The sequence below is a fragment of the Nesoenas mayeri genome (genome assembly GCF_963082525.1).
Source record: "Nesoenas mayeri genome assembly, chromosome: W".
Lineage (NCBI taxonomy): Eukaryota > Metazoa > Chordata > Aves > Columbiformes > Columbidae > Nesoenas > Nesoenas mayeri.
Genome location: NC_137553.1, coordinates 3,071,763 through 3,215,941, shown reverse-complemented (window position 1 = coordinate 3,215,941; position 144,179 = coordinate 3,071,763). Strand labels below are relative to the sequence as shown.

Genomic DNA, 144,179 nt, shown 5'->3' with positions numbered 1-144,179 from the left:
ATGTCCAGTTTGTTTAAGTATTCTCTGACCTGACTTCTTCCACGAAGTATACACCTTCCTTTCTCCACATTTTTCTCCTGGTCTCTAGGACCTGGGATTCCTGAAGGTTGGTCTTCCTAGTAAAGCCTGAGGCAAAGAAGGCATTCAGTACCACAGCTTTTCCCATGTCCTGTGTCACCAGATCCCGTCTCATTAAGTAAGGGGCCCACGTTTTCCCTAGCCTTCCTTTTGTTACCTGTGTTCTTAGAGAAGCCCTTCTTGTCTTTGACATCCCTGGCCAGATTCAATTAGATTTGAATTTTAGCTGTCTAACTTGGCCTTGGATGCTCGGATACTTCTTCTTCCCAGGCTGCTTATCCTTGCTTTCACCCTCTGTAGGCTTCCTTATTGTGCTTTGAGTTTGGTTAGGAGCTATTTGTTCATCCACACAGGCCTCAAGGCATTTTTGACTGACTTCCAGTTCCTTGGGATGGAGCTCTCTTGAGCTTGGAGGAGGTGATCCTTGAATAATAACCAGCTTTCTTGGACCCCTCTTCCCTCTAGGGCCTTAGCCCATGGGACTCTTCCAAGCAGAACCTTGAAGAGGCCTAAGTCTTCTCTCCTCAATTCCAGGTCTGTGAGCTTGCTTTTCACCCTCCTCGCTGCCCTCAGGATCCTCAACTCCACCGTCTCATGGCCACTGTGGCCAAGGCTGCCTTTGATCTTCACATCCCCAACAAGTCCCTCCTTGGTGGCGAGTATGAGGTTCAGAAGAGCACCTCCCCTCATTGGCTCCTCTGTCACTTTGAGGAGTTATCATCAGTGCACTCCAGGAACCTCCAAGATCCCTTATGCCCTGCTGTATTTATGCCTCCAGCAGATACTGGGGTGGTTGAAGTTCCCCATGAGGACCAGGGCTTGTGAATGTGAGGCTGCTCCTAGCCACCTGTAGAAGGCCATATCCACTTGTTCTTCCTGGTCAGGAGACCTGTAGCAGACCCCCACTATGTGCTAGTGAGGTCCTTCAGTCTGCCATCTCAGTGGAGGTAGGGGATAGAGATCCATACGGCAGCAAAGATACAAGGGTTATTGATGTGCTAGGAAGCATGGAAGCACCTGAGAACAGTCACACAGGAATTAGGGCTTCTCCCCCAAAAAAGGTGGTGGGATCAATAGTCCAACTGAAGTGCATCTGTAGCAACACAGGCAGCATGGGCAAGAAAGAGGAGCAGCCATGAGCCATTGTGCAACTGGAAAACTATGATATAGTTGCAATCACGGAAACACGGTGACATGACTCAAACAAGTGGAGTGCTGCAATGGATGGCTATGAACTTTTCAGAAGGAATAGGCAAGTAAGGAGAGGAAGTTGGGTAGCCCTGTAAGTTAGGGAGTGTTTTGACTGTCTAGATCTTAATGATGGTGACAATAGGGTCGAGTCTCCATGGATAAGAATCAGGAGGAAGGCCAACAAGGCAGATATCCTGGTGCGAGTCTGTTACAGAGCACCCAACCAGGATGAAGAGGCAGATGAAATATTCTATAAGCAGCTGGGAGAATTATCATGATTTTTAGCCCTTGTTCTCATGAGGAACTTAAATTTACCAGATGTCTGCTGGAAATAAAATACAGCAGAGAGGAAACAGACTAGGAGGTTCCTGGAGTGTGTGGAAGATATAACTTCCTGACACAGCTGGTGAGTGAGCCAACTAGGGAAGGTGCCCTGCTGAATCTGTTGTTTGTGAACACAGAAGGACTTGTGGGTGATGTGATGACTGGAGACCATCTTGGGCACAGCAATCACAAAATGATATAGATTTCTATTCTTGGAGAAGTAAGGAGAGCTGTCAGCAGAACTGCTACCTTGGACTTCCAGAGGACAGACTTTGGCCTGTTGAGGGGCCTGGTTGCCAAACTCGCTTAGGAGGCAGTCCTAAAGGGCAAAGGAGTCCAGGAAGGCTGGACATTCTTCAAGAAGGAAAACGTAGAGGCACAGGAGCAGGCTGTCTCCATCTGCCAAAAGATGAGCCAGTGGGGAAGAGGATTGTCTGAACAGAGAGTTTTGGCTGCAATTCAGGAAAAAAAAAAGAGAGTTTATGAGCTTAGGAAGAAGGGGCAGACAACTCAGGAGGACTACAAGGATGGTGTGAGGTTATGCAGGGGGAAATTTAGAAGGGTAAAAGCCCAACTAGAACTTAGTCTGGCTACTGCCATAAAAGACAATAAAAAATGTTTCTTTAACTGCATTAGCAACAAAAGTAGAGCTAAGGAAAATCTCCATCCTTTATTGGATGGGGGGGGAAGTATAGTGACAAAGGATGAGGAAAAGGCTGAGGTACTTAATGCCTTCTTTACCTCAGTTTTCAGTAGTAAGACCATTGGTCCTCTTGGACACCCAGCCCCCTGAGCTAGAAGACAGGGACAAAGAGCAGAATGAAGCCCCCATAATCAGAGGGGAAATTATTAGCAACGTGCTACACCACTTAGAGACACACAAGTCTATTGCACTGGAAGGGAACCACCCAAGGGTACTGAGGGAGCTTACGGAAGTACTCGTTAATCCACTTTCAATTATTAATTAGCAGTCCTAGCTAACCGGGGAGGTCTCAGTTGACTGGAAGTTAGCAAATATGTTGCCCATCTACAAGAAGGGCAGGAAAGAGGATCCAGGGAACTACAGGCCTGTCAGTCTGACCTCAATGCTGGGGAAGGTTATGGAGCAGATCATCTTGAGTACCATTACATGGCATGTACAGGACAACCAGTCGACCAGGCCCAGTGTGCAAGGGTTTATGAAAGGCAGGTCCTGCTTGATTCACCTGATCTCCTTCTATGACAAGGGGACCCACTTAGCGGATGAGGGAAAGGCTGTGGATGTTGTTTACCTGAACATTAGGAAAGCCTTTGACACCGTATCCCACAGCATTCTTATGGATGAAACTGGCTGCTCATGGCTTGGGTGGGCATACTCTTTGCTGGGTAAAAAACTGGCTTGATAGCCAGGCCCAAAGAGTTGTGGTGAATGGAGTCAAATCCAGTTGGTGACCAGTCACAAGTGGTGTTCCCCAGGGCTCAGTATTGGGGCCAGTTCTGTTTAATCTCTTTATCAATGTTCTGAATGAGGGGATTGAGTACACCCTCAGTAAATTTACAGGTAACACCAAGTTGGGAAAGAATATTGATCTGCTCGAGAGTAGGAAGGCTCTACAGAGGGATCTGGACCAGCTGGATCAATGGGTTCAACAGGGCTAAGTGCCGGGTCGTGCACTTGAGTCACAACAACTCCATGCAGTACAACAGGCTGGGGGAAGAGCGTCTGGAAAGTTGCCTGGCAGAAAAGGACATGGGACTGTTGGTCAACAGCCAGCTGAATAGGAGCCAGCAGTGTGCCCAGGTGGCCAAAAAGGCCAAAAGCATCCTGGTTTGTATCAGGAAATGGTGTGGCCAGCAGGACTAGGGAAATGATCATCCCCCTGTACTTGGCGCTGCACCTTGAATACTGTGTTCAGTTTTGGGCCCTTCACTACGAGAAAGACATTGAAGTGCTGGAAACTTTCCAAAGAAGAGCACCGAAGCTGGTGAAGGGTCTAGAGAAAAAGTCTTATGAGAAGCAGCTGAAAGAACTAGGATTGTTTAGCCTGCAGAAAAGGAGGCTGAGGAGAGACCTTATAGCTCTTTATAACTACCTGAGAGGAGGTTGTAGTGAGGTGGGTGTCAGTCTCTTTTCCCAAGTAACAAGTGATAGAATGAGAGGAAATAGCTTCATATTGCACCAGGGGAGGTTTAGATTACATATTGGGAAAAACTTCTTCACTGAAAGGTTTGTCAGGAATTGGAACAGGCTGCCCATGGAGGTGGTTGAGTAGATGTTTAAAAGACATGTAGGTGTAGGGCTTAGGGATATGGTTTAGTGCTGTACTTGGCAGTGTTAGTTTAACGATTGGACTTGATATTCTGAAAGGTCTTTTCCAACCTAAATGATTATATTATTCTGTGATGTCACCCTTACATGTCTTTAATCTTAACCCATAATGTGCTGGATTGGCTGAGGTAGGGTTAGTTTCCACAGGTAGCTTGGGGGATGACACAGCGAGGACAGCTGACCCAAAACTAGCCAAAGAGGTACTCAATATGGTATAATTTCATGCTCACTTATAAAAGGGGGGCAAGTCAGTGAGGGAGGCTCTCTTTCTCACTGTCCTGGAGCTGTGTGGTCCGGGACACTCTCGGTTCTCTCTGGACCGTGCAGTTCGGTGCTAGTGTGTTTCAGGCATGAGCTGCTGTCGGGGATTGGGGGGAAGTTTCAGCATGGGCTGTGGTCGGGAATCCACAAATGATGCTTCAGTAAAGGTGAATGACGATACCAGGATCCCCATGTGGTGAGAGATTGTGCTGTGTATCCATTGCTTTTTATATTCTTTAATTATCATTATTGGGGTTTTTTGTTTGTTTGTTTGTTTGTTTCTCTGCTCCATTAAACTGTTCTTATCTCAACCCAAGAGCTTTGCCTTTTGTTTTTTGATTCTCCTCCCCATCCCACCAGGGGGCAGGAGGGGTGAGCAAGTGGCATGAGGTTTTAGTTGCCTGCTGAGGGGGGCATAAGCTCTCAGTTGGCTCCTCATCTATCCCCAGGCAGAACTCCATGCACTCCAGGTGCTCTCTCACATAAAGGGCAACTCCCCCTCCTCATCTTTCCAGCCTGTCCTTCCTAAAGAGCCTTCAACCCTCCATTGCAACCCTCCAGTCATGGGAACTATCCCACCACGTCTCCATAATCCCAATAATATCATAGCTCTGCAACTGCACACAGATCTCTAACTCAGGGACTGTTTCTACTGGGCACAAGATCAGAGCATCCTGACACGTAGGAAGTCAAGGAAGGGAGCCAGGAGACCTGCGTGGTTAAACAGGGAGCTGCTGGGTAAGCTCAAGTGGAAGAAAAGAGTTTATAGATCATGGAAGGAGGGGCTGGCCACTTGGGGAGAATATAAGGCTGTTGTCAGAAGATGTAGGGAGGCAACTAGGAAAGATAAAGCCTCCTTAGAATTACACCTGGCGAGAGGGGTCAAGGACAACAGAAAGAGCTTTTTCAAATACATGGCAGATAAAACTAACACCAGAGGCAATGTAGGCCCACTGATGAATGAGGTGGGTGCCCTGGTGACAGAAGATACAGAGAAGGCAGAGTTACTGAACGCCTTCTTTGTCTCTGTCTACACTGCTGGAGGCTGTCCTGAGGAGCCCCGTACTGCTGAGGCTCCAGAGGAGGGCAGGACAATGGGGGAGTTTGCCTCGGTTGATGAGGACTGGGTTAGGGAGCAGTTAGGCAATCTGGACATCCATAAATCCATGGGTCCAGATGGGATGCACCCACGGGTGCTGAGGGAGCTGGCTGAGGTCATTGCTGGACCGCTCTCCATCGTCTTTGCCAAGTCTTGGGAAATGGGAGAGGTGCCTGAGGACTGGAGGAAAGCAAATGTCACTCCAGTCTTCAGAAAGGGCAAGAAGGAGGACCCGGGTAACTATAGACTGGTCAGCCTCACCTCCATCCCTGGGAAAGTGATGGAACGACTTCTCCTTGGTGCCATCTGAAGGCATATTAGGGATAAGAGGGTCATTAGGGGCAGTCAACATGGCTTCACCAAGGGGAAGTCATGCTTGATCAACCTCATTGACTTCTATGAGGACATAACAAGATGGATGGATGATGGCAGAGCGGTGGACGTGGTCTACCGTGACTTGAGTAAGGCATTTGACACAGTCTCCCACAGCATCCTCACAGCTAAACTGAGGAAATGTGGTCTGGATGACTGGGTAGTGAGGTGGACTGCGAACTGGCTGAAGGGAAGAAGCCAGAGAGTCGTGGTCAATGGGGCAGAGTCTAGTTGGAGGCCTGTATCTAGTGGAATGCCTCAAGGGTCAGTATTGGGGCCTGTATTATTCAATATGTTCATCAATGATTTGGATGAGGGAATAGAGTGTACTATCAGCAAGTTTTCTGATGACACAAAGCTGGGAGGAGTGGCTGACACGCCAGAAGGCTGTGCTGCCATCCAGCGAGACCTGGACAGGCTGGAGAGTTGGGCAGGGAAAAATTTAATGAAATATAACAAGGGAAAGTGTAGAGTCTTGCATCTGGGTAGGAACAACCCCAGGTTCCAGTATAAGTTGGGGAATGACCTGTTAGAGAGCAGTGTAGGGGAAAGGGACCTGGGGGTCCTGGTGGACAGCAAGATGACCATGAGCCAGCACTGTGCCCTTGTGGCCAGGAAGGCCAATGGCATCCTGGGGTGTATTAGAAGGGGGGTGGTTAGTAGATCGAGAGAGGTTCTCCTTCCCCTCTACTCTGCCCTGGTGATGCCACACCTGGAATATTGTGTCCAGTTCTGGGCTCCTCAGTTCAAGAAGGACAGGGAACTACTGGAGAGAGTCCAGCGCACGGCAACAAAGATGATGAAGGGATTGGAGCATCTCCCTTATGAGGAAAGGCTGAGGGAGCTGGATCTCTTTAGCTTGGAGAAGAGGAGACTGAGGGGTGACCTCATTAATGTTTATAAATATATAAAGGGTGAGTATCAGGAGGATGGAGCCAGGCTCTTCTCGGTGACAGCGAATGATAGGACAAGGGCCAATGGATACAAACTGGAACACAAAAAGTTCCTCTTAAATTTGAGAAGAAACTTCTTCTCAGTGAGGGTAACAGAACACTGGAACAGGCTGCCCAGGGAGGTTGTGGAGTCTCCTTCTCTGGAGGCATTCAAGACCTGCCTGGATGCCTTCCTGTGTAACCTCATGTAGGTGTTCCTGCTCCAGCAGGGGGATTGGACTAGATGATCTTTCAAGGTCCCTTCCACTCCCTAACGTTCTGTGATTCTGTGATTCATCATATTTATCCTCCATACTGCATGCAGTAGTGTACAGGCACTTCAGAGAGTCATATTGACTTCCTAGAAAGGGTTTGGGGATCTCGTTGGTAATGATACCTTGTAGGCACTTCCTCGCTTACAGGCAAGTACCAAAGGTAATCCATCTTTAGCCACATTTTGTTTTTATTTTCCATTCCTTTAACATCACCCCAGGTCCTTTGCTTGTGGATCTTGTCCATAACTCTCTCACAGGAATGCTGGTTACTCTATCCTTCTCCCATTGTTGTGCCAAAAACAGGGTTCTTTACCCAGTGTGCAAGCAGTCAAATATACACACAGAGTCGAGATATCATTTTACTACGAGATTGTGCAATGTCAGGTGCTAGGTGATAAAATCACAAAGCTAGCACACCTTCTTCACAGTACTTACATAATTTATACTTTGAATTTTGATTAGTACCTCCCCAGGTTTCCACCCCCTTTCCAGGATTGGTTAGTAATTTAAATATGGTTACACAATCATTTTCTTGTACTATGCATGCTCATGGGTTAGGGCCTTCACTTGGGCAGGGGTCTCTGCACCTGTGGGCATGATTTTTAGTATTATAATGAGCTTATGATGAGCAAAGTTCATCTAAAGGACACTATCTGACAGTCTTAAGATATATGTTAAACAAACTCAACTAATTGCTGCCATGATTAATTCTTTTAATTGGTAACGACTACACCATAACTCTTAGTTTAAAGCCCTCCTTATGAGGTCAGCCTTTTTCTTGACATAAATAGCTTTCCCTTTCTTAGTGAGGTACATCTCATCTCTCCCAAGCAGACATTGATCTGCAAACAGGGTCCCATGGACATAGAACACAAAACCCTGTTGCCAACACTAGGTCTGCAGCCAGTTATTGGCATGCGCGTTACCAGTGCCCCCCTCCTCAAACCCTTGCCCCTCACCAACAGTATTGTTGGGCCCCTATGCCTTAACTACTGTCCCCAGAGCTCTGTTGTCACTTCTGATACTCTCCAAGTTGCCCCTAGCAATATCATTGGTGCTGACAGGTAAGAACAGGAGGGGTAGTAGTCAGAAGGCTGGATGAGCTTTGACAGTCTCTCCACAATATCCCAGATTCAGGCCCCCTGGCAGGCAGTAAACCTCTCTAGATGATAATTCAGATATTAACATTGTATCTGAAAATATGTCGCCATTCTCAGTTCTATATGCCACATAGGCAAAAAGGAGGAGAGAAAAAAAAGAGAAAGACACACATTTCAGTTTCTTTTGATAGTGTAGCTCGAACTAACAGTTTCTGTGTTTGTTACTCCTTTGAGCATTGTCACGGAGGCACCCCGAGGTTAGTTTAAGGGACAACAGGGTCCAAACCAACTTTTATTAAACCGGTGAGAAACAGGGTTTTAGCACTCCAAAAGTGACTTAAATACAGGTTCGGATATCAGTTGAGGAAAATTATTAAGGGGCAGCAACTAATACAACAGGCGGTCCACAGAGTGCATGCACATGGCTTCACCCAAAACAATGCCAGAGCCGTCTCTGAGTCCGGGAGGAGTACACACTTGCCTGAACACGGTGCAGGATTATTTTAAAGGGATACATGTACTCGTAGTGAGTACGGAAAGTTAGTACACTCGCGATTGTGCGAGGGTAAATTTATAATACACTCACAATCCTGTGAGGGTTAATTTACTTACACGTGCAAATGTGCACGGAATATTACACGTGCTTATGTGGAAGCATGGGAGGGAAATACACTCGCGATTGTGCGAGGAAATAATTTATACACGTGCTCATATTGAGCACGGAAAGTTACGTGTGCAAATGTGCACGGAAAGTACACGTGCTTGTATTAAGCACGGAAAGTACGTGTGCAAATGTGCATGGAAAGTTATACGTGCTTATGTGGAAGCACGGGAGGGAAATACCCGCGATTATGCGAGGATTAATTTTACACGTGCTCATATTGAGCACGGAATTTTACACGTGCATATGTGCATGGAAAGTATAAATATACTCGCGGCAAGGCAAGCGGAGTCTCCATCCTGGGGAGGGGGGCTCTCGGTGGCAGCATCTTGCTCGTGCTCCGAGAGACCCGCAACAATGGGCCGAGTCTCGACGAGAATCCCGTTTTTTATATTGGCTGATCAGATCTGACTGTAGGCATTCTAGAAGCTTCTCTGCACCCCCACACTGTTTGTGGGATGCCCCTGAAGTCTCCAAACATCCCCCACACTGGCAGGTGCCCAGCGGCTCAGTGGCACCTGCCTCGGCACTCCCTTCTCCTAATGGCCCTGGTCAGGGTGCTCTGGGGCCAAACAAAAGAAGCTGTTAGCCTCAAGTACCAGAGAGAGAGGGAGATGTGCCTACTCCTTCCATACTGAAGGAGGTAGGGGGAGAGAGGGGGATTTGCATCCTGCCACAAGCATGTTGTGGTTTAACCTCAGCCTGCAACTAGGACCACAGTAACTGCTTGCTCACTTACCCCTCTCTGAGTGGGATAGGGAAGAGAATGGAAAAGTGCAGTACCATTATGCTCCCTCCCAACTGCTATTTTGCACCTGCAGCTGGACAGATGAAAAAGACCTTGGTCTCCTTGACAACAGCCAAGATACTGAGTTCTTACATTCTTTTCATACCAACTCCAAAACACAGCTAGCTACTGAAACGTAGCGTGTTATCATAGAAGTCTCATGCTAAATCCCAAACAAAAGACTGTGCTAGCTACTAAGAAGAAAATATTCTAACTGCATGAAGAAAATTAACTCGATTTCAGTTAACCCAGCACAGAGCAGTAACTGAATGTTACAGAAAAATGTGTAAATGTTAAAGTAGAATTCCTTAGAAAATGCTTCATCCTGACTTCAATATGGTGCTTGGTAAAAACGTGAAATTGAAGGCTATTCAGCTGTACCTAATATTTGTTGCTTTTAGCTGCTGTAAGATTCTTTTATCATTCTGTGCTGCTTTAGTGGGAGAGATTGTTGTGACATTAAAGCTAGAACTCATTAGAAAGTTTCTTTTTTATGAACGACTATTACTGATTTCTCAACTGTTTATTTTACTTTGTAGCAGAAGGGTTAGAGATTTTTCTGAAGTTGTCCTCGAGGTTGTTATAGACGATCATGATAAATAGCACGCACTCGTCGGAATAAATTGCTTAGAATTTATTGCAGCAAGTGGCAAGTGGGCAAAACAGCGCTGGGCGACCGGGGAGTCTGTGCTCCACCACAGCGCGCCTTTCCAGTAGCAGCAAGCTTGGTTAAATGTGGTAAAGGATTACATATTCATGGTTATTCCAGGAACGCCTATACATATTCATAATTTTTTCCTCAAAAAGGCCGTTCTTATTAAAATATGAGTTCCAAGGAATTATATCTATAGTCTTCACCTTTGGCTCTTTCCTGTTGCGCCTGTGCAGTGTCTCCGGGTGGTCATGGGTGGGGGTCTTTTGGATGAAGGCTGCAGTCTATCTTGTTGTGCACTTCTCATCTTTGGCCTAGCACGCTGGGTTTGCCCAAGGCTCCAACGGCTTGAGCTGGTTTTCCTCCCGCTTTGTGCTGAAGACCCCCGTTATCTCATTCACACAAGGATGCAACTGGGCCCTTATCTCTGTCAGTCTCTTACTGAATGTTCTGCAGGGTACACTAAATTAGGCTTTTACACATATCTGTGGAACAAGTTTTTTACAAAGACTACATACAGGTTGCATTGTTTAATGGCAGCATGTACTAATATCATGTTATATGCTCAGGTTTCACAGCCACTGATAATATATCCATTTAGACCGGTTTGATTAACAAATACATCGTTAAGTCTATTACAAGGTTGCTGGCTGTTGCCTATACAGTGACAGAATATTAAAGAATGTTAATAGTATACTCTAGCGATAGTTGGTTTTTTACTCTTATTGTGCCAAGCAGAAGCGGTTTTGTTTATCCTTCCAAAAATCTCAATTTTTTCTTTTTTCTCCCTACTTCTGGTTCTTACTTTGTAAACTGGCTGAGTTTCCTTAAAGACACACAGAAAGGTTTTTGTGTTGTTTCTAAAGGGGCCAAAGTTTAAAAAGGAGAGATTCCCCCCCTTTCCTATATAATAGAGCTTTCAGGGAACCTCTTTTAAAAGGCATAGTTACAGCCTTTGTGTTGAAAGGTGTGGCTGCTGTCGGGGTTTGCTGATGCAGACAGGCTGGCTGGTGATTAACAAAGGTCATTAGACTTTAGAATCTGGCAGGGGAGGAGGGTGTCTTCTGTTGGAAGAAGGACAGTTCCCAAGGGATGAGGACAGGGCAGTCTGTAGGCAGGCCTCCATTCTGCTTCCATGTCCTCCTGCTGGGAAGTAACTGTGTTTTGATTAAGTCCATAGAACTGTGTAAGACTGTGTTGCTGGAATTAATAAACATATTTAGCATTCACAAGTTAAAAGAACTTTTTGAGATCTTTGCAAATGATTGTTCAGGAAGAAAAGGTGCTGTTTTGACAGCATATGAGAACAGATACTATTAGGGGGTGGGGAGGTAAATCATACAAAAGAGGGAGAGTCCTGTTCTTAGATGATGGTGTTTCCATTTTGTTTTGTTTTGGGTTTTTTTTGTATCATCCAAGGGAAAAAAACAAACTTGTGTACCTGAAATAAACAACTCATGCTACTCCAATCATGGATAGCAGCACTTAATGCAATTTACTGTAATGTGTTTGATAACAGCATAAGCAAAACAGCGCTGGGTGCACGGGGAGTCTGCGCTCCACAAACACGCACACCAAGATCTCCAAACTGGCCCCTTTTTATTGTCCTTGAGTTCCCCATTTCGGTTAGTTTCAGCCTATTTTCGTTTCTTCGGTATTTTGTGTCCTTTCCTTTGCAGTCTTTAGGAGGCCTTCTTGCGGTTGATCATTCTGGAGGAAGTTCCTCTTTTTCCTCCGTCTTCTTCTTTCTTGTTACCTTCTAGTTTCACAATTAGTCTTACAGTTGGTTTAAAGCAAGACAGGTTTATAGTTAGCCACACAGTTTGCTCAAAGCTTAGCCGTTATTTCCTTTGTCCTAACTCCATGCCCTATTTGTTAAGAGGGGGTCTTATCAGCAATAGCAATGTCTTTTGTAACTTTCGTAATGTCCTTTTTGTAACTTTCCATGCAAGCTGTGCTCTTTTAGTACAAATCATAATTACATTTTTCACAATTCCCTCTTTTTATCCTATTGATTCGTGCTTTGGCTTCAAACTTTGCTAACACTTGTCTCGTGACTGTGTTATTTTCAGGACGAGCAATTTATGTGTTTTACCTTGGGTTGCCATCTCAGGGTCTACAGGCATTGCAGTAATTTGCATTCTTTGAACTACTGAGTGTATTAACCGAATAAGGCATGGAATCATACATGGTAAAAATAACAATCTTAAAAGTACACATAATAACATAAATCTTAATTTTTCCACTAGGTTTCCCCAAACAATTGGTTACACTAATCATCTATTAGTAAAGAATTCTTTTTTTTTTTTTTTTACCAATATACGTATGACCCGTTTGATTTCTTCTACGATTTTCATTATTGCATACCCATTACCATCTATCTTTAAACAAGACTCAGAGGTATTCTACTTTACACAAACACCTCCTTCTTCTGCTAAGAGGTAGTCTAATGCTACTCGATTTTGATATACTGCAGCTCAGGTTTGTGATAATCGTTTTGCTATTAGTTTTAGAGCCTCGGCTGTCTGGTTATATATTATTTTTATTACAGCCTGTAATCAGATTATTCTATTTAACATGTACATCAGGGTATGATATCTCCAATGTCTCCAACTCCCATCTTAGACCTACGTTGTCGTGGTTGAGATGGACAAACGACATAGACCAAGTTCTTCCAGGATGAAAGTAGTAGATGCCATTTATTGCCACAAGTGCATTTTTATACAGTTTTACCAATTCATGTGTCTCTTCACTATTGGTTACAAGTTACAGCAGTAACATCTCATTGACTATTTTTGCTATCATCAATGTTACTCTTCTACTCCCTTCTCTCTCACGGGTACATCCTTAACATCACCAGATACTCCTTTACTCCCATCTTTCTCACGGGTAGGCCTTCATATCTTCAAGGCTAATTTCTGTTCCCATGTCCTCCGTCAGGGAATCCACGGACCCACTGTAGTTCCCCACAATTCCCCCTTTTTGTTTTTGTGCTAAAAAAATTGCCTTCATTGTCCGCTGCAGGGCCCTTTGCAGCAGAGAAATCATGCATGGCAACATTAGTAACACAACCACAACAATCATCAAGACAATCAGTCCTGTTTTCACTACTGATAACAACCATCCTAAAAACCCCCAACCACTAAGCAATTTATTTAACAAATCACATCAAAATCTTCACACCCATGTCCTTGAGCTAATAACAAGAAGTCTATCGCGGCTCTACTCTGCCGTGTGGCATGTCTTACAGAATCTACATCTAACAAAAGCCCACTTAAAGCCTTAGAAGTTCTGTTAGTTTGCTTAACTAGCCAGCAGCCTAATTTTTCTAAAATATTTAAAGCTTTTAGCTGTGCCAACACCAGATACAAGAGATCCTAAAACCCTTAACCCTGATCCCCAAAAATCTACATTATCATCACATTTTGACTTATATGCATGGAAAAAAACGTTTTTCCCGTGTTGCTTTTCTGTGATCTAGTATCATGGATACATTGGGCATTAAGAGAGTTAATCGTCCCAAACTACATGGTCCTCCAACAGCATTAGAAGGAATTCCTGGTCAGGCTCTGTCTCCACAGATCAAGAATACACCATACAGGAGGTTTTGGGTTCGCTCTCCCACATTATCAATGACACCCCTTGGATTCTTCTGCGAGGCATTACACCATCGAGTTTCATTTCTATAGTCACCAAGGGTAGCATTAATATTTTGCAATTTTATCCATTCATGTTCTCGTATATTGTTCTGACACTTTTCACAAACCAGGTTGATACAAGCGTCCATGGGCATAGATGCCAGCAATTCCAGTTCCCATGGTTTGATATCTGCTTCCAGGAGGCAATTAATCCAAAGTGCCATGTTGGTATTATTACAGTTTGTTGCAATGCCTCTGCACCGACCACTATTTTGAAACAGTCGTGTGATGCTGCTGTAGTCATCAAGGAAGACATCAACCAAGCATGTGTGGAAAGGGTTTTCCGGAGACATCGTAGTTAGACATATAGAGTCCTGGTCAGTCATGTTGGCTAAAGTAATCCACATGTTAGTCTTTGTCTGTGCGGGCATCCAAAACACAGCAGCTGCAGCAGTCATTGTCAAGAAGATAACACAGGTTTCACGTTTCGTGCCAGCAACCATTGCGGCCCTTGATATGTAAAGACACAAGCATAGCCTCTGCCCCAGGTTATCAATTGATGTGGCCTTTTCCATTGACCATTAACTAGTGATTTGGCCATAACTAATGTAGGTTCTTTCTGATTTAGCATGGTTTTTGGGTCACACTTGCAAAGTGTTTCATTATAGGGCAAACTTGGGCTGCACCACTTAGATATAAGTGATTCATCACATAGAATGCTTTTGACAATTGGTTTTGTGGTGTTTTCCGTACTTCTCCCCCCTTTTTGTTTTAAAAACAAAACAAAACAAAACAAAAACACAGTACAGATTCAGATACGTGCATTGGACCTTGACTACGTACTCAGAATCACAAACCAAATTTAGAGGTTCCTCCTTAAAAGCTCTAAGTAATTTAAAGCTGCGCCAAGTTCTGCTAATTGGGTTGAACCTTCAATAATTTTTACAGAATTATACCAATTGTTATCTTCATGCCAAACCACTACAGCTTTATGAGACTTCCCAGAACCATCAGCAAAAACTGTGCAAGTATGTAGGATCAGACCAGATACAAGTATGGCCTATGGCCTGATGTTAAAGACTTGCAGGTTTTGCAGCAATTTACATTTTACATTTATGCATGCCAAAAGCTGTGATGTTAGGAAAATCAGCTAGTGCAATTTACAGGGATGTAGACTGCAAATAAAAAATCAAAATTAAATTTCACAAATGGTACATGTATGACAAAAGGATCATAGCCTATTAAGACTTAAATTCATTCCCTGCATTTCTTGATCAGAGTAACAATCGGTATATCAGTCTGTTAGCAATCTCATCATACTGTCCCACAATAGCCACAGGTTTTTTCTATGTTGTAGCTATAAACAGACAAATCTGCAAGTCCAATCGAATGCAGTCAGCTTGTAAGGTTTTAATAAGTTTATTCCCCAAAGTTTCTAACTCCATTTTGGCTGTCATATTTATTGGATTTTTTTTTTTTTTTTTTTTTTTTAACCGTATTGAAGTCCTGTTTCAGATCTATCAGTGTAGTATTTGCTTTATAGAAACACTAATACTAGTGGAAATACAGCATTTGAAATTTCCTTGGAGATTTCTCACTTGCAGCAAGCAGATCTGCACCATCCAAGCAGCTTCTTTTAGGCCATGCAACTAAACAGAATTCTCAGAAAACGTTATTTGAGCTTACAATTTACTTAACAAATCTTAACCTAAGAGAGGTATAGGACTTTCTGGCAACTTTGTTCCAAATTTGTCATTCCATAGGTTTCAAAAAACGGTCTTTCTTTCCCGCGATCTCAGAAATTATCATGGTGAATTTACTAAGAAGTCTCTTAAAACTAGTTACCACAGAATAAGTCTATCAACAAATTTTTGATTTAATTTTCGAGTTTCATTAGAACTACGGGTCTGTTTAGGGATGCCTTTAAACTTCACCCTCAGACTGCTCCATTCAGTATTACATCGCTGCAGTGGAGGGGAGAGAAAACCCCCTTTCACCACTTTAAAAGCAGGCAGCCAGGTTTTTCCATTTTTTTTTTTCTCTTCTTGCTGCAGTTTAGATATAACCAAGGCCACGCAGCTGGTGTAATCACTGGTACAAAGTAGGAGGCTCTGGGAAACTCCTCAGTTACAATGAACTGCACACAGGCCTGGGATATCTTGCTCTTTTGTTTTCCCATTTCATTCCAACCATAATACACTTTATATGCAATTTCAAGTAGCTCCGCAATAGTTACATTCCTTAGCTCCATTTACCTTTTACAATTTACAGATGTCAAAAACCAGTCTAATAAACATAAATGCATTATTCTATTTTCCTAGATCCAAATCAGTTAATATTCTAGCAACTTTTAAATACAACCCCTTCCAAACTCACATCTATCATAGCATTTAGGTGTTTGTTTTGTTTCTGTTTTTTGTTGGTTTGATTTTTTTTCGTTTTGTGTTTTTTTTTAATTTGTTTGTTTGTTTTTTGTTTGTTTGTGGTTTTTTGTTTTTGTTTGTTTGTTTTTTTGTTTGTTTTTCCAATGCGAATCAGATTTTAACAATTTAAATTCTTTTCTGGTCTCAAAATTGGCAAATTAACTTACAGTACCACACTTCACCAAATTTTTTCCCAAGTTCTGCAAAACAACGTTAATTTCAATACAGCACTAAAACCCAGAATTCCACATTTAAGCCACATTCGAGTACAGTATCATTTCAAGTTTTCTTTTTTCAGAATATTTCCCCGAAAGTTACTCTAACGTGTAAGGATACATCCTAAGGGGGAGCAAGGTGGAATTTTAGCAGTGGAACCGGTTCCCATTTTGTAATTATCTCCCCAAACAAAATTCTTGTGGTACCAAATATATATATACGCTAACTAAAATACTGAGGTCAGATATGAAAACCAAATACTCAGTTCAAATATGCAGATGGATCACAGTTACACTTATTCAAGACAATATCTCAATTTTTGCATTGCACCTTTGAACCGCTTACTGCTCAGCCAGGTGGAGGTGCTGCTGGGTCTCCCTTACAAAACAGGTCAGTGCGTGCTGGAGCCCAACCGGCACCCACCCCCCCGCCGTCGTAGCGAGCTGGACTGGGCAAGGCCTTTTTTTTTTTTTTTTTCAGTGTCTTATCTGGTGCACTACAGCTGTTATTCCAAAACCAGGATTCTTTCAAATCCAGCACATCGAGATGAGACACAGCCTTTCACAGACTTGCTCAAGTCTGAATGCCGGAATAAAGGTAGCATGCTAGAAAGTAAAATAACAGCTTCTACACACAAAATTTTACCATCACATCCACACAGTAAAGAACTAAATTACTCATGATCTTCTGTATTATCACAAAATGCACATTTTGAGTCAACGGATTCTCATGATTTAACAGACTGTGAACTTATCGTACCATATAACAAAGACCTACCAAAATTGCAACATGCTTAAACCGATATCCACAAAGAAAACAGGTTAATAAGGAAAGCATCTTGCAGACTTTAGCAAGTTTACTGTGACCTGTGTGTTATCAGTTAACTCTCTCTCAGCTTGTTGAAGTTCAAACCGTTCCAGCTGTAAAACTGTCTGTAATGATCTAATGATCTCTTGCAGAGATTTATTTTGTCCTGCTCTTCTCACCTTAAAAACAACATTGTGAGAAATGCAGTTGTGATTCGTGCTAAGATGTTTAATGTTTACAGTTATAACCAAATGAGGCACGGGCTCTGAACCTGGAAAAAGGAAAAGGTGGTTAAGTTCTATGTAAAAAGTTATGAAACTTGTTTATGAAGTTATATTGACAGAGGGAACTAACATTTTAAGGGTTAACTAAACATATAATGGGTGCCTACTAACGAACTAACACTTTAAGGCTTAGTCACACAATAAATGCTTAGCTTTATGTTAAGAAGAACAGAACCCCATCGAATGCCAAGATAAGAAGTTTTACTGCACCTAGCTGTAAACTTGAGGAGACAAGATAACGAAGATTTACAGCAAAAGGGGGCGCCAGTCTGGTTTCAATCGACTTGACATCTTGGGTCCCAGTCAATTCAACATAATGAGCCAAAGGTAAAAAGTTCACTGTGAGGAAGCTGAAGGAGCCTTCATCCAAAGACCCCCAAAGACCCCTCCTCAAATTCACCAAGTGGCACTGCGCAGGCCCAACAGGGGAGGGTCTATATAAATGGTTATCTGAGACTCATTTTAATAAGAAGCGGGGAAAGGTTATGAATATGTATAGGCGTTCCTGGGGTCATTATGAATATGTGATACCTTACTGTATTTAAGTACACTTCTTATTGTTTAAAGGTGTGCGTGTTGGGCGGAGCGAATTCCCCGCGCACCCAGTGCTGTTTTGCTTATGCTCTAATGAACACGTGTTTAAGGAATACAAGGAATTGGATTAAATGTTGTTTATCCATAGAAGAAGCGTAAGTTATTTATTTCAATTGGTGACCCCGACGTGATAACCTTGGATAGCTCTGTGTTACCTCAGGTTCAAGGGAGGCACCCCACTTTATAGCGGCCCTTGGACTCGGGTGTGCGGAGAGCTACCAATGTTATTCAAAATTAAAGCATAAGCAAAAGAATTGAGAAGAATTGAGCTCACTCTCCCTGAATACTGCAGTTTACCTGTAATCCAGAGTGCACGAAGGTCCCGACGGGAAAAATGGACTGTAAGTACCGCGGGGTCGGGTAGGTCCTGATGGGAAAAATGGACTGTAAGTACCATCAGGTCGGGTAATGTGACTGTGTGACTGGTGTTGGTTGAGACGCAACCTGGTTGTGAAGTGAGTGCAGAGTCCTTCTAAGTGCGGTTCCAATACCCCGTGAGGGGCTTGGCCACTGAAGGGACAAAGCGAGTGAAGCACTCTCTCTCTGTGTTGTGGGTTTGAGCCCCACGTTGTAAGCTAGTGGGTTCAATACCCATCTTGTAATCTAGTTGTAGTGGTTTCGATCCCCACGTTGTGAGCCAGGTTTTGTGGGTTTGAGGTTCCCACAAGAGGTCGAAGGGGAGGGACCTGCCAGAGGTACCCCCCCTGACAGTCCCTTGGCGGGGGGGGGTCATGTTAGAGTTTTGGACCCCCCAACAGTCCCTTGTGGGGGGATCATGCTAGAATTCTGGGATGAAGAGAAGTTCACCCAAGGTAAAAACAAAGGATAAATGGACTCAAGGAGTGGACCCCCCAGTTTGTAACAAAATCCTGTGGAGATATAAGAAAGAAACTAGAAAAACTTGAAGAGATAAGGAAAAACAAAGAGTTAACTCATCCCTCATCCCATCTGTTGGGATGGGACAGTTTATTTGGTGTCACAAGTGGGATATTCTGTGAGAAGGAGTTCAGGGGGGGATAGGAGCCAGAGGCTCTAAAGGAGAACTGATCGGTCTGTGCTGTGTTCTCCTGCAGTAGGTCATGGCATCCTGGGTCAAGCCAGGCCTGGACTGCTCCCTGATATTGAGTTTGCTGAAAGATTATAAGGCTTGCCAGAGTCCTGAGGGTCTTAGGTGGGCTTCTGGACATTGGTCGTCTCCAGATATTGTAACTGAGCAAATAAGGGACTTGGCAAAAGAAAGCAGATTTGAGATTTCTGCTGTTTTGGAAGCAGCATTGATAGCTGCCCTGAAAGACAAGCAAACTGAGCAAGAGATCATTAAATCACTGTAGACAGATTTACAAGCAGAATGGTTTGAACTTCAGCAAGCGGAGAGAGAATTAGCTGATAACAAATGAATCACAGAAAAACTTGCAGAACAGTCTGCAAGATGCCTTTTAGTACTAGCTTTTTTTCTTTGTGGGTATCTTTTTGAATGTGTTGCAGTTTCTTAAGCCTTTGCCTGTTGTATGGTATAGTAAGATCACAGATTGACCCAAAATGCACATTTTATGACGATGAGCAATTTGACTCTTGACTGTGTGAATGTGGTGATGGGGTTTTGTGTGTGATAGCCATTGCTTTTCTTTCTGGCATGCTCGCTTTGTTCTGGACTTGCATGGCTCTGTGATAGGCTGTGTCTCATCTCGGTGTGCTGGATTTGGCTCTTTTGTATGCGCACTGGATGGGGGATCCTGGTTTGGGGATGGCAGTTGTGGCGCCCCAGATGAGACACTGATAAAAGCCTTGCCCGGTCCAGCTTGCTGCGGTGGGGGTGGGTGGGTGCTGATGGGGCTCCAGCGCGCACTGACCTGTTTTGTCAGGGAGACCCAGCGGTGCCTCCACCTGACTGAGCAATGAGCGGTTCAAAGGTGCAATGCTAAAATCGAGATATTGTCTTGAAGAATTGTAATTGTGATCTGTTCACATATTTGAACTTGGTATTTGGTTTGCGTGTCTGAGCTCAGTATTTTAGTTAGTATATTTAGATTTGGTACCAAAAGAATTTGTTTGGGGAGATAATTACAAAATGAGAACCGATTCCATTACTAAAGTACCACCTTGCTCCCCCTTAAGATGCATCTGTACACATGAGAGTAAATTAGTGGGGGAAGTGATTTGAATGTGAAATTCTGGGTTAGCTGTATTGCAGTTAGTGTTGTTCTGTGGATAGACTGATTTGGATCTAAAATTAATGTAAGGGATTGATGCTTAATATGCTGTTTATTGACATCTGTAAGAAATTACAAAAGGTAGGAGCTGAGGGATGTAACTATTGCTCAGCTAATTGAAATTGCATATAAAGTTTATAGTCGCAGGAATTAAATGAAGAGAGAAAAGGGCAAGAGGAGCCCAAGCCTGTGCCCAGCAGCTTCCCCTTGATAAGCTGAGGCGAGAAGAAAAAAAAAAAAAGGTGAAAAGCTGACTGCCTGCTAAAGCGGCAGAAAAAGGGGGGGGGGGAGAGCGGAGGCTGCTGGAGCTGGAGCTGCAGCTCTTCTCCTCCGGGCTCGATGCCCGCGGGGGATTAAGCGGGGGGGTGGGCAGTCGCCGCCTGGCCCGTTCCTGCTGGGCTGCTTGGTTGTGTGTAATGTGCACAGAGCACCCGGATTTCCCCTTAGATATACACCTTCTGACCCAGGTTCAGAAGTCAGAATTTGGCCAGTAATAGAGAAATTCCTGCAAATAGGGTTATTAAAGGAGTGTGAGTCCAATTACAACACCTGTATGTTGCCTGTCCACAGGCCAGACAGGTCATATTGGGTGGTTCAGGACTTACGAGCTATAAACAAAATAGCTGAGGACCTCTATCCAGTGGTAGCAGACCCATACACCCTTCTGAGAGTATTAAGACCTAATTTGACTAGATTTATCGTTTTAGATTGAAAAGATGCTTTCTTTTGCCTCCCTCTCCATGAAGCTAGCCAGACAATATTTGCATTTGAATGAGAGAACCCTAAAAATTAAATGTAAATCCCAGCTCACATGGACGGTGTTGCCACAATGATTCAAGAATAGCCCAACAATATTTGGAAATCAGCTTGCTAAAGATTTTGAATCCTGGAAAGCCCCGTCTGATGAGGGACAGATGCTACAATATGTGGATGACATTTTAATCGCTACTAGAACCAAGGAGACGTGCGTGACCTGGACCCTATGGACCAGAAACACCTGCAATGGAATAAGGAAGCCACACGAGCCTTTAAAGAACTTAAAAAGGCTTTGATGTCAGCCCCTGCTCTAGGACTCCAAGATGTGAGTTAACCATTTTTCCTATTCTCTCACGAGAAACAGGGAATAGCCTTGGGTATATTGGCACAGGATTTTGGCCCATATCGACGAGCAGTGGCCTATTTCTCCAAACAGTTAGACGCAACTGCAAAGGAGTGGCCTGGATGCCTGCGGGCAGTTGCTGCAGGGGTACTGAATATACAGGAGGTCCGGAGATTTCCCATGGGTCAGAAAATGACTGTGCTAGTATCCCACACAGTGTCTAACAAGATGGTGTAGAAATTATCGTCACTAACTTTGTCAACCCAGCTTCTTTCCTCACTGGTAACTTTGGAGAACCAGTTCATCATGACTGCCTGGAGACCATCAAAGCAACATAATCCAATCGACCAGATCTAAAAGACATTCCTGTTGAAAACGCTGAAAACTGGTTTATGGACGGGAACAGCTAGCTGTGAGGGTTGTGCATGTGCACAGAGCAATTTGGAAAGAAAAGGGACTTTTGAACTCTCAAGGCAAACATATCAAACACGTGGTGGAGATATTGAAACTACCGGAAGCAGTTCAGCTTCCTAAGAAAATGGCAATCATGCATAATAAGGCACACCAGAAAGTGAGCTCGGAATCAGAAAAGGCTGGCGGACAGAGAGGTAAAACAAACGGCTAAGCAAAAGGTAAAAACAGAAAGTGCTCTAGTCCTTGGCAGGCAGGTCTCTTTAAAAGGTAAGCCAGAGTATACTAAAGAGAATCGAAACTCATCATAGATTTAGAGGAATCATATAATAAGGAAGGGTGGGTTCACACCCCCCAGGGAAAACTTATCGTCCCCTCTCATCTAGTTTGGCCTTTAGTAAGGGAAGAACATAAGAAGGGATTTTGGGGACTAGAACCACTATGCAAAAATTTGATTAGGGACATAGGAGCTAGAAATTTGTATATCACTGTAAAACAGGTGACAGCAGTGTGATCTTTGCCTCCAGACCAATCCCAAAAATATGCCCAAGCTAGAAATGGGTCAAATTGGGAAAGGGAATGGGCCTGGACAACAATGGCAAATTGATTGTTCAGAACTACCAGGAAAAGGGGGGTACCGATATTTGTTGGTATTAACTGATACTTTTTCAGGTTGGCCAGAAGCATTCCCTACCAGGAAAGCAAAAGCTTAGGAGGCGACTAGAACACTGATACATGAAATAATACCAAGGTTTGGAGTTCCAGCTGTTACATCCTCTGATAGAGGGCCACATTTTATTTATGTGTATGTGAAGTCTTTTGCAGAGAACTTTGGAACCATAATAGGAAGGTCTGTTTCAAGACTTCCTGATATCCTTCACTACTACCAATATTAAAGAACAGAATGCCTGGATTCACCATTCCAGAGTGAAGAAAGCCTGCGAAACACCATGGAGGGTAACTCGGGTGCAACCTGGAAAACTATATTTTTCACAATCACCTTTTAGTCCTTCTGGGCGACCAGCCTCGGTGGTGCTTACCGCATTGGTAAGAAGAAACCCAAAAGAACAAAACAAGTAGAATTTTTTGTAGATATGGGGGCAACACTAATTAAAACCTGGAAAGAAGAAACTCCAACCCCATGATGGGAGGGGCCTTTTCTTGTTTTGTTAACTACAGAAACAGCTGTTCGGACTGCAGAGAAAGGATGGACACATGTTTCTCGAGTTAAAGGACCACTGATGGAAGAAAGAACCTGGAAAGCAAATCAAGAACCAGGGGAATTGAAATTGAAATTGACACGGGATCGGCAATGTAACTACTATTAGTATTATTAATGTGAATGCCCAGTATAAATGAAAATGAGAATGGTTTAATAGTTAAATGTGTTGAACCAAGTTGTATATGTAATTCTCTATTTATATTTGATGTTTAGGTTGTAAATGGACTGTGGTATAAGCATATCCACAAAGGGAACTTAGCAACAGGATTGTGTAATAAATGTCTAAGAACAGAAGATAAGGAAACCGGAGCTAGGTTGAGGATTCTAGTCGTCACTGGAAGGACAGAAAAAGAATTAGATTAAACATTGTTTATCCATAGAAGAAGCGTAAGTTATTTATTTCAACATTAATTGCAACAAAGCATTATACTTCAAGGTTCTATCCTCCAGCCACTTTTCCCATTCATCTAACTTAAACAGCAGCCACCATTGACCATAATATTTCACAAGATCTTCTTTCCTCATATTTCCAAGTGCTTTCCTATGTTTTAAAACACCTCTCAATACCAATTTCTTAGGAACACGACTGAAAACAGTCGTTTCTGACCTTATCTGGTAAGTAAAAACCATGAGAAGAGGGAGGGAGGGGTGGAAAACAGAGGGCTGCTTGCAGCACGACTGGTAAAAGTGGGGAGAAAGTTTTACGGCACACTTATAGCACAAAGAAACAATTCTAACAACAACCAGTAAAACAATTAACTCACATTCCTGACAAGCTGCTTGATTTTCAGAGAGGCAACACACAGAAACACATAATATGTACTGTAAAACTCGCAGATAACATGTTGATAGCAAACATCAGCATTCTCTACTGCTAATTTCAACACCAGTGCTTCCTTAGCTCCTAAGTTTTCAACCTGCTTATTGATGGCCTCCTGAAGATGGTCAATAAATTGCATGTAATTCTCATTGGGACCCTGATTAATAGTTGCAAATGATTTGGCTGCTTTGTCGGTTTCAGGCACCTTTATCATAGCTTGATATGCGAGGTCTGTTGACTGCCTCAGGATTTCAGAAACTAATAGCGCCTGTAATTGTGGTGTGCCAGTTAGTGTCTGTTCCAAGAGTTGGGGGATACGTGCCCCTTTCAACGAATCCCCATCATTCCGTCCTAAATGATCTAGAGCTGTTACATTGCATAGGTCTAATTTTGCTTGAGTCTTTCATAGTTTTTATCTGATCTCGGGGCAACATGTACACATACTCTTTTTCCTGTTAACTTTTAGAAAAAAAAAAAAAGTACCATTTTACAGGGAGTTTATATTTATATTTTTTATTTTTTTATAAAGTTTTTCCACTTGTGAAATACATATTTGCTCAATTACTTCATAACTTAAAACTTATCTTTCTGGTCTAGCTTCTCCTGATACGTGTGTTTTATTTCATCTTAATAATTGTTTAGGCCCTACACCTTCTCTGTCTGAATATCTCACATTCTCGATCCTACTCCAAAACCTTCTTTTTCCTATATTCTGTACTACCTATACCTGCAAACTTTGAAACATACATTTTCCCAGGTTTTTTTGACTGTAGCATCTTAAATTTATGTGGATGTGACACTGGAGAACCAATTTCATTTTTCTGCTATATCCAATATTTTAGAAGCACTTTAAGCATGGATTCATGATCCCACTCAGGGGCAGGCTCATGAGTAGGGTTATTAGTCCCCACATGATTAGTATCCCTCTGCCTCCTTCGCCTACTGGGTTGCTTCCAGCAGCGAGGCAAGCTATCTTCTTGGCAGCAAGGATAGTCTTCAGGGAATCCATAGTAGTTGTTGCGTTTCAAATGCCTGGCTTTAAAGGTTTCTCAAGTTTTGGTTCTTACCAGTGCACACCCACAAGACACTCGATTTTGTTTTCTATACTCTACCTGTATTATTTTTTGCCTTACTTCACAACTTTTCGCTAATCCCATGGTCTCACAATTGCTACTATTCCTGAGAATCTAACTCTATTATTCTCTTCTGTACTCCTTCCCCCCAATATGTTCTTTGCTTAATCCGTTCACACAGTGGACACAACCCTCTAGGAGGATAACTCCTACGGCAATGGTAATTACTACTTCTCCTTACAGATGTTACATTCAGTCTTTACAAAAAAACCAACAAACAATTACAATTATCAACTTTAATCTATATTGTGATCTCGTTTTAATAGCTATTGGCCGAGCTAAGATGGAAGCAGCACACCAGCCATAGCAGAGGGAACAGGTTCAGGTTCCTACACCCTCTGCCTCTCTGACCTACCGGGTTGCAACCGGCAGCTGAGTGACTTGTCTTCTCGGCAGCAAGGGTAGTGTCCCTGCCTTTCCCATTTATCCTGCCTTTTTGCATGGCGGTTTTTTATCTTTCCCCAACTCTTGGCTTTAACTTCCTACGAATGACATGAACAGCATGGGACACGATTTTTCTTTCTACACTCGATTCATTCTATAACGGGTTCACTTCCCAAACCAAATTTCATTCCATTTAAAAACAATTCTCACCACTCTTGGCTATCTAATTCTATCTTCCCTGTGGATATCAATACTCTTAGCTGGGCTTCTGTCTCTTTATGTTCTATTCTCAGACAATTAAAACATAATCCTGATGGCAAATATCCTCCATGTATCTGCTTATACCACAATTCTTTATAATATAGACACCGAATACATGCAAAAGGGTTACAAACACATTTAGGTTCTAAACACATAACCGCTTGGTGAATACACCTGCTATCAACACTCATTTAGACAAAAATACAATTATATCATCGGGTTCCTGGGCGTCCGAGTGATCTTCATTCGCAGTTCTCCTGGTCCTTGGATTACTTCCACTGGTCTTTGATCTTTACGAGTCCTTTAATACAAGATACATGCGTCCATCTTTGTTCTTTGGTGCGGAGGGCTGTTTCTGTAGTCTACAAAACAAGAAAAGGTCCTTCCCATTGCAGGGTTACTCAGAGTGGTGATATTGTGCTGGAAAGATAATCTTGTTTCGACCTTCAGTTTAGACAACTGATGTTTTAAGGTTTGCTTCCTTTTTTCCACCCTCCCAGAACTTTAAAGGTGCTACGAGGTATGGTTTTCTCATATTATACCTAAGGCAGACACTATGGATTTTAAAACTTTTAGAAATGAAGTGAGTACTGAGTCTGAGCCAACTAAAATCATCCCAAATTTCAGAATAACTTGTTCTAATAACGTTTTAACTACAAATTGCTCTCGTGGCAGGAAAGGTTTCCACCCAGTGCATTAGTTAGTCTATTATAACCAATAAGTGTTTGTATCTTCCCACTTTAGGCAGTTCAGTGAGATTATTGGCTGTGTTTTTGTATTAAAATGATATTATAATGAGCAAAGTTTACTTTAGGTTAAGCACGTCCACAAAATTTTGCAATAATCACTAGATACTCAATCAGCTGTTCATGGTTGACTTCTCAGTTCTGGGTTAGGTTTTGTTCTACAATTGCAAGTTAATTACTGCTAGACATCTCATCTATTATTAGTCCATTATTAACTTACTACTAGGCCTTATGGTCAGGTCTTTTGGCCTATCTAGCAACACATTCAGCAGAGCTGTGGCTTGTTTGGTTGCGATGAGAAGACTAAACTTGGGGAACAGATAGTGAAAAATGGATGATCATCTTTTCTGTGAAGTGCTCTAAATGCAGGAGTCATTTGCTTCATGAAAAAAAAAATGTTTTGAGGTCTAGTGGACTGTGCTAAAGGAGACACAGAGTGAGGCTTCACTCACTGCTGTAATTTGGTCTCAGAACAGATTTGTTGGTTTTTTGTTGTTGTTGGAGGTGCTGGAGGACACATATTGCAGTGAGCACAGTAATGTAGATTAAAAATGTGGAGTGTCTGTGTGCTCGCTGTCCAGAAATAGACTTGCCAGAAGTTTATTTTAGCAGACTGTAAGACAAAGCATTATTTTATGTAGTGTCCTCTCTTTGTGCCCTAGTGTTTTTGGGTTTTATATTTGGCATAAATGGCTGGATTTTGGTATCAAGAGTGTGGGAAGAGGCCATGAACAGCCAGTTCCAGCCAGTTCTGAAACAAATGGAAAGAATCTATTGTGAAACAAACTTTCAAAGAATCAGAGGAGTATATGATGCCACTGCTCATATTTAATAAAGGACAGTTGCCAATAGGGGTAGGAGGTGCACTCTTGGAAGGAAGTGCTTCACACAGGAGCGGTGACACCCTCAAAAGGGACTGCGGCCCATGGTGAAACCCACACTGGAGCAGAGCAGTAAGAAGCAAGGAGCAGTGGAGGAAGCCAAGTAAGAAAAAAGGAGGGGCAGAAAGAAACCATTATGTGCTGACCCCAGTCTCCTGTGCTGCCTGTCACCTTGCTGAAGGAACTGGAACTCATTGGGTGTAACGTGGCAAAAACAAGGGGAGTTCATACTAAGGGAGTGGTGGTGGATAAGTGTCTGGCTTGTAGTTAACCCTGGGGAAGGGGGAGGAAAGGTGTTTAGGTGTTTCCCTAACTGTTTGTTTCTCTTTTCTTTCTCTCAATATCCAAATCAGTAATTAAATGTTAATGTTAGTTGACAATAAACTAAACAAAGTAAAGTTCTGTTTTGCCTGTGGCAGGTTTTCATCTTGCAATAGAAGTAGTTTTACATTCTACAGTAAATACATGGAATTTTCACAATAAAGTGTTTTTGTCTGCTATTGCATCTTGGACCTCTGGAACTCCTAGGTTACTTTGGCCCTGTGCAATGTGTGAGTAACTTAATAAATGAGTTATTACTTTAAAATAATAGGTTGCTTTTTTGCCCAATTGCTATACAGGGCAGGAGGGTCTCAGCCTTTTGCATTTCTTGTGTTTTGTGTGTCCTCTTGTTTATGGCAGTACATAAGCTAAGAGTCTAGTGATAAATTCCTCCCTAGTGTTCTGTGATGCAGGATTAATTGGTCACATACTGAACTCGGCTGAAACAGGCAGGATGTAGGAACAACCACAAAACCACGGATGAAATGCAAAGAGTAAATTTATTTTCTTTACCTCATGAATTGGGGGATCTCTGAAGCAGCACCCAGGGAGAAACACACAAGTGGGAATGCAGGTACCATGGAGCTTGGTCCTTGCCAGAGAGTTTTTTGAACCTGCTGTTTTTGTCTGTATATCAGGGATTCACGCAGGTATAGTTTACCACTGTGCTTTGATCTTTGCCACAACAGAGCAGGAATCTCAAGCACGTTCAACAGGGTGCCTCTGAGTCTATCACAGGCCTGTGTTATCTAAACACAGAGGTTCTACTTGTCAACCACCCAAGACTAAACAACAATTAGTATGATATATGTGTTTTTCTATACCCCAGCTGCAAGTCACTTGAGTGTGTTTACAGTCCTCCTCACCAATCTTCTGTCTCCTCCAGGCTGAACAAACCAAGTGATTTTAGCCGCTTCTCATATGGCTTCATCTCCAAACCCTTCACCAACTTTGTAGATCTCTTCTAAACACTCTCCAGTAGCTTAATATCTTTTTTATACTGTGGCACCCAGAACTGCACACAGTACTCCAGGTGAGGCCGCATCAATGCAGAGTAGAGCAGGACAATCACCTCCCTCGCCCGGCTGGCAATGCTGTGCTTGATGCACCCCAGGACACGGTTGGCCCTCTTGGCTGCCAGGGCACACTGTTGGCTCATGTTCAACTTGCCGTCGACCAGAACCCCCAGATCTCTCTCTGCGGAGCTGCTTTCCAGCATCTTGTCTCCCAGTCTGTATGTAGAGCCAGGGTTGCTGTGTCCCAGGTGCAAAATCTGGCACTTCCCCTTGTTGAACCTCATGCGGTTGGTGAATGCCCAGTTCTCCAATTTTTCCAGATTCCTCTGCAGGGCCTCTCTGCCCTTGAGAGTGTTAACAGCTCCTCCCAATTTTGTGTCATTGGTGAACTTACTTAGTATTCCCTCAAGGCCTATGTCCAAGTCATTTATGAAGACATTGAAGAGTGCTGGCTCTAAGATGGATCCCTGCAGAACCCCACTAGTAACTGGTTGCCAGCCTGACATAACCCCGTTTACTAGAATCCTTTGAGCCTGGCCCATCAGCCAATTGCTCACCCACTGCATTGTGTGTTTATCCAGCTGTATGCTGGACATTTTGTCCAGGAGGATACTGTGAGAGACAGTATCAAAGGCTTTACTGAAATCCAAAAAGATCACATTGACAGGCTTCCCTTGGTCGACTAGGTGGGTAACATCTGTTTGTTAAACAGAACTTTCCCCTCATGAACCAGTGCTGGCTGGGACCAATGACTGCATTGTCATTCGGATGTTTTTCAATAACTCCCAGAACAATCTTCTCCATGATTTTGCCAGGAACAGAAGTGAGGCTGACGGGCCTGTTGTTGCCAGGGTCATCCCTGTTGTCCTTGTAGACTGGGACGACGTTTGTCAGCTTCCAGTCAACTGGGACCTCTCCAGATTCCCAGGAGCATTGAAAAATCACAGAGAGAGGTCTCACTATGACATCAGCCAGCTCTTTAAGTACCCTTGGATAAATTCCATTAGGCCCCATCAACTTGTAGGGATCTAGCTGGAGTAGCAAATCCCCTACAAGTTCCATATTTATTGGGAGTTTATTGTTCTTGCAGTCATGGTTTTCTAGCCCAGGGCTATGGGGGTCCCCAACTCCATCTTTGTGATAAAGACCAAGGCAATGAAATTACTTGGCTTTGTCTATGTCCCTGTTTATAAGGTGATCATGGTCATTGAATAATGGGCCAATGTTATTTCTGGTTTGCCTTTTGCCATTAACATTTTTAAGAAAACCCTTTTTATTGTCCGTCACAGTTCTGGCCAGCTTCAATTCTAATTGAGCTTTGGCCGCATGAATTTCCTCCCTACAGTGGCGAGCAGCATCTCTATAGTCCTCCCGTGACGCCTGACCTTGCTTCCACTGATCATATACTTTATTTTTTTTGCCTTAGTTCTAGAAGAAGATTCCTGCTTAACCTTGCCTTGCCTGCTAGATTTTCAGCATTTTGGAATTGCCTGGTTTTGTGCTTTTAGTAGGTAGTACTTAAAAAGCGACCAACACTGATGGACCCCAGCACTTTCAAAAGCTTCTTCCCAGGGGACTTTATTAAGTAAGTTCTCTGAGCAACCTTAAGTCTGCTCTCCATATATCCAGAGCTGAGGTCTTGGTGTCAGTTTTCCTCCCATTAGCATAGATTTTAAACCTGACTGCTTCATGGTCACTGTGGCTAATGGGGCCACCAATGGCCACTTCACCCACGGGACCCTCTCTGTTACTGACAATCAAATCTAGGAAGGCACCTTTCCTGGTTGATTCCCTTAGTACCTGTACCATGAAGTTATCGTCTAGATGCTTTAGGAGTCTTCTGGACCTGTTGGTGCCAGCTGTATGATATTCCAAATTGACATCTGGCAGAGAGTAGAGATGTTCTCAGTGTTTGATGGAATTTATTCCAATGCACAGCATTCTATTCTGGATACACATATTTAGATCTCACTTTGCAGTTATGCTTCTGTTTTCCTCTGAAATCAGGAATTATAGGATTTTGAAAAGAAAGACAAGTGTTTCCATTTTAAGGGATTTTTTAATTACCGGTAATAAAACTGGCAGGGTTTTCTCAGCTTCCAAGAATGTTAGAGTGGGTCTTATAGAAGCAGAAACCGTTGTCATCTATTGTAAGTTTCAGTGCATGAATGTTTGGGAGTAATTTGGTTGTTCTAGCATATAGCTCTGAATGAGTCAAACTTCCTAACAATAGCTCTCCTGAGTAACGGAAAAGTCTAGAGGACAAAGTCCATTGAAACAGTAGTAATTTGTCAGAAGGCTGACTGTAGCACTGAAAACAGCAACTTGCAAGTTATCTATATTGAAACAAAGAAATAAACTTAACAGCAGAGTCAATTATACTGTTAAGTGGCATTCTTTATTTTATCAGTGCTGGGGAACACTGGGGATCATCCTCCATAAGTGCTCCAGCAACTGGATGCTCTTGCATTGCTTATGTTCACATAATTATTACATATGCATTACAATTTTTGAAAAATTTGACATACAATACATCTATACTAAGAAATAATTGATGATGTTAGTTACAATTGCTTAGTTTCTTACTTACAATACATCTATTAATTATTAGTTAAATATAAACTAAGCACTCTGCTTCTAAACAATGTATCACTTAATCTTCTGTCTCCCTCTTGTCATGCAGAAGGATCTAAAACTTGAAAAATATCCCCTCATTTTGCAGGTGATCAGAAAGCATTTATCTCATGTCAATTGGTTAATGACGGGTATGTCTTTTGTAACTTAATCACAGCATACATAAATTTGGCAGCTTCTCTTCAATATAGGGCTTTCTTTGAATCACAGTTACCTTGATGCCTCTTTAATATTGAGCTTTAGGCTACAGTGATTATGGAATTTCTGGAAATGATTAAGTCATGTGATAGGAAGCTTGGTGTTAATGTATTTTCAGAATTCACTGAATGGCATTTGTGTAAAAAACAAAATAACTCCCCAAATCAACCAAACATGGAAAACCCAAACCAAAACAAACCCCTGCCTCTTTCCTTCTCCTTTCCTTGTTTTTCTTGCAGAATTTTCTACTGCAAAAGATCATTCCTGAACCATGGAGGTGCTACAGTGTGATAGCTGTGATTTCCGAGCTCCATCCTATGAAGACCTAAAAGCTCACATTCAGGATGTTCATACTGCTTTTCTGCAGCCAACAGATGTCTCTGATGAAAACCCTAGCCAGTCAAAGTCTGGCTCCATGAATGCTAGCAACCAGACTGAGATTGAATTTTCTTCTGTAAAGGATGAATTTACAATTGCAGATGAAATAGCAGGTAAACCTCAACCCTAAGCCACTATCTCACATGTGACTTAGTTCAGTGCATTTTAATTGGTATGTTCCAGTGTAATTTTAAAAAACTGTTATCTCTATCACTATGGTAGTGAAGTGAATGATGTTTAGATACAGCCATATTTTTTCTGTAAATGCAAATATGTGGATTTGTTGTCTTGCTATTTTTCACATGCTTCTTCATATTGCTTCTTTTCCTTTGCTTTACACCACCATGAGCTCTAGAAGAGTTTTGAACTTTACTAGTGTACCTTTTTATTTCAAGAAATTTATTTTGGAAATTGTCTATCCCAAATTATGTACCATCTGTTAGTTTTCTGATCATTCTTGTATGCACAGGTCTAATCATAAATGAAGGAATCCTGGTGTGATTAGCATATCCAAGATGTGTGCGTGTATCATATGCATACAGGGTAGATGGGGGGAAGCTGTTTAATTTTGCTTATTTACATATTTACTTTTTAATTCTTATTTTAGGGCAAAATGCAACTCAGATGGGGACCGGAAGTTATTATAGCAAAAGCCAAAGTTTTTATGGTCAACATATGGCTCCAAATCCTAAACCAAACAAGTTTTTCCAGTGCAAATTCTGTGTGCGTTACTTCCGATCTAAAAATCTCCTCATAGAGCACACTCGCAAGGTTCATGGAGCACAAGTTGGGGGGAGCTCAGTAGGGTCACACACTGCTGGATACTTAAATTACAATATCATGATGCACGAGGGGTTTGGCAAAGTTTTCTCTTGCCAGTTCTGCACCTACAAATCACCAAGGCGTGCAAGGATTATTAAGCACCAGAAAATGTATCACAAAAACAATCTGAAGGAGAGTTTAACCCCTACTGCTACATCTGCTGTATGTGAATTGACATCTGCCTCTGTGCCAGTGCAGGAACCTTGCAAGGAATTGCCTGCAGAGGTGATAGAACGGAGCATTTTGGAGTCCGTGGTCAAGCCTCTAACTAAGTCCAGAGGCAACTTTTGCTGTGAATGGTGCAGTTACCAGACACCTCGAAGGGAGCGCTGGTGTGACCATATGATGAAGAAGCACCGCAGCATGGTAAAAATATTGTCAAGTTTGAGGCAGGAACAAGACAGAACATGTGTGCAGAGTAAGAGTGCCCAGAATGCCTCCCCAAACTCTAATTACATCTCTATGAATATGACAGGATGTGATATGTTGAACGCTGATATCTCAAATTTCAGAAGCTCTATGGGCAATTCCCTTATCAGGCTCAACTCTTCTATATCCTCTAAGTTTTCTTCTGTGTCTTATCCTCAAATTAAGTCTAAATTACCTTACAATTCGGGCATGGTTGATTTATCTGACAGATCCCGCCATGGAGTTGCTGACATGACAAATTCTTCTGTTGACTTGGAAACAAATAGAATGCTAAATGACTCCAGCTCAGATGAAGAGCTAAATGAAGTGGACAGCGAAAATGACTTGAACTCTGTGGACCACCAGACTTCGGGAATATCTGCAGAGCAACTGATGGGATCTGATGGCAACAAACTGTTGGAAACAAAAGGAATTCCCTTCAGAAGATACATTAACAGGTTCCAATGTCCTTTTTGCCCTTTTCTCACAATGCACCGCCGAAGCATCTCCCGTCACATTGAGAATATCCACCTATCTGGAAAGACAACTGTATACAAATGCAATGAATGCCCTTTCACCTGTAAGAGTTCGTTAAAGCTTGGAGCTCATAGGCAATGTCATGCAGGTACAACAGCAGACTGGGACACTGTGAATTCTCAGAGTGAAAACATTGTCTCCTCTTTGAATGACAACATGTTTTCTTATGAAAGTGGAAATATAAATGAAAGGAAGTCAGCTGGGATGACAGAAACAGTGCAGCAGCAACAGCAGCAGTTGTCTCAACCCCATTTACAGCATCCTTATAAGTGCACAATGTGTAACTATTCTACCACTACTTTGAAAGGCCTCAGAGTTCATCAGCAGCACAAGCACTCATTTTGTGACAACTTACCAAAATATGATGGACTGCCATCCAACATGCCACAAGAGAGTGAGGCAGATGCTCTCACCTCTGTCAGCACAGTGAAGAAAAGCCAGACGTCAATTCTTGGTCTCTCATCTAAAAATAACTTTGTTGCTAAGGTTGCTCGGAAGGTATCAAATGACTGCCCTTTGTATCTCTCACCACTGAAGAAAAAAACTAGAATTGATGAAATAGCAAGCAACCTGCAGAGCAAAATAAACCAAAACAAACAGCAAGAAGATGCTGTGATTAATGTAGAGGATGATGAGGAAGAAGAGGAAGATGAGGTGGAGATAGAAGTGGAATTAGACAGAGAAGAAGAACAAACAGAACCAGTGGTGGAGGTTTCTAGTTCTTATGTGCCCCAGCAAATGTGGGGGAGAAAGACTAATGATTCCCAGGAGGATGTAAACTTCAAAAATATGCATCATGATTACAATTCAACCAATGGAGCAGAGATTGAACTTACTTTATCTGAAGATGAGGCAGATTATTTTTCTTCCATTAACATGAAAGATCAGCAGAGCCCTAATGCCTCTGTTCTGGGAAGCCAGCCAAATATGTACGGCCCTGATCAGAACAATGAGAATGTGGAGATTAATGACTCTGGAAAGCTTTACTGTTGTAAACACTGTTATTTTAGCAACAAATCTGCTAGGAGTGTTAGCACCCACTACCAACGGATGCACCCCTACATAAAATTCAGCTTTAGGTATATCTTGGATCCAAATGATCACAGTGCAGTATACAGGTGCCTTGAATGTTATATTGACTATATGAACTTTGAAGACCTGCAGCAACACTATGGAGAGCATCACCCTGAAGCTATGAATGTATTGAACTCTGATCACTCTGATCTGATCTACAGCTGTCGCTTCTGTTCTTACACTAGCCCAAATGTTAGAAGCCTGATGCCGCATTACCAAAGAATGCATCCAACAGTGAAAATTAACAATGCAATGATATTTTCAAGCTATGTTGTTGAGCAGCAAGAAGGACTAAACACAGAGTCTCAGACACTGAAAGAGACCTTGAATTCTGCTCCAAAAACTATGGCAACCTCCACCCCCATTGCTCATAGGATTACTATGCCAGTAAGTTTTAACAAAAGTGCCACAAAGAGTTTTAGTCCTGAATGTGAAAATCAGAAGGCACCTTCAGTCAATTCTGTGGTTGTTTATGACTGTGATTTGTGCTCATTTGCAAGCCCTAACATGCATTCAGTTCTGGTGCATTACCAGAAAAAACACCCTGAAGAAAAAGCATCATATTTCAGAATTCAGAAGACCATGCATATAGCTTCTGTTGACAGGAGCTCTGCTCTGGCTCAGATGTCTTTTGAGATGGGATTGTCTGTCTCCTCAAAACTGTCCAACTTGGCTTCTCAAACTCCACCTCCCCCACCACTGCCCCCAGACCTTGCTCCTGAACTCTATTATTGCAAACACTGTTCATACAGCAACCGTTCAGTTGTGGGAGTGCTTGTTCACTACCAGAAAAGGCATCCGGAAATAAAGGTCACTGCCAAGTACATCAGGCAGGCACCCCCTACTGCGGCAATGATGAAGGCTGGTGAGCTGCCACCTGGGATTCAGAAACTCTCAGTGTCAGTGCAGCAGTTGAGCCAGGGCAGTTCTGAGAGCTCTGTGATTCCCCTTGAGAATGAAATGTTCTTCTGCCAACACTGCGATTATGGAAATCAGACCGTGAAAGGTGTGCTCATTCATTATCAAAAGAAGCATCATGATTTCAAAGCCAATGCAGATGTGATTAGGCAGCATACAGCCACCATTAGAAGCCTTTGTGATTGTAACCAGAATAAATCATCTGGCAGCCTGCCTACTCACACCTCCAGCACTGAACAGGACAAGACAAAGCTGAGAGCCCTCAAATGCAGGCAGTGTAGCTACACATCACCTTACTTCTATGTATTGAGGAAGCATATTAAGAAAGACCACCCGAATCTGAAGGCCACGGTCACGTCCATTCTGAGATGGGCATTTTTGGATGGCTTGATAGAAGTTGGTTATCACTGTGAATGGTGCATTTATTCACATACAGAACCAAGTGGTTTGCTTGTGCATTACCAAAGGAGGCATCCTGAACATTATGTTGACTATACGTATATGGCAACTAAACTTTGGGCAGGTCCGGATCCTTCCCCTCCTACCCTCGTGATGCCAACAGAGGCAAAGACCTATAAATGCAGAGACTGCATTTTTGAAGCATCTTCCATTTTGGATATTACTAATCACTACCAGACTTTGCACCCTTGGGCTATGAATGAGGATGAATCTGTATTGTTAGATATCATTAAGGAGAAAGATGCTGATGAGAAAATTGTCACACAGCTTGATGAAGTTAGGGCCAGGATTAATTCTGAAAACCAGGTAACATCACAGATGGACCAGGATGTGGAGGACCCCAGCCTTTCCCAGGAAAAAACTATTCAGCTGGCTTCTGCAAACCCTGCCATCTCCTCCACTCCATATCAATGTACAGTTTGCCAGTCTGAGTACAATAACTTGCATGGCCTCCTAACACATTATGGCAAAAAGCATCCTGGCATGAAAGTGAAAGCTTCTGACTTTGCACAGGACATAGACATTAAACCAGGGGCTGTGTACAAGTGCAGACATTGTCCATACATTAACACACGCATTCATGGTGTCCTCACACATTACCAGAAACGGCACCCATCAGTAAAGGTCACTGCTGAAGACTTTGTGCATGATATGGAACAGTCAAATGACATCGCCCAGAATGACATAGAAGAGACAAGTAGGATTTTCAAGCAAGGCTATGGTGCATACCGGTGCAAACTATGCCCTTACACCCATGGCACACTGGAGAAGCTCAAAATTCACTATGAGAAATACCATAATCAGCCTGAATTTGATGTTTTTGCTCAGTCACCACCAAAGGTGTCTGCCTCAATGGAGCCAGGCATCATAACTGAAATCAAGGCCTCCCCAGAAATTGCTGCTGATGGTGTTGGAGAAGTCTCTATCTCAGCACCTCATTTATCCAGTTCTCAATTAGTGTCTCACACAGTGTTCCGGTGTCAGCTCTGCAAATACTTCTGTTCTACCCGGAAGGGGATAGCCAGGCACTACCGCATCAAACATAATAATGTTCGGGCACAACCAGAAGGCAAGAGTAACCTCTTCAAGTGTGCTTTGTGTTCCTACACCAACCCTATCCGTAAAGGGCTTGCAGCACACTACCAGAAAAGGCATGACATTGATGCTTACTACACTCATTGTTTAGCAGCCTCCAGGACAGTAAGCAACAAACCCAATAAACTGATCATTCCATCTCCTCCCAAAGATGACACTATTCAGTTAAGTGAGGAGCTGAGGAAGGCTGTGGAAAAGAAGAAATGTTCACTTTGTTCCTTTCAGTCTTTTAGCAAAAAAGGTATTGTATCCCACTACATGAAGCGTCACCCTGGTGTTTTCCCAAAGAAGCAGCATGCTAGCAAGCTGGGGGTTTACTTCACTGTCGTGTATGCCGATGAGCATGAAAAGTTAACTCCAACTGAGGAAAGGAATTACTTTGAAAAGCCTGAGGTGGAGAGCAAGGCTCAGGAAACTGAGTGGCTTCCCCTCAGATGCATAAAATGTTTCAAGCTATCCTTCAGTACAGCAGAGCTGCTGTGCATGCACTACACTGATCACCACAACAAGGATTTGAAGAGAGATTTTACCATAGTGGGAAGTGGCACCCACTCTCATAATGCTGTCTACCAGTGCAAGCACTGTGATACTAAACTGCATAGCATGACAGAGCTGACCTCACACTTGAATAGTCACAATGAGGAATTCCAGAAGCGTGCCAAACGTCAGGAGAGGAGGAAACAGCTTTTGAGCAAGCAGAAATATGCAGATGGTGCTTTTACAGATTTCAAACAAGAAAGGGTAAGGATCTGTGTGTCTGGTCTCCTCTGCTTCCTCTCCCCCAGGGAGAAAAGCAAACCAAAAGCTGTTCTTCTATACCCCAAGAGGCTCCTTATATACTCATGTTCTCTTTGTCAGTCAAATGAATGTAGCTTAATGAGTGATTAAGCATGTCAACGAGCTCTATAAGTCGGTTACATATTCTGCTTTAATTTCCAGCATTCTCCACCTCTTCCTAGATCCATGGGAAGCTCTGCTCCTTCCAACTGTTTACTTCAGGATTTGCCCTGTCTTCCTTCCTCCTTCCCACCCTGGCTGATAGAGTCCCTTGAGAGGCAGTGCTAAAGGCAAAGGAGTCCAGGAAAGCTGGACATTCTTCAAGAAGGAAATCTTAAAGGCATAGGAGCAAGCTATCCCCATGTGACAAAATACAAGTTGGCAGGGAAGGAGACTGGCCTGCCTGAACAGAGAGCTTCAGCTGGAACTCAGGAAAAAAAAGAGAGTTTATGAACTTAGGAAGAAGGGGCAGGCAATTCAGGAGGACTACAAGGATGATGTGAGGTTATGGAGGGAGAAAATTAGAAGGGCCAAAGCCTAACTAGAACTTAATCTGGCTACTGCCATAAAAGACAATGAAAAATGTTTCTATAACTACATTAGCAACAAAAGGAGGGCTAAGGAAAATCTCCATCCTTTATTGGATGCGGGAGGAAACATAGTGACAAAGGATGAGGAAAAGGCTGAGGTACTTAATGCCTTCTTTACCTCAGTTTTCAGTAGTAAGACCAGCCAACCCCCTGAGCTGGAAGATGGGGTGAAGAACAGAATGAAGCCCTCATAATGCAAGTGGAAATGGTTAGTGACGTGCTACACTACTTAGAGACACACAAGTCTACTGCACTGGATGGGATCCACCTAAGGGTACTGAGGGAGCTGGAAGAAGTGCTCACCAAGCCATTTTCCATCATTTAGCAGCAGTTATGGTTAACCAGGGAGGTCCCAGTTGATTGGAGGGTAGCAACCTAGAGGAAGGGCAGGAAAGAAGATCCAGGGAACTGGAGTCAGCCTGTCGGTCTGACCTCAATGCTGGGGAAGGTAATGGAGCACATAATCCTGAGTGCCATCACACGGCACGTACAGGACAACCAGGCGAACAAGCCCAGTACACAAGGGTTTATGAAAGGCAGGTCCTGCTTGACTCACCTGATCTCCTTCTATGACAAGGGGACCTGTTTAGTGGATGAGGGAAAGGCTGTGGATGTTGTTTACCTTAACATTAGTTAAAGCATTTGACACTGTTTCCCACAGTATTCTCCTGGAGAAACTAGCTACTCATGGCTTGGACGGGCATCCTCTTTGCTGGGTAAAAAAATGTCTTGATAGCCAGGCCCAAAGAGTTATGGTGAATGGAGTCAAATCCATTTGGTGGCCAGTCACAAGTGGTGTTCCCCAGGGCTCAGTATTGGGGCCAGTTCTGTTCAATATCTTTATCAACAATCTGGATGAGGGGATTGAGTGCACCCTCAGTAAATTTTCAGGCAACACCAAGTTGGGAGAAAGTGTTGATCTGCTGGAGGGTAGGGAGGCTCTACAGTGGGATCTGGACTGGCTGGATTGATGGGCTGAGGCCAATTGTATGATGTTCAACAAGGCCAAGTGCCGGGTCGTGCACTTGGGTCACAACAACCCCATGTAGTGCTACAGGCTTGGAGAAGAGTGTCTGGAAAGCTGCCTGGCAGAAAAAGACCTGGGGGTGTTGGTCAACAGGTGGCTGAATATGAGCCAGCAGTGTGCCCAGGTGGCCAAAAAGGCCAATAGCATTCTGCCTTGTAATGGAAATAGTGTGGCCAGAAGGATTAGGGAAGTGATCATACCCTGTACTTGGTGCTGGCGAGGCTGCACCTTGAATACTCTGTTCATTTTTGGACCTCTCACTACAAGAAAGACATTGAAGTGCTGGAGATTTTGCAAAGAAGGGCAAAGAAGTATACAGAGGGCAAGTCTTATGAGGAGCGGTTGAGGGAACTGGGGTTATTTACCCTGGAGAAAAGGAGGCTGAGGGGACACTTTATAGCTTTCTATAACTACCTGAAAGGAGGTTGTAGTGAGGTGGGTGTCGGTCTCTTCTCCCAAGTAACAAGTGATAGGATGAGAGGAAATGGCCTCATGTTGTACCAGGGGAGGTTTAGGCTGGATATTAGTAAAAATTTCTTCAGTGAAAGGATTGTCATGCATTGGAACAGGCTGCCCTGGGAAATTATGGAGTCACCATCTCTGGAGATATTTAAAAGACCTGGAGATGAGGTTTTTAGGGACATGGTTTAGAGGTGGACTGGGCAGTGTTAGGTTAATGGTTGGATTTGACAGCCTAAGTGATTCTACGATCTGTTCTATGATTCTATGGTCTCATGGATGGCTGTCTGTACCTGATATTTATTTTTTATTGCAAGGCTGCTGTTTGCTTTCTCATAGATTTTTTAGCAAATGTCCCATTTTACTACTCATCAATGTACCTGAAATAACACATCAATTTACTTCTCAAGCTTATCTATTTCAGTAGATTTTCTGATAAAGAAACTGATGTTTATGTGCATCTGTCCAATATCTTCAAGCTTTGGGCAAGTGTTCCTGTGAACACAAGACCCTTCTCCCCATCTGGAGTAACTCTGCTTGCTGTAGAGAAGCATACAATTGGAGGCAGGGGGGAACCATGAAAGAGCATGTCTTGGCCTTGTAAGTTAAAAATAAATGGTCTTACAGAGGACTACTATTATGCAGAAACTCAAGGTTTTTTCTATGCATGTTCTGTCCACCTATTTTGAGGACTTCCATAGAAGTCAGCACAAAATGAGGTTGAAGTTTTGCACAATAGCATGTTGTAGTGGGCTGACCTTGGCTGGACACCAAGTGCCCACCAAGCCGTTCTATCACTCCCCCTCCTCAGCAGGACAGGAGGTAAGAAAATAAGATGGAAAGGAAAACGGATTTATTCTCTACTTCCTATCAACAGGCAATGTCCAGCCACTTCCTGGGAACTAGGGCTTCAGTACATGTAGTGGTTTCTCCAGAAGACTAACACTGAAATAACGATCCTTTCTCTTAGCATTTATTTCTGAGCAGATGTCATATGGTATGGAATATCCCTTCGGTCAGTTTGGGTCAGATGTCTTGGTTATGTCCCCTCCCAAGATCTTACCCATCCCCAGCCTACTGGCCGTTGGGGGTGAGGGAGGGAAATGTTGGAGAGATAGCCTTGATGCTGTGGGATCACTGCTCGGCAGTAACCAAAACACTGGTGAGTTATCAACACCTTTCTAGCTACCAATACAAAACACAACACTATGAAGGCTGATATGGGAAAAATTAACTCCATCTCAGCCAGACCCAATACATGTGTACACTAAATGCAATTTCGCTTAAGGTGCAAAATCTGGTCTGGGTATATTCCTAAAAGTGAGATATCAGAAGCATGTTTCAGTATTATGTTAGTATGACTGATTAATACTAATGTGCTTCAATAGGCTTTTGGATACTTGGAAGATGCTTCAAAATTTAAGGAGAGGAAAGTAGTTGGCTACAAATGTAAATTTTGTGTGGAAGTTCATCCAACGCTTCGAGCCATCTGTAATCACCTCCGTAAGCACGTCCAGTATGGGAACGTTTCTTCTGTGTCAGCTACAGTAAAGGTGAGAATTCTGTGAACTGACAGCATTTTTTGTTTGATATTAAGGCCTAACTGAAAGCCTGTAGAGGGCTCCGATGGAGTCAAATGTGTTTTGGTTTGGATATTCTAAACAGTTAAGCATGACATCCTAATCTAGTTCTTCAGGTTTCTGCAGCACATTTTGTTTGCTTTAAGATGTTTTGACTTTCTTCTGCTCTTCATCTGAGGCACAAAAACTATTTCATTCTCATTTCTTATTTGTCACAAAGGAATTGTTATCATGGGTTACTCAAAGACTTGATTTATGAGCAGGAGCTTCTCCCTCAGCTGTTCTGAGCTACTTTTCTGCTTTCTTAGAAACTTAATTGTGTTTTTATTTTTTTTTTCTCCAGCCCATATGCAAAAGTGAAATTTTAGTGCTGCAAATACATATTTCTTGAGGAAGAAATTTTTTACAATGAGGATAGTGTAAAACTGGAAGAGGTTGCCCAGAGAGGTGGTAGATGCCCCATCTCTGGAAACATTCAAAGCCAGGCTGGACAGGGCTCTGAGCAACCTGATCTAGTTGATGTCCCTGCTCATTGCAGGGGAGTTGTACTAAAAGACCTGTAAAGGTCCCTTCCAACCCAAACTATTCTATGATATTCAAATAACCAGCTGAGCCAGGGGTCCAATTCAAGTGGTTAATTGTAAACATGCTGCTGTTTCTTCCTTATACAAGTGGAGACCACCTAGAATGAGGAAAAGGCTGTGCTCCACAGCCAGCTTTACAGGATATCAGCAGAGGGAGTTCAGGTGTGGTGAGGTTGCAGGAACTGGTTATGTAATTCTTTTTCTCTTGCTGCAATGAGTACTCAGCAAAATCTCATTCTGCAGTTCTCAGAATGTGACCTAAAGCATGCTTATTTAATGACATCAACTGTGTGCTATGTAAAGTAGCTGAGTCCTTCAGAGTCAAAACGGTTCTGCCTAAGAGTTTTCATTGTCCTTCCACTGACCTTCCTTTAGCTTATCCAATACTACTGTCAGTATGGGATGCTTTCCTTCTATCAAATGATTCCTGCTCTTTCCCCACTTCTCAAGTAAAGTTTATGTGAGGTCAATGCCATCTTTTGAACAAGTAGATACTAAACAGCAGGGAACAAAAACTAAAATCCAAGACCCAAAAACCATTGTATAAATATACTTTTCAGTTTTAATGTTGCTGCAAAATGCATGCTATGCTAATTAACACTTAGGAAAGGGACCAAGAGATGGGTTGCTTGTTTTTTAATGTATATACATTTTATAATTAAAGACTAGGCTCTCTTTACACAAAAAGTAATTAATGTAGTATGGTAGGGATACATTTAGAAAGTGAATGCAATGGGAAACCCAGATATTAAAATAGGAGAGACTGAGGGGCAAAAGAGAGAGAGAACTGATGGCTTTGTGGGGGGTGTGTGTTTTTTAGCAGGAAGCTGAAGATTCTTCAAGCACAACTTTGGAGGGTTTTGAGGGAGCCAAAGACCCTGGCACTGTGGAATTTACAGAAGCTGAATCTGGAGCATCCTTGGAAGACGAAACCAGGCCTGGGGGCTACCACTGCACGCAGTGTGACCGAGTTTTGATGTCTATGCAGGGTCTGCGATCTCATGAGAGGAGTCACTTGGCTCTGGCCATGTTTACCCAAGAAGACAAGTACAGCTGCCAGTATTGCTCCTTTGTCTCTGCTTTCAGGCACAAGTGAGTTATGGTTTGTTTTCAACAGAAGCACAGACTAGCATGGCTGGGTTTTATGTTGCTTGATGTTGAAGGAGAGAACAATCAATTATATTTCTGTCAGTATCACAACATGGTTCCTATGTGGATGAGCAGCAGGGAATAATAGTCCAAGAGCTGGGCAGGCTTTCAGTCTCTCATTAACATCCTGGATCTGAGCTCCTAGCAAGCAGCAAACCTCCCTGTACAGGTCAGGTTGGCATCTACCCTGTAGAAGGGAGTCTCCCACTGCTGTCACTCACCACTTCCCCCAGTGCTGTTGATGGTTCAGGTGCAGCCAGCTCTGATGCTTCATTGGACAGAGCTCCCAGCCCCTCATTTGCATCCAAATGCAGAACTATAGAACCTATTCTGTAGCTGCAGATATGCTGGTGAAGCAGGAGCCATCCTCCCAGTGCCAGATATCCAGCCTTTTCCATCTTGGTAGTCTCCATTTCCCAACCTGATAAACACAGACACTGGCTTTCCCTCCTTCAGTACAACTGGGAATTTGGGTTCTTGTGTCTGCAGGATATCTGAGAAGATCTTGTTAATTTTTTTCTCATTAAGTCTCATGCTGTGCAGTTGTCTGACCTCCTGCAGCTCCTTTAACTTGGTAACACAGCTCCTCAACCAGCACATGCGAGGGCAAAAACTCATGGACTCCACACAATCCAATATGAATTCAAGCGAAGCCATTTATTACAGAAACAAGCCTCCTTATATATGCAGTTATTTCTTGATCATGTGTCCACGCTCCAAGCATGCATTAGCTGATTGGATATTGTCTATGTTCACGAGCTGTCCACACGCCTGAGTCTCACTGCTAATATGTTGATTTACATCTTGTTGAGGCCCTGTTATTGTAGAACTGCCTCACTCCCACAGCAGGTCCTGTTTTCAGCTTTCCAAGGTGGCCTTGAAATTCTTTTGGGCCTGGCTAGTTTAATAACAAATCTCCATCTAATAGAAACCCATCCACACATTAACTTCAAGAAAATCCCTCAAATCTCCCACAAGCACACACTTTCTGTAGGCAAGGAGACAGTTTTCTTCTGCCCCATCCTCAGTGAGAATTCTCAGACATTCCCTGTAGCCCCAGACAGAATAGAATAGAATAGAATAGAATAGAATAGAATAGAATAGAATAGAATAGAATAGATTCAGTTGGAAGGGATCTACAGTAATCGTCTAATCCATCTGCCTGACCACTTCAGGGCTGACCAAAAGTTAAAGCATGTTATTGAGGGCATTGTCCAAATGCCTCTTAAACACTGACAGGTTTGGGGCATCGACCATCTCTCTAAGAAGCCTGTTCCAGTGTTTGACTACCCTCTTGGTAAAGAAATATTTCTTAATGTCAAGTCTGAACCTCCCCTGACACAGCTTTGAGCCGTTTCCACGCATCCTATCACTGGATACCAGGGAGAAGAGATGAGCGCCTCCCTCTCCGCTCCGCTTGCCCTCCTCAGGAAGCTGTAGAGAGCAATGAGGTCGCCCCTCAGCCTCCTTTTCTCCAAACTAGACAAATGCAGAGTCCTTAGCCGTTCCTCATAGGACATGCCTTCCAGCCCTGTCACTAGCTTTGTTGCCCTCCTCTGGATGCATTCAAGTACCTTAACATCCTTCTTAAATTGTGGGGCCCAGAACTGTACACAGTACTCAAGGTGAGGACACACCAATGCTAAATACAGCAGGATCATCACCTCTTTTTGATTGTGGTGTGTTTAATGCACCCCAGAATGTGGTTTGCCTTCTTGGCTGCCAGGGGACACTGCTGACTCCTATTGAGCCTGCTCTCAACTAGCACCCTCAGATCCCTTTCTGCAGGGCTACTCTCCAGCCACTCCTCTCCCAATTTTTACTTATGTCTGGTGTTACTCCATCCCAGGTGCAGAATCTGGCATTTGTTCTTGCTAAATTTCATGCTGCTGATGATTGCCCAATGCTCCAATCTATCCAGATCCCTCTACAAGGCCTCTTGTCCCTTGAGAGAGTCAACAACACCTTCCAATTTGGTATCAACAACAAACTTGCTAATGGTGCATTCAACTCCTGCATCCAGATCGCTGATAAAAATATTGAACAGAATTGGCCCTAGAACTGAGCCCTGAGGAACACCACTGGTGAGTGGTTAGACAAATAGGTCTATAGTTTCCTGGGTCTTCCCTCATGCCCTTCTTGTAAATTGGAATAACACTGGTGAGTTTCTAGTCAGCAGGGGCCTCCCCAGATTCCCAAGACCTTTGACAGATGATAGAGAGAGGTCGTGCTGTAACATCCACTAGCTCCTTTGGTACTCTGGGATGAATCCTATCTGGCACCACAGACTTGTGAGCATTCATCTGATACAGCTGGGCCCTTACAATTTCAGTGTCCACAAATGGAAAGTCACTGTTCTTGCACTCACAGTCCTCCGACTCAGGGGACTAGGCAGCCAAAGATCTATCAGTATTAGTGAAGACTGAGGTTGGTGTGCTCAGCTTGCTCCCTGAAATGCCTGTACACCAACACACGCAGAATGGGGAATAAGCAGGAGGAGTTAGAAACCTGTGTTCGGTCAGGAGATTATGATCTGGTGGCAATTACAGAGACATGGTGGGACAGCTCACATGACTGGAATGTGGTCATGGATGGCTATGTCCTTCTCAGGAAAGACAGGCCAGCCAGGCGAGGTGGTGGAGTTGCTCTTTACGTGAGAGAGCAACTACAATGTATTGAGTACTGTTCAGGGGCGGATGAGGAGCGAGTTGAGAGTCTGTGGGTGAGAATTAAGGGGCAGGCTGGCAGGGGTGATACTGTTGTGGATGTCTATTACAGGCCACCAGATCAGGCTGAGGAAGTTGATGAGGCCTTCTATAGGCAGCCGAGAGCAGCCTCGCAGTTACAGGCCCTGGTTGTCATGGGTGTAGAGTCTTGTATCCGGGCAGGAACAGCCCCAGGTTCCAGTATAAGTTGGGGAATCACCTGTTAGAGAGCAGTGTAGGGGAGAGGGACCTGGGGGTCCTGCTGGACAGCAGGATGACCATGAGTCAGCACTGTGCTCTTGTGGCCAAGAAGGCCAATGGCATCCTGGGGTGTATTAGAAGGGGGGTGGTTAGTAGGTCGAGACAGGTTCTCCTCCCTCCCCCTCTACTCTGCCCTGGTAAGACTGCATCTGGAATATTGTGTCCAGTTCTGGGCCCCTCAGTTCAAGAAGGACAGGGAACTGCTTGAGAGAGTCCAGCACAGAGCCACAAAGATGATTAAGGGAGTGGAGCATCTCCCTTACGAGGAAAGGCTGAGGGAGCTGGGTCTCTTTAGCTTGGAGAAGAGGAGATTGAGGGGTGACCTCATTCATTTTTATAAATATGTAAAGGGTCAGTGTCACGAGGATGGAGCCAGGGTCTTCTCAGTGACAACCAGTGATAGGACAAGGGGCAATGGGTACAAACTGGAGCACAGGAGATTACACTTAAATATGAGAAGAAACTTCTTCTCAGTGAGGGTGACAGAACACTGGAACAGGCTGCCCGGGGAGGTTGTGGAGTCTCCTACTCTGGAGACATTCAAAACCCACCTGGACACCTTCCTGTGCAATCTCATCTAGGTGTTCCTGCCCTGGCAGGGGGATTGGACTAGATGATTTTCTGAGGTCCCTTCCAATCCCTAACATTCTGTGATTCTGTGGAAAAAAAGCATTGGATGTTTCCACCTTTTTTTCATCCCTATTAGTCAGATGACCATCGTCATCAAGTGTCAGCTCAATGTTTTTCTTGGGCTTCCTCTTGTTGTTAATGTACTTTAAAAAGACTTTCTCCTTGTTTGACACAGCACTGCCTCTAGTTGAGCTTTGGCCTTTCATGTCTTCTCCCTGCATATGTGAACCACAGCTTTGTAATCTTCCTGCAAAGCCTGACCTCACTTACAAAGATCATACAATTTCTTTTCCTCTTGAGCTCCACAAGGAGTTCCCTGTTCAGCCAAGGTGGTCTTCTGCCCCGCTTGCTTGACTTTTGACACAGTGGAATTGCCTGTGTGTGTCATTCTTAAAACCTGACCAGCACTCATGGATCCCTAAGCCCTCAAAAGCAGATCCCCAGGGGACACTGCTAAGTAACTCCCTGAATAGCTTCAAGTTTGCTCTCCTGAAGCCCAAGGTAGCAATTCTGCTGTCATTTTTTTGCATTACATTTTAAACTCAATCATTTCATGATCACTGTGGCCAAGACAGCCACCTACCATCACATCCCACAGAAGTCCTTCTCTACTCACAAATAGCAAGGCTAGGAGGGCATCTTTCCTAGCTGGCTCACTGAGTATCTGGGACAAGAAGTTTTCTTCTACAAACTTCAGGAATTTCCAAGACCTGCTTTTCACAGCAGTATGATATTCCCAGCTGATGCCTGGGAAGTTGAAATCTCCCATTAGGACCATGGCTCCTGATCCAGAGATTTCTCCTGATTGCCTACATCAGCGCTTACATGCTGGCTGGGCGATTGGTAGTAGACACCCACTACTACATGTCCTTTGTTTTCCATCCCCCTAATCCTCACCCAGAGGCTCTCAACCACATAATCACTAATTGTAAGGTCTGTCCAGTCAAACCTCTCCTTTACACATAGTGTGACACCTCCACCTCACTTGCCTTGCTTATCCCTCCTGAATAGCCTGTAGCTCTCCATCCCAGCACTCCAGTCATGGAATTCATTCCACCAAGTCTCACTAATATCAGTGACATATGTCTGGGAACAGACTAATGCTTCCAGTTCATCCTGTTTGTTTCTCATACTGCATGTGTTGGTGTACAAGCATTTCAGATGTGCTTCTAAACCCTCCATGCTCCCTGGAGCAGTGTAAATATTCCCATTAGCATTACCACCCTCAGGCAATGCCATGCTAACCCTTGGCTTACCTTCAGTTCTCCTGATGGCATCCCCTTCCCCCATCAATTCTAATTTAAAGCCCTCTCAAATGGTTCTGCCAGCTTACAAGCCAAGAAGCATTTTCCCCATTGGGACAGGTGGATCCTGTCAGGCCCCAGTGTACCTTATGTCTTGTAGACTCTTCCATGGTTATAAAAACCAAAGTTCTGGTGGAGGCACCAGTCCTGGAGCCAGGTATTGATGTCTTGGGCACACCTGTTTATTCCATTGACTCTATCACTGGGAATACTGAGGAAGACACTACCTATGCTCCTGAATCTTTTAGCATTCTTCCCAGTGCCCTGAAATCTCTTTTGATTGACCCTGACCTTTTCATTGTGCTCATTAGTACCCACATGAAAGAACGGGATGTAATAGTCTGAAGGCTGTACTAAGCTCATCAGTTGTCTGGTTACATCCCTGATTTGGGTCCCAGGGAGGCAACAAACTTCCCTGGAAAAAAAGGATCCTGTCTGCAAATGGATGCCTCCATTCCACTCAGGAGAGAGTCGCCGATGACCGTAACTCGCCATTTTTTCTTTTTTGCACTGGTCTTAATGCAGGTCTTGATGTGAGGGGTTGATCTGACCTTGGTGAGAGTACTTACATGGATTCCTCCTCTTCTTTCTCATCATGTCCTTCATCTACCATACCCAGAGCCTCATATATGTACTCTAAAGGTAGCTGAGAGGGTAAGGAGGGGTTCCTCTAACAGCTCCATACAGTAACTTGCTTGTAATATGGAAAGTTGCATCCTTCCTCAGGAACTCTTTGAGTACAAGCTTATGATGTGCTGGGAGTAGTTGTTAAAGTCAGTGCTGAGCTTGAGATATGTATTGTATACATCTTTGGTAATCTGTTTTAGTTTTATACCAGGTCATTTTCTATCATCTATTTAAAATGTGGGGTTTTTAAATGAAATACTGACTACAAATGTTTAGCCTCTCTTATTTAGGAGACATACTGGTAGTCCAGAGAAATAGGGAAAAAATATCTTACCACAAACTCCCTGTTAGATTTATGATGAAAGTAGCCCTGAAATTGGATATATAGTCTGTTTTTTGGGTTTGCTATCATTAGATCTTTGAATACACAGACTTTGGTGTCAGCACTGGTCAACAGGGATTTTCTTGGCTCAGGCTCTGTCAGTCTGAGACTGAAGATCCTGTGAGACCCTGTGTAGCATGAGGGGCTGGAGTAGACTCAATTTGATCTAGATCTTGATATTCACTAGAAAAAAACAGGACAATTTAGATAAATTAATAGGAAATAAAGCTATAGTATGCCTGGAACTATTCTATTAGGATGGTGGTTTGGGAGTGTCGAGGTTTTGATTGCGGGGTGACAATAAAACCGTAGCAGATGTATTGTTAACCTCCTCTCTCCCTCACTCCCCCTTCAGCCCCTCCCTCTCTCCCCTTCTGCCCCTCCCTCTCCCCCCTTCCCACTCAGGACAGGCAATCGGGAGGGAAAGAAGAACAGAGAGAAGAGAGTTGGAAAAATTAAAAGTGTTTCACTAATGCTACTAATAAAAATAGAGAAAATAATACAAAATATACAAAACCAATCTTGAAAGTGTCAGCAACTGCAGAGCTGGCACCCGAAGTCCTGGATTGGACTCTGCAGCCAACCAGAGCTGGATTCAGTCTCTCACTAGGCCTCAGTTCGCAGGGATGACTAGCAAGGTCCTCTCCTAATGTCAGCCATAAGGAAAAGAAGGGACGAGATCCTCGTGATCTCCCACTTTTATATGAAGTATTCACGTGAATGGGATGTTATACTCAGTTGGTCAGCTTCTTGGTCACCTGTTTCTCGTTGCCCCTCTTGCAAGAGGTGCATCAATTCGTTATCAATAACCTCGCATTCCATTGCTATGTTTACCAAAACATGTATCTGGTTCTCCAGGAAAATGCAGCTAATATGAAAGGTTTAGCTGACAAGCAAATTCACTAAAAGAGAAACTTGTTTTTAACAAAACCAGGACAGGGAGGAAGATAAATAAACTAACCCTCTCCAAACTTGTCCATACTTTCTTGTTTCACTGCTGCACATAAACAGGCTCAGACTACTCTTATATCACAAAGCATTCCCAAAGAAGAGACTGTATTAGAAATGTCTCCATCCTGATCCGAAGCCATGGAGATGGGTGATAAATTCTCTTCCCCTTCAATGTCTGGCTTTCTGTTGCTCTGATTTCCCCCACAGAAAAATAGCATCTGGTCTTTTCCACCCCTTCTTCTGTTGTTGAGCTTCATTCAGGGTCTCCCAGTCCATTACATCTGAAACTGCCACCTTTTACTCCTAAAATTCATTGACTATAGACAGCTTGGCTGTGACCTTCCCTCTCTGGGGCTGTCTAATCTGCTTTTGCTGCTGTAACCAAATGAAGGTTTCTTCAATAGACTTAGAAAAATATTTTCCTTTCCTTAAGAGGAAAAAAGGAGGCATATTTTCACAAAAACACTTTGCAGAAAAATCCTGTATTAATATTTTTATTGTTCTGTTTGGGGTTTTTCTTGTTTGTTTTTGTATTTTTCTCAAATATCCTTTATACTATTAATGATTCTCTTGTTAGTCTGGATTTGGTATAATTTAATTGATAGTAATTTTGCCTTATTGAGTTTAAGTGGCTTGCATTCTGTGTGATAAAATTGGTCACAGATCTCTTTCTTCCTCAGATCAGATTCTGCCTTGTTCTGTACACAGACCTGTTTGATATAAAGAATCAGCATGAGAAGGATAGCTGAGCCTGGCCTGCTCTTATTTAAAATTTATTTTTGTTAATAGGCTTTTGGCTTGCATCTGAAGGAATAGCTAAAATGATTTACTGTTTTGTTTCTCTTTTTTTGTCTGTCTTTTGATCAGTCTGGATCGCCATATGCAGACTCATCATGGACACCATAAGCCATTCCGTTGCAAGCTCTGTCCATTTAAGTCCTCTTACAATAGCCGCTTGAAAACCCATATACTCAAAGCTCATGCTGGTAAGTCAATCAGTTCCTTGCTCATGCTTGTCCTCTCTCAGTCTCTTTCTTTTGCACTCAGGCACACATACTTGCTCTTTTGTGCTCCCTCCTGATCAATCTCACACACAGTCATGCTCCTTCTCTTTCTCTTATGGGCAATCGCACATGCTCTCCGCACTCTCTTGCGTGGTCACAAGCTCTTCTTGTGCTGTTGTGCACTCTCCCTCTCCCACGTGTGGTCACGTGCTCCCTCTCACTTTTGTTGTGTTCCCTTTCAATCAACCTTGTGCATGGTTGCACTTGCTCTCCTGCTTTCCCCCTCTACCTCACACTCAGTCACATTCATTCTCCCTCTCTAGGTTGTGATCTCCCTCTCTCTCATGCGGTTGTGTGTGGCCTCTGTCATGTGTTATCTTTCTTGCTTGCTCACTCTCACGATTGTGCTTGCTCTCCCTCTTCATGTGCAGCTGTGCTCTCATGAGCTGATTTTTGCTTGCTTCCTCTCACTCTCATAGTCATGTGCTCCCTGTTGCTCAGCCTTGTGTATGGTTGTGCTCACTCTCCCTCTCTAGGCTGTGCATGCTGTTCTTCTCTTGGGTGTGATGGCACATGCTCTCCCTCACTCGGTCACTCAATTCTTTATGTCTGTGACTCCCTCTCTTACAGATGTGTGCTCTCTCTCGCAGATCGTTGCATGCTCTCTCTCATGCACAGTCATGTTTGCTCTTCCTCTCTGGGTCACATTTTCCCCATATCTCATATGTGGTTGTGTATGATCCCTACTTCTCTCTCTGTCACACTCTCTCGGGGAACATACTTGTTGTCCCTCTCTGTTGCTCCCTCCTTCCTCTCTTGGTCAAGGTTTTGTGCTCTCTTTCTCAGTCATGCACTCCTTGCAGTCACATACTCTCTATCAGTTGCATCTTCCTCTCTCTGGCATGGTCATGCACTCTTTCTCTCTTTGGAACACAGTGTCTCAGTCTGTGCTGGTCTTCCTGTTGCTGTATGGGACTCTGTCATGCACGGGCTCATTCTGACTAGTGTGCGCTGTGTTGTGCTTTCTGGGTCGTACTCTCACACTTGCCCACTCTGGGTCACATGCACTCTTGCTCTTTCTTTGGGTTGTGCACTCTTGTATGCACACACTCTCCCTCAGTGAGTTGCATCCTTGCTCCCTCTCTCTCTCTCTCTCCCTGCCCCCTGCCCTGGGGCACGTGTGTGTGCACGTACTCTCCCTGCATTGCATGCTCCTCTCTTACTGCATTTTGTACTCCCTGAGTTGCACACTCACACTCTCTCTCCGTCTTGCATTCTCCCTCTCTGGGTTGTGCTCTCTTAGTAATTCATGCTCTCTCTGGATTGTACATTTGCTCTGTGGGTTGCATGCTCTCACAAACTCTCTCTGGGTCTTGTGCTCTCTCTGCCTTGTGTGATCCTCTCTTGATCTGTGTCACACATGCTCTCTCCGGGGTATACGCTCTCTCTGTCTCTTGGTGCACTCTTGACTGTGCACTTTACATTGTGCACTCCTTTGGGCTCTGCTCCCTTTAGGCACACACTCTGTCTCCTTGGGTTGTGCGTGTACTCTTGCATAATCTCTCTGAGTTATGTGCTTGTTCTGTGGGCCATGCAAGATCTCTCTGGGATGTACACATGCACTTGCTTTTGGTTGTGCATGTGCATTTTCACTGCGGGTAACATGTGCTCTCTCTCTCTCCCCTGGTCGCATGCACGTGGTCGTGCATGCTCTTGGTCTAGGCTGCAATCTCTCTCTTGCTCTGCACACTCATGCTCACTCTGTCTGGGTGGTGGCTTCCTGCTTGGTCTATCTGGATTGTGTGTGCGCTCACTCATTTTGTCATGCATGCTTTTCTTGGAGTCAGACTCTGAGGCACATGTCCTCTTCTGATCTCTGGGGCATGCATTCTGTCTTTCTCTGGCTCACACAGAAACATAGAATAATTTGTGTTGGAAGGGACCTTTAAAGTTCATCTAGTCCAAGCCCCGCCTGCAATGAGCAGGGACATCTTCACATAAATCAGGTTGCTCAGAGACCTGTCCAGCCTGATGTTTCCAGGGATGGGGCATCTACCACCTCTCTGGGCAACCTGTTCCAGTGTTTTACCACCCTCATTGTAAAAAAAAAAAATCTTCCTTATATCTAGTCTAAATCTACCCTCTTTTAGTTTAAAACCATTACCCCATGTCCTATCTCAACAGGCCCTACTAAAAAGTCTGTCCCCATCTTCTTTATAAACACCCTTGAAGTATTGAAAGGCCGCTATCAGGTCTCCCCAGAGCCTCCTCTTCTCAAGGCTGAACAACCAAATCTCTCTCAGCCTGTCCTCACAGGAGAGGTCTTCCATCCCTCTGATCATGTTTGTGACCCTCCTCTGGACCCTCTCCAACAGGTGCATGTCTTTCCTATGTTGAGGACAGTACTCCAGGTGGGGCCTCACCAGAGTGGAGTAGAGGGGCGGAATCACCTCCCTCAACCTACTGGCCATTCTTCTTTTGATGCAGCCCAGGATATGGTTGACTTTGTGGGCTGCAAGTACACATTTTTTACTCATGTCCAGCTTTTCATCCACCAGTACCACCAAGTTCTTCTCCATAGGGCTGTTCTCAGTCCCTTCATCCCCCAACCTGTATTGATACCAGGGGTTGCCCCTACTCAGGTGCAGGACCTTGCATTTGGCTTTGTTGAACCTCATGCGGTTCACATGGGCCCACTTCTTGAGCTTGTCCAGGTCCCTCTGGATGGCATTCCATCCCTCACCCGTGTCAACCATACCACCCAGCTTGGTGCCATCTGCAAATTTCTGAGGGTGCACTCGATCCCAGTGTCTATATCACTGATGAAGATATTAAACAGTACTGGTTACAATATGGACCCCTGAGGGACATCACTTGTCACTGATCTCCATCTGGAAACTGAGCTGTTTTCCACTACTCTTTGGATGTGACCATCCAACCAGTTCCTCATAGACCATACAGTCCATCCACCAAATTCATCTCTCTCCAATTTAGAGAGAAAGATGTTGTAGGGGACTGTGTCAAAGGCCTTACAGAAGTCCAGATAGATGACATCCATAGCTCTTCCCTTGTTCACTGATGTAGTCACTCTATCACAGAAGGCCACTAGGTTGGTCAGGCAGGACTTGCTGTTGGTGAAGCCATGCTGGCTGTCTTGAATCCTCTCCCTGTCCTCCATGTGCCACGATCTTCCCAGGCACAGAGGTGAGGCTGACAGGTCGGTAGTTCCTGGAGTCCTCCTTTCTACCCTTTTTAAAAATGGGTGTGATGTTTCCCTTTTTCCAGTCACCAGGGACTTCACCTGACTACCAGGACTTCTCAAATATCATGAAGGGTGGCCTGGCAACTATATCAGCCAATTCCCTCAGGACTTTGGAATGCATCTCATCAGGTCCCATAGACTTATGTATGTTCAGATTCCTCAGGTGGTCTCAAAGCGGACCTTCTCTTACAGTGGGAGGGACTTTGCTTACCCAATCCCTGTTCATTTTCCACTTGAGAGATGTGGGAAGAGAGCTTGCCAGTGAAGACTGAGGCAAAAAAGTTGTTGAGTACCTCAGTCTTCTCCTTGTCCATTACCAGTTTGCCATTTGTGTTCATCAGATCAGGTACGCTCCTGGCTTATCTCTGTAATACTTCAAGTGTGCTGCAGTTTACCAAGCACATCTCAGAGCAACAGGTTGAGGGCCCTTGCTAACGCCTCATTCTTCTAACATTGGCCATGTCGTCCCAGAGCTTGTCATGGGTAACCCTCATATTATATTATAATTATATATTATTTTGCCCAAGCTCTCCCTTGAGAGAGAGTTCACTCTTGCTCTCTGGGTCAAATGCTCTCTCTGGGTCATAAGCTTTGGGTTGCATGCATGTATATACCCTCCCCCACCCCGGGTCATTTTCTCTCTCAGGGCAACATGCTCTCTCTCCTTTTCTCTTACTGGGCCGCCCTCCTTCTCTCATTCTAGATCATCCTCTTTGTCATCCCCCATCCCATACCATCCCCCTTTGGGTTAATCTCTCTCTTTCTCTTCCAGTTGACCTTTACCCTGGTCGCTCTGGTTCTCCACCCCCTTTTTGGCTTGCCTTCTCTGTCCCTGCATCCCCCATGCCCCCTCCCTGCTTAGCCAACCTCTCTTGCTCTCACTTTCTCTCTCTTTCTCCCCTCTCTGTGGGTTACCCTCTCTCTATGGGTTGCTGTACATCTCCTTTGAGTCATCCTTCTTTGGATCATCCTCTTGATCTTTCTCTCTGGGTTGACCTCTCTGGTGTGCTCTTTGTCTCTCTCTCGGATACCCTCTTTCTTTCTCTGGGTCTCATTCTCGGTTGACCCATCCCTCTCTTTTTCTCTCTGGGTTGACCTCTGCTTTTCTCTCTTGGTTGCCCCACCCCTGCCTGACAACTTTCTCTCCCCTCCTCCCTCTCTCCACCCCTCTCCTTCTTTTTCCTCCACCCTGTCTCTTTGTGGATCTCTTGGTTCCTCTCTCTCTGGGTTGCCATACCACCACCCTGTGTCCTGCCCTATCTCCCTCTCTTTGGTTCAAATCCTACTCCCTGCCCTTTTTTATTCTCGGCCATCCTCTCTCTCTGTCCATCAAGCTCTCTCTTCCTCGGGATCTCCCACCATCTCTTTGTGAATCGTTCTGTCTCTTTTTCTGCGTTGAGCTGCTCCTCCCTTTCTTTCTGGGTAGCAAATACTCATTCTCTCTTTGAGTTACCCCCTATGTATGGGGGGTCGCTTGCTCCAGGCAGTGGTCATTTTTTCACTCTCACTCTGGATCACTTTCTCTGGACTATCAAAGAATCACAGAATGGTTTGGGTTGGAAGGGATCTCTGGAGATCACCTAGTCCAACCCATCTGCTAAAGCAGGCTCACCTAGAGCAGATCATAGAAACATTTTGGTTGGAAGAGACCCACAGGATCATCAATTCCAAACATAATCTAACTCTGGTACTAAACCATGTCCCTTAGAACCTCATCTATACATCTTTTAAACACCTTGGTGACTCAACCACTTCCCTGGGCAGCCTGTTCCAGTGTCTGACAACCATTTCCATGAATGAATTTTTCCTAATATCCAATATGAACCTTCCCTAGCGACACTTGAGGCCATTTCCTCTCATCCTGTCATGTGCTACTTGGGAGAAGAGACTGACACCTTCCATGCTACAACCTCCTTTCAGATAGTTGTAGACTGCAATAAGGTCTCCAATCAGCCTCCTTTTCTCCAGGCTAAACAGCCCCAGCTCCCTCAGCTGTTCCTCATAAGACTTATTCTCCAGATCGCTCACCAGCTTCTTTGCCCTTCTCTGCACTCTCTCTAGTACCTCAATGTCTTTCTTGTAGTGAATGGCCCAAAACTGAAGACAGTATTTGAATCGTGGCCTCACCAACGCCAGGTACAGTGGGATAATAATTTCCCTAGTCCTGCTGGCCACACTATTTCCGTTACAAGCCAGGATGCTATTGGCCTTTTTGACCACCTGGGAACAGTGCTGGCTCATGTTCAGCCAGCTATCAATGAATACCCACAGATCCTTTTCTGCCAGGCAGCTTTCCAGCCACTCTTCCCCAACCCTGTAGCACTGCATAGAGTTGTTGTGATGCAAGTGCAGGACCCCGGCACTTGGCCTTGTTGAATCTCATACAATTGGCCTCAGCCTATCAATCCAGCTGGTCTAGATGCCTCTGTAGAGCCTTCCTACCATCAAGCATATCCACACTCCCACCCAACTTGGCGTTATCTGCAAACTTACCAAGGTTGCACTCAATCCCTTTGTCCAGATCATCCATAAAGATATTAAACAGAACTCGCCCAAATACTGAGCCCTGGGGAACACCACTTCTGACTGGCCACCAAGTGGATTTGACTCCATTCACCACAAGTCTTTGGGTCCGGCCATCCAGCCAGTTTTTTACCCAGCAGAGTTTGTACCCATCCAAGGCATAGGCAGCCAGTTTCTCCAGGAGAATGCTGTGGGAAATAATGTCAAAAGCTTTTCTGAAGTCTAAGTACAAAACATGCACAGCCTTTCCCTCATCCATTGAGTCACTTTGTCATAGAAGGAGATCAAGTTGGTCAAGCAACCTTTCATAAACCCATGCTGACTGGGCCTGAGCACTTGGTTGTCTTGTATGTGCCACATGATGGCACTCAGGATGTTCTGTTCCATGACCTTCCCCAGCACCGAGGTCAGACTGACAGGCCTGTAATTCATCAGATACTCCATCTGGCCCTTCTTGTAGTTGGGTGTCACAGAGGCACCCCAAAGTCAGTTTTAGGTGGACAACAAGTTCCCAAACAGACTTTATTCTAGCCAGAAAAGTTCAGCCAATAAACTGACTAGAAACAGTTAGCACTCCAACAACATAAAATACAGGTTCAGATAACTGTTGAGGAGATTATTGGGGTACAACATAAGAATAATGAGGATCCACAGCATGCATGCATACACTCACAAGAAAGAAAATCAGAGTCCTCTGACCCCAGGGTACCCACAAGAAATAATCACTCTCCTGGGTTAGGCAAGGACTCACACTTGCCTGGTTAGGCAAGGACTCTCACTTGCCTGGGTTAGGCAAGGATTCATTCAAGGATATATCCAGTAAATAACCACTCACCCAAACGAGGAGGTGAGGTGCTCTCAATCCTGGGAAGTCTCCTTAGATGGTGTCCTAGTCTAAAGGGAGGACTCCAGTTCACAGATCCACTGCTCTGAGAAGACCACTCCAAAGGGGGCCTTCGGCAGGGACCCCATTTTATAGTCTGGTCAGATCTGGCTGTGGGCTTCTGGACAACATAGTCCAGAAGCTTTGCAGCTACTCTGGGCACCTTCTTTGTTAACAACCCTGTCAATTGATTCAGGGTCCCACCCCTCCTGCCCCACCAGCTGGTGGAGGTGAAGTCACCCTGCTCCAGGGTACGGGAGGATGTGACTATCAACACCTTGGTACCACCCTAGGTGTATACATGGGGACAGGCACAGTGGGGCACAAAAGGTGCTAAGAGAGACATCAACTGCCCCATTGAAGGCTCCAGATCTGAGGGAGATGTGCAACTGCCACAATGGATGTCACATTTGCTACTTTCCAATCAACTGGGACAAACCCGGTTAGCCAGGACTGCTGATAAATGATGGAAAGCGGCTTGGTGAGCACCTCCGCCAGCTCCCTCAGTACCCATGGATGGATGGATCCCCTCTGGCCCTATAGACTTGTGTGTGTCTAAGTGGTGTAGCAGGTCGCTAACCATTTCCCCTTGGATTATTTGGGCTTCATTCTGCTCCCCATCCCTGTCTTCTGGCTCAGGGGGCTGTGTACCTGGAGCACAACTGGTCTTACTGTTAAAGACTGAGGCAAAGAAGGCATTCAGTACCTCACCCTTTTCTTCACCCTTTGTCACTATACTGCACCCCGCATTCACTAAAGGATGGAGATTCTCCTTAGCCCTCCCTTTGTTGCTGATGTATTTATAGAAACATTTCTTGTTCCCTTTATGGCAGTATCCAGACTTAGCTCTAACTGAGCGTTAATCCTGCTAATTTTCTCCTTGCGTAACTTCACAGCATCCTTATAGTCCTCTAGAGTAGCCTGCTACTTCTTCCAAAGGTTATAAATTGTCTTTTTATTCCCGAGTTCCAGCCAGGTCAATCTTCTTCCCCACTGGCTCTTCTTTTGGCACACAGGCACAGCCTGCTCCTATGCCTCTAAGATTTCCTTCTTGAAGAGTGACGAGCCTTCCTGGACTCCTTTGCCCTTCAGAACTGTCTCCCAAGGGACTCTGCCAAGCAGCCTTCTAACCAGGTCAAAGTCTGCCCTTTGAAAGTCCAAGGTAGCAGTTATGTTGACCATCCTCCTTATGTCTCCAAGAAATTAAAATTCAATCATTTCATGATCGCTGTGCCCAAGGCAATCTCCAACCGACACATTATCCATGCATCCTTCTCTTTTCACAAAGAACAAGTCCAGTGGAGCACCTTCCCTAGTTGGCTCACTGACCAGCTGTGTCAGGAAGCTGTCTTCCATATGCTCCAGGAGCCTCCTAGACTGTTTCCTCTCTTTTGTGTTTTATTTCCAGCAGACATCTGGTAAGTTCAGGTCCCCCACGAGAACAAGGGCTAGTGATTGTAAAACCTCTCCCAGCTACCTGCAGAATGTTTCATCTGCCTCTTTATCCTGGTTGGGTGGTCTGTAACAGATTCCCAACAAGATATCTGCCTCGTTGGCCTTCCCCTTAATTCTTACCCATAAACACTCAACCATATTGTCACCCTCATCATGCTCTAAATCAGGGGTGTCAAACTCTTTTTCACTGGGGGCCACACCAGCCTCACGGTTGCCTTCAAAGGGTCAAATGTAATTTTAGGACTGTAGAAATATAGGAGTAGTTACATTTAATTTTAGGACTGTATAAATGTAACTACTCCTATATTTCTACAGTCCTAAAATTACAGTGAAAAAGTTTGACACCCCTGCTCTAGACAATCAAAAAACTCCCTAAGATACAGGGCTACCCCACCTCCTCTCTTTCCTTGCCTCTCCCTTCTGAAGAGTTTACAGCCATCCAATGCAGCACTCCAGTTGTGGGAGTCATCCCACCATGTTTCTGTGATGGCAACTACATCATAGTTTTTCTGCTGCACAATGGCTTCCAGCTCCTCCTGTTTGTTGCCTGTGCTACGTGCATTCGTCTAGATGCACTTCAGCTGGGCTATTGATCCTGCCACATTTTTGCAGTGAGAAGCCCTAATTCCTTTGTAACTATTCTCAGGTGCTTCCATGGTTTCTAACACATCTATAACCCTTGTGTCTTTGCTACCACACAGGAATACATCCAGGCAGGTTTTGTATGTCTCCAGAGGAAACTCCCCAATTTCTCTGGGCAGCCTGTTCCAGTGCTCTGGCACCCTCAAAATAAAGAAGTTTCTCTGCATATTCAAATGCAACCTCCTATTTTCAGTCTGTGCCAGTTGCCCCTCATCCTATAATTGGGCACCACTGAAAAGAATCATAGAATCATAGAGGCATTTCAGTTAGAAGAGATCCTCAGGATCATCGAGTCCAACCATAACCTAACGTAACTCTAGCACTAAACCATGTCCCTAAGAACCTCATCTAAACACCTTTTAAACATCTCCAGGGATGGTGACTCAACCACTTCCCAGGGCAGCCTGACAACCCTTTCCGTGAACAGTTTTTTCCTAATATCCAATCTAAACTTCCCCTGGTGCAACTTGAGGCCATTTCCTCTCATCCTATCATGTGCTACCTGGGAGAAGAAACCAACACCCTGTGTGCTACAGCCTCCTTTCAGGTAGTTGTAGACAGCAATAAGGTCTCTCCTCAGCCTCCTTTTCTCAAGGCTAAACAGCCTCAGTTCCTTCAACTGCTCCTCATAAGACTTGTGCTCCAGGCCCCTCACTGGCTTTGTCACCCTCCTCTGCACTCTCTCTAGTACCTCAATGTCCTTCTTATGATGAGGGGCCCAAAACTGAATACAGTATTCAAGGTACAGCCTCACCAGTGCTGAGTACAGTGGCGCAATCACTTCTCTAGTCCTGCTGGCCACGGTATTCCTGATACAAGCCAGGATGCTGCTGGTCCTTTTTGCCACCTGGGCACACTGCTGGCTCATATTCAGCCAGGTGTTAATCAACACCCCCAGACCCCTTTCTGCCATGCAGCTTTCCAGCTACTCTTCCCCAAGCCCGTAGAGCTGCCTGGGGTTGTTGTGACCCAAGTGCAAGACCTGGCACTTGGCCTTGTTAAATGTCATACAATTGGCCTCAGCCCAACAATCCAGCTGGTCCAGATCCCTCTCTATGGCCTTCCTACCCTCCAGCAGATCAACACTCCCACCCAATTTGGTGTCGTCTGCTAAGTTACTGAGGGTGCACTCAGTCCCCTCATCCAGATCATTGATAAAGAGATTAAACAGAACTGGCCCCAATACTGAGCCTTGGGGAACACCACTTGTGACCTGTTGCCAACTGGATTTGGCTCCATTCACCACAACTCTTTGGTCCTGGCCCTCCAGCCAGTTCTTTATCCATTGCAGAGTACACCCATCCAGGCCATGAGCTGCCAGTTTCTCCAGGAGAATGCTGTGGTATATGGTGTCAAAGGCCTTACTGAAGTCTAAGTACATAACATCCACAGACTTTCTCTCATCTGCTAGATGGGTCACCATCAGGAGATCAGGTTGGTCAAACAGGACCTGCCTTTCATAAACCCGTGTTGACTGGGTCTGATCACATGGTTCTTATAAGTGCTGTGTGATGTTACTCAAGATCATCTGCTCCATGTCCTTCCCAGGTACCAAAGTTAGACTGACAGGTCTGTAGTTCCCTGGATCCTCCTTCCGGCCCTTCTTGTAGATGGGTGTCATGTTAGCCAACTTCCAGTCAACTGGGACCTCCCCAGTTAGCCAAGATTGCTGATAGATAATGAAAAGTGGCTTAGCGATCACCTCTGCCAGCTCCCTCAGCACCCTTGGGTGTATCCCATTTGGCTCCATAGACTTTGTGGGTGTCCAAGTGGTGTAGCAGGTTGCTAACCATTTCCCCTTGGATTATTTGGGCTTCATTCTCCTCCCCATCCCTGTCTTCAGGCTCAGGGGGATGGGTACCTGGAGCACAACCATATAAAGACTGAGGCGAAAAAGGCATTTAGTACCTCAGCCTTTCCCTCATCTTTTGTAACTATGTTTCCCTCTGCATCCATCAGATTCTCCTTAGCCCTCCTCTTGTTGCTAATATATTTATAGAAACATTTCTTTTTACTTTTCACAGTGGTGTCCAGGCTCAGCTCTAGTTGGGCTTTGGCCCTTCTTATTTTCTCCCTGCATAACCTCACAGAATTCTTATGTGGTCCCATCCTATTGACACCCATCCTTGAGATATTTATAAGCATAAATAAGATCCCCTCTCAATCTTCTCTTCTCCAGGCTGAACAGACCCAGCTCTCTCAGTCTGCCCTCATAAGAAAGATGCTCCAGACCCCTAATCAAATTTGTAGCTCTCTGCTAGACATTCTCCAGTCATTCCTTGTCTTTCTTAAACTGGGGAGCCCAGAACTGGACACAGTACTCCAGATGCAGTCTCACCAGGGCAGAATAGAGAGGGAGTATAACCTCCCTCAACCTGCTGGCCACACTCTTCCTAATGCACCCCAGGATATCATTTGCCTTCTTGGCCCCAAAGGCACATTGCTGGTTGTAAAAATCCAGGTCTCTTTCACTCACTTTCCTCATGTGCATTATCTTCTGGGGAGTGACTCCATTTATTATTTAATGCATTCTTCAATAATAGCTAGAACTGTTAAGGGATGTTAGGAGCAGCTGCCTCCTCCAGCAGTTCCAGCCCAGGACTTCCTCCTGCCCAGTCACTGGGACCAATAGTTAGTCCAGCTTGAAGTTTGCTAGCGAATACACCCCCCCATGTACACTCAGTTTGGGGAAGCCTGACACCAGACACATGGCTATGGCTTATTTATATATTTCAAAATAATAATTATGTGATGCAAAACTAGCAGTAGAAAATTTCCTAACATTTCTGTGGAGTCACATTAATGAAAACTATAGTTTTGCCTCTAAAACTAAACACATTTTTACATGATGCTGTCCACCTGAACTATTATTGACAAATAGGGAATACAGTTACTAGATGTCTTCTAATTTATTAATTTATTGTAATCTTCAATTGTCTTTAATTTCTTATTGTGATTTTATGTTAAGAGTCAACTGGTACCTGCCAGGAATCACTTGAATTTAGCAAATGGGGGGTATATCTTTTTGTCTTTAGTTCATCCTTTTGCATTTATCAGTCCATCATACATGCTTTATGAAAAACATTATCTTTGTAAACCGACAATACCTCTATGGCAATAATATTCAGATGCAGAATGTAATTTGAAAAGAAACCATGTGTGACATTTTGTTTCACCATTTCATACTCTGGTCTCTGGTCTTTTTCAAATACACCAATGTGGGTTTCTAAGAGTCTGTATTTTGTCCCTGTGATTAAATAGGAATTTTGTGGTGGTGGGGGTATTTTCATGTAGAATGATTGTTAATCTCTTTATGTGCTTGTTATGACTGGCTGTAACACTTTTTTTCTCTTGTTCTCTTTTTGTTCACTTATTTCTTATGTTTGATACCATTCTATTCTAGAACATTGTTTGTTAAATTTTTTTCTGACTCTTTCATAACCAGAACTCTTATCCTTCCTTTAGTGTTCATGAATATTTCACTCTTGTATTAGTTTTGTCATTTCATGTACAACTTGGATTTAGTCAATGTAGTCCTTTTACCTTTTACACTTCCAGAACAATTAGTTGCCACATATATAACATCACATCACTTATGTTGGACATTTCACTTTTTCTTTCAGGTGCCTCCATGCTTAACACAGAACAAATCTTGGGAATTTGTTTCCTATTGTATTCTGTCTTTATGACTTGGAATGTGTTATTTAAAACCAAATTCACTACTGTTCATTATTTATCTTCTTTCACTTGTAATATTTTTCTATAATATGCTTTCCCATAGCCCTATAAATATGCACTGCTCTTGGTGTTGCCATGTCCACTTCTTGTAGTAAATCAACCTTGACTTGGTTACTAGTTCTATGGAGTTCATTCCTGCCTGGAGACAGGTTTCATATAAGGAAAATGGGATCCTCCTCAAATTAAGTGCAGGGGGAGGCAGTGAGTATGTTTTTTTTGTTTTGTTTCAGTTTTTTTAAGAACCTTAATTAACATTTTATAGTCTTCCTCTGGGTTATTTTAGTAGTTATTCTGGATGTGTTGCACAGAAAAACACAGAGAACTTCACCCTTGCTATCCTCCTAAATAAATTTGGAAATGCTCTAGTCAAGTGGTTCTATTTTCATCCAAGATTCTGTTTTCTTCTTAAATCATGCAGCATAGGCATGCTAAGAGTCTGGTCTTTGTTTTTTGGCATCAATCATTTAACAAGGATCTAGAGTTGTCAGAAAACAAAACTTTGGTCCCAAAGCAGATGTCTTTATCTGCAGACTCCAGACTGTTTCAACAGGGAGATGCACATAGTTTCTTCTCTTTGGAATAAGTCTCACACTGAAATAGGCAATATGAATTTTACTGCTGCATTCATCAGGAAAAGAATGAGGATCCCATTTTGTTTCTTTTGTGAGCTGATGATTTGCCTGTATTTCGCTCACTCAGGTGAACATGCCTACAAATGTTCTTCCTGCACATTTTCAACCATGACAATCAGCCAGCTGAAAGAGCATTCCTTGACAGTGCATGGGAAAGAACTGACACTACCAAGTCCCCGTGTTGTCAGCCTCTCTGCCTCACTTGGCTACCACACCTCCAAGAAACACACTTCTGCTGAAGAGGTGGAGGACTCTAATGGTAAGAGGTGCTTCAAAAGCAATAATCTAATTGTCTAAAATGCTACTTAATACATTTATTAAAAAAAAAATAAATAAGGCAGCAGTTAAGAAAAATCCAAAGTTGCATGAAAAGCAAGAATAATAGTGGTGTTCTAGTACTTGACCTGCAGCAGAATCTCATCAGTTTATTCTTTTCCAACTTATACTGCCAATGGTTGGCCTTTGGAATAAGTCAAGCTGACCTTACTTTTCAGCAAAGATTTACAACATAGGAAATTTTCAGTGGCAGAGCTCCCATTAAAAATCAGTGCGAAAGCAAGCATCTAATTCCATTTGCATTTCTGAAAAATACCCCTTTATCTTGTTAGCAGAGCAATTTAGTGAAGCCACTAAAGATTAAGTGTAAAAAGTAGAGGGAATAGCTAGGCAACTTTCTATTTTGTTTTTTATGGAAATGGGTGTGTACACAGATCCTGATATTTGAAATACAGTCAGATTGCTTTTATTTTTTCCTTGTATTTAGGCTACAGAGTTTTATTGCTTGTGCAACAAATGAAGAGAATACAGGATTGAAACCTGACATAAAAAAATGGTCATCCAGTTACATGCATGGCAGCAGACTCAGCATGCAATGTTCTTACTTTAAATGGATGACAGGGAATACAGATACTGTAAATGCCAGGAGAGGGGGAACATACTGCACTCCACATGGATTATCTGTGTTGTGAGAAAAAGCAACAGTGGACAAAGCAGACTGTAGGAAAGAATGCCATACTGGCCTGGAGTTGCTGTTGCAAAGGAAGCAAATGGCAGAACATCCATGGCTTAGAAAGGGAGCATTGTGCTCAGCATATAAGTAACTATATTTGGGGCAAATTAGCTGAAGAACTATAAGAAAATGTATTGGGATTACATGAAAAGGCTTTGGTAGAGGGGTGCTGAAGGGGTGGCTTCTGTGAGAAGAGACCAGGGGCTTTGTGCCAGATAGACCCAGTTCCAGATGACCCCAAAACGGACCCAAAGCTGAGACCATCAGCAACACTGGTGATGCCTCTGTGATGATAATGTATTTAAGAAAGGGTAAAAAAATGTACAGCAGTTGTGAGAGAGAGAAGTGTGAAAAATATGAGAGAAACAACCCTGCAGACACCAAGTCAGTAAAGGAGGGGAAGGAGGTGCTTCAGGTGCCCGAGCAGAGATCCCCATACAGGCCATGGTGAAAACCATGGTGAAGCAGGTTGTCCCCCTGCAGTCCTTGGAGGTCCAAGGTGGAGCAGCAGGTGGATATGCCCTAAAGGAAGCAAAGTAAAGTGCATCTATACCAATGCATGCAGCATGGGCAACAAACAGGAGGAGCTGGAAGCCATTCTGCAGCTGGAAAACTATGATGTAGTTGCACTCAAGGAAATATGGTGGGATGACTCACAATGGGAGTGCTGCAATGGAAGGCTATAAATACTTTAGGAGGGATGGGAAAGGAAGGACAGGAGGTGGGGTAGCCCTGTATGTTAGGGAGTGGTTTGACGGTCTAGAGCTTAAGGATTGTTGAGTATCTATGGATAAGAATCAGGGGGAAGGCCAACAAGGCAGATATCCTGGTGCGAGTCTGTTACAGAGCACCCAACCAGGATGAAGAGGCAGATGAAATATTCTATAAGCAGCTGGGAGAATTATCATGATTTTTAGCCCTTGTTCTCATGAGGAACTTAAATTTACCAGATGTCTGCTGGAAATAAAATACAGCAGAGAGGAAACAGACTAGGAGGTTCCTGGAGTGTGTGGAAGATATAACTTCCTGACACAGCTGTTGAGTGAGCCAACTAGGGAAGGTGCCCTGCTGAATCTGTTGTTTGTGAACACAGAAGGACTTGTGGGTGATGTGATGACTGGAGACCATCTTGGGCACAGCAATCACAAAATGATATAGATTTCTATTCTTGGAGAAGTAAGGAGAGCTGTCAGCAGAACTGCTACCTTGGACTTCCAGAGGACAGACTTTGGCCTGTTGAGGGGCCTGGTTGCCAAACTCGCTTAGGAGGCAGTCCTAAAGGGCAAAGGAGTCCAGGAAGGCTGGACATTCTTCAAGAAGGAAAACGTAGAGGCACAGGAGCAGGCTGTCTCCATCTGCCAAAAGATGAGCCAGTGGGGAAGAGGATTGTCTGAACAGAGAGTTTTGGCTGCAATTCAGGAAAAAAGAGAGACTATGAGCTTAGGAAGAAGGGGCAGGCATCTCAGGAGGACTACAAGGATGGTGTGAGGTTATGTAGGGAGAAATTTAGAAGGGTAAAAGCCCAACTAGAACTTAGCCTGGCTACTGCCATAAAAGACAATAAAAATGTTTCTTTAACTACATTAACAACAAAAGGAGGGCTAAGGAAAATCTCCATCCTTTATTGGATGGGGGGGTGTCGTGGTTGAGACGGACAAACGACATAGACCAAGTTCTTCCAGGATGAAAGTAGTAGATGCCATTTATTTCCACAAGTGCATTTTTATACAATTTTACCAATTCATGTGTCTCTTCACTATTGGTTACAAGTTACAGCAGTAACATCTCATTGGCTAATTTTGCTATCATCAATGTTACTCTTACTCCCTTCTCTCTCACGGGTACATCCTTAACATCACCAGATACTCCTTTACTCCCATCTTTCTCACGGGTAGGCCTTCATATCTTCAAGGCTAATTTCTGTTCCCATGCCCTCTGTCAGGGAATCCACGGACCAACCGTAGTCCCACAATTCCCCCTTTCTGTATTTGTGTTAAACAAATTGCCTTCATTGTCCACTGCAGGGCCCTTTGCAGCAGAGAAATCATGCATGGCCACATTAGTAACACAACCACAGCAATTATCAAGACAATCGGTCCCGTTTTCACTACTGATAACAACAACCCTGAAAGGCCGCAACCACTAAACAATTTATTTAACAAATCCCATCAAAATCTTCATACTCATGTCCCTGAGCTAATAACAAAAAATCTATTGAGGCTCTATTCTGCAGTGTAGCATGTCTTACAGAATCTACATCTAACAAAAGTCCACTTAAAGCCTTAGAAGTTCTGTTAGCTTGCTTAACTAGCCAGCAGCCTAATTTTTCTAAAATATTTAAAGCTTTTAGCTGTGCCAACACCAGATACAAGAGATCCTAAAACCCTTAACCTTGATCCCCAGACATCTACATTATCATCACATTTTGATTCATATACATGCAAAAAATGTTTTTCTCGTCTTGCTCTTCTGTGATCTATTATCATAGATACATTGGGCGTTAAGAGAGTTAATTGTCCCAAAGTACACATTCCTCCAACAGCATTAGAAGGAATTCCTGGCCAGGCTCTGTCTCCACACATCAAGAATACACCATACAGGAGGTTTTGGGGTCACTCTCCCACATTATCAATGACACCCCCTGGATTCTTCTACGAGGCATTACACCATCGAGTTTCATTTCTATAGTCACCAAGGGTAGCATTAACATTTTGCAGTTTTATCCATTCATGTTCTTGTATATTGTTCTGACACTTTTCACAAACCAGCTGGATACAAGCGTCCATGGGCATAGATGCCAGCAATTCCAGTTCCTGTGGTTCAGTATTTGCTTCCAGGAGGCAATTAATCCAAAGTGCCATGTTGGTATTATTACAGTTTGTTGCAATGCCTTTGCACCAACCACTATTTTGAAACAGTTGTGTGATGCTGCTGTAGTCATCAAGGGGGATGCCAACCAAGCATGTGTAGAACGGGTTTTCCGGAGATGCCATAGCTAGGCATATGGAGTCCTGGTCAGTCATGTTGGCTAAAGTAATTCACATGTTAGTCTTTGTCTGTGCAGGCACCCAAAATGCAGCAGCTGCAGCTGTCATTGTCAGGAATACAACACAGGTTTTACATTTCATGCCTGCAACCATTGCGGCCCTTGATCTGTGAAGACACAAGCATAGCCTCTCCCCCAGGTTATCAATTGATGTGGCCTTTTCCATTGATCATTAACTAGTGATTTGACCATAACTAATGTAGGTTCTTTCTGATTTAGCATGGTTTTGGGTCATACTTGCAAAGTGTTTCATCACAGGGCAAATTTGGGCTGTAGCACTTAGATATAAGTGATTCATCAATCACATAGAATGCTTTTGACAATTGTTTTTGTGGTGTTTTCCCTATTTCTCCCCTCTTTTTGTTTAAAAAAAAAAATAAAATAAAAACCAACCAAAAAAACAGTTCAGAGTCAGATATGTGCGTTGGACCTTGACTACGTACTCAGAATCACAAATCAAATTTAGAGGTTCCTCCCATGACCTCAAAAACTAGCATGGTGAATTTACTAAGAAGTCTCTCACAACAAGTTACCACAGAATAATAACAAATTTTTTATTTAATTTTCCAGTTTCATTAGAACTATGGATCCAATAGCAATTCTTTTGGTACCATATATATATATATATATGCAAATTAAAATACTGAGCTCAGATATGAAAACCAAACACCAAGTTCAAATGTGCAGACGGATCACAGTTACACTTATTCAAGACAATATCTTGATTTCTGCATTGCACCTTTGAACTGCTTACTGCTCAGCCAGGTAGAGGTACCGTTGGGTCTCCCTGACAAAACAGGTCAGTGCGCGCTGGAGCCCAACCAGCATCTGCCCCCCTGCCACTGCAGCGAGCTGGACTGGGCAAGGTTTTTATTAGTGTCTCATCTGGTGCGCTATAACAGTTATCCCAAAATCAGGATTCTTTACATGGTGTGCATACAAAAGAGCCAAATCCAGCACATCGAAATGAGACACAGTCTATCATAGAGTTGCGCAAGTCTGGATATTGGAATAAAGCTAGCATGCTAGAAAGAAAAATAACAGCTACTACACACAAAAATTTTACCATCACATTCATGCAGTAAAGAACTAAATTACTCATGGCCTTCTGTATTATCACAAAACGCACATTTTGGGTCAACGGATTCTCATGATTAAACAGTTTGTGAACTCATCGTACCATGTAACAAAGACCTACCAAAACTGTAACATACTTAAACAGATACCTACAAAGAAAACAGGTTAATAAGGAAAGCATCTTGCAGACTTCACCAAGTTTACTGTGACCTGTGTGTTATCAGTTAACTCTCTCTCAGCTTGTTGACGTTCAAACCGTTCCGCCTGTAAAACTGTCTGAAATGCTTTAATGATCTCTTGTAGAGATTTATTTTGTCCTACTCTTCTCGCCTTAAAAACAACATTAATTGCAAAAAGGTGTTATACTTCAAGATTCTACTCTCCAGACACTTTTCCCAATTATTTAACTTACACAGCAGCCAACACTAATTTCAGTGTTTAACAAGATGGGTAATAGTGTAGGAGGACACCCACTCGGCATTTTTCCTCGCCCCGCCCCGGACTGCTGAACTATCGGGCGTGCCAAAAGCACTGCAGGGGATGGAGTAGGGAGGGTATCTAAGACACGAACCAGGTAAATTTCACAGCAACTTTCAGGTTTCTTATCAGGCTGCAATGCTACAAAAACTCCAGCAGCAGCAGACCATTCAGCCTTAAAATCTTTTATAAGCTTCCATGTAGTTACTAATGATTTAGCTTCTTTATAATCTCCATTGCTGACCTTATCCCATAATTTCTGCCCTTTATCGTCCCAAAGTTCACGTTTAAAAGCCTTCTTGGTTTCTCCCCGGTAGCCATTAGTTCTACACCAAACTAACAGTCTACGTATGTTACTTTCTTCCTATTTAAGTCCTCTCACAGAGAGAATATGCAGGAGGAGCTTAACTACGGCTTGTTCTTCAGAAAATACGTTTTGCTCCATAACTGCACTGTTCCCTCCTTCTGCCCCCAGCCGCTCACCTTTTCCAGTGATCCCTTGACGAATTTATCCCTGGGGCATCCGTATACCTCTGTCTGGTCTTCAGTCCAGCTGAACTGTCTCCGGCTGGGCCGCTCCAGGCTTTTCCCCGATCGTAGTGAGACGCCATTCAGAGTATCACATCGGGGTCACCATTTGTTGGAACAATAAAGGACTCAGCATTCCGATTCAATGTGAATCACGCAAAGCCATTTATTACAGAAACAAGCCTCCTTATATATACAACTATTCTCTGATCATGCGTCCACGCTCCAAGCATGCATTCACTGATTGGATATCATCTATGTTCATGAGCTGTCCACGCGCTGGAGTCTCACTGATGAAAGTCTACCGATCCATGTCATGTTGAGGCCCTGTTATCGTAGAAATGCTTCTCTCCCACAGCAGGTCCTGTTCTCAGCATCTGAGTTGTCCTTGAAATTCCTGGCTGGTTCAGTAACAAATCTCCATCTAACAGAAATCCCTCCACAGGTGTCAATCTCTTCTCCCAAGTAACAAGTGATAGGACAAGACGAAATGGCCTCATGTTGCATCAGGGGAGGTTTAGACTGCATATTAGGAAAAATTTCTTCAGTGAAAGGATTGTCAAGCATTGGAACAGTCTGCCCAGGGAAGTGGTGGAGTCACCATCTCTGGAGGTGTTTAAATGACATGGTTTAGTGGTGGACTTGGTAGTGTTAGGTTAACAGTTGTACTCGATAATCTTTAAGGTCTTTTCCCACCTAAATGTTTCTATGATTATATATTCTAAATCAGAAATGCCATAACATAGAATTTGGGACCAATAGTCTGGGGCATAACCACAGTGCCTAATACTTCAGTGGCACTCCGAAACCTCCATATGCAGTCAGGACTTCTTGTTCCAAAGGGCTATAATTATTTTCTACCCCTTTGTAACTCTGGCTTCAGAATTTCAATGGCCACCCTCCTATCCCAAGGGACTTATTGCCAAAAACTCCCCATGATGCTATTTTTTCCTGCACTGGTATATAACAAATGTTTTACATCACTACCTTTCCAGATCTCCTGGTTTCAACTGGGATAGAGTTAATTTTCTTCCTAGTAGCTGGTATAATATTGTATTTTGGATTTAGGATGATAATAAGGTTGATAACACACTGATATTTTAGTTGTTGCTAAGCAGTGTTTATACCAAGTCACGGACTTTTCAGCTTCTCATACTGCCTAACCAGCAAGGAGGCTGACAGTGCACAAGAAGCTGGGAGGGGACACAGCCAGGACAGTTGACCCAAACTGACCAAAGGGATATTCCATACCACATGATATTGTGCTGAATATAATACTGGGGACAAGTTAGCTGGGGGGGGGCACTGCTCAGGAACTGGCTGAACATCGGTCGGTGGGTGGTGAGTAATTGCATTGTGCATCACTTGTTTTGTATATTTTATTATTATTATTAACATTATTATTAATATTAATTTTTCATTTTTGTTCTATTAATATTAAACTCTCTTTAGCTCAGCCCACAACATTTACTTTTTCTTTAATTATTATTCTCTCTGCCATCCCACTGCGAGGGGAGGAGAGTGAGCAAACAGCTGTGTGGTGTTTAGCTGCCTGCCAGGTTAAACCACACCACCAGATAAGTCCCAATGCCTTCTCATAGCCTGTTCCCTGGTTCATCTGCTCAAAAGCTTGCTGCTGTTCCTCTGCCTGTTCAAATTGACTCTTTCCAGGTTACTTGATATAAAGATTTGGTCAACTGGCTATAACCAGGGATGTGCATACATCAGAACTTCAGGTTTTTTGCATGGTGAGGGCAGCATGTGCTAGGGCATAATACTGTTCAGATACCCGGATAGTCCAATAGATTCAGTTAGCTCTAGGCAATCCAAGAGACTCCTGGCATGCATTGAGGATAACTTCTTAAGCCAGGTAATAGATAGCCCTAGCAGACGGGATGTGACACTGAACCTGATAGTCACCAATGCAAGTGAGCTGATCAGTGACGTCAAGATTGGAGGCAGCCTGGGCTGAAGACATAATGCACTCATGGAGTTCACAGTCCTGAGGGATGTGGCACAGGTGAAGAGTAAAGTCAGGACCCTGAATTTTATGAAAGTTAACTTCCAGCACTTCAAGAAGTTAGTCATTAGGACCCCCTGGGAAACTGCCCTCAGGGACAAGGAAGCAGAACAGAGCTGGCAGATCTTTAAGGATGCTTTCCATAGAGTGCAAGAGCTCTTGATCCCCAGGTGTAAGAAATCAGGTAAGGAAGGCAAGAGGCTGGCATGGCTGAGTTGAGACTTGCTAATCAAACTAAAGGGCAAGAAGGAAATGCACAGGAAGTGGAAGTAAGGACAGTTATCCTGGGAAGAGAATAGGAACACTGCCCAGTTGTGTAGAGATGGGATCAGGAAGGCCAAGGCGCAGCTGGAGCTGAACTTGGCGAGGGACGCAAAGAATAACAAGAAGGACTTCTACAGGTATGTCAACCACAAAAGGAAGGACAAAGAAAGCATACCCCCTGTGATGAGAAAAGCTGACAAAATTGTAACAATGGACGAGGAGAAGGCTGAGGTAATCCACAACTTCTTTGCCTCATTCTTCACTGGCAAGCTCTCTTCCCACACCTCTCGAGTGGATGAACTGCAAAACGGGGACTGGGGGAGCAAAGTCTCTCCCACTGTAAGAGAAGATCTGTTTTGAGACAACCTGAGGAATGTGAACATACTTAAATCTATGGGACCTGATGAGATGCATCCCAGAGTCCTGAGGGAATTGGCTGATGTAGTTGCCAAGCCACTCTCCATGGTATTTGAGAAGTCCTGGCAGTCAAGGGAAGTCCCTGGTGATGGGAAAAAAGGAAACATTACACCTATTTTTAAAAAGGTAGAAAGGAAGAGCCTGAGAACTACTGACCTCTCAGCCTCACCTCTGTGCCAGGGAAGATCATGGAAAAGATACTCCTAGAAGCTATGCTAAGGCACATGGAGGATAGAGAGGTGATTCGGGATAGCCAACATGGCTTCACCAATGGCAAGTCCTGCCCGACCAACCTAGTGGCCTTCTATGATGAAGTAACTACATCAGTCGACAAAGGAAGGGCTACAGATGTCATCTACCTGGACTTCTGTAAAGCTTTTGACACAGTCCCCCACAACATCCTTCCCTCTAAATTGGAAAGATATGAATTTAGTGGATGAGGAACTGGTTGGATGGTTGCATCCAGAGGGTAGTGGTCAATGTCTCAATGTCTGGATGAACCCCGGTAAAGAGTGGTGTCCCTCAAGGATCTGTATTGGGACCAGTACTGTTTAACATCTTCATCAATGACATAGTGGTATTGAGTGTACCCTCAGCATGTTTGCAGATGACGCCAAGCTGAGTGGGGCAGTTGACACACCTTACAGACGGAATGCTATCCAGAGGGACCTGGACAAGCTTGGGAAGAGGGCCCATGCGAACCTCATGAGGTTCAACAAGGCCAAGTGCAAGGTCTTGCACCTGAGTAGGGGCAACCCCCAGTATCAATACAGGCTGAGGGATGAAAGGATTGAGAGCAGCCCTGCAAACAAAGACTTGGGGGTACTGGTGGACATGAGCTGGCAATGTGCACTTGCAGCCAGAAGGCCAGTCATATCTAGGGCTGCATCAAAAGGAGTGTAGGCAGCAGGTCAAGGGAGGTGATTCTGCCCTTCTACTCTGCTTTGTTGAAGCCCCACCTAGAATACTGCATCTAGCTCTGGAGCCCTTAGTACAGGAAAGACATGGACCTGTTGGAGCAGGTCCAGAGGAGGGCCACAGAAATGATCAGATGGATGGAACACCTTTCCTGTGAGGACAGGCTGAGAGAGTTGAGGTTGTTCAGCCTGGAGAAGAGAAGGCTCCGGGGAGATCTTATTGCATCCTTTCAGTACTTAAAAGGGCCCTATAAGAATGATTGGGACAGATTTTTTAGTGGTGCCTGTTGTAATAGGACAAGGGGTAATGGTTTTAAAGTAAAGGATGGGAGATTCAGGCTAGACACGAGGAAGAAATTTTTTACAGTGTGGATGGTAAAACACTGGAACGAGTTGCCCAGAGAGGTGTTAGATGTCCCATCCCTGGAAATGTTCAAGGCCAGGCTGGACAGGTGTCTGAGCAACCTGATCTACTTGAAGAAGTAGGGCGATTGGACTAGATGACTTTTAAAGGTCTCTTCCAACCCAAACAATTCTATGATTCTATGATTTGCTGCCAGGCCAGTGGTGAGGCCCCTATAATGCAGTAAATTCAGTTCAGCTACCCAAACAGTTTGTGTCCTGGAGGTCAGAGGAGGAGGAGCCAATGATTTAACTGAACTCTGACTTTTGTCTTGCCCTTGCAATTCCTTGACTCACAGTGCTAGATATCTAATGAGGTTTTTTTGTCCCACTCAGTTGTAGTTCCCCCTTTTCCTTCAGGACCATCCTTAAGTCCTAGTGTATAGGGCATGAGCATGGAGAATTCCCATATCTTCCTGATGTTTTTTCCGAGGTCATCCAGACCACTGGACTTCAGGCATTTCCAACAATGCTCTTCCTAATATAGTACATATAGGTCACTTGTTGATCAACAGGGCATCCCACCAATCTGTCAAGTGATACCAGAAGGACATTAGTAACTCTGTCTAACCATAAGAGCTATTGAACCATGGTGTCAGTGGCCACAGCATTATTAGGCTCCCTCCCCACTTGCTTGTGAACACATCTCATCAACTCAAGTAATTGCAGTCAATTACCTTCTTCTTCCCAGTCCCTTCATGGGGATATCTTATTTTTGGGATCAGCAAAATCAGACCATTTCTCAACATATCTCTCCATCAGCTGATCCCCAAGTCCACCCACATTACATAGGGCCGTGTTTACAAGTGGCATAGGACCCAAACAACCAAGAGTTTTACTCTGCTGAGACATCACCTCTGTTTTCCCAGCACCTCTATAGCCATTGCAAGGCAGTTTCCTGAGGGTGTTTGCTGTAGTTTTCCCACACAGCCTTAATCTTGCTCTGAGTAAAGGACCTGTTGAGTGATCATGTTCTGGGGAACAATGCCCCTGTTTGCATAGGTCTACTCAGTTACAGTAACTGGGGGCTGACTTCTGTTGTTAATTCATCATTAAAATTCCAAGTATCATCATCCCAGGTTTCAGGATCCCAGTCCAGTAAATGGCAGTCACACCAGACATTTTGTGCTCACTGGCCATTCCTGTATTGGCTCAGTCCATAGTCTTTAATCTGGATAATTAATGCCACTAGTTACTAAAGTCTGAATAAGGCTCTCTGTTTTGCACTGAGTATTTATGACTGCTTCCTTTAGCAAACCATTGCTTTGGGAGAGAATGTTAGCTTGATTTGCAACCTCTGCTGCAAATATTTTTTGACCTCTGCTTGAAGCCTATCTACAACGTGCTGGCATACCTTCACGGAAAGCAGCACATTTCTCTCCTAGTGTTTTATATGTATCCTCTTCTCTCTGCAAGGCCCACCTAACTTTCTTGGAGTCTGTACTGGGAGGTGGTCCAGCTTCCAGGCAACTAGAACATGGGCTTGAAGCATGCACCATCCCAGTACCATTTTCTTGGATCCCTTTGGACCCTTTTTTTCCAAACTATTCAGTGTTCACACTCACCCTCAAACACATAATGGGCCCACCACTCACACCGCGGTACACCACCACAAATTCCCAATAGCAGAATCAGGGCTCCTTATGGAGACTCAAAATTATTCCAGTTATTCCAGATCCAGCCCATGACAGTTCCTAGTGTTTCCCACATTCTCTGCTAATTACCGTTATGGATGAAACAGTTTAAAGTTGGGAAATTTTGTTTGTGTTAATTTATTGCCAACCAGTACAAACCTCCCATTGCTGGTTTGGGCATTGAGAAAAAAAGACAAGACAAGTAGATAAATACATAAACACCTATCCTCTCCCCTCCCCTCTCCAGTCTCATCTCCCCTTATTTTCACAAGTTACTCTCAGTCTGTCAAAATTCCTCTAATAAGGAAATGTTTGGTGTAGAAGGTTGAGGTGATATGTGTAACAGTTTCTGCCTTGTGTGCCTGCTCCAGCATGGGTTGCCCACAGGCTGCGTTCCCTTCAGATGTGCATGTACCACCCCCTGACACAAAGTGCCTCTCCAGCCACCACTGGCTGTCTGTATATTTCTTAAATATATTTTAGCAGGAGCATGATGAACTTCTTTTATTGGATAAAAATTTAGTGTGAAGTGTGGTTTATCTTTCCCACAGTTGCTTTCATTTGCGTCATGGCAAGCTAGAAGCAGCTGTGAGTGACACAGGGCCTTAAGATTTGAATAGATAGAACTCATTGTGAGCTGTCTGTGGTGAGCAAACCTGCTGAGAACAGAGAGGATAAATATACTGTAATCCAGTCTCTGCTCATGTGACTCAGAAGAAATAAACAAACAAAAAACCCTTGAATCATTTTACCAGAAGCTTTCATGTCTCAGCTGTACACCTGATGATGAAGCTGGGGAGCCTGAAGACATTTTTCCTCCCTATGTTTTGGGATTTTTTGGTACTTTCTGTTGTTGCTGTTGGTTTGTTTTTCATTTCTAAAGCATATATCACTATTTCTATGGAAGCGAGAAAAGAAAGCAAACATTTTACTCTCTTGAAGACAGATGAAGTTCCTACACTGAGTGCTGTACAAGCCTGTTTGCCTTTTGTTTCTCTTTACCAATTAGTTAGAATGTATCATATTAATTTCCAACAAATATGTGTTTAAGAGAATTCATACATATGCAACCTCAGGGAATTATACTTTGGAAATTAAGCATCCATCAAAAGAGGAGGTGGCTGGTACACTTTGTATTCTGATTTTTTTTTTTTAAAATAATATTTTTTTTTTCCTTTTCAAAAAGCCTTTTATTATCTTTTCAGGAATGTCACAATAAAATTCATTTGTGCTTTGTCTGCTTTCATTTGTACCATTCATGGGCAGTTGTGGATTATATAGGACAATAGTTGAATTCCTAACTTTCACATTCAAATCAACATATTGGGAAACTTCCAAGACTCCCCTCCCTTTTTTTTTTTTTTTTAATAAAGTATTGTAGTTTTCAGTTCATGCGCAAAAACATATCTAGTCTGTGTTTTTCTAAACATCATTAAAATGGTGTGACAGCCTTCTCTTGGGTTGCATAAGGAGGAGGGAAATATTGTATCCATTTAATTTTTCTTTCTGTCTTTAATAGGTTACTCTCATATATTTACCCCTCCCCATATCAGATTTAAAAAGTCTAATCTCAAATGACCACCTTTTACATTGTAGAATATAAATCAAGTTAGATGAAGAAATGGTAATCCTCTTATCTCTTCAGAAGGCTGCCTGCTGGAGCAGGCCTGGAAACTTTAAATTTCATTGACCCACCTGGAATGACAACTCCTCTCTCTCTTTATAGACTCTTCATACTCAGAACCTCCTGATGTTCAGCAACAGCTGAACCACTACCAGTCTGCAGCTCTGGCCAGGAACAACAACATCAACCGAATCCCACTTTCTGGGAGTGCTGCAGGAGTGGAAAAAACAGAAGCAATCCTTAACTGTGAATTTTGTGGATTCTCCTCGGGTTACATACAGAGCATTCGACGTCATTACCGTGACAAGCATGGAGGGAAGAAACTCTTCAAGTGCAAAGACTGTTCCTTTTATACAGGCTTTAAGTAAGTATTGTGCAAAAGAAATAAAATTAACTTGAATGGGATTTTTTTAGCATTTCAAAAGACTTCTGAAATCTTTGTGAGAACTGGCCATAGCTAAGAGGCACATGACCAATGGTGACCAGGGAGAGAAACAGGAAATGCCATACCAGATCACAGCAGTATCCATGTAATTAATTTTCTTCATTCCTACAACAGCCTGTAGCATCTGCTGAAGAGAAAAGCATGAGAAACACTTGCAGTAGTACAAGGAGTGGGGTTTTTTTCCCCCCTCTCACAATTTGTAATTAAATGCTGATCCTTACCAAGGCTGTGCTGTCATCCAGCAAGGACTAGACAGGCTGGAGAGTTGGACAGGGAAAAATTTCATGAAATATAACAAGGGAAAGTGTAGAGTCTTGCATCTGGGTAGGAACAAGCCCAGGTTCCAGTATAAGTTGGGGAATGACCTATTAGAGAGCAGTATAGGGGAAAGGGACCTGGGGGTCCTGCTGGACAGCAGGATGACCATGAGCCAGCACTGTGCCCTTGTGGCCAGGAAGGCCAATGGCATCCTGGGGTGTATTAGAAGGGGTGTAGTTAGTAGGTCGAGAGCGGTTCTCCTCCCTTCCCCTCTACTCTGCCCTGGTGAGACCACATCTGGAATATTGTGTCCAGTTCTGGGCCTCTCAGTTCAAGAAGGACAGAGAACTGCTGGAGAGAGTCCAGCACAGAGCCACAAAGATGATGAAGGGAGTGGAGCTTCTCCCTTATGAGGAAAGGCTGAAGGAGCTGGGTCTCTTTAGCTTGAAGAAGAGGAGACTGAGGGGTGACCTCATTAATGTTTATAAATATGTAAAGGGTAAGTGTCATGAGGATGGAGCCAGGCTCTTCTCTGTGACAACTAATGATAAGACAAGGGGCAATGGGTACAAACTGGAGCACAGGAGGTTACACTTAAATATGAGAAGAATCCTCTTCACGGTGAGGATGACAGAACACTGGAACAGGCTGCCCAGGGAGGTTGTGGAGTCTCCTACTCTGGAGACATTCAAAACTCACCTGGACGCCTTCCTGTGTACCCTCATCTAGGTGTTCCTGCTCCAGCAGGGGGATTGGACTAGATGATCTTTTGAGGTCCCTTCCAGTCCCTAACATTCTGTGATTTCAAAATGTAAAGTTTCAGGGGTGCATGTGTATGTTTAGCCATGTGCCCTAAGGAAAAAAAGGTTTATGCAGTTGTGCTGTTTCTCAATTTCCTTCTGATATTTTGAACCCTCAGTCATAACCCCCTTAGCTGACATTTAAGGTCTCAAAGCTATTATGTCCTTAGGAGATTTGTGAAAATGGATAGTATGGTTGGGTAAAGGAGAGAGGTAGTTGAAGAATTATGCTCAACCTTTCCTATTGGAATCATAGAATCACAGAATATCCTGAGTTGTTGACTCATATTGAGCTCACCATCAACCAAAACCCCCAAATCCCTTTCTGCAGGGCTGCACTCCAGCCTCTTTTCCCCCAGTCTATACATACATGCAGGATTACACCCTCCCAGTTGCAGAATCCAGCATTTGTCCTTGTTAAATTTCATATTGCTGGTGATTGCCCAGTGCTCTAATCTATCAAGATCTCTGTGTAAGTTCTCTCTGCCCTCAAGGAAATCAACAACTCCTATTTCAGTATCATTGGCAGACTTACTTAGTGTGCACTTAACTCCCGTGTCCAGGACATAGATAAAACCACTGAGAACTGGACCTAAAATTGAGCCCTGAGGAACTCCAGTAGTGACTGGCTACCAGCCAGATGTTACCCCATTTACTACAACTCTTTGAGCCTGACCCTTCAGCCGATTGTTCACCCATTGTATTGTATAAATGTCTAACTGTATGCTGGACATTAGACATGAGAGACCTCATACAAGAGTAGCCCATAAGGGATCAGGCTTTGTTGCTTCAGCTCCTTGCCAGTTACATAGCATAATTTGCTGGTTAATTCCAGATTACTATTACTATAGCTGCTCCAGATTATTGTTTTAAGCATTTCCAACTCTCGACAGGTCCAATGTATCTTTTCACATTTTCCTATTGTCCTTTTCTCCTACCAAAATTAAACAAAATTGCCTTAAATCAAGCTGTAATTACAAATGTTCATAGGTACAAAGAGTTATGTTCTTTATTGTGGTGTCTCAAACTTTCTGGGATTAAGTATTTTCTCTTTAAATGTACAACATACACACATGAGCTATCTTTAAAAAAATACTTCCAGTCACCACAGAGAATTAAACAGACAAAAACATCCACTGAAGTTGATAAAAACTCACCTCTTGGCTTCAACGACCATTGGATCAGGCCCAAAGCCAGTTGTGTTAGTAAGCTGCTTTGTGTTCAAGCTAACAGACTTAAAGCCCCTCTCAAAAGGGCTTTTCATTCTGCAGTTTAATGCAGTCAGTAACTTCACTCTTGCAAAAGGAAAAAAAATGACCTAATTCCCTCAAGTTCACAAACACCTCTCATTTTAGTACTTGACCTTGTGTCTTGATAATTGTTAATTTCCTCTGCATTAATGTCTCATGTATCTTTTAAGTATGCAGCTAATGGTACGAGATCTGCTGTGCAAAAATACTGTTCATTTGTGGAGTATTCTCAGTCTTGAATTTTCAGGTCCTCATAATCGCGGCTTTTAAACTTATCAACTTGGTGTCAAAATTACTGTAGGTGCAAGCCTATTTCATATCTCAAATCTGAACATTTCAGCTGCTGTGAGGCTAGTCCTACAAAGAGAGAGGTCATTGAGGATTTTTTTCCATCAGAAATAAGGGTTTTTTCACCCTTCAAAGTCTAGGACAGTTGAAAGGATTTTACTCAACCTGCTAAAATGTCTCTTTTTGCCAAAGGCCAGCAAATAATGAGCACAGAAGTTGTAAATACTTTTGCCATCTTAACTATAGCAATGTGACTATAGAGCAATCACTGCAAAAGAATATCTTATGCAGAATGTGTGTTCAGTAACTTAGGGATATGAGCCTGCAAATACCTATGCTCATGTGATATCCATGTGACTAGTCCTGCTGAAATGTCACGTGGCTTTATGAAGAGAAGGCTGAGTAGTATCTGTACCATTTTTTACAACAGTTCTATGATAGAGCTGTGACACTTCAGCATTCCATACACACCTCTTTTGACTGCTTCCATGTCTCCCTCCCATTTCACAGATCTGCTTTTACTATGCACGTTGAAGCTGGACATTCGTCAGTTCCTGAGGAAGGACCCAAAGACCTTCGTTGTCCTCTTTGCCTATATCACACCAAATATAAATGTAACATGATTGATCATATAGTTCTGCACAGAGGTAAAGATGTCCCTATATACATTTATATCTGACAAAGAGAATGCTGAACAGAACATCACTCTTTCAGATTGATCCATTAAGGTTTTTCTCTGTATGCGAGCTCAGATATGTTGAATAGATCAGGTATAAGTACATATTATTTCTTTTCTGTGAAATAAAGCTTACCAATGTAGAAGTGGGACAGCATTTGTCACGGTTGAGACGGACAAACGACATAGACCGAGTTCTTCCAGGATGAAAGTAGTAGATGCCATTTATTGCCACAAGTGCATTTTTATACAGTTTTACCAATTCATGTGTCTCTTCACTATTGGTTACAAGTTACAGCAGTAACATCTCATTGGCTATTTTTGCTATCATCAATGTTACTCTTCTACTCCCTTCTCTCTCATGGGTACATCCTTGACATCTCCAGATACTCCATTACTCCCATCTTTCTCACAGGTAGGCCTTAAAATCTTCAAGGCTAATTTCTGTTCCCATGCCCTCTGTCAGGGAATCCACGTAGTCCCACAGAGTTAAAATCCTTTTTAAGCTTTTCCTCTAGAGAGGTCAGCAGTTGTCAAGTACCTGTTTAGCAAGAGTTAGATTAATTTACAACTTGGACCTAGGCTAAGGTTGTTTTCCATGTATGTGTTTCTAAAGTGCTTGCTATCATAAACACTGTGATAGGATGTAGCAATTAAGTCTAGAAGCTTAAAAATATCCCTTGGCTGCTTGCTTGAAATTTCTCTCTTCGTAACATCTTCTTCACCCATTCCTAGGAACAAGACAATTTTTCTTTTTTCTCCTCCCCTTTTTCTTTTAATCCAGCTAAAAGCAGGATTAGGGATTCCTATTAACTATCAGCAAGATCAGAAGAGACATCTTTTGTGGTGCTCTGGGCTGAGATTCCTCCACGCAGCCACTTTCCCTCCCCCTCTAGTGGGATGGGGAGGGAAAATCAGAAGGATAAAAGTGAGAAAACTCGTGGGTTGAGATAAAGACAGTTTAATAGCGAAAGTAAAAGCTGCATACACAAGCAAAACAAAATAAGGCATTCATTCACTACTTCCCATCATCAGGCAGATGTTTGAAGCCATCTCCAGGAAAGCAGGGCTTCATCTTGTGTAATGGATACTTGGGAAGACAAACGCCATAACTCCAAATGTCCCCCCACTTCCTTCTTCCCAAAGCTTTTATTGCTAAGTGTGTCATCATATGGTATGGAATATCCCTTTAGTCAGTTGGGGTCAGCTGTCCCAGCTATGTCCCCTCCCAAGTTCTTGTGCACCTCCAGCCTACTTGCTGGTGAGGCAGCGTGAGGAGCAGAAAAGGCCTTGACTGTGTGTGTTAGGGAATAGACTGCTGTGGGAAACCTAGGGAAAAGAAACTTCCCTAATAGATTTTACTGCTCAGCAATAGCTAAAATATCCCTTTATTATCAACACTGTTTTCAGCAGTAATCCAAAACATAGCCCCATACAAGCTACTGTAAAGAAAATTAACTCCATCCCAGCTAGACCCAGTACAGCTGCCCACAGCTATCACACTTAATGCTTGTAGGGTCTGTTGGCTACCAAAATTCAAACCTATGTGTTGGGATAGTTCTCTATCTGCTTGCAGGTTGGGCAGAGTTTTTGAGTATTGTATTGCTGGTGAGTAAACATGTTTCACATGCCATCTTTTTCTTGGAGGAGCTTCTGGCATTGCAACCACTGTCATAATCCCTTGTAGCAAACTGCATTTCAATGGTGATTATTTAGGGTCCTTCCTGTACTAAAGCAGTGAAGTAGATGTATATCATTCTGTGATTCTTTTTGCTTTAAAGGCTATTTTGAAGGAACATTTGAGAAAAAGGCTAAGAACTGTTAAAGGATCCAAAGGGTGTATAACGAAGTTGTCTTAGTAAGTGTAACGGTGCTTTTACTTAGGTGCAAGCTTGTCCTTGAAGGTATCATAGTGCTGTATTTGTCCAGCTTTAGGGCATGCTTCAGGATCATTCCTCTAGAGAAAAGGTGGGTTTGGAAGGTGGGGGCGGGACAGGGGAGGGGGCAGGGAACACAAACCCTGGGGCTCCAAATACTAACTTTGGCACATTTTGTGAGATAGTGTTCTCTGATTTGTGGTTGTGCCCAAAATCAAGTAGAGAAAGTCTGACAGTTCAAATGCAAATAAACAGAGAGAGAGAGAGAGATTTTGCTGGGCCTAGTTAGTCAAACTTCCAGCAAAAGTAGACAATGCTAAAAATGTTGAAATGCAACAATGGAGTAGCACATCATGGATGGGTTCAAGCAGTTGTGCTGGCTTTAGAGAGCTGTTTCTCACCAAATGCTGGGAAGCATGGGTGGTTACCCCCTGAATATATGACACCAGATCTGTGCTTTTGTATAGCTGTAGCTTTAGTTGCACAAAGCACCCTTGAGCCCTTGTGCTGTTGAAACAAAACTGTAGTAGGAAGGGATATGATTATACACTCACTAGAGTATTGAGGGAGGTAAAACAGTATAAAGGATTTAATGCAAATGAAAATTTAGCCTTTAAAGAGTTTTATAGGCCCCTGAGGGAAGGGCAAGGATTTTTTCTCAAACACACAGTACCCAGACTGTAAAGGAGTTAAGGTCCTTTAATTTTTTTTTTTTTTTTTCTTCTGGTGTATATATCCAGATTAAAACCTATTGTTGTGCGTCTGGGGAGGAATAACCCCAGACACCAGTACAGGTTAGGGGCAGACCTGATGGAAAGCAGCATTGAGGGAAGGACTTGGGAATTCTGGTCGACAACAGTTTGACCGTGAGTCAGCAATGTGCCCTTGTGGCCAAGAAGGCAAACAATACCTGGGGTTCATTAAGAAGATTGTGACCAGCAGGTCGAAGGAGGTTATCCTCCCCATCTACTCTGCCCTGGTGAGGCTGTATCTGGAGTACTGTGTCTAGTTCTGGGCTCCCCAGTTTAAGAAGGACAAGGAATTACTGGAGAGAGTCCAGTGGAGGGCTACAAAGATGATTAGGGTCTGGAGCATCTTTCTTATGAGGAGACACTGAGAGAGATGGGTATGTTCAGGCTGGAAAAGAGAAAGCTGAGTGGGGATCTCATCAATGTTTATAAATATCTCAAGGGTGGATGTCAAGAGGATAAGACCAGGCTCTTTTCATGGGTGCCCAATGATAGGATGAGGGGCAAGGGGCACAGGCTGAAACATAGGAGGTTCCATCTGTATATGAAGAGAAACTTTAATTTGAGGGTGACAGAGCACTGGAACAGGCTGTCCAGAGAGATTGTGGAGTCTCCTTCCCTGGAGATATTCAAAACCCACCTGGACACATTCATGTGCAATCTACTCCAGGTGAACCTGCTTCAACAGGTGGGTTGGACTAGATGATCTCCAGAAGCCCCTTCCAACCCTAACCTTTCTGTGATTCTATGTGTCTAATTGTGGCAGCTAAAGCAGAGGATTTTGATGGGGTTTAATGTGCACAAAAAGAAAGTGCTGCTGTGCAGACAGAGCTGAAGGATGTTGCACAGTCTCAGATTGACTTCATTTCTTGCAACCATTGGGATTGATAAAACAGTTTCAAGTTGTGGTCTGAGCATATTTGTTCTCCAGGCAGAGGAAGCAGTATATTGTCAGAAGACTGAAGGTTTTGATTCATTTTCTGTATTATTTTCTCTCTTATGCAAAAAACCCTCCAGCAAAATGAGAAAACAGTTCTAGATTTCTAACTTATTGTCAAGGTTTAAGGCAAGGCGGCAATAAACCATGGCAGATGCTCCCTGTTACCCTCTTAACTCCCGCCACCCCTTCCTTTAGATTGGAAAGATAAGGGAAGATAAGAGGGAAGGAAGAGAGACTTCAAGTCAGAAGGTTTTAAAGGGTTTTACAAATGCTACTAATAGATAGAGAATATATATATACAAAACATACAAAACCAATCTTGAGTGCTCGATATGGAGTTGACGTCACTCCAGCAGCAGCAGAGCTGGGTGTGCGGAGCTGGCGTGGCTCCAGCAGGTGCAGGTCAAGCCCCTGAAAGTCATGGGTGGGACTTCACAGCAAACCGGAAACCAGTTGCAGGGATGCAGGACCTGAGGCCTGTAGAATCTCAGACATATAAAGTCCTCTCTGGATGCTAGCCATAGTCAAAGAGCACACTGACCCTCGTAATCACCCTCTTATATAGGGGGTATGACAATTATGGGATAGAATACTTAATTGGTCAATTTAAATCACCTGTTCCATCCACTCCTCCCACTAAAAAAGAACTGGTCTCGTTTTTAACAAAACCAGGACACTTATAATTTAACTTTCAAAATGGTGGCATCCCAAGTCCCCAATTTGGCAGCATGAAGTTGAAATGAAGACTATTTGCCTCTTAGTGAATAGCTACAGAAGTTGATTCTTACCAAGCTACAACATTATTGTTATGGCCAGCAGGATGCTGCCAGTTTGCCACTGAGAGCCTTCTATCATGCGTTGCCTACTCTGCTGAGTCATTTCCTCAGAGTGATTTGACTTTGATTCATAGAATCATAGAAAAGTCTACATTGGATGAGACTTCTGGAGATCATCTGGTCCAACCATCTGTTTGAAGCAGTACCTTAGATTAGGTTATCCAGGGCCCTGTCAAGCCAAGTCTTGAATATTTCCAGCAAGGGAGATTCCACTTCTCCTCCGGATAACCTATTCCAATGTTTAATTTTTTTCATGGTGAAGAATTTTCTTGTATCCAGATGGAATTGCCCCTGAAGCAACTTGTGCCCATTGCTTCTTTTCATGTCACCACACATCCTTATGAAGGAAGTACCTCCATCTTCTCTTTAACTACCTTTTAGGGATTGGTTTGCCTTCATTGTTACCAGTGCACACTGCTGTCTTGTAGTCATCTTGCTGCCCACCAGGATCCCCAAGTACTTTATAGCAGAGTTCCACCCCAGCCAGTTAGACCCCAGCCTGTACTGCACTTGGGATAATTCTGTTCCAGGTGCAGGACTTGACATTTATCTTTGTTAAACCTCAATCAATTCTTGCTGGCCCAGTCTTCCAGACAGTCAAGTTCTCTGTAAGTTTGCTCTTCCTTCTGGTGTATCTACCTCTCCCGCCAGTTTGGTGTCATCTGCAAACTTGATGAGTGTGTATTCAATACTGTCATACAGATCATTTATAAAGATATTGAATAGTACCAGACCCAGAATCAACCTCTGAGGAACTCCACTCATGACTAGCTGCCAGTCTGACTGTTCTTACCTCAAAAGATGATAGTTAATGGCTCATTTTAGCCAGTTTTCTATACATCTTGTGGTCCATTTTTCTAGTCCAAATCTTGCCAGCTTGTCAACAAGGTTGTTCTTGGAGGCCACATCCAAGATCATGCTAAAATTCAAGGTAGATGATGTCCACAGTTCTCCTCTCATCCACTGAGCAAGTTAATTCATCATAGAAGTCAGTCCAGTTGGTCAAGTACGATTCATCCTTTGTGGGCTGAAGCAGGAAGTGAATATGGAAATTACAAAACCAGTAGCTACTTTACAGGCAAACAATTAGAAGAGATTTGGCTCTTGAGTTCCTCTTGGCCTTCATAACAGGCAAATCTTCTGAGCTCTTGAAAGTTACATAGTGGAGACTGAACTCCTGCACCGTGCTCAGCAGAGATCTTGGCCTTTCATTTAGTCCAGGTGGTGCAATTAGGTTTGATTGTCCTTTCCAGTAAATTTTCCCATTGTGAAATGCCTCGATATTTTTCCAGCACTGAACGCAACCCGCCAAGATCAATAGTAGGGCTCCTTGTTTATAATCCTCAAGGCTTTTTTTTTTCAGGAATAATTTTACTTTTATTTCTTAGTATAAATTATTTTCTCCTTCCATTTCATAGAATTGTCATCTGTTTCTCTGGAATAGTAATGTTTTTTTTTTCCATGTTGTGAGCAAAACATATGCTTGCTTTGACTTTACATACTGTCAATATTTAGTGCATTAATTGCTTTTCTATTTAATCTCAGATCTGTATTACAAATATCCCAAATGTTCAGTCTAAAGCAGTGACTAAATTTCTTCAGAGATGATGCTGGGAGAAGGAGGGGCAGAGGTCCCCTTAGTCCTTTTGCTAAACTGTTCTACAGCATGTCATCTTTTTACAGTGCATACATGGTAGCCTTTGTGGGCACTGCTGAATTTTAATGAAATTTGTGTACAGAAGCCAAAGCTAAGTGTCACAATTTCTGGATAGGACTCACCATTTGTTGCAATTTTGCCAGTTACAAAAAAAAACCCCTTTTATACCATCCCCTGTTTTAGTGATTTTTAAAATGTATCATGTACCGGAAAAAAAACTAATTTTCAAATACTTTAAATAGTGTTTCTCTTTTAAAAACTTTTTGTTGGAACTTTTTTCACTTTTAAAAACAAGTTACCTTATTTTAGTGAATTCAGTTGCACAGAGCTGTAAACATTCTTGTTATGCATTCAAAATCACAACTTTTAACTCTTGTTGCCTTTTAGAGCATGTGCACCCCTGTCCCTTTTCCCACTTGACCCTGAATGAACACAACATTTTTTTGCAACAACTGCTTTAGCTGGAGAGGAACCACAAGTTTTCAAGGACTAAGATATAGCTTTGGGGGAAACTTCCACTTTTTAAAGTGCACAAAGAGAAAGTTCTGAGGTAGGAAAACTTAGTTGTTTAAAAAAGGAGGACAGGGACAAGAACAAACTGAGGAGGGTGGAATATTTAGATGAGCTGTGGAAAATTAGGCTCATGAATATATATGCATATGAATATGCATTAGCCAAAGATAAATGGATGAATTCTGCAGCTCTTGCCTCCCTATAGAAATTATAAGAGATATGTCAATGCACACAAGTCACCTACCCTTCATGTTTACCCTCTAAGAATCAGACCTGGGATTATTTTTGTTTGTTTGATTAATGATAATCTTCATGAGGAAGATCAAACTCTTTGTTTAATCTGCAGTCTATAAGGAATAATACTACTACATTTCAGTGTTCTACTTCAAAACTACAGTTGAATAACAAAAACTGTATTTAAGATCTTCTGGTGACCCTCTACTGAAAGGTCAAATTTGGGATTTCCCCTGCATGGACAGCTCAGAGAAGCACAGTGGATGAATGTTGGAGACATCAGAATTCTGTCTCCAAAGACTGAAATTAATTGTGCCACCCTATTAAAAGTGTGGGTTTTGCATGAGACAAAGGAAATAGAGAGTTTAATAACTCAGTGAGAGTGTTTTCAATACGTTTGTAGCATAATCAGAATTGCAGGAAGCATGAAATAAAATATGTGTGGATTTTGAATCTTAACTATTAAAAAACTGAGGATGTGTTGAAAGTTTCTGCCCCTGGCTGATCTCTGCACAACCACCTTCAGGAGAAGATGCTGCTGCACACAAATTCTCAGTCCCACAGGGAGTAGCATTAAATGTAATGGTGAGAGTACCAGTTCTGATCATCAGAAGCTGGGAGGGCAATGTATTAGAAATCACCTTACATGCTCCTTGTTTATTACAGTTCTAGCACCTTTTACTGGCTTCTGTCATGTATTGAACCAGAATGGAGCTTGGTCTGACTGATTTATGTCTGCTTTTATATTCCTAGGCTCTGCTACTCTGTCTCACAAATCTGCCCTGGCACTCTTATCTGCCCCAAATATTTTCTTCCTATCCTGTTCACCTAATGAGTGGTTACATTTGCAAGGACACCTGCATTTGTAGTCATATAGGATTAACTCTACATAGAAAGGGAATTTTCTTGTATTTCTTTGTTGGTCCAGTTTTAGCTAGATAGGTGGATTACATACACAAATAGCAGATCCTGTTTCTTGCGTGGGTGGTATGTTACAAGCTGTTGCCTCATGGTTTTTAACTCTTAAAACTTAATAAACATTCCCCTCTCCCCACAGAAGAACGGGTTGTTCCTATTGAAGTTTGCCATTCCAAACTGTCAAAATACTTGCAGGGAGTTGTTTTCTGCTGTGATAAATGTACCTTTACCTGCTCCAGTGATGAGAGTTTGCAGCAACACACAGAGAAGCACAATGAACTTAAACCTTACAAATGTCAACTCTGCTACTATGAGACCAAACACACAGAGGAGCTGGACACTCATCTTCGAGATGAGCACAAGGTAACATCCAAAGGGATTTAATTTGTAACAATCCACTTCTTGCAAATGCTTATCTAGTTTATTTGCATGCCCACTCTGAATAGCAAACCCACTTTTTTTTTTTCCAAAATTTGGAGAAGGCTCTTTCTCTCAAGTTCTGTATTTTTTCAGAAATTCAAGATTGTGTGTTTCTGAAGCTGTTGAGATTGATCAGAATTCACTGACTATTAAATGTAGAGTATGATTATCTGGTAAAAGCATTTGTATATATTATGAGATTTATTTTTTAAGTTATGAAACAATATTAAGACTCTGTGATTCAGATACTCATAAGACACAGGAGCTTCCAAAGCATAAGATTCCTCTGGCAACTTGGGCAAAGTGACATGCCATGCATATTTTAATAAGTCAGTACATTCCAGTTTACATTTAACGAGGGAAAGAGAGAAACTTCTTATACTTAAGTTAAGGCTGCTTTGGTGTTTGTGTCAAACCTTCTGAGTGCAGACCTGATCCATACTTGGAGAAGTCACTAGAAAGCTTTCCACAGACTTCTGTCTGCTTTGGATTTCTGTAGTTCTCAGCTGTGTTGCTGTGAGAGTAACAAAATTCTAGAACTAAGGCATGTTTACAGAATATTTTTTTGTCAGTTTGTGGGGAGGGAACTCATTGAATCCAAATATCAGGAGTTGAGCTGCCTGATTCTCACTAAAAACTTGTTCACACTTTGTTGACTGAACAACATTTCACCCCTCCCACCCAAAAAAAAACAATTGACAAAATGAGTGTCAAAAGTACCAGCAAAACTGCCTGCATTTTAAAAATGAACACTGTGAACTTATGTTGGCTTGGTATGCTTGTCTCCCTTTATTGCTCCTTATTGCTACTTGAGAATCTTTCTGCAATTTAACTGGTGTCTGAGATGTTGCACACCTCCCAGTGACCACAGTAAGGGTCCTAGGAGATCCAAGAAGCACTATTCTCCACTCCTCTGACTGAGTGCATCAGGATGGGCAGATTTTCCCTCTACTTGGGTCTCTCTTCTCTCCAATAAAAACCTGAAGTGATTACTCCCAATAGTAAGGGTTATTTTCCTCCTATCTTTCTTTAATCATTTCTAAATGTTATCTGACCAATTTGTGCCCACTCTCTGGGCTCAGGTACACAATTGGCTTACTACATCTTAAAGAGTTTCTGTGCATAAACTGAGTCACAGTAAGTGCCATGCATGTGTCAGCCTTTGCTTAAATCTAATAGGTAACTTGTTAAGTCAGAGCACCTCAACACAGCTGTCAGTTCCAGGAACATGATACTAATACACTGCTGAATTTAGGGTAGCTCGCTATTTGCTGATATATCACTATGTGGTGAGTTGATCTTGGCTGGCAGGGAAAGGCCCACTCAGTCACTGTCTCACTCCCCCTCCTCATATAGGACAGGGGGAGTGTTGTGATTTAACCCCAGTGGGCAGCTAAACCCCACACAGCTGTTCGCTTGCTGAGAGAATCAGAAGGGTAGATGAGAAAAATTGTGGCTTGAGATATAGTTTAATAGGGAAAGCAAAAACCACACATGCAAGCAAAGCAAACTAAGGAATTCATTCACTGCTTCCCATCAGCAGACAGATGTTCAGCCATCTCCAGGAAAGCAGGGCTCCATCACGCATAACAGTAAATAGGGAAGACAAAATTCCATAAGTCCAAACATCCCCCTCTTCCTTGGTCTTCCCAAACCTTTTATTGCTGAGCATGATGTCATATGGTGCGGGACATCCCTTTGATCAGCTGGGGTCATCTGTCCCAGCTGTGTCCCCTCCCAACTTCTTGTGCACCCCCAGCCTGCACACTGGCAGGGCAGCGTGAGAAGCAAAGGAGGCTTTGACTCTGTGTAAGCATTGCTCAGCAATATTTAAAACATCCCTGTGTTATCAACATTGTTTTCAGCACAAATCCAAAACATAGCCCCATACAAGCTACTATGAAGAAAATCAATTCTGTCCCAGACAAAACCAGTACAGGGAGAAAATATGGTGAAAAAGCTCCTCATGGGTCAAGATAAAGACAGGGAGATCACTTATCAATTACTGTCAGAGGCAAAACAGACTTGAATTGGGGAAAATTAATTTTTTGATAATTAAAACAGAGTTGGATGGTGAGAAACAAAGACAAATAACCTTAAACACCTTATCTCCCCCCCAACCTATTTTTCCCAAGCTCAACTTCATTCCTTCCTTTGCAGCTCCTCTGTCTTCTTCCCCCACCCTGAATGGTGCAGGGGATATGGGGAATGGTGGTTGCAGTAATTTCATAACAGTTATTCTCTGCTGCTCCTTCCTCCTCACACTTTTCCTCAGCTCCAGCATAGGGTCCCTCCCATAGGGAACACAGTCCTTCACAAACTGCTCTAGCATGGGTCTTCTCCACAAGCTGCAGTTCCTGTCAGGAGAATCTGCTTCTGCATGGGCTGCAGTTCCTTCAGGTAATATCCACCTGCTCTGGTGTGGTCTTCTCCACAGGCTGCAGGGGAATCTCTGCTCTAGTGCCTGGAGAACCTCCTCTCCCTCCTTCTTCTCTGGCCTTGGTGTCTACAGGGTTGTTTCTCACACTTTTTTTTTTCCTCATTCCTCACACTGTCATGCAGTGTTTTACCCTTTCTTAAATATGCTATCATAGAGGCACCACTGTCTTTACCGATTGGCTCAGCTTTAGCCAGCTGTGGGCCCGTTGCAGAGCTGGCTAGAATTGGCTGTCTGGCACAGGGCAGCTCCTGATCTCTTCTCACAATATGTACTGCCTTAAGTTATATGCTTGTATTGGGTGGATGTGGCAAGATTTTTGTAGCGGGGGAGGGGGGAGGGAAATGCTGCAGGGGTGGCCTCTGTGAAAAAAGTTCAAGGTCTGCCCTGTGCTGGACAGAGATGGTTTCAGCCAGCTCCGTAATGGACCCACCACTGGCCAAAGATGAGCCCATGAGTTAAGCTGGTGGTACCTCTGTGAAAACATACTTAAAAAATGGCAGAAAATGATGGAGAGAGTAGGTGGGAATGCAGAGAGAATGAGGAAACTGAGAGGAGGAGGGAATTGGGTGAAACAACAGAGGAGTAGGAGGTGTTCCATGGTGGAGCAGATACTCTCAAAGGGACTCAAGTCTGTGGAGAACCCACACCAGGGAAGCTAGTCCCCCATTCCATGCCCCCCATCCCCAAATGTCCATAAGAACAGTCGATGACTTGGGCTCTGTCTGTCAAAGTGGTCATTCAGGTCCCATCTTTTCACACATGAAGCTGAATGAAACATTCACAAAAGATTTTTCTGCAGTTATGCTGTGCAATAGTGATGTTTGATCCTATTGGTTTTACACTCCCTTGAAAGGTGGGATACAACAGAGTGCTTAGCATTGCTTGGATTTTTTTACTTCCTATACCTCAAAATGAGGGAAGCTTCTCAAATAATAGGATCGTTTTGAGAAGCAAAATGGAGAAATTTAGTATCAAAGAGGAAAGAAGAATCATTAACAGTGAATGTAATTGTGTTTGAAGGAGAAACAATTATTAATTTGACTGATAAATTTCCCATTTCAGCCTATATCTTTGTTGGTGAGTTGTTTTTTTAATAGTTGATGATCATGTTTATTGCTGACAATACCATTTCTTTTAAGGTGAGTCGTAATTTTGAGCTGGTTGGATGGGTTAACTTGGATCAGCTGGAACAAATGAAGGGAAAAACAGAGAGCTCCAGCAGCGATGAGGAAGAAAAAGAGTTAAGCTGCAAAACTGAAAAGAGAGGTCAGTATAGGGCTTTTCCTTTGTTGGATACTGTAATGGACCCTGACAGTTCCATCAAGCAAGATGTTGACTCAACAGCAGATTCCTTAAGTCATGGAAGCTTGTCAGTATGGGCAAAATGGAGCTTTTGTCAAGACACTTCCTGGAGGAATTCCGTGTTTCTAATGCTTATGACAAGATTTCAGTTTAAGAAAACTAAATCATGCTACAAATAAAAATGTTATGAGAAAATACTGGTAACATCTGTGTCTGTGCAGATAACATCTATGAGGGCTTAGAAAAATACATAAATGGAGTATTTTAGTTGGCTTTCAGATTATTCTGTGTTGGAAACCCATGTTCGGCTTTGCTGCTCCACATTATACCAGTGAGGGTGGTCAAGTTTATTTTGGGGCAATTGTCTGCCCACTGTCTGCCCAGCACTTACAAAGCATTCCTTCCCTCTTCTTCGTGAGAGATGACCTTTTTTGCCATCACTTTGATTGGCAACTCTGAAGCTAGGGTAGTTCCATTCCTTACCTCCAAATCACTGTTCCAACTGTGTACTTTACATTTTTGCCTAAATTCACATCTATGAATAACCCCACTGAGTTTAGTAAGTCTTATTCATTTGTTTATTGTTCAGATGGTTAGCTGAGTAGGGATAAAGAAAAGTAGTTCTTGGTAAATTGGACTGTGAGGGGGGATTGTGTGTGTTTTTGTGCTTGTTTGGGGTTTTTTTTGCCTTTAATATTAAAATAATTTTATTGCAAAAATCCAGTCCTGACTAGAATACTCTATATATTCTCACAGTCTGCTCTATAGTGCATGACTTCATCAATCAAATGCAATATGTTTGCAATTCTTGTTCAACAGTAAAAAGAGCTTGATTTGGACTCATAACTGCAGTGAGCTTTGTCATGCCTAATCATCAGGTTACAGGGGTCATTCAACCTCCTGATGCTGACTGCAGGCTGCCAAATTTCTATGAACTTAAAACTAAAAGCATACTGCCATGTTTACCTATTCCCTTCTTGTCACCATTTATTGCAGGGCAACAAGAAAGCATGGCAGATGCTCTCTATTAATCCCCACCCTCCCCACTAAGGAAAGGGAATAGGAGGAAAAGGGAGAGAGACTTACAAGTTTGAAAGTTAAAAAAAGCTTTACTAATAATACTAATAATGAGAGAAAATAATACTAACCCAATATTGAATTTCCAAGCTTTTTTAAATACAGAGAGCAATAAAACATCTCTACAAATAGATATAACAGACTTAAAATGAAGGATGGGATTTTTCAGCTGTAATGTGTGTTGTTACTTTTCAGGATGGCTCTGTACCTTCTTGAAATCCTGGTCACTTCAGAGAACCTCAGTTTCCTTTTAAGTGTAATACAAAACCTTGGCTCTTTATGTAGGTGTCTAAGTGGGAAGCACTCCATTCTTTTGAAAGTCCCATTCCCCTCTCCCCTTTCCATATTGTAGTTAACTGACCTTTTCTCATAGTGGTGGTTATAGAACTTTCACATTTTTAGGATAGGGAGAACAGTTTCAGAAATACCTACTTTTTAAAGGAAAATCATCTTCTTCAGGACATTTTTTCCTCCCTGAAGGGCAGCAGGGAAGATCATAGTATAATCATAAAGGTCCCTTTTTGCCCTGATGCTCATGAATGTGCAGATAATATTGTTCTCTCCCAGAGACCATCATGTATCCTGACAATAGAGCTCCAGAGAAGTACTTTCCATGTGAGTTCTGTGGTCGATCATTTACAGAGTGCTCTGAGTGGGAACGACATGTGCTGAGGCATGGCATGTAAGTTGGTTTGCAGACTCCTTTGCATAACTGCTAAATGTAACAGTTGATCTTTGTGCATCTCCCCACCCATTCCTCCCTTCCCCACCCAAAAAACCTGTAATGAAAGCAAACATGGGAATATGGCAGATTATTCTAAAAAGGGAAGAATTCTGCATAACACAAACATTGTTGGATGCAATTATGAGATGTATTTACTCAACAACTAGGTTGGTGCAAAAGTAATTGTGGTTTTGACCATGAATTTTAAATCACTGTAACTAGGCTCAAACACATCTTTATTAATCAAAATAAGAACCATTACAGTCAACACAGTTTTGCCAATGAGTTTGTTTATTCCTGTAGTGTAAAAATACATGCTTCAGGATTCAACAAACTCTTGGAAAGCTTTTTCTGCATCCTGCTGGTTGTGGAAGCATTTTCCCTGCAAAAAGTTGTCGAGATGCTTGAAGAAGTGGTAGTCGGTTGGTGAGAGGTCAGGTGAATATGGTGTATGAGTTAAAACTTCGTAGCCCAATTTGTTCAACTTTTGAAGCACTGGTTGTGTGACATATGGTCGGGCATTGTCATGGAGAAGAATTGGGCCCTTTCTGTTGACCAATGCTGGCTGTAGGCATTGCAGTTTTCAGTGCATCTCATGGATTTGCTGAGCATATTTCTCAGATGTAATGGTTTTGCCGGGATTCAGAAAGCTGTAGTGGATCAGACCGGCAGCAGACCACCAAACAGTGATCGTGACCTTTTTTTACTGCAAGTTTGGCTTTGGGAAGTGCTTTGGAGGTTCTTCTCAGTCCAACCGCTGAGCTGGTCATCACTGGTTGCTGTATACAATCCACTTTTTGTCGCACATCACAATCCGATCAAGAAATGGTTCATTGTTGTTGAGTAGAAGATGACACTTCAAAATGATGATTTTTTTTATTTTCAGTCACCTCATGAGGCACTCACTTATGGAGCTTTTTCACCTTTCCAATTTGCTTCAAATGCCGAACAACCATAGAATGGTCAACATTGAGTTCTTCGGCAACTTCTTGTGTAGTTATGAGGATCAGCTTCGATGATTGCTTTCATTTAGTCATTGTCAACTTCCCATGGCCGGCCACTATGCTCTTCATCTTCAAGGCTTTTGTCTCCTTCACAAAACTTCTTGAACCATGACTGCACTGTTCGTTAGCAGTTCCTGGGTCAAATGCATTGTTGATGTTGCAAGTTGTCTCCATTTTGAACTTGAATAAGAAAATTGCTTGAACTGGCTTTTTGTCTGACACCATTTCATAGTCTAAAAGAAATATAAAATAAATAGCAAGTAATAAGTCAGTAGCCAAAAAAAAAAAACCACCAAAGCAAGAAAGGCGCATTGAAGTTATGTATAACATAACCACATTTATTTAAGAATGTGTTCCAATACCAAATGGCAAATTTCAACAATGCAAAAACTGCAATTCCTTTTGCACCAAACTAATAGATGCTTCTGTCCATCCTATTTGACCCAGGAACCCACAAGGTAATGGTTGTTTATAAACCTGTACCTGAATATATCTGTATGTTCAAACACCCTTCCAGCTTGAGGTCTAGAGCAGACCTCAAACTGAAAGAAACCTTTATCTACAGATGGCCATTTCCAGAATACAGATCCTTCCAGAAATTCCCTCTGTTTGGGAGTTAAAATCTAGTGTGATCAAATCCAAATGTAGCACATAAATGTTCTGTGCTATGATCCTAAGGCTTAAACTTCATTTGAGGGTGAGTAGCAGTTTGTTGGTCCAAAATTAACATTACTTGTGTCTGTTGTCGATGTTTGCTTGCCAGGAAAGCAACACAGAAATGGCAGCAAATTATATGGAATATGGGTTTCTTTTGACTTTTTCTCTTCCTTATTATTTCTCTCTAGCATGCTTTAAACTAAAATTGGAGTTGCAGTGCAAAGAATTATGTACAGAGAAGTTATAAGGGCTTCAAGTGAAGGAAAATCTCAATAAGTGTGCTCCCCAAAAAGCACATGGATAAGTTAATAGCAAAGATCTTTTCCTTTCATACTAATAAATATCAGTCCATGCTGTGAAATAATAGGCATGTCTGAAACATTAATTTTCCTTCTCTTGACAAAGATCTTTTCAACAGAATCACAGAATGGTTTGTGTTGAAAGGTATCTCTGGAGGTCCAGCCCCCCTGCTAAAGCAGGTAGACCTAGAGCAGATTGCACAGTAATGCATCCAGGCACTTGTTTGTATCACCAGAAGGAGACTCCACAACCTCTCTGGGCAGCCTGTGCTCTGTCACCCTCAAAGTAAAGAAGTTTCTCCTCATATTCAGATGGCACTTCCTATCTTTCAGTTTGTGCTGATTACCCTGTCATTGGGCACCACTGAAGAATCTGGTCGCATTCTCTTGATACCCACCCTTAAGATATTAATAAGCATAAATAAGATCCCCTCTCAGTCTTTTCTCCAAGCTGAACAGACTGAGCACTTTCAGCTTTTCCTCATAAGAAAGGTGCTCCAGACCCTAATCATCTTTGTAGCTCTCTGCTAGACACTCTCCAGTCATTCCTTGTCTTTCTTAAACTGGGGAGCCCAGAACTGGACACAGTACTCCAGATGCAGTCTCACCAGGGCAGAGTAGGGGGGGAGGATAACCTCCCTTGACCTGCTGGCCACACTCTTCTTAATGCATCCCAGGATCCCATTGGCCTTCTTGGCCACAAGGGCACATTGCTGGCTCATGGTCAGCCTGTTGTCCACCAGGACTCCCAGGTCCTTCTCTGCAATGCTGCTTTCCAGCAGGTCAACCCCTAACTTGTACTGGTGCCTGGGGTTATTCCTCCCCAGGTGCAGGGCCCTACACTTGCCCTTATTGAATTTCATCAGTTTCTTCTCTGCCCAGTCCTTCAGCCTGTCCAGATCTTGTTGAATGGCAGCACAGCCTTCTGGTGTATCAACCTCTCCTTCCAGTTTGGTATCATCAGCAAACTTGCTGAGGGTGCACTCAGTCTCTTCATCCAGGTTGTTGATGAACAGGTTGAACAAGACTAGACCCAGTACTGACCCCTGAGGAACACCACTATCTACAGGCCTCCAACTAGACTCTGCACCGTTCATCACAACCCTCTGAGCTCTGCCATCCAGTCAGTTCTCAATCCATCTCACTGTGAAGTCATCCAATCCACACTTCCTGAGCTTACCTATGAGGATGTTGTGTGAAACAGTGTCAAAAGCCTTGCTGAAGTCAAGGTAGACAACATCCACTGCTCTCTCCTCATCTGCCCAGCCAGTCATGCCATCATAGAAGGCTCTCAGGTTGGTAAAGCATGATTTCCCCTTGGTGAATCCATGCTGACTACTCCTGACAACCTTATTTTCCTCCACATGCTTCGAGATGGCATCCAGAATGAGTTGTTCCATCACCTTTCCAGGGACCGAGGGGAGGCTGACTGGCCTGTAGTTTCCTGGGTCATCCTTCTTCCCCTTTTTGAAGACTGGAGTGACACTGGCTTTCCTCCAGTCCTCAGGCACCTCTCCTGTTCTCCATGACCTTTCAAAGGTGATGGAGAGTGGCTTAGCAAGAACATCTGTCAGCTCTCTCAGCACTCGTGGGTGCATCCCATTGGGGCCCATGGATATGTGGATGTCCAGTTTCCCTAAATGATCTCTCACCTGATCCTCCTCAGACAAGGGAAAGACTTCCTTTCTCCAGACTTTCTCTTACCTCCAGGGTCTGAGATTCCTGAGGGCCAGCCTTAGTTGTAAAGAATTAAACAAAGGCAGCATTCGGTAGCTCAGTCTTCTCTGTATCCTCCACCAACGTGGCACCCACCTCATTCAGCAGCGGGCCCGCATTTTCCCTAATTTTCCTTTTGCTGCTGAGGTACTTGAAGAAGCCCTTCTTGTTGTCCTTGACATCCCTGGCCACATTTACTTCCAAGTGGAGCTTAGCTTTTCTCACCGCTTCCCCACATACTCTAACAATGTTCCTATATTCCTCCTAAGTGGCCTGTCCCTTTTCCATGAATTTCCTTCCTCCATTTGAGTTTTGTCAGAAGCTCCTTGCTCATCCATGCAGATCTTCTGCTCTTTTTGCTTGACTTTTTGCTCATAGGGATGCACCAATCTTGAGCTTGGGGGAAGTGATGCTTGAATACTGATCAGCTCTCCTGGACCCCCCTGCCTTCTAGAGTCCTATCCCATGGGATTCCTCCAAGTAGGACCTTGCAGAGGCCAAAGTTAGCACTCTTGAAGTCCATGGTTGTAATCTTATTTATTGCTCTTCTTCCTCCTCGCAGGATCCTGAGCTTCACCATCTCATGGTCACTGCAGCCAAGGCTGCCCCCAACCTTCACATCTCCAACCAGTCCTTCTTTGTTTGTTAGTACAAGGTTCAGCAGCACATCTCTCCTCATTGCCTCCTCTACCACCTGTGTCAAAAAGTTATTGTCAATGATCTGCAGGAACCTCCTGGACTATGTGTGTCTAGCTGTGTTGTCTTTGCAGCAGATATCAGTGTGGTTGAAGTCCCCCATGAGAACCAGGGCCTGTGATCGTGAATCTACTTTCTGCTGTCTGCAGAAGACCTCATCGACTTCTTCTTCCTGATCAGGTGGCCTGTAGTAAACACTCACAACGGTGTCGCCCATATTAGCCTGCCCCTTAATTCTTACCCATAAGCTCTTGACTCATTCTTCATCCCCCCACAGAGCTCGATACATTCCAGTTGCTCTCTCACGTAAAGAGCAACTCCACCAACTCACCCTGCTGGCCTGACTTTCCCAAAAAAGTACATAACCATCCATGACAGCATTTCAGTCATGCAAGCTATCCCATCATGTCTCTGTAATTTCAATGACATCATGGCCCTGCAACAGCACACATATCTCTAATTCTTCCTGTTTATTCCCCATGCTGCATGCATTGGTGTACAGGCATTTCATAGAAGTAACTGAGCATGCAGGTTTCCCAGGAGGGGTGCAAGAGGATCCACCATAGCCTTACACACCCTTGAGGTGGTTGGCCCTCTGGTTCTCATCTTGGGAGGCAGCTAAGGAACATTTGTCACTGCTCTGATTGGCCTGGCTTATTTGCCAGTTGGTTGCAATGGTGTGAGCATTGCCACTTTGGACCCTGCCCCCCCCAAGTCCTTCAGTTTAAAGTCTGCCTCACCAAGTTGTCCAGCCTGCTGCCAAAGATTCCCTTGCCTCTTCTAGACAGATGGATTCTATCCCTCCCTAACAGATTATAGTCATCAAAGAATGTTCCATTGTCATAAAAGCCAAAACCTTCATGACAGCACCCGCCACGAAGCCAGGAGTTGATGTGCATTATACATCTATTTCTGGCTGCTCCCTTTCCTCCAACTGGTAAAATGAAGGAAAAAAATAACTTGGGCACCAATATTTTTCATTTCCACCTCCAGGGCTTTATAGTCTTCCTTGATTCTGCCCAGGTTCTGGGCTGTCTTTGCTGACCAGAGTTTCTTCAAAGATCTCAGCCAGGACTGTCTTCCAGCATATGGAAGATGTTTCAATGTAATATTGAGCTAGGCTGTGGAGGGATAAAGGGTAAGAGAAAGTATTATTTCTTGTCTGTTTGAATAAAAATACTTGAAATGTTGCAAGCTTTAGTAATATTTATTGGTTTATTTACTGATTGGGAGAAGTACTCTCCCTATTCCCTTGTATCCAAAGCATGTTTGGATTGTAAAGGTTTCCATTTTCTGCTGCTTGGATTTTCAGGGCTCTGAATGAAAGTAAGCAAGGAACCAGAGAGGACAGAAAACTGAAGGAGAACACAGAAAAAACTGTTAATACACTGACAGGAGAAGAAAAGGGAAGCACTGATAAAATGGTGGTGGTCTTCAACAACAGTGAAACTACAGTCAGTGTTGTAGCTGCTGACAAACCTCTCCAAGAGACCTCAAAGGCCAAAAATGAATAAAAAATTGGTGTGATTTTAATCAACTTGCTTGAACAGTGGTGAATGGGAAGGGGTGGGCAGAAGGAAGAAACAAAGCTGCTTTTAGTAATGAATGATCTATATTTCAAAGCACTGGTACCTATGTGAATATGTGTATATTAAAGTTATTTAAATGATGGAATAAGTTATTCCATTATATCACTGCATATTTTCTTCTGGATCTTGACAATGGGAAGTTATATTCATATTGGACTAATGAAACTCCTTGCATCTCTACATTACACAATGTGCTTTGCAGTAGAGACTTGTACTGTTTACAAACAGAAGCATAATGAGCATGGTTGGGGGGTGATGTAACTTTTCAACATGCAAATTTCAATATATTATGATTTTCCAGACCAAATGCAACTGCTTTAGAAAATAAATGAAAACCAAGTCAGAAACTGCTTTGCTTAAAACAGCTACCTGTTTCCTAATACCTCAAAATTACAGAGGAACATCTCTGCATTTGTTAGTACTGCCTGTTGTCATTATGATTAGAGACTGCTAGGCAAGGTGTTGAAAGGAGGAAGAAACAAAGTTTTAAAGAAAGGAAAACAAATTGTGCTTAAAATCCCACTGTGGATTTTATTTCTTAAAATACTGTGATTTTTAAAAATAAATAAATAAATAAATAAATAAATAAATAAATAATGAGAAAGTCTTTAATTTCTATATAATGTTTTGTGAATTGCCATCCTTTATTCCAGGTAAGCTGTTTGTTAGTATTCAACTACAATTCTAGTATTTGATAGAATTTAATGTGACTGACTGTGTGGTTTTGTTTGACATATGTTTATTTCTTATCAGTTGGAACTGTTGCAAAAATGACACAATTAACTTTTTCATGCAAAATGAGTGGTGGTGTTATTTTTTTCCAAAGGGGAAGGGGACAGGGAAAATAATTCCTGTGAATATAAAACTTGTTATTTCTGTGTTTAGCATTAAAAAAAAATATTTTTTTTTAAACTAAAGCACCAAACTAACAGCACAGCTACGTAGCTTATGGGCCAAAAACATCCTCCTAATTATTCTGTCAGTTTTCCAATGAGCATTATTTTATCTCACACCAGTACTTTCTGTCAAGATTGGCGTCATCATCTCTTCCCCCCCACCCCCACCCTCCCCAGTTTGTGGTGTGGGTGGGTGTGCTTTTTTTGTTTCGGTATAGTGGGAGAGAATTATGTCAATTCTTGTATATTTTTTCAAGCAGAAGTGAAATAGTTACATACTACATTGATTCTGGAGAGCGCTAACGGGAGTTGCTAATCTTTCCCCCTGCTCCTTAGCTTTTAACATGAGGGGAGCAGTATAGAATGAATAGGAATCTACATACCTTGTGGCTGATCCTGCACTTTTTCTTTGGTGGAAATCCTACTCAATTCAACAGCAATTTTGCCTGAATAAGGAATACAGGATCCAGTATGTTCTGGTATGTTCTGATTTTGAACAAAGAACTTCTTTCCAAAAAGTAGGAAATACTTGACTAAAACCTAGTTTTAGAAATGCATATGTCTTTGTCTTGGTTTTTTTTGTTTGTTTGTTTGTTTGTTGGGGAGGGATAAAGAAGCTGCTGAGGAAATGTTGCCCTAGACAGCTTCAAATAAAACTGATGGCAAAAATTGCATTTGTTGAATTAGTGCTATTTGAGAAGCATGGTGTTTTGCTTTTAAAGATTCGTCAGCTGTGGGTTTGCAGGATTTTTTGGTTTGGTTTTGTGGAGGGTTGTTTTTTTTTGGAAGAGGGAAAGAGTATCATGTAGAAAACACACTGAAGGGAAAAGTATTTTTTTTGTGCCTGCATTTGATTTATAATTGGCCTCATTTCAAACGTCTTTAAAAAGTTTCATACCTGGATTGAGGGTTTGTAATAGTTACCAAAAATGAATAAAACAAAACAATTGTGACATGCTTTTATCACTACTTTATTTTTCAAATGACATGTAAATATTGTAATCCACTGGATTTTTTTTGCTAACTTGTTAATAAAAATATGGGACCATAATCCTTTTAACAAGCCCAGAAAGACTTTTTTTTCCTTTTCCTAAAAATGTATACCTGATATATTGTGGATACACATTTTAGATGCATTGTTATGTTGACTGTAATGATATAGAATTGAAAATAACTTTTTTTTTCATTGTTTAATTTATACAAAGGAATTTTTCAGAGTTTGGCAGAAGGAAATAAATATCAAAATGCTAACCCATTGGCTTCAGCACTTGGTGTTTCCTGACTTTTAAATTACTGATTTCTGATGGGGAACAGGAGGAGAATGCTGAAGTGTTGTGCTTGAAAGGTTTGTTCTTTTTTTTAAAAAAAGGAAATTAATATAAACTGTAAGGGTATGTGGAAGGAGAGAGCATCTGCTCCATTAGGTCAAAGATCTTTTCAGTGCAAAAAGGAATAATAAGACAAGGAGGAAGCCATAAACAAGAACATACAGAGCCACAAACCTGATTGACATGATAAGGGAGGCAATGATGAGAATGAACCATGGTCAGTCATGCTAAGTGATAAGCCTAATTCCTTTAGCATTGACTCATAAGGCAAGTGCTCCACCTCCCTGATCAGCTTGGGAACATCCACTGAACTTGCTCAAATTTAGCAACACCTTCCTTGTGGGGGGGGGAAGTGGAGGGGTAAAACTGGATGCAGTCTAACAAGTGCTGAGTAGAGGGGGATAATCACTTCCCTCAGTCTACTGGCTACACTCCTCTTGATACAGACCAGGATACTGTTAGCCTTCATCACTGCCAGGGCATACTGCTGACCCATGTTTAGCTTACCATCTTCCAGGTCCTCTTCAGCAGAGCTGCCCCTCAGCCAGTCACTCAGTCCCAAGCCCGTATCATTCCAAGGAGCATTTCCTTCCCAGTTGCAGGACTTGGCAGTTGTCCTTGTTAAATTTCATGAGGTTCCTGTTAGCCAGTCTGTCTAGGTCCCTCTGAATGGCAGCAACTACCCTTGAGCATATTGACTGCAACTCCTGCATTTGGTGTCTTCCACAAATTTGATGAGGTCCATTCTGTCACCTCCACCAGATCACCAATAAAGGCATTACACAGGCCAAGTCCAAGGACTGATCCCTGCAATACTCCACCTATATCTGGCCTCTAGATAGAGCAGGAGTGTCAAACTCATTTCCACTAGGGGCCACATCAGCCTCACGGTTGCCTTCAAAGGGTTGAATGTAATTAGTTACATTTATATAGTCCTAAAATAACATTTGGCCCTTTGAAGGCAACCGTGAGGTTGATGTGGCCCCTGGTGAAAATGAGTTTGACACCCCTGAAGTGGATATGACCCATTAAACAATACCCTTTAAGCATGATCATCCACTCAATTTTTCATCCATTTAGTAGTCCACCCATCTAGACCATAACATCACAACATGGATACAAAGATGCTATGGGAGACAATATCAAAAGCCTTCCTAAAGTCAAGGTATACGACATCCATTGCTTTCTCCTCATTAATAGATCTATACTTTCAACAATAAAATGACACTGAGTTGGTCAAGTATGGATGACTATTCTGATTCACTTCTCTTTCATGTGCCCAGGAATAGTTTCACAGAGGACTTGTTCTATGATTTTCCCAGGTCCCAAAGTGAGGCTATTTGACCTATAGTTCCCCAGATCCCCCTTCCTGCCCTTTATGAAGATGGATGCAACATTTGCCTTTCTTCAGTCACCAGGGACCTCCCCTGACCTCCACAACCTTTTAAAGATGATAGGGAGTGGTCTTCTAATAATACCAGCCAATTTTCTTAGCACCCTGAGATGCAGCTCATCTCATCCCATGGATATGTATGGAGTGCGTTCTCTCAGATTCCTGAATTGATCTTTCACCACTACTGATAGTTCCTCTCCTCCTTGAACCCTGTCTTTAAGCACAGGGGCCTAGGAGAACATGTGGCTGAAGACCAAGGCAAAGAAGGCATTGAGTACTTCAACATTATTTGCATCCCCGATCACTAAATCGCCTGCCCCAATCAGGAGTGGGCCCACATTTTCATTACTTATTCTTTTATTGCTGACCTAGTGGTAGATGCTCTTCTTGTTGCCCTTTATATCCCTTGCCAGCTTCAACCCTAGTTGGGCTGTTGTAGGAAAATAGGGAATTTGGATTTTTGGCCTGTATCAGTGTTATAAGCTGTGCTGCTAAGGCTGCAAGTCTCAGCTTGTCCCCTGTGTAGCCCGTGCCCAGAACCATGAGCCTGGTTACCTTATGCTTGCTTTGCACCCTTAGACATTGATAAATGCTATTCTTAGGTTTGCTGATTTCTGTACTAGACTGATGAACTATGGATAACAAATGAGACAGGTAGAACTTCAAAGCTAGCTCTGCAACCCGAGAACTTTTCGTTCGGTACTTGCTGAAGTGGAACATGAAGGAAGAAGTGAAACCTGCAGACCACTGGGACGGAAGGAACCTGAAGACATTGACAGTGATAGACAGTGATAAATTTTGCTTAGTTGCATAATGCCTGTTAGAACCCTATATAATGACTAGCTGTATTGCTGTATGATTGTCACTCTCTGAGGAGGTGATCCAACCCTGCTGTTCCTGCGAATCTTCTACAATAAATACTGCTCAGAGTAACCCACGAGAGTTCGAGTCTCTCTCCAGCGCCTTCCTAATAACCTTTTTCATGGGCTCTGGATTTTCTAATATCATCCTTTCATGCCTGGGTGCGGCGATTAGGAACAACGCATACCAGAAACATAGAAACCATAGAAACGCATACCAGGACATAGAGGCAGAGATCTTGTTCAGAAAGGAGCGCAGAGCCTGGCCAAGCCGAGAGCTGACCTAGGTCTAGGCTTAGGCTGCCTTCTTTATTCACCATTGACAATTTATAGGATTTACAGATATGGGCATGGACTAAGATGTTTACAAAAAGGTGCTTTTCCACTAATTGTTATTAAGAACACACTAAACTCATGTGATGTTTGTCTCACTTGTTTTTCCACTCATTCACATATCCCATGCACTTGGGGGCGGTTATCCAGCCCGAGATACCATTCTCACGAGTCTGGGCTATAACTTTTTGCAATTACGAGAATTGTACTTCAAAGTAATCTCTCCAAGGCCCTTTATACATTATTATGTTAGTATTATGTCTTCGACCGTCCAAATGGTCATGTTAGTATTGATCTTCCTTTATCATCCAGGTGGCTGGAACCGCACATCTTGCTTTCCCACATTTTACTTTCCAACACCTGGGCAATGTTTCTATAATCATCCATTGAAGCTTGCCCTCACTTCCACCTCCTGTATACATTCTTTTTTATACTGGAGCTCAGTCACATGTCCCCTGTTTAGTCAAGCCCATCTCCTAATATATCTATTAATTTTGCTGAGTATTGCGATGGACCATTCTTATGTTTTGGAGGAGGTCATCCTTAAAGATCTGCCAGCTTTACTGAGCTCCTTTGCCCTTCAGAGCTGACTCCCACACAATCCCACCCACCAACTTCCTGAATAAGCTGAACTAGAAGCCTTGGCCTGGTCCCAGGGATATGATATAATTGGCATTAGTGAAACCTAGTGGGATGAAATCTGTGACTGGTGTGCCATGATGGATGCCTACAGGCTATTCAGAAGGGATAGGCAAGGTAGGAGAGGTGGGGGGGTGGCACTGTATGTAGTGGAGGGGCTGTAGTGCATGGAGCTGGTAGTTGGAGATAGCAAAGTGGAGACCTCTGAGTAAGGATTAAGGGTCAGACAAAGCCGATGTCGTTATGGGTGTCTACTACAGGCCACCCAGCCAGAATGATGACACCGAGGAGTTACTATTTAAGGAATGTGGGGACCCACAAGGATGTGGGGGCCCCTATAGCCCTGGGTTAGAAAACCATAGCTGCGTGAACAATAAACTCCCAATCAATCCTGAACTTGTAGGGGATTTGCTACTCCAGCTAGATCCCTACAAGTAGATGGGGCCTGATGGGATTCATCCAAGGGTGCTTAAAGAGCTGGCTGACATCATAGCGAGACCTTTCTCCATGATTTTTCAATGCTCTTGAGAATCTGGAGAGGTCCCGGATTACTGGAAGCTGGCAAACGTTGTCCCAATCTACAAGAAGCACAACAGGGATGACCCTGGCAACTACAGGCCCGTTAGCCTCACTCATGTTCCTGGCAAAATAATGGAGAAGATTGTTCTGGGAGTTATTGAAAAACATCTGAACAACAACACAGTCATTGGAACCGGCCAGCCTGAGTTCATGAGGGGAAAGTCTTGCTTGACCAATGTAATTTCATTCTATGACAAGGTTACCCACCTAGTTGACCAAGAGAAGCCTGTCGACGTGATCTTTTTGGATTTCAGTAAAGCCTTTGATACTGTCTTTCACAGTATCCTCCTGGACAAGATGGCCAGAATACGGCTGGATAAACACACAATACAGTAGATGAGCAACTGGCTGAGAGGCCAGGCTCAAAGGGTTCTAGTAAATGGGGTTAAGTCAGGCTGGTGATCAGTCACTAACAGGGTTCCACAGGGATCCATCTTAGGGGCAGCACTCCTCTGTGTCTTTATAAATGACTTAGACTCAGGACTTGAGGGATTGCTTAGTAAGTTTGCTGATGAAACAAAACTGGGGGAGCTGTTGACACACTCGAGGGCAGAGAGGCCCTGCAGAGGGATCTGGACAAATTGGAGAACTGGGCAATCACCAAACACGTAAAGTTCAACAAGGGCAAGTGCTGGATTTTACACCTGGGACAAGGCAACCCCTGCTATACATACAGAAAGGGGGATGAGATGCTGGAAAACAGCCCCACAGAGAGGGATCTGGGGGTTCTGGTCAATGGCAAGTTGAACATGAGCCAACAGTGTGCCCTGGCAGCCAAGAGGGCCATCCGTGTCGTGGGGTGCATCAAGAACAGTATTGCCAGCCACTCGAGGGAGGCAATTGTTCCACTCTACTCTGCACTGGTGCGGCCTCACCTGGAGTACTGTGTGCAATTCTGGGCGCCACAGTATAAAAAAGATATTAAGCTACTAGAAAGTGTCCAGAAGATGGCTACAAAGTTGGTGAAGGGTTTGGAGAAGAAGCCATATGAGGAGCAGCTAAAGTCACTTGGTTTGTTCAGCCTGGAGGAGACTAAGAGGAGACCTCATTCCGGTCTACAGGTTCCTCACAAGGGGAGGAGGAAGGGTAGGCACCAAACTCTTCTCTTTAGTGACCAATGCCAGAACCAGAGGGAATAGCAGGAAGATGTGCCAGGGGAGGTTTAGGCTAGACATTAGGAAAAGGTTTTCACTTAGAGGGTGGTGGAACACTGGGACAAGCTCCCCAGAGAGGTAGTCAGGGCCCAAGCCTGACAGTATGCAAGAAGAGAATGGTGGACAATCCCCTCAGACACATGGTGTGTACTGTGGAGTTGTCATATGCAGGGACAGGAGTTGGACTCGATGATCCTTGTGGGTCCCTCCCAACTCAGGACATTCTATGATTCTATGCTCTATTCAAATCCAAGGTTTGAGTCCCCGAGGTCAGCTGATGGGAGTGAGCTCAGCCAGAGCAGCAGATCGTCAGATCACGTACTACAGGCGGGTTTTTGGGCTTCGATTTTGCGACCCGGTAGCACTCGGCAGCCCTTGCGAGAGCGACTGACGTGGCGTGGGCGTTACCACGGTGACGGCGAAAGATTTAAAAGCGGTTGAAACCCGAAACTAGCACTCAGTCCCCGAGGTCAGCTGATTGGAGTCAGCTCAGCCGGAGCCGCAGATCGCGTGATACAGGTGGGGTTTTGGGTTTCGATTTTGCGACCCGGAAGTACCCGGTAGCCCTTGCGAGAGCGACTGATGTGGCATGGGCGTTACCACGGTGACGGCGGTCACACCCCCGCCCCTCACCTTGAAAAAAACCTCCGAAAGGTCAGCAACGTGTTGCTACCCACCGGGTCCTGGGAGGGGCAGTTAGCTTGTGAAGTGAGCGAGCATCACCCACACTGTGCTACAGTAGCGGGTGTGGTAGCTCGTGCAGCAGGGTGCTTGTTAGACTGTCTCACCTATTGGCAGTATCCCAGACTGCATCTGACTATGGTCTCCTCCAGACAGAGAGCTTGTTGCAAAAAGACTGTGGTGACACAGATGGAGAATCTGCCCCAAACAGGTCTCTGGCTGCAGGGAGTGCCAGAGCCTGCTGCTGTTGGGGGAGGAAGGCCAGCATTCCACCTGTGTGAGCAGTTGGAGGATCTGCTCAGCATGGTGGTGAAACTGAAGGAGGAGGTTGAGAGACTGAGGACTATCAAGGAGTGTGAAAAGGAGAGCGACTGGTGGAGTAACTCCCTGGTGTGCCAGTCAGAAAGGTCCCAGGGAGATACCTTCCAAAAGGTGATGGACCCCCCTGCCCTGTTGGGTAGAGGGGGGAGACCCAAGACAGCCTCTGCCCTCTCACGGTCGGGGACCAAAAAGATGAGGAGGTTTGGAAGTGAATTCCAGTTCAGCATCACGGCTAATCTCCCTCCCTACCTGCTTTGCTTCCCCAGGTGCTCCTCTGTAATAGGTGTGAGGCCCTAGATCTTGAAGAAGAGGTAGGTGAGGATGTGGTGTGAGGCCACATAGGAAGAGGCAGTTGACTCCACACTTCAAGACTGTAACAAGCAGTTCCGAGAAATGTTTGTTCATTAAAGCTCCTGGAGATGTTTGTTTGAGAAGTGTTTGTATGCTTACTTGCTTTGTCCTGCTTGATGTATTTACCTAACAAGGAGATGTTTGAGTTCTTACTTGCTTTGTTCTGCTTGATGTATTTACCTCATAAGTAACCAAAGTAAGGTGATCGAAACTGGCTACACAGCAGTCAATGCCCTCATGATACGAGCCTTCAACATGAGTGAAAAGTTACACCCGGAAGCTGTGGACCAGAGATGGGCTTTAAAACCCAGAGAACTGAATTAGCTGGTGCGCGTGCCGTGAGAGAGACTGAGGTCTCTAGGCCGCACCCAGCACTGTCTTTACTTATTGCTGGATTCTAAATAAATTCTTGTTATTTACAAGATCGAGTCAAAATTTATTACAAAGACTATCTCTGATAAGAAAGAAAGGAGGATAGTTGCAGCAGATGATTCCCTTTTGTGAGGGACAGAGGGCTCAATATGCAGAGTTGACCCCCATCATAGGCAAGTATGTAGTCTACCTGGAGCCTGCATCAGGGATATCACGAGGGCACTCCCCAACCTGGTGTACCCAACAGACTACTACCCACTGCTGATCTTCCACACAGGTGGGAAGGAAACAGCATCCCGTAGTCTGAGGGGAATGAAAAATTTCTAAGCCTTGGGATGGTTGGTGAAAGAGTCTGGGGCACAAGTGATTTTTCTCTTCCTTCCTTCCATTTTTGGGTGACAATGTGGGATGGAATAGAAAAATTCAGTCCATAAATGATTGGCTACAGGCAGGGCTTTGGATTCTTTGATAATGGCTGTTTTTTTAAGACACCAGTCTGGAGAGTGATATGTGGGAAAGGTTTATCTTGCAGGGGTGAAATGATGCTGGGACAGGAATTAGCAGGGCTCATTTGGAGAGCTTTAAACTAGATTTGAAGGGGCATGGGGTTGTAGCTGAGCTTGTACCAGTGGGGCAGCACTCTAGAATTGATAAAGACTGGGAGGCCTCCCATCCCCCTAGGGTGAAATTGGTGTACACAGCTTGCTCCCTGAAATGCCTGTACACCAATGAGCACAGCATGGGGAATAAGCAGGACGAGTTAGAAACCTGTGTTTGGGCAGAAGATTATGATCTGGTGGCAATTACAGAGACATGGTGGGACAGCTCATGTGACTGGAATGTGGTCATGGATGGCTATGTCCTTTTCAGGAAAGACAGGCCAGCCAGGTGTGGTGGTGGAGTTGCTCTTTATGTGAGAGAGCCACTACAATATATTGAGTACTGTCCAGGCACAGATGAGGAGAGAGTTGAGACTCTGTGGGTGAGAATTAAGGGGCAGGCTGGCAGGGGTGATACTGTTGTGGGTGTCTATTACAGGCCATCAGATCAGGGTGAGGAAGTTGATGAGGCCTTCTACAGGCAGCTGAGAGCAGCCTCACAATTACAGACTCTAGTTGTCATGGGGGATTTTAACTACCCTGACATTTGCTGGAAGGACTACTCTGCCAGCCAGCCACAGTCCAGGAGGTTCCTCCAGTGCCTTGATGCAAAGGGTGGAGGAGCCAACCAGGAGAGGAGCACTGCTGGATCTCATCCTCACTAACAAGAAGGGTCTGGCTGAAGAAGTAAAGGTTGAGGGCTGCCTTGGTTGCAGCGACCATGAAATGGTGGAGTTCAGGATCTCCTGTGGCAGGAACACAATACAGAGCAGAATCGCAACCCTGGACTTCAGTAGGGCAAACTTTGGCCTTTTCAAGCAATTGCTAGGGGAAATCTTGTGGGCAAGGGTACTTGAAGGTAAAGGGACCCAAGATAGTTGTCTAGCATTAAGGGACTGCTTCTACCAAGCTCAAGATCAGATTATTCCGACACGTAGAAAGTCAAGGAAAGGAGCCAGGAGACCTGTTTGGTTAAATGGGGAACTGCTGCGCGAGCTCAAGTGGAAGAGGAGAGGAGAGTTTACAGATCATGGAAGGAGGGGCTGGTCACTTGGGGAGAATATAAGGCTTCTGTCAGAGGATGTAGGGAGGCAACTAGGAAAGCTAAACATCCTTAGAATTAAATCTTGTGAGAGGGGTCAAGGACAACAGAGAGCTTTTTCAAATACGTGGCAGATAAAACTAACACCAGAGGCAATGTAGGCCCACTGATGAACGAGGTGGGTGCTCTGGTGACAGAATACAGAGAGAAGGCAGAGTTACTGAATGCTTTCTTTTTCTCTGTTTACACTGCTGGAGGCTGTCCTGAGGAGCCCTGTATCTGAGGCTCCAGAGGAGGGCAAGACAATGGAGGAGTTTGCCTCAGTTGATGAGGACTGGGTTAGGGAGCAATTAAGCAATCTGGACATCCATAAATCCATGGGTCCAGCTGGGATGCACCCACGAGTGCTGAGGGAGCTGGCTGAAATTACTGGGCCACTCTCCATCATTTTTGCTAACTCTTGGGAAATGGGAGAGATGTCTGATGACTGGAGGAAAGCAAACATCACTCCAGTCTTCAGAAAGGGCAAGAAGGAGGACCTGGGTAACTATAGACCCGTCAGCCTCACCTCCATCCCTGGAAAGTTGATGGAACAACTTATCCTTGATGCCATCTCAAGGCATATCAGGGATAAGAGGGTCATTAGGGGCAGTCAACATGGCTTCACCAAGGGGAAGTCATGCTTGACCAACCTCATTGACTTTTATGAGGATATAACGAGGTGGACAGATGATGGCAGAGTGGTGGATGTGATGTGTCTTGATTTCAGTAAAGCATTTGACACAGTCTCCCACAGCATCCTCACAGCTAAACTGAGTGAGTGTGGACTGGATGATCAAGTAGTGAGGTGGACTGTGAACTGGCTGAAAGAAAGAAGCCAGAAAGCTGTGGTCAATGGGACAGATTAAGGTTGGAGGCCTGTATCTAGTGGAGTGCCTCAAGGGTCAGTACTGGGACCAGTATTATTCAGTATGTTCATCAGCTACTTGGATGAGGGAATAAAATGCACCGTCAGCAAGTTTGCTGATGACACCAAACTGGGAGGAGTGGCTGAAATGCTAGAAGGCTGTGCAGCCATCCAGCGAGACCTGGACAGGCTGGAGAGTTGGGTAGGGAAAAATTTCATGAAATATAACAAGGGCAAGTGTAGAGTCTTGCATCTGGGTAGGAACAAGCCCAGGTTCCAGTATAAGCTGGGAAATGACTTGTTAGAGAGCAGTGTAGGGGAAAGGGACCTGGGGGTCCTGCTGGACAGCAGGATGACCATGAGCCAGCACTGTGCCCTTGTGGTCAAGAAGGCCAATGGCATCCTGGGGTGTATTGGAAGGGGTGTGGTTAGTAGGTCGAGAGAAGTTCTCCTCCCTCCCCCTCTATTTTGCCCTGGTGAGACTGCATCTGGAATATTGTGTCCAGTTCTGGGCCCCTCAGTTCAAGAAGGACAGGGAACTGCTGGAGAGAGTCCAGTGCACAGCCACAAAGATGATCAAGGGAATGGAGCATCTCCCTTATGAGGAAAGGCTGAGGGAGCTGGGTCTCTTTAGCTTGGAGAAGAGGAGACTGAGGGGTGACCTCATTTATGTTTATAAATATGTAAAGGGTGAGTGTCACGAGGATGGAGCCAGGCTCTTCTCTGTGACAACCAATGATAGGACAAGGGGCAATGGGTATAAACTGGGACACAGGAGGTTCCACTTAAATTTGAGAAGAAACTTCTTCTCATTAAGGGTGACAGAACACTGGAACAGGCTGCCCAGGGAGGTTGTGGAGTCTCCTACTCTGGAGGCATTCAAAACCCACCTGGATGCCTTCCTGTGTAATCTCATCTAGGTGTTCCTGCTCCGGCAGGGGGATTGGACTAGATGATCTTTTGAGGTCCCTTCCAGTCCCTAACATTCTGTGATTCTGTACTCTGCTGCTCACTTTGTTCACTCTACCTGGGATCTTCAACTCCCCTGTTTTGTGGTTGCTATAGCCAAGTTTGCCATTTATTATCATATTCCCAACCAGTTCTTCCTTGTTCATATATAGCAGATCCAGGAGAGCATCACTGTGGTTGCCGTATCCATCATCTCTGTTAACAGGATCTCTGACACCCTCCAAAAATCTGGCTTGCTAACTCCATTACTGTCATAGTTCTGCAACTACTTTATCCTCCTGTTTGATACTTAAGCTGTGCCCGCATTTGTTTGCAGGCACTGGAAGGTGCTTTCCCATTACCCTGTTTTATCCTTCCTGAGGGTTCCTTTACTCACATCACCCTGTCTCATACACTTTCTATCCCATTTGCCATTTCCTCACTTAAGTATAGGCTGTGATCTCTATCACCCTGACAAACCTAATTTAAAGCCCTCCTCACTAGGTTAGTAAGCCTGTGTCTAAACCCATTTCATGGAGGGAATCCATAATGAGGGCAGAGGAGAGAGTTAGTTGGTCTCAGTACCAGCAACTAGAGTGAGGTGGCAGGCCTTGGGGGCTCATATATCCAGATGCCAGCAACTTGAGAGACCAAGGGATCTAGGGGCCAGCTACTGGAGAGTTGCATATATATTTGTGTATTTTACACTAATGGGCTTTCATCCTGATCAGCTCGTGAGGGGAAGAGGATGAGTTTTGTGCTCTGTGTTTGTGTAGATGCTGTGTTTTCCATCTGTGGTGATCTGATTGGCCAGCTGTGTACCTACACACATGTACCTACACACATGTACACACACACACACACACACATATATATATATAGTGCATGTGTGCCTATTGGGAGTACATGCTCAGCTTCACTACTGGCTAGACCTGGGAAGATGGAGTTGCAGCAGCCTTGCCTCTGTCAGGCTACTGGATTTGGTAATTCCTAACAGACCCTGACTTGTGGACTGACTTCCTGGGCTGACCTCAGACCTATCTTGTCATTATGGCTGTGGCTGACCTTCACTGGACTGTGGCTGATCCTAGTCACTGTCACCAGACCTGCTCTGCTGTCCTTGTTTGGGTACTATGGGACTGGGCCCTGTCAGTGAGGTCACTGCCCCCTTGCATGCTTTGCTGTCACCCTCAGCTCCTGACTCACTTGCTGTTGTGGAACAGCTGGCCCTTGCTGCTCCTGGATAACAAGATCCTGATTCCCTGAGCACAAGAAGGATGGTTCTAGATTTGGGCTTCTATTATTACCTTCTCTCTGAGCTACCTGGTCTTTCTGCTGGTTTTTTTGCAAACATAGAGACAAACACTTGGATCAGTCAGTGTCCCAGTGCTTGCTATGTTTGTCTCTTCAAGCTCTGCAATAACTTGCAATAAATATCCATGCTTTGTGTTTGGGTGTTCACATTATTTCAGGTTATGGCTGTTAATTATTATTAGTGTTACCATAAATTCCAGAACTTCTATCCAGACACTAGAACCAGTGATAGATACAGAATATAAAGGTGGTTCTTGCTCCCTCAGAACCAACAACCTAAGGATACATGAAATAAAGTGATTTTTAGAATTGTAAGTATATGTGGAAGGAGAGTGTCTGTTCCTTTAAGACGGGGTGAGTTTGACACCCCTGCTTTAAGGGTATTTGGTCAAGGACCTTTTGAATGCAAAAAGGGATAATAAAAGGAGGAAGCCATAAACAAGAACATACAGGGACACAAACCTGGCCAGCAAATGATAAGGGAGGCAGTGATGACAAACAAACCTGGTAAGTCACACCAATTGATGAGGGTATGTGGAAATGTGGGAGTGGTCATTTCACTAAGATTATCTGATCAAGAACCTTGTCAAAGGGAATACTAGGGAAAAATACGAAGCCATAAACAAAACATACAGACACAAATCTGACAGGCAAACATAATGGAGACAAAGACAACAAACAAACCTCTCCAGTCACACTAATTGATGGGGTCTCAAGAAATGAAAGGCAAAACCAGACTTTGGATCTGACAAGGATGCAAACCTAAGGGATGTTGGGAGGTTGGTGGAATTGTGCTAGCTCATGAAGCAATGTGCAGGGGAAGGGAGCTGGGGAGGAACAAAGGAGGATTAGACAGAAAGGGCTATAAAAGGAGCCAGGAACATGTAAAATGGGGCCTGTTAGTATGCTTTTCTGACCGAGCCCTATGTCCGATCACTGCAGTCTGTCCTATCTTCTTATTAAATATTTTCTTATCTATCTTTCTGTGCATAAGCTCACTATCTATTGTGTGTGTGTGTGTATGCTGCAAGGACTAGGTGGCAACTACTGGTGAGACAGGCGTGAGTAGATGCAGGGTCAAGTACTGGAGTAAGACTGGGTGTGTAGACACCCCTAGCCTGTGGTGCCTGCAGCTGGAGAGAATGGAGGTCTCAGCATCAGTAGTTGGAGGGGCAATAACTCTCTGGATCATCTTGCTGGGTCCAGAGTGCCAGCTACTGGGGGACTGGTGTTAGTGGAGTTGGTGATAACAACTGGAGTCAGACCAGGTGTAGGTGCCTCTGGCCTGTTGTGTCAACAACTAGCTGGTGAGTAGGAGACCTGTGAAGCAGGCAAGAGGGCCTAGGCCTAGGATCCAGGCAGGGATACCAAACAGACAGAGGTAAACATGCCAGTACTTGGGGGAACCCATTAATGTGCTTGTGGCTGTGAAGAGTATTATGCAAGCACCTTCACTAGTGACCTTCTACCTCTGTGAGCCGAAGAGGAGGAAGGGGACTTGTCTATGTTTTATGTAGGTCCTGTATGTAGGTACTTGTGGATGGGTTTTGATAGATTAAGACCTGTTGCTGAATTAGTCAGGCTCAAAGGTATCTCAAGGCCACTACGAGAACAGAGTCTGCTGTGAGAAAGAGGGGCGTTCCTCAATCACCGGGGTCCTGGCGTGGCATGAATCATCGGACGTATCATCAGTGAGACTCCAGAGCACGGACAGCCCACGATACTCATTTAACGAATCCATGCTTGGAGTGTGGACGCGTGATTAGAATATAGTTACGTATATAAGGAGACTTGTTTCTGTAATAAATGGCTTAGCGTGATTCACATTGAATCGACTTGTTTTGCTTGGTCCTTATCTCGCTCTACATCTGGTGACCCCGACGTGATACTCTGACCGGCGTACCACGGAAGATGGGGGAAAGCCTAGAGCGGCCCAGCTGGAGGCGGATCAGCTGGACTGAGAACCGGGTGGAGGCGTACGGACGTTCCGCATTTTGTTGAAGAAGTCACCGTAAAGGGTGAGCGGCTGGGAGCGGGAGGAGGGAAGAGTGAAGTTATGGGGCAAAATAAATCCTTTGAGGAAGAAGCCGTAGTTAAACTCCTCCTGCCTATTCTCTCTATGAGAGGACTTAAATAAGAAGAAAGTAACATATGTGGACTATTAATTCGGTATAGAATTAATGGCTACCCAGGAGAAAACGAGAAGGCTTTTAAACGTTAACTTTGGGATGATAAAAGGCAGAAATTATGGAATAGGGTCAGCAATGGAGATGATAAAGAAACTAAATCACTAGCGACTAAATGGAAGCTTAAAATTTCCACCTTAAAAGACTTTAAGGCTGAGCGGGCTACTATTGCCAGAATTTTTCCAGCGTTGCAGCCTGATAACAAACCTAAAAATGACTGTGAAGTTTACCCGGATCGTGTCTTTTGACCCCCTCCCCACTCCATCCCCTGTTGTGCCGGCGGCACTGATTCAGCAGTCTGGGGCGGGGGGAGGAAAATTACCGAGTGGATGGCCTCCCATACCATCACACGACCCTAAGGAGACCAAGCAGTCCAAGGAACTGGAGTCAGATAATTTGTCAAAAGAACTGTGTGAAATGTAACAGCTATAGATCATTTAGGACAGAACAATGGGGATTCGTCGAGGGGGGCAGGTGTCCCACAACTCCTGGAAGAGACATCAATTGACACACCGCAACTACAGACACGATAAGTTTCTGAAATCCTGAGGCAGTCAACAGATCTTGCATATCAAGCTATGAGAGAGGTGCCAAATCATTTGCAACTATTAATCAGGGTCCCAATGAGAATTACATGCAATTTATTGACCATCTTCAAGACGCCATCAGTAAGCAGGCCGAAAACTTAGAAGCTAAGGAAGCACTAGTGTTGAGATTAGCAGTAGAGAATGCTAATGTTTGCTATCAACGTGTTATTTGCAAGTTTTCCAGTACATATTATGTGCTCCTGTGTATTGCCTCTCTGAAAATCAAGCAGCTTGTCAGGAATGTGAGTTAATTGTTTTACTAGTTGTTTTTAAGTGTGCTGTAAAACCTTCTCCCACTTTTCCCATTCTCGCTGCAAGCAGCCCTGTGCCTTCCTCCCCCTCCCTCCCCCCCCCTCAAGGTTTTTACTTGCAAGATGGGGTCAGGAATAATTGTTTTCAGTTGTGTTCCTAAAAAATCAGTATTGGGAGGTGTTTTAAAACTTAGGAAAGCACTCGGAATTATAAGGAAGGAAGATCTTGTAAAATATTGTAATTAATGGTGGCTGCGGTATGACTTAAATGATTGGGAAAAGTGTCCGGAAAATAGAATCTTGTTGCAATTAATGTTGTTTTTGAGGCCAGAAGATCAGGACAAAATAAATCCCTACAAGAGATCATTAAATCATTTCAGACAGTTTTACAGGCGGGGTGCTTTGAACTTCAACAAGCTGAGAGTTAACTGATAACACACAGGTCACAGAAAACTTGTTAAAGTCTGCAAGATGCTTTCCTTATTAACCTGTTTTCTTTGTGGATATCTGTTTAAGTATGTTGCAATTTTGGTAGGTCTGTGCTATATGGTACGATAAGTTCACAGTCTGTTAAATCATGAGAATCCGTTGACTCAAAATGTGCATTTTGTGATAATTCAGAAGATCATGAGTAATTTAGTTCTTTACTGCGTGAATGTGATCGTGGGATTTTGTGTGTAGTGGCTGTTGTTTTTTTCTCTAGCATGCTAGCTTTATTCCAGCATTCAGACTTGCGCAACTCTGTGACATGCTGTGTCTCATCTCGGTGTGCTGGATTTGGTTTTTCTGTATGCACATCATGTGAAGAATCCTGGTTTTGGAATAACAGCTGTAGTGCACCAGATGAGACACTAAAAACAAAACAAAACAAAAAAAGGCCTTGCTCAGTCCGGCTCGGCGGGTGCCGATGGGTTTCAGCGCGCAACTGACTTTTTTTGTCAGGGAGACCCAGCGGCACCGCTACCTGGCTGAGCAGTAAGTGGTTCAAAGGTGCAATGCAAAAATTGAGATATTGTCTTAAATTAGTGTAACTATGATCCATCTGCATATTTGAACTTGGTATATGGTTTTCATATCTGAGCTCAGTATTTTAGTTTGCATATTCATATTTGGTACCAAAAGAATCTTGTTTGGGGAGATAATTACAAAATGGGAACCGGTTCCACTGCTAAAATTCCACCTTGCTCCCCCTTAGGATGCATCCTTACACATTAGAGTAATTGCTTATATTGTTAGAAAAGCATTTAAATTGTTAAAATGCTATGATAGATGTGCATTTAGAAGAGGTTGTATTTAAAAGTTGCTAGAATATTAACTGGTTTAGATTTAGGAAAATAGACTAATGGATTTATGTTTATTATACTGGTTTATACTGTTTTTTGACATCTCTAAATTGTAACAGGTAAATGGAGCTAAGGAATGTAACTATTGCTGAGCTACTTGAAATTGCATATAAAGTGTATTATGGCTGGAATGAAATGGGAAAACAAAAGACCAAAACATCCCAGGCCTGTGTGCAGCTCATTGTAACTGAGATATGCCAGCTGCATGACCTTGGTTATATCTGAACTGCAGTAAGAAGAAACAAAAAAAAAAAAAAAAAAAAAACCTGGCTGCCTGCTTTTAAAGCAGTGAAAGGGGGGGTTCTCTCTCCTCCCCACTGCAGCGCTGTAATACTGAATGGAGCAATCAGAGGGTGAAGTTTAAAGGCATCCTTAGCAGACCCATAGTTCTAATGAAACTGGAAAATTAAACCAAAAATTTGTTGATAGACTTATTCTGTGGTAATTAGTTGTAAGAGACTTCTTAGTAAATTCACCATGCTAGTTTTTGAGGTCATGGGAGAGAACGAAAGAAAGGCCATTTTTTGAGACCAATGGAATGCCAAATTTGGAACAAAGTTTTAATACATGAATTTTTATAGTTGTTAGAAAGTCCTATACCTCTCTTAGGTTGAGATTTGCTAAGTAAATTGTAAGCTCAAATAACGTTTTCTGAGAATTCTGTTTAGTTGCATGGCCTACAAGAAGCTGCTGGGATGGTGCAGATCTGCTGCTGAAAGTGAGAAATCTCCAAGGAAATTTCAAATGCTGTATTTCCACTAGTATTAACAGACAATGTTTCGATAAAGCAAACACTACACTGATTGATCTGAAACAGGACTTCGATCTGGTAAGGGAAAACAATATCCAATAAATATGACAGCCAAAATGGAGTTAGAAACTTTGAGGAATGAATTTATGACAACCTTACAGGCTGGCTGCATTCGATTGGACTTGCAGATTTGTCTATTTATAGCTACAACATAGAAACAACCTGTGGCTATTGTGGGACAGTATGATGAGATTGCTAGCAAACTGATATACGGACTGTTATATATCAATTGTCACTCAGATCAAGAAAATGCAGGGAATGAATTTAAGTCTTAATAGACCATGATCCTTTTGTCATATATGTACCATTTGTGAAATTTAATTCTAATTTTTTTTATTTATAATCTATGTCTTTATAAATTGCACTAGCTGGTTTTCTTAACAGCACAGCTTTTGGCATGCCTAAATGTAAATTGCTGCAGAACCTGCAAGTCTTTAACATCAAGTCATAGGCCATACTTATATTTGGTCTGATCCTACATACTTGCAAAGTTTTTGTCGATGGTTCTGGGAAGTCTCATAAAGCTGTAGTGGTTTGGTGTGAAGATAACAATTAGCATCATTCTGTAAAAATTATTGAAGGTTCAACCCAATTAGCAGAACTTGGCACAGCTTTAAATTACTTAGAGCTTTTTAAGGAGGAACCTCTAAATTTGAATTGTGATTCTGAGTACGTAGTCAAGGTCCAATGCACGTATCTGCTTCTGAATTTTTTTTTTTGTTGTTTGTTTGTTTTACAAAAAAAGAAAAAAAAAAAAAAAAGGGAAGTAGGGGAAGCACCACAAAACCAATTGTCAAAAGCATTGTATGTGATGAAATACTTTGCAAGTATGACCCAAAACCATGCTAAATTGGAAAGAACCTGCATTAGTTATGGTCAAATCACTAGTCAATTAAAAAGGCCACATCAATTGATAACTTGGGGAAAGGGTTATGCTTGTGTCATTACAGACCAAGGATCGAAATGGATCAAGCCATGGCTGACTAAAGATAACAAAGATTCAACAGATGCAGAAGGGCAGGAGGGAGATTAGTTGTGAGAATAGTCTTAAATGTAAACCATTAATCCCTATTCAGTATTATAGATGCTCCTAGACCCAGTGATCTAAAAGCTTATAAGCAAATAAATTTGCTATCTCCTATAGAAAATACTAAGTTGAATAGATAGTAAGAGTTCCAGAAGGGTGATATTACAATTACATAATCTTTGCATAGATAAGGTAAAAGTATAAGATATTTCTACCATGGTAACTTAATTTAGCAACTGATAAGGTCTTAAAAGAAATATTAAGATTAAGCTATAGATCTTTTAAGTATAAGTTTAAATATAAAATTATAAGTTAATAAGTTTGCAAGTTAGATATAAGTTTAAGTTTTAGGATATTAATTCAATAATTAGCATATGCTGATGGTATTAAATACATTACTCTATAAACTGCGCAGTTATAGATATTTGGGAAGTTAAGAGAATATATAGTATTAACTTGTCTGATCTATTAAAATAATGTGTTGATAAGGTTGTTATAGTGGAATTAAGGTTTTAAGAATAGGCAGGTAGTCGTTTGATCTTAGTAAGTAAGGTTTAACTGTATTGTATATAATTGTAATTATGCTGTTAATCACGTGTTCTATGTTGCAGTATATTTCAAAAATGATGCACCGTGCGGTTTAAGGGGCCTGACTAATTCAGGAAAAGAAAGGGGGAAGTGTGGATGGGTTTTGATAGATTAAGACCTGTTGCTGAATTAGTCAGGCTCAAAGGTATCTCAAGGCCACTACGAGAACAGAGTCTGCTGTGAGAAAGAGGGGCGTTCCTCAATCACCGGGGTCCTGGCGTGGCATGAATCATCGGACGTATCATCAGTGAGACTCCAGAGCACGGACAGCCCACGATACTCATTTAACGAATCCATGCTTGGAGCGTGGACGCGTGATTAGAATATAGTTACGTATATAAGGAGACTTGTTTCTGTAATAAATGGCTTAGCGTGATTCACATTGAATCGACTTGTTTTACTTGGTCCTTATCTCGCTCTACAGGTACTATTGAAGGCAGCACCTTGTCTGTGGCAGTCTGTGTAGCCGGCCATGTCAGTGTCCTTTGTCTCTAGGATACATGCTCAGCTTCACTACAGGTTGAGCCTGTAAATAGGAAAGCAGCAGTGGCATCCCTCAGCCTGGGGTAGAGACTCCCAGGTCCCCGGGTTCATTGGGCTGAGCTCCAGCAGCTGGGCAGGAGAAAGTCCTGGGCCCAGAGCTGCTGGAGTCAGTGGCTGTTCCTAACTTCTCCTAACAAGGCTGTTAATGTTATTTGATCTGATAAGCTTGGGATCTGAGATGGTTCCTCCTCCCACCCATGTCATCTAGATTTCCTGCAGCAATCTCTGGGGCTCAGGTTCCTCCTAGTTCGACTTGGTCACCCAGTCTCACCCAGTCTCTCCAGTAGCAAGGCTGAGGTACTTAATACCTACTTTGCCTCAGTTTTTATCAGTAAGACAGGTGGCCCTCAGGACAACTCATCTCTGGAGGTGGTTGACAGAGATAGGAAGCCAAATAGCCCCCTTGTATTCCGGGAGGAAATAGTTGGTGATTTACTGAGCCATCTGGATCCTCACAAGTCTATGGGACCAGATGGGATCCATCCTAGGGTGATGAGGGAGCTAGCAGAAGAACTTGCCAAGCCGCTCTCCATCATCTTCCAACAGTCCTGGCTCACTGGGGAGGTCCCATATGATTGGAAATTGGCCAATGTTACCCTAGTCCACAAAAAGGGCTGCAAAGCTGACCCTGGCAACTACAGGCCTGTCAGTCTGACTTCGGTGCCTGGCAGGGTTATGGAGCAGATCATCCTGAATGGAATCACACAGCACCTTCAGGATGGACAAGGGATCAGACCCAGCCAGCATGGGTTTAGGAGGGGCAGGTCCTGTCTGACCAACCTGATCTCCTTTTATGATCAGGTGACTCACCTGGTGGATGAGGGGAAAGCCGTGGATGTGGTCTATCTGGACTTCAGCAAGGCCTTTGACACTGTCTCCCATAATATACTCCTGCAAAAGCTGGTAGCCCATGGCTTGGACAAGTGTACTCTATGCTGGATTAAGAACTGGCTGGAGGGCCGGGCCCAGAGAGTGCTGGTGAATGGGGCTGCATCTAGCTGGCGGCCAGTCACTAGTGGTGTTCCCCAGGGGTCAGTGTTGGGTCCAGTCCTGTTTAACATCTTTATTGATGATTTAGATGAGGGGATTGAGACCATCATCAGCAAATTTGCTGATGACACCAAGTTGGGAGGGAGTGTCGACCTGCTGGAAGGCAGGAGGGCTCTGCAGAGGGATCTGGATAGACTGGAAAAGTGGGCTGATTCCAATGGGATGAAGTTCAATAAGGCCAAGTGCCGGGTCCTGCACTTTGGTCACAACAACCCCCTGCAGCGCTACAGGCTGGGTGCAGAGTGGCTGGAGAGCAGTCAGGCAGAAAGGGACCTGGGGGTACTAATTGACAGGAAGCTCAACATGAGCCATCAGTGTGCCCAGGTGGCCAAGAAGGCCAACGGTATCCTGTCCTGTATCAAAAATAGCGTGGTCAGCAGGACAAGGGAAGTGATCCTTCCCCTGTACTCTGCATTGATGAGGCCACACCTGGAGTATTGTGTTCGGTTCTGGGCCCCTCAGTTGAGGAAAGACATTGAAGTGCTGGAGCGGGTCCAGAGAAGAGCAACAAGACTGGTGAAGGGACTTGAACATAAGACCTATCGGGAGAGGCTGAGGGAGCTGGGGTTGTTTAGTCTAGAGAAGAGTAGGCTTAGAGGTGACCTCATCACTCTCTATAACTACCTGAAGGGAAGTTATAGCCAGGTAGGGATTGGTCTCTTCTCCCAGGCAGTCAGCAATAGGACAAGGGGGCATGGGCTTAAACTCTGCCAGGGGAAATTTAGGCTGGATATTAGAAAGAAATTCTTTACAGAGAGAGTGGTCAAGCATTGGAATGGCCTGCCCAGGGAGGTGGTGGACTCGCCATCCCTGGAGGTTTTTAAACTGAGATTGGACATGGCACTTAGTGCCATGATCTAGTAAACGGACTAGAGTTGGACCAAGGGTTGGACTCGATGATCTCTGAGGTCTTTTCCAACCCAGTCGATTCTGTGATTCCTCATTATATATATATGTATATATATATATACACATGCATAAATACAGGTACAGACACACAGAATATTCACATGAACACAGCACCAGCAGCCTCACCCTGTTCCCTTCTCAGGCTGAGCAGCCTGGACTTCTGTTAGTGGGAGATATATATATATATATATATATATATACATAAATACAACATGAATCCCTCCAGCAACTGAGGTCAGACAGTCTACCCTGGCAGGTCTTGGCTCCTACGATGTCAGGCATACCTTCAAGAAACTGGGCCCATTGACAGCTGACAGGGCTCAACTGATCAAATGGAGCAAGAGTGTCCTAAACAACAAGCTGGTTGGACTTAGAGCTTTAAACTAGATTTAGTGGGGGAAGGGATGGAGTTCTAAGCACTAGAGAAGAACCAGGGGTTGCTGAGGCATTAGGAAGCAACAAGAAAAACCTGTGAACTGCCTCAAGGGAATTAGAGCAAATGTCTTTAAAAAGGCTGTGGTTGATAGCCCAGCTGAAGTGTTTCTGTATTGATATATGCAGCATGGGAAACAAACATCAGGAGTTGGTAGCTCCTGGCCAGATGGAAAGCTCTGACCTGTTTGTTATTACAGAATCTTGGTGGGATGAGTTACATGATTGGAGTGCTGTGGTTGACAGCTACAAACTATTCAGAAGACACAGGTAAGAAAGGACAGGTGGGGGAGTTGCTCTCTATGCCAAAAATGGGATTGATTGCACTTGACCACCCCCCCACACACACCCCAAGCCAAACCAGCAGCAGTTTGGTCCAGGCTCCAGAGGAGGTAAGGACCTGAGCCTTAGCCAGGCCAATAACTCCTTCCAGGGGACCCACAAAGAAGCAGAATGGCACACTGAACACTGGTAACTTGTAGGTGCAGGGATTCTTGTGCATACTTTTCTTACTATATGTAATTTGACCATGAGTCAACCACTTCATTCTATATATGTGACAGCCTGGATGAGCCCACTTTGAACTCTCACTGCTAGATAAGTAGGATGTATGGCAATGGTTTTACTGCTCACGGGTCAGTGGATGAGCCCAATTCAAGTTCAATATTAGTCTTTTAGCTGAAGTAGATGCACACTAAATATAATTAATTATTTAGAGACATAAGGTTGCATGATTTTTAATATACTCTTTGCTTCATGTTATTTGGTTTACTGGATTTGCTGAAATCTTAAGCTGTAAGGTTCTGCTCATTTACCGAAAGCAACTAGAAACTACACTGAATGCTTGCAAGGTAAGATCTAGTTTGCGCTTTGCTGGGAAAAGTGGAAATGACTGGGAAAAATAACTATCCAAGGCTAACACAGAGAGAATAAAGGATTTATTTAGACAAAACAGTACCTGCAAGGTTATGAACAATAAACAGTGTCTACAGCTGAACAAAACAAAGGCCCATGTGGAATCAGAGAAAAAGATCTAATGAGAAGTAAGAAGACCCGAAGTGAAATATTGCTATTGGATTGAATTATGGTATGAATGGTTTATAAAGATATAAAAGTCTATGGTTTTCTGTGCTTGGGTTGGACCTCTGCGCAGGTACACAGCTTGAGCCAACCCTCTTTTTTTTTTTTTTTTTTTTTTTTTTCCTGAGACTTTTGTTTCCTGAAAGTCTGCTCTTCATATGGCAGCTATGAGAGTAAGATTTCCCTACAAGGAACACTGTATATGCATGTTAGGGAAATGGAATACTATGGAGAGAGGTATCCAGTTCCTGAGAGAATTAGCTGTGCGAGAGATCTATTTTGGACCAAACAGCCAAGAAGGGACAGACCCAGATAGAATCAATTGTACATGACCTCTGTGGCGCAGATTTGTACAAAGTGCACCACCTGCATATGCTAAGTCATTGGCAGGAGTGATCTGATCAGGTGGAGGTTGACAAAGGATTTCTCACGTGATTGAGCAGCTCTGGGACTTTGAGGACAGCCTTGCTAGTTCTCTACAGGCTTGTGTCTCTGCTGTGGAGAAACTGTGTGAAAAATCTGATGACTGGTTTGAAAAGCTGTTGTAAGAAATCAAAGAACTCAGAGAAGACACGTACCATTCACGACCTGTACGAACCTATATTTCAGCTATTAGGAGAAGGCATTTCCAATCTCAAGAGAGAGGACAGAGGCAGCCCACAAAAAGAGGTTCACTGTGGTTCTTCCTACATGAGCAGGGAGAAAACATGAATAAGTGGCATGGAAGACCTACCTCAGAACTTCAGGAATGAGTACGTGAGATCAAAGGAAAAACGCCTAGAAAAATGGCTGTTCCAGTTTACAGAAGGGGCAGAAGAGATTCTGATGCTCTTGAAGGAACCTGTAATTCACACCCAGAGACTGTGCAAAACAGAAATTAGAGGTGCCCTGCTTCCAACCAGGTGGAGGAAAGGGATAACAGAGTCTATTGGACTGTACAAATACGATGGCCTGGTACAACACACCCCCAGGAGTACAAAGCTTTAGTGGACCCTGGTGGACAGTACATGATAATTCCTTCAAACTACAAAGGAACGCAATCCATCAATATTGTTGGAGTGACTGGGGGATCCCAGGAGCTGACTGTAGTAGAGGCTGAAATGAGCCTAACTGCGAAAAACTGGCAAAAGCATCCCATTGTGACTGGTCCAGATGCTCCGTGCATCCTTGGCATAGACTACCTCAGGAGAGGGTATTTTAAGGACCCAAAAGGCTGTAGGTGGGCATTTGGTATAGCAGCTGTGGACACTGAGAAAACTGAACAGCTGTCTGATTTGCCTGGTCTTTCAGATGACCCTTCTGTTATAGGACTGCTGATGGTTGATGACCAGCAGGTGCCAGTTGCTACCACGACAGTGCATCGCTGGCAATATCTCACCAATCGAGACTCTTTGATTCCTATCCAGAAGTTGATCTGCCAATTGGAAAGCCAGGGTTGGCTGCAGAGTCTAATCCAGGACTTTGGGTGCTGACTCTGCAGCTGCTGAGACTTTCAAGATTGGTTTTATATGTTTTGTATTATTTTCTCTATTCTTATTAGTACCATTAGTAAAACATTTTTAATTTTTCCAGCTCTCTTCTCTCTGTCCTTCTTTTCCTCCTGATCTCCTGTCCTTAGTAGGAAGGGGGGAGAGGGAGGGGCAAAAGGTTAACAATACATCTGCCATGGTTTTATTTTCACCCCACAATCTAAACCCTTGACAGGTGCTACTGTGTGGGATCCCTTGGGAAACTACCCTCAGAGATAAATGACTGAGAGCTGGGCAATGTTTTAAGACATTTTTCTTAGGGCACAAGAGCTCTCAGTTCCAACATGCAAGAAGTCGGTCAGGGGAGGCAGGAGGCCGGCTTGCCTAAGTCAAGACCTCTTAACCAAATAAAACACAAAACCAAAAGGCGTAGGCAGTGGAGGCAGGGATACACATCCTGGGGAGATTATAAGGATGTGGCCTGGGAGTGCGGGGAGGGGATCAGGAAAGCCAAGGCACAGCTGGATCTGAACATGGCTAGAGATGTAAAAAAATAACAAGAGCCTCAACTACGTAGAGTAACAAAGGAAGATGAAAGAAACCGCATCCCTCCTTAATGAGTGAAATGGGAGACCTGGATATGACTGACATGGAGAAGGCTGAGGTACTTAACAAGTCTTTTGTGTGAGTCTTCCCTTGCAAGTGCTCTAGCCATGCCATCCAATTCACAGAATCTAAAGGCAGGGAGTGGGAGAATGAAGTACTGCCTGCTGTAGGAAAATTGAGACCATCTAATGAACTTGAATGTGCACAGGTCCATGGGACCTGATGAGATGCATCCAAGGGTCCTGAGGGAACTGGCAGATGAAGTTGCTAAGCTACTATTATATTTTATTATATTTCTTATATATTTGCTAAGTCATGGCAGACTGTTGAAGTTCCCATTGACTGGAAAAGGGGAAATATAACTCTAATTTTTAAAAAGGGGAAAAAATAAAAACCTGGGGAACTACGGGCCAGTCAGTTTCACCTCTGTGCCCAGCCAGATCATAGAGCAGATCCTCCTGGAAACTATGCAAAGGCTCATGGAAAACAGAGAGGTGATTGGTGACAACCAATATGGCTTTCCTAAGGGCAAATAGTGCCTGACAAACTTGGTGGTCTTCTATGACAGGGTTACAGGATTGGTGGATAAGGGAAGACCAACTGAAGTAATCTACTTGGATTTGTGCAAAGCATTTGATGCTGTCCCGCACAACATCCTTGTCTCTAAAATGGAGGGACATGGTTTTGATGGATAGACCACTCAGTGGATAAGGAATTGGCTGAATGGTCTCATTGAAAGAGTTGCTGTCAACAGCTCGATGTACAGATGGAGACCAGTGATGAATGGTGTCCCTCAAGGGTCCATATTGGGACCAGTATTATTTGACATCTTTGCTGGGGACATGGACAGTGGAACTGAGTGCACCCTCAGCAAGTTTCCAGATGAAACCAAGCTGAGTGGTGTGGTTGACACTTTAGAGAAAAGGTGTGCCATTCAGAGGGACTTTGACAGACTAGAGAGGTGGGCCCAAGTGAACCTCCTGAAGTTCAACAAGGCCAAATGCAAGGTCCTGCACATGGGTTGGGGCAATCCCAAACATGGGATACAGGCTGGGCAATGAGTGGATTGAGAGCAACTCTGCGGAGAAAGACTTGGGGGTACTGGTGGATAAAAACCTGAATATGAGAAAGCAATGTGTGCTTGCAGCCCAGAAAGCCAACTGTATATTGGGCTGCATCAAAACAAGTGTGACTAGCAGGTTGAGGGAGGTGATTCTCTCCCTCTACTCCAGTTTTGTGAGACCTGATCTGTACTACTGTGTTCAGCTCTGGGGTTCCCAGCATAAGAAAGGCATGGACCTGCCCAAGTGAGTCCAGAGGAGGGCCACAAAGATGATAAGGGGGCTGGGGCACCTCACCTAGGTAGACAGAGAAAGTTGGGGTTGTTTAGCCTAGAGAAGAGAAGGCTCTGGGGAGACCTTATAGTGGCCTTCCAGTACTTAAAGGATGCCTACAGGAAAGATGGGGAGGGAGTCTAGTGATAGGATGAGGGGTAACAGTTTTAAAATGAAAGAGGGTAGATTTAGATTAGATATAAAGAAGAAATTCTTTACTGTGGGGGTGGTGAGGCACTGGAACGGGTTGCCCAGAGAGGTGGTAGATGCCCCATCCTTGGAAGTGTTCAAGGCCAGTTTGGATGGGGCTTTGAGCAACCTGATCTAGTAGAAGGTATCCCTGCCCATGGCAGGGCATTAGAACTAGATGATTTTTAAGGTCCCTTTCAACCCAAACCATTCTATGGTGACTAGAGTGACAGCTTTATTTCTGTGAAGAGTAGGGCCAGGAAATAAAAAAAATGTATTATCCCAAGCTCATTGCATGACTTCTCTAGCTACCAGCAATCTTAGTACTTTATCTTGCCATTCATCTTCTCTACATTCACCATTTCTGTTTTCCCTTTTTTTCTCATCCCATCCAAACTCCCAGTGAGAGGTTCATTACAAAGGTGGCCTTCTCCCTCTGTTTTAGATCTAGCACACCTGTGGATGTTGATAAATAAGTCCTTGTTAGGGTTTAGCCCTGGGCTGGCAGCCAAACAGCAAGCAGCCACTCTCTCTCACCTGTCCTTCCCCAGGGGAAAGGAAGGGAAAAGGAGGAAAGATTCATGGGTTGAAATGGAAACAGATTTAATAGAACAATAATACAATGATACAGGATAATACTTATCTGCTGGAATGTATGCTCCCAGCAATGAATGCCAGAGAGTGGACACTGCAAGCACAGCGAGTCCAGCCAAATGCAGATATCATAGCAGGTGTAGGGAAGCCACAAGAACAGGACCCCTCATAGACAGCAGCCATCTAAGAAGAATGGCCATCCCCAGCAACTTCCTGCTTATATGTAGAGCGTGATGTTCATGGTATGGAATATTTCATTGATTAAACTGCATGTCAATCTAGGTGCTGTCTTGGATCCATTCCCACCCGCATTATGCACCTACCTTCTTGCAAAACATGGGAAAGTGAGGAATGTCCTTCACCTCCTTGGCAATAGCCAAGATATCAGTGAGTTTTTATGTTCTTTCATACCAAATCCCGAACATTAGAATGCTACTGGAAGAAAACATTAACTCTGTCCCAGGATGCTATCTTCTTATTCTCAAACTAAATCCAAAACAAAAGACTGTGCTAACTACTAAGAAGAAAATATTCTAACTGTACAGAAAATTACCTTGATTAATCTTTCCCAGCACAGTCCTGTTCAGGCAGATAGGAAGGCATGGTGCTACCCAGAGGACTGCACAGACTGAAGGTTTTAACTGTTTTACTCTCTGTGGCAGGCTGGCAGAGTGCTGCTCTTCCCCACAGCTCAGCACCCACTTCCATGTCTGGTGCAAAACAGTGCAAGGCTTGTGGGCAAGGCCTGACCTTTCAATCTCATTGCATGGGTGTCTGAAACAATGGTAGCACATTTATACTGGGGCATTATCTGGAAGTCCCTCAGAGCTCCTGTGCTCTAAGTACTGTACATAAATACTGTACACGAGTAGCCCTCACCCCCAAATAAGTCAATCTTTGTTACCATATGGTTGTAATTTAGCCCAAGTACCAAAATTAGGACCGTCTGTGAATGAGACCATGAAAAAAGAGATGCAATTCTTATATTCCCATGATGCAAACGCCCAAATCTGACTGTAAGTTTCGATGCTTTTTTTCAAGTCCTAGTTATTATTGGCGTGATTCATTTTTTGTTTTGTAATAGTACCCAGGTGTCCCAGTCAGAGTCCTGCTGTGCTTAACACCATGCAAGCATGTCAGAATATACAGACATTGCTCTGCAGAACTTAAAAGTTAATTTAGGAAGTAAATGCAGGAATGTAAACAAGGTGAAATGGGCATCAGGGTGACTGTTTGCTGTAGGCTGGTACTGCTTGCTGAAGAATGGCACTAAGTCACACACTGGGACTTTTATGTATTCACAGAATCACAGAATGTTAGGGACTGGAAAAGACCTCAAAAGATCATCTAGCCCAATCCCCCTGCCGGAGCAGGAACACCTAGATGAGGTTACATAGGAAGGCGTCCAGGCAGGTCTTGAATGCATCCAGAGCAGGAGACTCCACAACCTCCCTGGGCAGCCTGTTCCAGTGTTCTGTCACCCTCACTGAGAAGGAGTTTCTTCTCAAATTTAAGTGGAACCTTTTGTGTTCCAGTTTGTACCCATTACCCCTTGTCCTATAATTGATTGTCACTGAGAAGAGCCTGGCTCCATCCTTGTGACACTCAGCCTTTATATATTTGTAAACACTAATGAGATCACCCCTCAGTCTCCTCTTCTCCAATCTAAAGAGACCCAGCTCCCTCAGCCTTTCCTCATACAGGAGATGCTCCACTCCCCTGATCATCTTTGTGGCTGTGCGCTGGACTCTCTCCAGCAGTTCCCTGTCCTTCTTGAACTGAGGGGCCCAGAACTGGACACAATATTCCAGGTGCGGTCTCACCAGGGCAGAGTAGAGGGGAAGGGAGGAGAACGCCTCGACCTACTAACCACCCCCTTTCTAATCCACCCCAGGATGCCATTGGCCTTCCTGGCCACAAGGGCACAGTGCTGGCTCATGGTCAACCTGCTGTCCAGCAGGACGCCCAGGTCCCTTTCCCCTACACTGTTCTCTAACAAGTCGTTTCCCAGCTTATACTGGAACCTGGGCTTGTTCCTAACCAGATGCAAGATTCCACACTTGCCCTTGTTATATTTTATGAAATTTTTTCCTACCCAACTCTCCAGCCTGTCCAGGTCTCGCTAGATGGCAGCACAGCCTTCTGGCATTTCAGCCACTCCTCCCAGCTTGGCGTCATCAGCAAACTTGTTGATAGTGCACTCTATTCCCTCATCCAAATCATTGACGAATACACTAAATAATACTGGTCTCAGTACTGACCCTTGAGGCACTCCACTAGATACAGGCCTCCAACTAGACTCCGCTCCATCAACCATGACTCTCTGGCTTTTTTCCTTCAGCCAGTTCGCAGTCCACCTCACTACCCGATTGTCCAGACTCCACTCCCTCAGTTGAGCTGTGAGGATGCTGTGGGAGACTGTCTCAAATGCTTTACTGAAGTCAAGGCAGACCACATCCACCGCTCTGCCATCATCTGTCCACCTTGTTATGTCCTCATAAAAGTTAATGAGGTTGGTCAAGCACGACTTCCCTTTGGTGAAGCCATGTTGACTGCCCCTAATGACCCTCTTATCCTTGATATGCCTTGAGATGGCACCAAGGAGAAGTTGTTCCATCACTTTCCCAGGGATGGAGGTGAGGCTGACCGGTCTATAGTTACCCGGGTCCTCCTTCTTGCCCTTTCTGAAGACTGGAGTGCCATTTGGTTTCCTTCAGTCCTCAGGCACCTCTCCCGTTTCCCAAGACTTGGCAAAGGTGATGGAGAGTGGTCTAGCAATGACCTCAGCCAACTCCCTCAGCACGTGTGGGTGCATCCCATCTGGACCCATGGATTTATGGATGTCCAGATTGCTTAATTGCTCCCTAACCCAGTCCTCATCAACTAAGGCAGACTCCTCAGTTTTCCTGACTACCTCTGAGGCCTCAGGGGTACAGGGCTCCTCAGGACAGCTTCTGGCAGAGTAGACAAAGAAGGCATTCAGTAACTCTGCCTTCTCTCTGTATTCTGTCACCAGAGCACCCACCTCGTTCATCAGTGGGCCTACATTGCCTCTGGTGTTAGTTTTATCTGCCACGTATTTGAAAAAGCTCTCTGTTGTCCTTGACCCCTCTCACAAGATTTAATTCTAAGGATGTTTAGCTTTCCTAGTTGCCTCCCTACATCCTCTGACAGAAGCCTTATATTCTCCCCAAGTGACCAGCCCCTCCTTCCATGATCTGTAAACTCTCCTCTCCTCTTCCACTTGAGCTCGCGCAGCAGTTCCCCATTTAACCAAACAGGTCTCCTGGCTCCTTTCCTTGACTTTCTACGTGTCGGAATAATCTGATCTTGAGCTTGGTAGAAGCAGTCCCTTAATGCTAGACAACTATCTTGGGTCCCTTTACCTTCAAGTACCCTTGCCCACAAGATTTCCCCTAGCAATTGCTTGAAAAGGCCAAAGTTTGCCCTACTGAAGTCCAGGGTTGCGATTCTGCTCTGTATTGTGTTCCTGCCACAGGAGATCCTGAACTCCACCATTTCATGGTCGCTGCAACCAAGGCAGCCCTCAACCTTTACTTCTTCAGCCAGACCCTCCTTGTTAGTGAGGATGAGGTCCAGCAGTGCACCTCTCCTAGTCAGCTCCTCCACCCTTTGCATCAGAAAGTTATCATCAATGCACTGGAGGAACCTCCTGGACTGTGGCTGGCTGGCAGAGTAGTCCTTCCAGCAAACACCAGGGATGTTAAAACCCCCCACAATAGCCAGGGCCTGTGACTGTGTGGCTGCTCTCAGCTGTCTATAGAAGACTTCATCAACTTCCTCACCCTGATCTGGTGGCCTGAAATAGACATCCACAACAGTATCACCCCTATCAGCCTGCCCCTTAATTCTCACCCACAGAGTCTCAACTCTCTCCTCATCCGTGCCTGGACAGTACTCAATAGATTGTAGTTGCTCTCTCACGTAAAGAGCAACTCCACCACCACGCCTGGCTGTCCTGTCTTTCCTGAAAAGGACATAGCCATCCATGACCACATTCCAGTCATGTGTGCTGTCCCACCATGTCTCTGTAATTGCCACCAGGTCATAATCTTCTGCCCGAACACAGGTTTCTAACTCCTCCTGCTTATTCTCCATGCTGCGCCCACTGGTGTACAGGCAATGGAAGAGGAATAACTGGCAGCGCAGAGGCAAACCCATCTGGGTTGCTGAATTATGGCAAGATATTGCAGCCAGGTTAGAGAACCTGTCTGTAAATGTGCGCCACATAGATGCTCATGTGCCTAAAAGTCGGTCCACTGAAGAACATCAAAACAACCATCAGGCAGATCAAGCTGCCAAGATTAAAATCTCTCAGGTAGATGTGGATTGGCAACACAAAGGTGAATTATTTATAGCTCATTGGGCCCATGATGCCTTAGGTCATCAGGAAAGAGATGCAACACATATGTGTGAGGCACGGAATGACCTTACAACCCTTGAGATTATAAGGAAGGTATGTATTTATTTACGACGCCGGACACACAGGGAATCATTTCACCTAATACGTGTGTAAAATTACAGTAGCTGTGAGCTTGGTTAAATGCAGTAAAGTGTTACATATTCATGAAAGTTTTAGGAACGCCTATACATATTCATAACCTGTCCCCGAGAAGGCGGTTCTTATTACAATGAGTTCTGGGAGACCATTTCCATAGTCTCCACCTCTTGTTCCTCCTGGTTGCAGCTGCACAGTGATCGTGAACCCGGGTCCTCTTTCTCTGTACACGGTCACCTTTGGTCCAGTGTGATGAGTTGGTTAGGTCTCAGACTGCTGAGTTGGTTAAAACTGGCATATCTCCTGTCCTGTGCCCACGTTTCTGTAATCTAGTTCACCCAAGGATGCATCAAGGATGCACCCAAGGATTATTATTTTTGCAAGGCGTCAGTGAAGTCCTCTTTTTTGTACAATAAGTTACACAGAGCTAAGCAAGGCTAGGCAATAGTGATGTGGGTTAAAGGGTTAGCTCTCTAAATGTCTTTAGTGATGTGGGGTAGGGTTAGTTCTTTAAGTGTCAAGCGTTATTTTTTAAGTGTTAATTAGTTAATTGTCAATTTCCTGTGTCAGGTGGGCTCATGATTGAGGGGAGGACTTGACCATGGACACTCTTGCGCAGGTTACTCACAATTGTGAAACATGTGCTACAATCAAGCAAGCCAGGTGGTTAAAGCCTATGTGGTATGGGGGATGATGGCTGAAGTATAAATATGTAGAGGCCTGGCAGATTGACTATATTACACTCCCACAAACCCGACACAGCAAGCGTTTTGTGCTTACTATGGTGGAGGCAACAAGTGGATGGCTGGAATCATACACCATGCCCCATGCTGCTGCCTGGAACACTCTCCTGGGCCTTGAAAAGCAAGTCCTATGGCAACATGGCACCCCAGAGAGAAATGAGTCAGACAGTGTGACTCATTTCTGAAACAACCTCATAGACGCTTGGGCCAAAGAGCATGGCATTGAGTGGGTATATTACATCCCCTACCATGCACCAGTTACCAGAAAAATTGAACGGTACAATGGACTGTTAAAGACTACACTAAGAGCAATGGGTGGTGGACCTTTTAGAAATTGGGATTCAAATTTAGAAAAGGCCACCTGGTTGGTTAACACCAGGGGATCTACCAATCGAGCTGGCCCTGCCCAGTCGAAGCCTCCACACACTGTAGAGGGGGATGAAGTCCCTGTGGTGTGAATTAAGAGTATGTTGGGAAAAAGAGTATGGCGGATGCACTCGACCCCCCACCAGCCAAACCAGCAGCAGTTTGGTCCAGGCTCCAGAGGAGGTAAAAGCCTGAACCGCAGCCAGGCTAAGAACTCCTTCCAGGAGACTCACAGGGAAACAGAACGGTGCACTGAACACTGGTGGCTTGTGGGTGCAGGGAGTCTTGTGCATACTTTTCCTACTGTATACAATTTGACGATGAGTCAACCACTTCATTCTATAAATGTGACAGCCTGGATGAGCCTACTTTGAGCTCTCCCTGCTAAATGGCAATGGTTTTACTACTCACAGGTCAGCGGATGAGCCCAATTTAAGTTCAATACTAGTTGTTTAGATTAAGTAGATGCATACTGAATGTAATGGATTATTTAGAAATGTGAGATTGTATGATTCTTAATATACTCCTTGATTCATGTTACTTGGTAGACTAGATTTGCTAAAATTTTACCAAGGGCAATTGCAGACTGCACTAAACATTTGCAAGATAAAGTCTAGCTTGCATTTTGCTGGGAAAAATTGAACTGACTGGGAAAACAGCAATTCCAGGCTAATGCAGAGACATCACAGACATCTGCAAAGCGGGGCCTATTTTGCATTTTACTGAGAAGAAAGGATTTATCCAGACAAAATGACACCTTCAGGGATACAGACCAAAACCAATATCTACAGCTGAACAAAACAGAGGCCCACGTGGACTCAGGGGAAAAGGGTCCAATGGGGAGCAAGGGACCTGGTGGTGAAATTTTGCTATTGGACTGGATCTTAGTGCGAATGGTCTGTAAGGATATAAAAGTTTGTAGTTTTCTATGTTTGACAGACCTCTGTGCAGGTACCCAGCTTGAGACAGCCCTTCTGCTATTCTACTCCATTAAATTTTTTATTTTCTGAGAATCTTGTCTCCTGAACGTCTGCTCTGCATATGATCATAAGGCCTCACCTGAAAGTTTGCTGCTGGAGTTCTAAAATACAGACTCCAGAGTGAACTGTTATCAGGGAAAGAGGAATCCTCACAGTTTGCACCATGACGGATACAGCCTCACCTGAAAGTTTGTCTCCGGAGCTCCAAGACACAGCCCCCTGGAGTGAACGGTTATCAGAGAGGGAAGACGCCTGAAAGTTTGCTTTGTGAATGGGTACAGGCACCTGGAGAGAAGGTAAGCAGCATTTGGCTTGGTGTATTTCCCCCATGCAGTAAATAATAGGGTGAACCTGCCACCAAACTCTTTTAAGTCTTACTTCTCTTAAAGAAATCTTAACATTGTTCTGCAGCAAGCAGAACCCTAAAATCACTTCCGCGTGACAAACAGTCTGGGTTACCCCTGCTCTGGGCAAGGGTAAACCCATCCGTGGGATTGTTTTTGCTTAGGGACCTGGGTGCACTTGCTGGGTGATGTTGGAAGAGTCCAATGTATACCTCAGGGGGATTTGATGTTAGGTGAGAATGCTCCCATTACATGAATTGTATGATGGTAATTGCTGCATGATACTATACATAAGATTAACAGTATTCAATAAGTGTCTTTCAGGTTAATGAAGAATAACCTTCAACAAAACTCATCAGAGTGTGGCAGTGATGGAACCAAAGCTTGTTCCAACAACTGGTATCCAGCCACCTGCTCAAGGTTAGCGCTTCTGTGAACACGAACTAAACATTCCAGATGCGGCATGCAGCAATACAACACTCCAACATAACACTCCAACATGACACTCCATCTTCCCTGCCTGTCCTGATGGAATCCAAAATCATGGACTCATTGAATATTTCAAAGGAATGAGACTACGCCATCAACTAAGGGAGAAAATATCCATGGGTGTGTATATGTATATATATATATATATGTATATGTATTTAAGGTGGTAGTAATACGTTAAAACATGTGGGTGCATGTGAGACCTGTATATGGTATAGAATAAGAGGTGGAATGTGCTGGGTCGGTCAAGATGGGGTTAATTTCTATGCTGCCAGGACATTCGGGTATTCTATACCATATCCAGTCTCTCTCTTTCTTTCTGGGCTTTTCTTCTGGTTCTGGGAGGCAAGCCAGGAGGCAGATGGAGTGGCGCAGCTTTTGTGGGGATCATGCAGTTTCTTTTCCTTTTGGTATTTCAGGTGCGAGTCACGATTCAGGGCAAGGGAGGGGGGAACAGCAGTGGCTTCAGCGTGGCTGCGACGGCAAGAGAGTTTAAGCGCAAGCTATGAGGGGTGAGCTGACGGCTGAGAGGGCACTAACTGCTGCAGTGGTGGGCAGCCATGTGGGGAAGGCACCTATGGCATAGGCCACACTGGGCTGAGTGCCCATCGTCTTTGTAGGTTCCTTTACCATTGCTGTTACTGCTTGTTCGTTCTTCTTTGTTTTCTCCTTGCTGCCCTGTTAAACTGTTTTTTATCCCAACCCATGAGTTTTTTGCCTTTTTTTTCTGTTTTGTTTGTTTGTTTGTTTGTTTTTTGTTTTTGTTTTTGTTTTTTTGTTTTTTTTGTTTGTTTGTTTGGTTTTTTTTAATTGTCCTCTCCAAGTGAATGGCACTTGGTTCTAGCTGCCAGCTGGGGGGACCAGAGCTAAACTACGAGAGGTGTCAAACTCATTTGCCTTCACAGGGCTGAATGCAATTTTAGGACTGTATAAATGTAGGAGCAGTTAAATTTATACAGTCCTAAAATTACCTTCGGCCCTTTGAAGGAAACTGCAGGGCTGATGTGGTCTCTGGTGAAAATGAGTTTATACCCCTGTTCTATGACAAGGTGACCAGCTTAGTGGATGAGGGAAAGGCTGTGGATGTTGTGTATTTAGACTTTAGTAAAGCCTTTGACACTGTGGGGAGATGTCTTACAATTTGGTTTTATTTCTCATTACCCTACTCTGATTTCATTGGTACTAAATTAATTTCCCCAAGTCAAGTCTGGTTTGTCTGTGTTGGTAATTGGTGAGCATTCTGTGTCCTTTTCTTGACCTACGAGCTTGTCATTATATTTTCACTCCCCTTTCCAGCTGAGGAGGAGTGATAAAGCAGCTTTGGTGGGCAACTGGCATGTAGCCAGGGTCAACCCACCACACCCATAGCCTTAGATTTTCCTGCTATCTACACAACCTACCAAAATGTATGAAAACTATAAGCTGTCTTGTCTTCACTAAGATTTTATGTTGTGGTAGTCACAACGTTTCAGTTAAGAACAAATCAATTTTCCTAATAAAGAAACACCCTATATATTTTTTTCCACCTTTGTGGTGGTATAAACCAGACTTTCTGTACAGTTTTTTTGTCCTTTTCATACTGCTGAAATAGTGGAAATGATCATTGTAGTTTTGGGTGTTCTGTTTCGTTTAAAAAAAAAAGGCAGGGCCAAACTCCTGATTGTTCAAATCAGTGAGTCTTTTGATGAGAACAGTAATTCCATCATGTGCCTACTATTTGCTGAGTAAGTAACATAATTCTTGGACAAGGGATAGAGAAACTACTAACTTTTGCCTTGGAGGAATCCTGGTAAGCAAAAATATTTATTTTCTCAGAAAATCCATTTCTTCTTACCTGCAGTGAAGCCATCTGGGGCCACATTGCTTGTGCTTTGCTCTTGCTCATGGTTACAAGATTCTTTGGGATCAACATTGCAAAGATTAATTCCTACTGCTGTCTCAGCTGTGAAACCATGCATTGGTTACTGCTATTTCTGCTTTAAACCATCACATTGCTTTGATATGTGGAGACATTACATGTTCTGATCAAATATTTGTGGTTTTTACCCCTACTCACCAGCTGTTGCTTCCTGGCAGTATAGTGTGAGCAGTATATTTAATGAGCACAGTGTATGCCACATGGCTACAAGGAACAGACAATACAAATCAGTATCTTCTGATTGCCTGCCTGCATGTAATTTTAGGCAGCATCCAATGAGATCCAAATGCAAAATCCATCACTTTAGGACACTGCATTTTTTTGTGACTCCAATACCCTTTGTGTCCAAAAATCAACAAATTAATTATTGTCATCCCTCTGCATTATTTTCAACTGTGAAAGATATAGCACAGCTTTTACTGTTTTATAGTAAGGTGATAAATAAGAATAATTTTATTCCAAACCCATCTCTGAAAACAACAAGCACAGCTTTGTAAAACTTTGTCTGCAGCCACCACCCTGAATTTTGTCCTGTGCAGGATTTGGCCAGTCAGGGCCAGGGCAAGAAGCTTCCACAAAAAAGGGCAGGGTGCAGGTCACTTAGTTGCGATACTTTTCCTTTGAGTAGATGGTGGGACACATCTCCTTTTTGGTACTGCAGGAGCTGTGCTGTAGGTATGAACACCAAATCGAGGGAAACTCAAGTGCTGTGCTGATGGGCAGCCTCTATGTGCATAAGATCATTTTATGTGGAAAAAAAAAAAATGAACCTTTTGGTCCTGATACTGGCCTTCTTTTGACTACGGAGCTCTCTGTCTCTTCTTAGTTCCTGAAGACAACATCAGTGACTTTAATTAATAACAGAATCAAGGCAAATCAGACATCCACAGATAGCAGCACCATCCTGTGAGCAGTCCATAAAGGTACCCACCAAAACTGGTGTAAGGACAGTAATTATAAAGAGCTAATAACTCCACTCATGGTGTTACATTTGGGGTTTTTATTTCAGAAAAACCAAAGCTGTGAAGAAAACTTGTTCTAAGTATTCATGACCTGTTACATCTTGCTGAATCAGAAAAGAGCCTAAAGTAATGATTCCATTGGACAAGAACAGCACATGCATAAAGGTGTGGGGTTTGTCATGTACTGATAAGGATAATGGCCAAAACATTGTGGCAAAAACAGTTCATCCAGCCACAGGAGATGATACATTCAGTTTAGGGTGAATTGCAATTTACATATCAAGGACAAGCTAACCAGCCACAGACCAAGCCAGCTGGCCGATAAATGAGGTGGGGGACATGCCGGAGGGCACATAGCTCCACCTTCTGATGCGACCAGCATGGCACAAAGGGAAAAACTGAGACCCTTCAACATGGCCTGATGTTATAGTTAGCTGCATTTTGCTTCGTAAACTGTATCCAAGATTCTTACCTTATCTTAAAAACTATGCAGGTTGTATATGAGTTTCATATTTTAGAGAACTAAGAGTTAGTACTTATCTTATCTCGAGAAGATAGGATGTGCTGAGAAGGTACATTTACTATCATCCAAGAATTTATATAATTTTGTGAAGAGTGCACATGTGCTGTGATGAAAGGTGAAAAGTACACTAGTGATGAAGACTACTTACTTCATCCTGAAGACCCCCAAAACGACCACCAGAGGACACTGCGCATGCTTAGGGTAGTTCCAAGGTGTTGCAACTGATATTGTGAAATAATTGTGTAACCTAATGAATATGCAGTATACACGTTGTAACTCTAATGAATATGTATGTAACCAAACTGTATAAATGTAGTAGAGTTCAAATCAGTGGTCGAAGCCAGCTTTGGGTGTGAACCTCTGGTTTCCCAGCGCTGGAATAAAAGCACCGCATATAACTACGTCCGTGGTTATGTGTCCTTTTTGCTAACACTGAGACTTGTCCATCTTTCGCAGTCACCCCTTCCCCCTAGACTTTTCTCCCTTTCACAATAATACCTCCACAAAAGACCAAAAGTTATGCAAGCAGGCAACCCAGAGGGCTATAAAGGCCCACCTTGTGCAAGCACTGGTGGCACCCACTCACCGTCCTGAGGACCACTCTGCCCACCAGTCTCTCCACATGAACTGAACAAGACACCAGAGGACACCGCACATCGCTGGACCTGAGACTGCGAACTCCATCACACATAAAGCGGAGCCATAAGGATCGTGAAATCTTTCCCTCTCCTTTCCCATACTTCTACCTTTTTGCTTTCCTTTTTATACGTAACATAGTAACATAAGATTTACAGCCCCACATATGCTGCAAACTTTTAATGTTTACCCATTGAGCCTACAATAACGTAAATCCTTCTGCCACCGAATCATATACCATTTGGGCCAAGCTGCAAAATAAATGCCTTTTGTTTGCGGACCTTAAGTACTGTGTGTACTGTTTTCCAACCAAAGGGAACCCATGAACCTGAGTCACTTCTCCTCCCACTCATACCTGAGGGTGGGATGTGACAGGGTTAAGCTCCAATATTCTCTCCTTGGGGAGGGACCCACTGTTCTTGCATACAGCAGAAGGCCCCATTTTCACCCTAAGCAAGCACTTATGTCCAGTCATGAGTGGGAGTATTGTAATGCCACTCTATTTGTCATGGGAAAAGAAACTGAAGTACTAGGGTCTTTGCTTCTGCTATTGGTTTTTTTTTTTCTGTAAAGTAGGATATTGGGCCTCAGTTCAGGGATGGATGATACCATGGAGTAGAGCCACAAAGTGCTCTGTATGACCCCCATTTTATAATCAGTAATTAGTTAGTCATGCCACTCTTACTGGACTTTGCTTGGCTAATATTAGCTTGACACCAAATAGAAAAGGGAGTTGAAATCTGATCTTTCCATGTGTATGTTTTAACCAGTTTCTTATCTGTATAGGACACTGAGTCCATCTGCCTATCTCTACCCCTTTACCTGCTTAACCAGCTGGGAACAAAGGACTTTTCTGCAGTGACTCTTGGCCACCAGAACCCAGCTGGGAACATCGCCACTGCTTTCCCAGCTCCAAAACAAGGGTGGACACAGCAAATTCATCTTTGTGAATTTTAACAAAGGCAATGCACCAAACAAGGTGGGCACCCAATGATACTTAGGCATGCCTCCTTTGGGTGACATCATAGTGGAATCATTGTTTTAACCAATGGGAAAGGTAAATGCAAATGAGGAGAGGAGGTGAGGGTATTGCCTCTGATAATATAATCTCAGCTTTAATGCACTTGATATGCACAACCAGGACCCTCACTGGAAGTTATATGTCTCTAAAGAACTAGGCAGGGCTTATTTATTTCTTTTAAAATGTAGCCAGAACTTCTACTGTGCCCTTCAAAAGTAGTGAAAATCTTCAGGGGAAGAAGATTCACTTTTTTTCTCATCTCAAAATACTTCAGTCCCTCTTTTCCTGCTTTCCAGAAGATGGAGATTACCAGGAGGTTACCTAATCCTGATAGGCTGATGCAGGAGGTAGAAAAGGACTCCTCTCACCCCCTTAGGAAAACTGTGCTGCTGTGTAGAAAATACTAAAGAATAACTGAGGCAGAGCATGACTGTATAGTCTAGTGGTTAGGCTTACAGTTAGGGACCACAGTTCTGGTGCCTGTGTTGAGGTTTGTTCATGTATTATATCTATTTAATCTAAAATGCAGACACTGACTTGGGAGCAAAAAGCAGAACTCAGATCTTTTCATATTGAGCTGAGCCACTTAACCACTAAACCACTGAATCTTATTTGGCCCCATAAACCTTGAAGTCAGTGTGGTGGTGTAGTGATGGACCTTATTCTGCCTAGAACAGTTTATAGTCTGGTGTCAGGACATTTCCCTCTAAGGGAGGAGGTATGACTCTGAAACCTCATGTAAAGAGGAGGGAACTAAACTTGATTGTGAATATGAGCCAGCAGTGTGCCCAGGTGGCCAAAAAGGCCAACAGCATCCTGGCTTGTATCAGAAAGAGCATGGCCATCAGGATTAGGGGAGTGATTGCCTCCTGTACTTGGCACTGGTGAGGCCACACCTCGAATACTGTGTTCAGTTTTGGGCCCCTGTCCTGGTTTTGTTTAAAACAAGACCGGTTCTCTTTTAGTGATCTTTCTTTCAGCTAAATTCTTCTAGGTGGCTGTACTTTTCTGAGTTTTAGCCTGCATATTTTTTCCTAGGATGCTGTACTCAGTGCTGATAGAGACCAACGCAATGCTGAAGCAGCTCATCTTTAGATTTATTACTATGGTAGCTAAGAAAGACTGATAAGTTTTCCCACATTCCGTTGTGAGAGGGGCATGTTTGAGGAGGGTTGGATGGAACAGAACTGACCAATGGAAGTATTCCATCCCATAATCATCATACCCCCTATATAAGAAAGTGATCACGAGGGTCAAGCTCTCTTCGACCATGGCTGGCATCTAGAGAGGACCCTGTCTGTCTGCCTGTGAACTACAGGCCTCAGGCCCTGCATCCCTGCAACCAGGTTCTGGTTTGCTGTGAAGTCCTGTCCATGACTCCCGGGGTCTGGCCTGCACCTGCTGGAGCCACGCCAGCTCCGCACACCCAGCTCTGCCGCTTCTGGAGTGACGCCAACTCCACAACTCCACCCATTTTTAAAAAGGATAGAAAGGAAGACCCTGGGAACTACTGACCTGTCAGTCTCACCTCTGTGCTTGGGAAGATCATGGAACAGATCCTCCTAGAAGCTATGCTAAGGCACATGGAGGACAGGGAAGTGATTAGAGACAGCCAGTATGGCTTCACCAAGGGCAAGTCCTGCCTGACCAACCTAGTGGCCTTCTACAATGGAGTAACTACATCAGTGGACAAAGGAAGGGCTATGGATGTCATCTGTCTGGACTTCTGTAAGGCCTTTGACATGGCCCCCCACAACATCCTTCTTTCTAAATTGGAGAGATTTGGATTTGATGGGTGGACTGTTCAGTGGATGAGGAATTGGCTGCATGGTTGCATGCAGAAGGAAGTGGTAAATGGCTCAATGTCTGGATGAACAGCAGTGATGAGCAGTGTCCTTCAGGGTCCGTACTGGGACCAATATGGTTTAATATCTTCATCAATGAAATAGACATTGGGATTGAGTGCACCCTCAGCAAGTTTGCAGATG

At 43.6% G+C, this 144,179-nt stretch overlaps 1 protein-coding gene across 1 annotated transcript; it reads left to right on the top strand.

Annotated features, from left to right (window-relative positions):
* Nucleotides 1–31,609: 31,609 nt before the first annotated feature.
* On the top strand, nucleotides 31,610–100,899 carry LOC308051442 (zinc finger protein 462-like; the record flags this gene model as incomplete). The annotated part of the gene is made up of 12 exons (XM_080361874.1): nucleotides 31,610–31,829; nucleotides 32,324–37,770; nucleotides 41,271–41,435; nucleotides 43,035–43,138; nucleotides 50,923–51,041; nucleotides 64,262–64,453; nucleotides 77,712–77,973; nucleotides 81,161–81,297; nucleotides 89,190–89,413; nucleotides 93,050–93,176; nucleotides 94,857–94,971; nucleotides 100,698–100,899. 12 exons carry the CDS (start codon nucleotides 31,610–31,612, stop codon nucleotides 100,897–100,899), a joined length of 7,314 nt encoding a protein of 2,437 aa, XP_080218000.1.
* Between the last annotated feature and the right edge of the window lie 43,280 nt (nucleotides 100,900–144,179).